General features: G+C 33.9%; 6 protein-coding genes and 1 long non-coding RNA gene across 9 annotated transcripts; all 7 read right to left on the bottom strand.

Moving 5' to 3' along the window:
• Window positions 1-6,545: 6,545 nt before the first annotated feature.
• On the bottom strand, window positions 6,546-7,877 carry LOC124457662. Its single transcript, XR_006952717.1, has 2 exons — window positions 7,760-7,877; window positions 6,546-6,704 (listed from the first exon to the last, which is right to left on the bottom strand). It is a non-coding gene; the product is annotated as an uncharacterized LOC124457662 (long non-coding RNA).
• Window positions 7,878-24,178: 16,301 nt separating this feature from the next.
• On the bottom strand, window positions 24,179-38,399 carry LOC124457661. 3 transcript variants are annotated; one of them, XM_047007874.1, is made up of 9 exons: window positions 38,272-38,399; window positions 36,414-36,675; window positions 35,749-36,154; window positions 32,481-32,869; window positions 31,465-31,581; window positions 30,851-30,853; window positions 30,141-30,180; window positions 26,540-26,669; window positions 24,179-24,888 (listed from the first exon to the last, which is right to left on the bottom strand). In XM_047007874.1, the coding sequence occupies exons 2-9, from the start codon at window positions 36,664-36,666 to the stop codon at window positions 24,373-24,375; spliced, it is 1,854 nt and encodes a 617-aa protein (XP_046863830.1). In that variant the 5' UTR covers window positions 36,667-36,675; window positions 38,272-38,399; the 3' UTR covers window positions 24,179-24,372. The 3 variants fall into 3 exon arrangements, with proteins under 3 accessions (XP_046863830.1, XP_046863832.1, XP_046863831.1); XM_047007876.1 differs by having other exon boundaries at window positions 32,502-32,869; XM_047007875.1 differs by lacking the exon at window positions 30,851-30,853 and having other exon boundaries at window positions 30,141-30,177.
• Window positions 38,400-53,980: 15,581 nt separating this feature from the next.
• Window positions 53,981-56,501, bottom strand: LOC124457165 (uncharacterized skeletal organic matrix protein 5-like). The gene is made up of 3 exons (XM_047007449.1): window positions 56,481-56,501; window positions 55,167-55,286; window positions 53,981-54,653 (listed from the first exon to the last, which is right to left on the bottom strand). Exons 1-3 carry the CDS (start codon window positions 56,499-56,501, stop codon window positions 54,234-54,236), a joined length of 561 nt encoding a protein of 186 aa, XP_046863405.1. The 3' UTR covers window positions 53,981-54,233.
• Window positions 56,502-60,612: 4,111 nt separating this feature from the next.
• Window positions 60,613-69,957, bottom strand: LOC124457164 (branched-chain-amino-acid aminotransferase, cytosolic-like). Its single transcript, XM_047007448.1, is given in 12 exon segments — window positions 60,613-60,854; window positions 61,030-61,104; window positions 62,045-62,116; window positions 62,591-62,659; window positions 62,891-62,976; window positions 63,678-63,726; window positions 63,999-64,086; window positions 65,831-65,971; window positions 65,973-65,992; window positions 67,460-67,579; window positions 68,884-69,019; window positions 69,953-69,957. Coding segments are annotated over 12 exon segments (936 nt in total). The 3' UTR covers window positions 60,613-60,779.
• Window positions 69,958-77,765: 7,808 nt separating this feature from the next.
• Window positions 77,766-89,395, bottom strand: LOC124457838. Its single transcript, XM_047008021.1, has 6 exons — window positions 89,372-89,395; window positions 89,057-89,288; window positions 87,857-88,257; window positions 86,805-86,841; window positions 79,463-79,592; window positions 77,766-78,552 (listed from the first exon to the last, which is right to left on the bottom strand). Exons 2-6 carry the CDS (start codon window positions 89,236-89,238, stop codon window positions 78,019-78,021), a joined length of 1,284 nt encoding a protein of 427 aa, XP_046863977.1. The 5' UTR covers window positions 89,239-89,288; window positions 89,372-89,395; the 3' UTR covers window positions 77,766-78,018.
• Window positions 89,396-92,726: 3,331 nt separating this feature from the next.
• On the bottom strand, window positions 92,727-101,860 carry LOC124457163 (branched-chain-amino-acid aminotransferase, cytosolic-like). The gene is made up of 10 exons (XM_047007447.1): window positions 101,855-101,860; window positions 101,346-101,459; window positions 99,887-100,006; window positions 97,890-98,053; window positions 96,018-96,105; window positions 95,691-95,745; window positions 94,885-95,036; window positions 94,027-94,098; window positions 92,989-93,063; window positions 92,727-92,813 (listed from the first exon to the last, which is right to left on the bottom strand). Exons 1-10 carry the CDS (start codon window positions 101,858-101,860, stop codon window positions 92,727-92,729), a joined length of 933 nt encoding a protein of 310 aa, XP_046863403.1.
• Window positions 101,861-110,242: 8,382 nt separating this feature from the next.
• On the bottom strand, window positions 110,243-120,673 carry LOC124457793 (uncharacterized skeletal organic matrix protein 5-like). Its single transcript, XM_047007982.1, has 4 exons — window positions 120,331-120,673; window positions 119,278-119,314; window positions 111,936-112,065; window positions 110,243-111,029 (listed from the first exon to the last, which is right to left on the bottom strand). Exons 1-4 carry the CDS (start codon window positions 120,524-120,526, stop codon window positions 110,496-110,498), a joined length of 897 nt encoding a protein of 298 aa, XP_046863938.1. The 5' UTR covers window positions 120,527-120,673; the 3' UTR covers window positions 110,243-110,495.
• Between the last annotated feature and the right edge of the window lie 425 nt (window positions 120,674-121,098).

Here is a 121,098-nt window from a genome sequence, read left to right as displayed (position 1 = left end):
CTCTAGGGGGGTCTATGCCTGACAACTTGGTAGAAATTTTTAAAGACTATATCTGTTTTTGAATAGCATTATTGTAAAATAAATTTTACGTTCCTAGACATGCTAATGAGCCATATATTTGGCATGATAATGAGCCTAAATATTTGGCAAAACATTCAAGTATTGTTCACTTCATTTTTTTTTTGAAAAAAACGTAAGCAAAATGTGTTGTTTTTACCGAAAAACGATGCCCACAAAATACATCTTGTATTGCTCTAAAACGCTGAAAATGGCATTTTAGAGGTTCTGAAATTCAAAATTTCTCAGGGGAGAATGCCTCAGACCCCCCCCCGAAGCGGAGTGCCTTCGACGTTTTTTGACTGATGTTTGAAAAATCCTAGATCCGCCCCTGTCTGAATGCGTATCTGATTCGAGCTCGAAATCCGTGGGTTATGTCGAGCATTTAAACGACTTCGCATATGACGATGAAATGCTAGCAGATGGTGATGAAGTGCATACTCCAGATGATCCCGATAGAATTCTCCCTGCGACATTAGAACAACGAAGTGATGGCGTAATTCCACTTGGTGAATGGTAAGTTGTTGTTTTCTCCTGTTTGTAATATACATAAAGTTACTTTATAAACCAGAATGCTCCCACGTTTCAGGTGTAATTGTCAATGCTGTCATACCGATTTGTTAGAAGGCGCATTAGAGTACAGATGCTGTAAGGAAATTGGACCAGCTTTGCAGAAAATGACATTCGATGGCAGCATTTAGAAAATATCATGCATAACACAGCATGCCAAATTTGGGCCTTTAGTTCATGAGGCTGTCCTTGAAAACGTCGAGCCACTATTGAGAGATAGGAATGGACGTGCTTATCGCCACCAAGCATCACAATCATTAAATATGTAAGATTGTAAATTGTATAAGAAATAATGTTATAATCAACATTGTTTCATCAACAATAATTAGTCCAACCTTTTTATTTACTTCAGGTACTTGAGAGCTGTGGCATATAGATGGTTGATGCGATGGTTTTGTGGGTCTATGGGATGGGAGAATACTCGGCCTTTACCTGCTTGTGTTTACCACTTTATTCGGAAAGCATATCAAAGTGGTAACACAACAGGTTACATACCATCAGAGGGGCGATGATGGAATAGTCTTTTAACTTTTGCACTGTAGAGACTGCTGACCTTCTTTGCTGAGTTTGGAATGGTCAGGAAATATGCCTAGATGAAAACCAAATAGGAGATACATGGATGCACTATATAAGTTGACATGCAGTTTAATGGTTTGAAACAAGAGTAAAAAAATAAAAACAAATTGGTGCAACTACTGAGAGGTTAAGCTGAAAGAATTAAATGAAAGAATATCTTTTCTTCAATGTCAGTCTGGGAAAAAAGACAAAAGAAAAAATACATGGAATTAAATCATAGCATAAATGTAAAAATGGAAAATAGCAAGCCGCTCAAATGGCGAATCGTTTGCTTCCCCAGTGCATACTTAAACATGCTCAGCTTCATCACTAGTAGATGGTACTTCCTCATTGAGAGAACATGTTTCCTTCAGCGATGGCTTATGGAGAGTATGTCGAATAATCTACAAAACTTATATCGAATTTACATATGACAAAAGAAAAATTAACATAAACAAGCGTAAACTTACTTGTCTTCGCTTTCGATCGGTTATTTCGTCCTGCAATGGTTCAGGAATCCCAGCCACGTCAATGGTTGGGAAAGCATCTTTCTTCAACCTTCTTTTGAGCTTGACTTGCACGCTCAAATTAAGGTCAAAACAAGAATCTTCAAAATGCGCAGAACACAGACATGAGGTAGAGGAAGCCTCAAAACCCGGTCTATGTTTACGCACAAAATTTACCCATTTTCGATGTCTTTGCGGCTCTGTTTCTTTTTTAGGAAACAGATGCATCGACATTCCTTCGATTTTTGAATCATTGGCACAACTAATTTGATTAGGTCCGCCAGCAACACAGAGTTTTCCTCCGTGTTTCTTATTAAGATTGTTAGTAGAATACGCCATGTTGATATATGGTGTTCAACTTTCTACGTCACAAGTCATTAGCATACCGATCAAAAAGTTCGCAAAAAAAATGCTGAAAATCGTGACTTTGAACGTCCGTAAAATCACTTTCACCAATCCAATTTCAATTATAATTGGAGATTTAAAATCACTGAAACAAGGTCTTTAGATTTAGCTAATAAAAAAGGGGGGCTAAAATTCGTGATATAACCACTTTAAAACATGATTCTTTACTTTAATCTCCCTAAAGTAAATGGTTTAAACACGGGAGTATCGTTACATGTTTGTAAATGTAGATCGTCCAGGTTGGTATAGTCCTGAGAAGGACTGTTTTTGTTGTTGTTGACTGACGTTTCGACAGCCTTAGCGGTAGTCATCTTCAAAGTCAAAAGAATCTGAATATGACTACGTCTAAGGTTGTCGAAACGTCACTCAACAACAACAAAAACAGTCCTTCTCAGGACTATACCAACCTGGATGATCTACATTTACAAACATTTAATCTTCTTGCCGCATCAAATTACTTAAGGACATAGTGCAAGTGTCTTTCAAAATAAATGTTAATTTCGATTAGAACATGCACTTAACAATATCTACTTTAAAAAACAATAATGAAATGAATGTGATTAGTTATTTTTTGTAATGTGATGTATGACGACATCTGCCAGATCTCTTGTGACCTACAACTCATGATGAATGTTGTTTTGTTGCGTTGAATTTGTTCTTGCGAGATTGCTATTAATAAAACTCTATAAGCCCTATATTGAAGACGAAGAAAACGTTTTACTACGACTAAAGGAATTTTAAACCCAGTTTGGCGACCACACTGGCCGACAAATTAAAACGGATTAGATTTAATATGAAGACTTTTTGTGAAAATCCAAGAAGTTAATGGCAATAATAAAGAGTAGCGACATTTTGTCGATTTTAGAATCACTTTTTCGGGGCAAAGATGAGGAAGACGAAACCAAACAACGATCGATTTTTTCGGTTAGCGTATGGGCAAAAACGTATAAGTTGATTCAAAGTTTGGTAGCTATCGTTGTCCTCAAAACTAAGAGTTACGAAGAGCTGGCGCTATTGGTGCAGGATATAACTACCAACCGAAACCATCGGAAACATTCACAGACAATAGTACAGCGTTTAAAATTAAACACTCGATGCCAAAACCAAAGTAAGACCTTTTCAATGTTAATGACAGAATTAAAGTGTCTAATCAGAGGATCGCGAATTTGGTTGAAATTTGGACGAAATGTTGCAAGATTGATTTGCTTATGGGACAAATTACCATAAGATTCAATAGCGATTAATAGCTGAAGCAAAACTAACTTTAAAGTGAAAACTTGACCTTGCTTTTGCTATTAAAACATCCGAGAAAGTCACTTCAAAGGACCATTAACGTAATGGAGACGGTTGTCTTGCATCACGTTTCTTGTGTACTTGGGTAAGCCATAAAAACGAAGTGGTTGAGAGCCTTTTAAGAAAATGGTATTGTATACTTGGTTGTCAATTGAGCCCTTCCTTTTTAATTTTCTGAGGAGTCATGTAGTTTAGCTTCTCGGGATAGCGTAGGATTTTCATAATACGTATATTTTATGCTCATTATAGAATAATCAAATGAAAGCTTTGAAAAAGTGATTTTCTAATACATTTTGAAGGAATCTGCTAAACATTACTCAAACAAACATGGTTGAATATAGTTCGTAAAGCTTACTTTAAAAAGTAAGTACATCTACAGCTAGTTCTACATAAATGGAATTACAAATATGTATAGCCTGAAACAAGAGCAAATGTGGTTCCTATTACCACTATTGTAATTAAGAAATGAAAATATATCCCATTGATTTAAACTCTATTATCGGCTTTCCTGTGCAACGAGCTGAGTTCCCGCAGCTGTTGATATGAGGTGTTCGCCCGCAGTACTAACCGTTGTATGGACCACCAAAACCAATGAAAGAGTCGGATTTTTGACAATCATTTTTATCATTCCCTATGATACCAAGCCTTACACGAGCATGTGACCAATGTCCTGACTCTGCGTTAAAACCTTCTTTATTGCAGTTTTGTTGAAGAACGCTGTCTTTGATTAATGACATCCATTGTCTTCGGTTCACACTTGTTTTGCGGTATTCTCCACCAGCGATGACATCATACAACGATTTAGCTTTCATCTTGAAGCTGATGAAGTTTGTACCGTTGAGTTTCATTCCAACACATATCTTGTTAATTTTTGTGCTCCAGTAGGTAGGAAGTTTTGTTTCCAAATCATCCATTCCTGTTTTACCATTTTCAATATTGTAACTACTTTTATTTGTCCAAAACGATGAGTCAAAGTCGAAGGTTTTCTAAAAAAAACTTGTAAAAGTTACACAATGAATTAAAAATTCTGTTCAAAGTTAAACATTTCTAACATTTATTTTAAGTACAATAGTAATTCCTGTCTCCAAAAAAATGAGTTAGACATGAACTGATCTGAGGTATTATAACCTATGCCATACAACGAAAAATCGACCTTCTGAAACTGTTTCAATGTTAACACAGGCGGAAATCACATTGTGGTGATAATGACATTTACTGCCTTTCCTTCCACACTAAACTCTTCACTCATTGGAATTTTAAGTTTATGTCGAGAACGTAAAATGAAGCAATTTTACAGAAATTCAAAAAAATAAACCTAAAGTGTTAGCAGTTCTACTAGGCAATCACACATAACTACATACATCATTACGTGCTTGCCGATGTGATAAATACCCTAGCCCAGACTCTATCGGTCCTAGTTTTTAGTGATTCAATCTTCGAAAACAGACATATTTTTCTGAATAATTTGTTCTATTCATTTAAAGAGTTTAAAAAACAAAAAAAATGTTCGAAATTATGAGAAACTTTTGTAACCACCTCTCTTTCATTCTAGACATGAATTTTGGCTTGAACTTGGACATAAAAAAAATAAAATTAGCACAACATATGACTTAAGTTTGAACTCCATTTCCTTTTAATATGAGAAAATAATGATTTAATTCTCCTCAAGTCGTTTTTAAAAAAAGGTTTTTGACTTGGTTGTGTCATGATGTGAAAGAAAGTTGCGATAAAATATCGAACACAAAATTTGTCAAATGATAAATTTTCCCAAGGCATCATCTGACCTGGGAAATGTTTTAAAAGCTTAAAGTTAAAGTCATTTAAATCAGTTTTTCAAAAATAAAGAACTGAGAATTTTAGATTGATAAAAAAGTCAGACACTGGCATTTTGCATTGGAAAAACTGCAGTGAGCAGTGAGCAATGCGACATTTTGCTTATAAAACACATTTACAACTTATTGCAATTGTTATTTTCAATCGTCGAATCAAGTTTCCATTAAGTCACGTGCATAAGTCGTAATGATATTCACAAAATTTAAATACACATTGTTGTAACTTAGTTGAAACTTAGTTTAAGTAGAAACTTATGGTCTTATAGAAACATCAAATGTAAATATAAAATTTAAACGTCTTTAAAAAATAACGCTCATGAGTGCAACGTGGCTAGGTTTTTATCATACCTTATTCCCATCAATTTTCATCACTAGCGTCCAGCCTTCTCCAGAACAACCCAATATCTTTTTTTGACAGAAAACTTTGCTGTAGCCAAGTGAAGTGTCCGTCTTTATCAAGTACACACCATCTTTTGAACTTTTGCATTTGTTTACAAGAAAAACAAATTTCTATCTTAATTTTGTTGTTATAATTTATCAATATAATAGTTGATCACAAGAAACGTTAGCAGACCAACTTTTCTAAAATATTTTTTGTTAAAGAATCAAAAAAATCTCGAGAGACTTTAATAATTGAGGGTTTTTTTTTATTTCAAAATTACGGAAAACATTTAAAGTAGCGTATTAGCTTCTATTAGAAATCGCAAACTCTGTGTTTTAAATAACATGTTCTTACAAAAAAGTAAAAAAATGTCTTCTATAGCAAAAATTTCTTTATTACCTCTAGTTTTTTTTTATTCAAAAGGGTATTTATTTTACAAAAAAGTAACAAAGAATGCTTGGGAACGGCTCAAGACAATTGCGATTTTTACCAAGTTTTTTAGGTAATTAATTTCTTCCAATAAAAGGTAGAAACCAATGAAATTATTGACTGTCAAATCATTAGTCGACAACTGCTTACACAATGCTTATATATGTTTTCTTGTCTGAGTTACTCGCGAAGTAAGCGTATAGAAAAAATGGCAGTTTTTGAGATTTTTTGGTTTTTGTTTGGAATATTATAAATTATCGATGCTCCTACGTCTATGTCTGATAGTCTATGTTAAAGTAACTTTCGACAACTAACTCTTGTTTGCAATTTTATTGTTTAACTGTTTACTAATGATTTTACAAACAATTATTTTATTGGTTTTATTTTTTTAACTAGAGCAAACAATCTTATTATATAAAACATGATGAATCTTTACAAAAGTTTTAATCGATCTGCTCACATTTACACGTTAATTTTATTTCTTAAAATTTTGGCAGAAAAATACACTTCTTTCTACTGCTGTAACTTACTTTTTAACTATTCTATGTTTGGTAGACGTAACGTTTTTAACCAAATAAGGACTACTTATTCCACCTTTATACTTTATAAAAATTAGCTACGTTTTAGGCATACTATACCTGCCATCTTTTACTGCTTCTTTGCATGATGAAAAATCTGAAAAATATATTTTAAGAAGAGTTAGACATAAATCAATTAGGTATGGGGCGAACTCAAATAGTACGTAATTTATCAGATCAGTTGATAAACAAACATGGCTAAACAAGGAAGATGAAAAGATGTTGTTGTGGACACATAAAATATGAACTATGACTTTGTTTTGCTAATAAAACTTTTATGAATACAAAATGCTGAGTTTTATTTGTCAAAGAACTTTTTGAATTAAAATTTGACAAAATGGTGCAATCAATCATCGATAGTAGCGAGCAACATATTGACATCAAAATCAACAAACAAATTGAACGATTAAAGTACTGTTTCTCCAGCTCAGTATCAACTTTGTTTACGATTTTTACAGATGACCCAACTGACTTATCTATAAAATATGGCTATGGTAGCTTTTTCAATACGAACGAGTCGTCATTCTCGAAAACGTCTTAATAATTGCCTCCTGTTGTATATTCATCCATAACTACTTGAACTTCTGTATGAAGAGACAGGCTTGGAACTTTATTTGGAACAAAGAAATTAGGCTTAAGGCATTAAACGGACTATTTAGTATCGACAAAGCAAATGCAAATTGTAAAGTTTTTCTTCACATAAAAAATTATTTATTGTCAATTGAAGCATTAGAACACAAATTTATTTCATACACTAACTCTTTTCGGCATCTACAATTGTAATAACTGGAGTAAAGTCATTTGTAGATACAATAGTGCTGTCGTCCCACAGCAATAAAAAACGTACATTTAGATTTTGGATGACTTTTCAATTAATTTTTCTCACAAAAATTAGCACTTTTCCCGGATTCAGGGTGAAGAGGTGAAGTTCCCCATCAGAGCATGTCTCCGAGCATGCAAATGATGCAATTTATCAGCTGTTCTAATGTACATATTATAGCGTCATTTAAATTGTATAAAATTTCAGTTATAACGTATGAAGTTAACTGTTCTCGTCATGTTTTGAAAATAAAGTGAAAACTGTTTGGGGAAGGAAAACTGCTGCAAATATCTGAACAAATTGTGCTGCATCCAAATTTTTAACAAACTTACATAGTTTTTGCATACAATTTTCCCCCGTAAAGCCAAAAGAACATTGACATCTATAAGGATCAGAGCCAGGTCCGTCTTTCAAGTCAACAGTCGTTATTCCACCATTTTTACACAACTTTTCTTTGTTGTATGGTATCTTTAAAAGTAAAATGGGCAATTAATTAAAATAAGTAGCTCTGTATATGAAAATAGTTTAAGCCGTTAATATTCTTTTCCTTCGTACCTTTCTTTGTGGATTTAACAATTCATAGAAACTCCATTTATTATCTGTGCAAATTTTATAATTCGGTGGAAGTGTGTGGGTTAATTGACAAGTTACGTCCCTTGTCGCTATGTCTTCACAAAGTTAAAACCAACACAGAACGGCTTTTGTAAACATTTCAATGCACATGAATCTGCCGATGAGAAAAGTGTTTCAAACAAAACATTTTCCCTTAATGGACATGTCTCTAAAATAATGATGAAGTAAACAAAACTTTTAAAAACAAAACTTAAGATAGTTATAAATTAGATGATAAGATGCACTTCGGTAAATTTATCGAGACTCGTGATGTTAACGGGATTGAAAATATCTTTCTTGCTTTCAACTCCAACCATGTACATGAAAGGTGTATTAAAATATAAGAAAAAGACCTGCGAATTTTAAAATTTAATGATAAATTTAAAAATTATGACTTCAAATTCATCTATCAAACTTTACACAAACTAACCTTTTTTCAGCAAACGCAACATGGATTTTTCAGTAATATCACAGTATACTTCAAAAGCAATTGTGATTATATATGTAGTAATCTGAAAATGCAGTGACAGAGAAGAAAGCATACTTAAAGATCAATAATATAGTACGACTTTGCGTTTGTAATTTAAATGTGGTTTCAATGAAAATGATGCATGGTTTATGCATGCATATACTTATACCCTTTTAAAGAATTTTTTGTAAATAATTAAATTTGTTTGAACAGCTGAAACATTGTTTGTACCTTATTTCCAAAATATGGACGCATCTATTCAAGAATATGGCCAAGTTTTTGACTAATTTTCAGATCAATCAACCGTGTTATCTTATGTTCTTTAACATTCCAATGCATAAGATTAAAATTTTATCATCTCAATCTTTTGCAGATTTTTAAAAAGTTCCTAACTAAGTTATATAACTTTTAGCGTATTCTAAAATATATGCCAATCACTCTTATTTATGCCGTAAAAATAGCATTAGACTGCTTTGCAAAGAATATTTTGAATTTTGAAATTAGTACGGAAATAAACAATTTTCTGCTTTACTCAAAAGCACTGTCTTAATTTCAAAGGCTAAATCTCAGTAAATGCAGCATTTAAATATTTGAAAATTTCAAAATACATGCAAAATTTCTTCTTATAATGGAAGTTGCCTGTCGTTCGAAAAGTCTTGACTTACTTTTGTGACGTTACTTGTCAATAGAAGATATATATACCAAATACCTTCGATGATATGATAATTCTGCTAGAATCGGATTTTTGCAAACAGACAGGGTCCATTTAGAGGCAACTTACAACCGACATAACAAAATATGGTTTGAACAAGTTAAAACGTTTTCCTTGTTACAAACCTTATTACACCTTGTTCTAATATTTGAGAAAAAGTTTTTGCTGATAGGTGGATTTTAACAAATGAATCAAAGGGAGGAAACAATTTTGCGTTTGCATTTAAAGTTACAAAATAAGAAGCATTTCTCATCCAGGGGACATTATTAACTAGTAAATTTAAATTGTCATAACAGCGTTGTTTACGTATACAAGGCGTCGAATTATATTAAATATTAAGTTAAATAACTCGCATTACTAAAATGACGCAAAAGCTAATGAGACAACAATATTATAATAAAACTATGTCTAAATCTAGCACAAATGTTTCTCTTAAGTAGCTAACTTATTGCGTATGTCACTTTTAATTCATAAATAAAACTAGAAAGGCATTTAGGTTCATCTTATTTGAGCAACTTAAAGACAACAAATTTTATGAACAATTTTTCTTGCGTCCTTCAATTAAATTTGAAAAAGTATACTCAAGTGAAAATATTTTAAAAGAAAAGCATAATTCTAAAGAAGAATTAACCTTTACTAAACGGTTTTGTTTTGGACTGCTTTATCCAAACACACGGAAGCTAAGCGAGATTTAAGTGAAGTGCTCAAAACATGAGCCGAAGGCGAGTGCTTTTGTACCGCTTTTCTTAACTCGAGCAACATTCCCAAGAGTTTGGAAAAGCATTTTAATCAATGAAAACCATTTAGTGAATGTTTTAAACAATAACAACAAGAGAATAGTGTTAACAACAAGAGATTGTTCCTAAAAATACATCACTTTTTAAATGTTTATCCATATAATAAAGTAAATTTCAACCAAATTATATGTTTAATTTTAAGAACTAGGATGAATCCACTACTCTTCATTTGCAGTACAGGATCGAAATGTCGAAGTCCTTAAATTATTGCTAGAACATGATTATTCCATGATAAACTGGGAGACTAAAGATAAACGGACAGCACTGATGGAAGCTGCCTTACATGGCAAGAAAGACGTTTTGGAATGTTTACAGGACAACAAGGCAGCCATTACAAACGATTATGAAATCATTAACTGCATGAATTTGGCTATTTAAAGTGACGATCAAGAGAGTGCTATGATGCTAATGTGTTATAATAGATGGCGTGAGGTAGTAATCTTACTTACCATGTGTTTTCTTAAAAGCAAAAGATATTGCATACCTAAGTTCACAATGTAAAAAAGTGTTACTTTATCAGTATATTCGTTGAATAAGAATGGCTCTTGCTTATAACGCATTTTTTTGATAAACTTGAGTAAACTACAATTTAAGAACTTTGATTTTTGTTTTCAGATTTTGCAAAAATTGTTTCACGATCCTGAAGTCCAGATGGCAAAGTTGGTTTCAGAAAACATGTCAGATGTGGCTTACCAAGCTCTTTGTAGCAGCATGATTTCCATAGGTGACCCAGAATGTGATGACTATAAAGTTGTATACGACTTAATATGTTTACAAAGTAGTGCCAAAGGTATGTTCACTCTGTTTTTACTCTCTTCTTCACATCATTCTTAACTGTGCCATTCATTAAAAAGAATAACATCTTCATATAAATATGTTTTATAACTTTTATTATACCTGAAGAGTGCAATATGAAGTCTACTAAACGTAAACCCAACAAACATGGCTGTCAAAGCGATGGTGGATAATAAAAGCTACAAATGTCTTTCGCATCCTGTCTGCTTGAAATATCTCAAAGAAAAGTGGAGAAATAACACATGGAAGTATCACACGCTTGAATTGTTTATATATCTTGTGTTTTCCAATTTTTTTAACTTCTATGCATTTAGCATTCCCAGCTATAAGACAACGCTTTTAAACAAAGATAATAGTTCAACATATAGCATTCCTAACACGACACAAGGTATTTTTAGCAAAACAAAAGGCATTCCTGTTTATGAGAAAACATCCCAAGACAACGGTAATCCAGCGCATATACATCTAATCAACAATAAAGTTTCTTACGATGTGTTTTTTATTTATAACACTAGATAATGCCTCCTTGACAATGGCAATGGCAGTTCGTTTATTTTTTTCTGGCTATGGTTGCATTAAAGAATTTTGTCAAGTGGGATTAAAAAACATGGATTATTTTCTTCTTTGTTCTTTCTATAAATTATCTTCAGTAATTAAAAAGATACGTAAAGTCTTTTTTTGAGTGAATATTAGCTAAGCTAAGTTTATTTTTTTGCCTTTCCCACGTAAGTTATTAATTCTGTTTTTGGAAAAAATAGTTTTTAGTTTGGTTTTAATAGTTTTTTTCAAAAATGTCAGTTGACATACGTATTAGTGATCTCTGATTTATTGCAATTTAATTTTGTTTTTCTATAGTTAGTTCTTTACAAATAGCACTTCTTTATTGACGACATGAACTTTTGGAATGTGTTCTCTACATATACACAGTCATCTTTCCTCGACGATTTCTCAGTGAAAAGCCTGTTCCATAGCATTGTTTTCTACACGGCTTTATCTGGTTACAAATTTCACCCAATTTCGATACTTTAGTGTGCTGATTTATACAATAAGAAGAATGGAATTCACATTATGCATGGTTTACATATCACTTAAACATCAAAATAATTTTTGGTAACACTGCGGGAGGTGTTGGATTGAGTTGTGTAAGCTTTACAATTAAATGTTATGGCGATTAAAATTTTGTGGTCTGTAAAAACATACTATCTTAATACATGTTGATATAAAAAAATTTTTGTTTCTGTTCACATCTGTTTGGAAAAAAATTTAAAGTGGTTATATCACGAATTTTAGCCCCCCTTTTTTATGAGCTTAATTGAAAATTTGGATTATTTGAAGAACTATGACATGTCGCTGGACTTAAACAGATAAATATAAGTTGCTTTATTTTGCCTCCAAAGTCGGGTACCATTTGCGAATTTTTTACGACGCCATATTGATACTTGTGACGTAGATAGTTGAACACGTCTGTTTCCAGCCAAGTATAATGTTATATTATAGAAGGGATGTTGAGCATTGTTAAAAAATTATTCATGAAAATTAATTAGTTGCACAATAAGTGAGATAGTCATCTTCAATCTGAGAAGTATACATACCATTCACTGTTATTTTAATACTGTAATCATCAGGAAAGGTTTGTATATCAGTGCCCAGATAGGGAGGCTCGAACTATCACTTGCCTAAGGTGAACCTCAGGCTGGTGGTGGGAAGGAGGTGCCTTACTTCATTCCAGACAGGCTCCAAGCAATGTCTGACCACTGCCCTATCATCTACCAACTTCAATTTATTCTTTTCAGTGGCACATACTCGAGGATGTCCTTTCATGGAGCTTTCATTTAGTACATTTGCGAGTACTTTTATTCCCAACGCTATTTAATATTTGATCCGCATCATCTGTTAGGTCTTGTAACTGCTGTCTTTGCTGTTCCACTAAGGAAAAAATGCAGATCATTTCATCCTAAAATAATTGTAAACAATACCATTATCCCATACTTACAGCACGGATAAAGTGCATGACTGACATGCTTGTTCCTCGCAACATATTTTTTCATTGCTTCAGCCTTGGATCGTTTGGTAGGAAACTGGCTGCACAAAGGTTCGGGTGCTTTTCCTCTATATCTCTCCATTATAGTTGAAAGTTCTTGTTTATTAGACATGAATAGAACATTCTTTACTTGTTCAACATATTCTACAAATTGATATGAAAAATAATTTGTTAATGATGCTTCAATTCTCATATTCTACAGCGATGGCTTATGGAGAGTATGTCGAATAATCTACAAAACTTATATCGAATTTATATGACAAAAGAAAAATTAACATAAACAAGCGTAAACTTACTTGTCTGCGCTTTCGATCGGTTATTTCGTCCTGTAATGGTTCAGGAATCCCAGCCACGTCAATGGTTGGGGTAGCATCTTTCTTCAACCTTCTTTTGAGCTTGACTTGCACGCTGAAATTAAGGTCAAAACTAGAATCTACAAAATGTGCAGAACACAGACACGAGGTAGAGGAAGCCTCAGAACCCGGTCTATGTTTACGCACAAAATCTACCCATTTTCTATGTCTTTGCGGCTCTGTTTCTTTTTTAGGAAACAGATGCATCGTCATTCCTTCTGTTTTTCAATCATTGGCGCAACTAATTTGATTAGGTCCGCCAGCAACACAGGGTTTTCCTATTAAGATTACTAGTAGAATACGCCATGTTGATATATGTGTTCAACTTTCTACGTCACAAGTCATTAGCATACCGATCAAAAAGTTCGCCGAAAAAATGCTGAAAATCGTGACTTTGAACGTCCGTAAAATCACTTCACCGATCCAATTTCAATTATAATTGCAGATTTAAAATCACTGAAACAAGGTCTTTAATTTAAGTAAAAGGATAAAATTCGTGATATAACCACTTTAAGTAAATTTGCTCTACTCTACAGGTAATAATCCTACTGTTATTCTTCTTGGTGGCGTTTGCAAAACCATTTACGGTGATCATGATTGATAGAGAAAGATTCAAAATCATTGGGCACGCTATTTTAACTACCATTTTCATGATGATGGGTGACTTTGATATTGGAGAAAGTTTTGTGGATAATGATATCTCTGAGTTTAAAACGTTGAAAACGCTGCGAATAGTTTTATTTTGTTTTGTTTCTTCTGTTTCTGTCAATCATCATTATGAATTCGAGTCAATCATCATTATGAATTCAATCATCATTATGAATTCAATCATCATTATGAGTGACGAGTTCAAGCATAAAATAGGCCAATCAAACCCTTTTATACTGTGAGTAATTGGAATTTTTTGAGAAAGCAAATAGTTCTTATAAATGATAAGCCTATATAGGAGAATCTTCTTTAACTTTAATTTCAGAAATATCACTTTGATTGAAAATATAGAACAGTCTATATGCACACTGCCTTATAATGATTGAAGAAAAAAGAACAAGAGCAGTCTTCTGAGGTGACTAAACAACAGGAAAGAAAAACAGTCTTTACATTTCCCTTAGATATCAACATAGATAGCGAAAGTTAGTGTAGGTAGTTTGAAGAGAAAATTATAATGCAAAAAGGATATTAACGCTACTTAAAAAAGCTAATACGCACAAAAATAATTTAAAGGAAAGCTTAATCAGTCGTGCAAGCTTTTTTAACTCTAGGTTTATTTTACCAAGTCAGAGGTCACAGTCTTTCAACTACTAAAATAATAGGATGTCAAGTCTAACGATGGTAGTTGAATGAAAAGATTTTATTTTGGAGTTTTGAGATTAAGAGAAACACTATATTAATAGCCTCCAATATCAACGCCAAATACGTCGGTAAAACGTATTTGTGAAAAAAAGGGTAAAACTTCGATATAAATTTCAACCTTTAGTAACTTTTTTTTTCTGTGAATATAAGATACTTAACTCAATATATTTTTTAAGGAGTTATTAAAAGAGAACTAAAACAGTCTAAATTTACAACCCTATTGTATAAACTAATAGATAACGTGTATCAGTGTTAGCATAAGATGGTCTTGTTTTGATGCACAGCTTTAAAAATGGTCTTGTTTGAATAGCAAGAGCTTTTTAAAACCAGCTGCAGATTGGCTGAAACTTCGAGACTAAACTTTTATTACATGAATTGGAAATATATTTATGGGTCTGATCTCATTTCAACAGTTTTAGAAAAAGCATGAAAACAACGACGTATTGGAAGTGGAAATTACAATGGTGAAACAAGAACTTAAAAGGATGAAAGAGAAAATTAAAGTAAAAAATAAAGGATGACAAAGACTTTAGTAAAAAGATAAGAGACAAACTTAAAATGATGAAAGACAAATTGATAAAGACAATGATGGGCATTGAGAAAGACAGGTCTCAAGAAATCCAAGGCCATTACTAGACTTCACTTTAGAAAAGGGGTGTGTATTAAGACATTAAAGTGTACCTGGCAGATTTCTTTGGGAAATGAAATTCTTTTAAAAACCAAATAGATCACTCGCAATAAATAAAGTGCTTTAAGTCACCTGTAACTGAGTTAATGATGATATGGGAAATACAATGGCGTAGCCAACTTGTAAATTTGTCACAAAAATTTTAAATTGACGTTATATATGTCGACATTATATATTGAGAGTATATTTGAAATCTCATCAATGTAATTATTTTTAACAGATATCAACTTTTTTATCTGTTGGCAAGTAGTTGGCAGTTATTTTCTCGCTTTTAAAACATGATCCTTTACTTTAATCTTCTTAAAGTAAATGGTTTAAATACGGGAGTATCGTTACATGTTTGTAAATGTAGATCATCCAGGATGGTATAGTCCTGAGAAGGATTGTTTTTGTTGTTGTTGACTGACGTTTCGACAACCTTAGCAGTAGTCATCTTCAAAGTCAAAAGAATCTGAATATGACTACGTCTAAGGTTGTCGAAACATCAGTCAACAACAAGAAAAACAGTCCTTCTCAGGACTATACCAACCAGGACGATCTACATTTACAAACATTTAATCTTCTTGCCGCATCAAATTACTTAAGGACATAGTGCAAGTGTCTTTCAAAATAAATGATAATTTCGTTTAGAATATGCACTTAACAATATCTACTTTAAAAAACAATAATGAAATGAATGTGATTAGTTAGTTTTCATAATGTGACGTAGGACGATATCTGCCGGATCTCTTGTGAACGACAACTCATGATGCATGTTGTTTTGTTGCGTTGGATTTTTTCTTGCGAGATTGCTATTAATAAAACTCCATAAGCATTATATTGAAGACGAAGAAAACGTTTTATTTCGATCAGAGGAATTTCAAACCCAGTTAGGCGACAACCCTGGCCAACAAATTAAAACGGATTAGATTTAATATGACGACTTTTGTGAAAATCGAAGAATTTAATGGCAATAATAAAGAATAGCGACATTTTGTCGATTTTAAGAATCACTTTTCAGGGCAAAGATATGGAAGACGAAACCAAACACCGATCGATTTTTGGTTGGGAGGGAAAAACGTATAAGTTGATTCAAAGTTTGGTAGCCATCGTTGTCCTCAAAACTAGGAGTTACGAAGAGCTGGCGCTACTGGTACAGGATATAACTACAACCGAAGCCATCTGAACCATTCACAGAGAATAGTACAGCGTTTAAAATTCAACACTAGATGCCAAAACCAGAGTAGGATCTTTTCAATGTTAATGGCAGAATTAAAGCGTCTAATCAGAGGATCGCGAATTTGGTCGAAATTTGGACGAAATGTTGCGAGATTGACTTGCTTGTTGGACAAATTACCATAAGATTCAATAGCGATTATTAGCTGAAGCAAAACTGACCTTAAAGTGAGAACTTGACCTTGCTTTTGCTATTTAAACATCCGAGAAGGTCGCTTCAAAGGATCATTGACGTAGTGGACGTGGTTGTCCTGCTTCACGTTTCATGTATAATTTGGTAAGCCAAAAACGGAATGGTTGAGAGCCTTTGGGAAAATGTTATTGTATACTTGCCTGTCAATTGAACCCTTCCGTTTAACTTTCTTAGGAGTCGTTGTAGTTTAGCTTCTCGGGTCAGTGTAGGATTTTCATCAAGTGGTGTGAATTTTGTTGTGTTTAATATATATATTTTTGCTTATTATAGAAAAATCAAATGAAACCTTTGAAAAATTGTTTTCTAACAATGAATTTGCTAAACATTACTCAAACAAACATGGTTGAATATAGTTCGCAAACCTTACTTTAAAAAAAGTACATCTACAGCTAGTTCTACATAAATCAAATTAAAAATATATATAGCCTGAAACAAGAACAAGTGTGGTTCCTATTACCACTATTGTAATTAAGGAACAAAAATGTATCCCATTGATTTAAGCTCTATTATCGGTTTTCCTGTACAATAAGCTGAGTTCCCGCAGCTGTTGATTTGAGGTATTTGCCCGCAATAAATACCGTTGTATGGACCACCAAAACCAATGAAAGAGTTGCTTGTCCCACAATCGTTTTCATTATTTCCCAGGATACCAATCCTTACACGAGCATGTAACCCTCTTTCTGCCTTTGCGTTGATACCTTCTTTATTGCAGTTTTGTTGAAGAGCACTGTATTTAATTAATGACATCCATTTGCTTCGGCTCACATCGGTTTGGCGGTATTTTCTATCGGCAATCATATCGTACAAAGATTTAGCTTGGAAATCGAAGCTCATAAAATTTGTCTCACCATTAAATCTCATTCCAACACATATCTTGTTTATTTTGTGCTCAAGTAGGTAGGAAGTTTTGTTTTCAAATCATCCATTCCTGTTTTACCATTTTCAACCTTGTAACTATTTATATTTTTTCAAAGCGATGAGTCAAAGTCAAACGTTTTCTAAACAAAATTTGTAAAAGTTAAATAACGAATTAAAAATTATGTTCAAAGTTAAACATTTCTAACTTTTATTTTAACTACAATAATATTTCCTGTCTCCAAAAATAAGTTAGTTGTATTAGACATGAAATGATCTGAGGTATTATATCCTCTACCATACAACGACAAATCGATCTTCTGTAACTGTCTCAATGTTAACACAGGCGGAAATCACATTGTGACGATTGTGGCACTTACTGTCTTTCCTTCCACAGTAAACTCTTTACTCATTGTAATATTAAGTTTATATCAAGAATGTGAAATGAACTAAATATACAAAAATTCAAAAAATTCAACCTAAAGCCATAGCAGTTCTACTTGTTAATTGCACATGTAATGTGAGGTAATAAAAACAAATCTCCTTCAATGCTTGCATCAACAATAATTTGATGCGACTCTTAGTTCGTAAACCAAAGCGTGCAATATGCTTCCATTGCATTTTTGCACGCATGAAGAAACTATACGCTTAATTCTTCATACAAATAACACGAGTGACCATACAAGTTAACTTAAGTGAACATGCTGACATTAAAAGTAGTTTCATTTTTCAGAAGGAGAAGTTTCTCATTTACTGATGTTTGTGGTTTTGGTAAATTAAAACCATGTGAAGCTAACTAACAACTGAACATAAGTACAAATCATTAATGTTTATACAAATTTAATGTAAATGGAACTTTAAGTGAAGTAATGTCACTTTAAGAAAGGTAATTACTCTAGCTAAAGACCAAGAAATATTAATCAAAAATTGTGTTCTAATATTCAGCAAATAAAGCAATAATTATACAAAATAAGCAATTTAATGTAATAACTGCAAATTTAATCAGCAACAGTTTGACATAGCAGAGATATAATCTACAATAATAACAGGACCAACCAATCGCCATGCTACCAAATATAAGTGCGAAAAAAAAAGAGGAAATCCAACGAAACAAGAGAACTGAACATTTAAACAGCTTAGCACAAAGGAAACAAATTAGTCTCTAAACAACAAAACAAGACAGGTAAGGCCCAACATAATGCGAAACAGTTCAGTTGACATGAAACAACGCAAAATGCAGAAAACCAACAAAGGAGCAAAAGACAGTCCAAAGCTCACGAATCAAAGCAGTAAAAGACACAAAACGATATATGCCGCCAATTAAATCAACATCTTCAAAACTCACGTTTTGAGATGCAAAATCGTAAGGCCATTGAATAAGATGATGAAAGACCAGCGAAAGAAGACAACTGAATGCCGACAACACAATATACTTAAAGACAAGAATCAGACCTGCAAAAAAACAGCAAACTATAGAAGAGGAAAGAAGCAACGAGCGCATGCAGAAGGAGAGAGAGCCAAAAGGAAAATCCTGTTTAAAATTATCTGTGCTTTATAAAAAATGTTCATGTTAATTATTATTCAAGAATATGTCAACGTAATGTCTCGTATTGTGTACTCTGAAAGATTAAATGTACAATGGCACGAGTACAATTGTTTTGTATACAGGGTGTATTAAAAAAATTCGAATTTAAATTTGGTGTTGAACTAGGCAGAATAAAATTGGAAAGTCATTTGTTTTTTCCTCTTTCGTTAGCCCTTACGAAAATTATCAATAGGATCTTATTAGAATTCCAATAGGAATATAAGATTCCTGAAGGAAATCCTATAAGAAGGCAGAGTGAAATCGTTTTTATTCCGATTCCGATAGGAAATATATTAAGAAAAAGATGTCACTTTTAAAGCCTATAGGAATATTTAAATTCTTGTAGGAAATCCTATAGGAAGGCAAAGTGAATTCATTTTATTCCGATTCAGATAGGAAATATATTAAGAAAATGGCGGCAATTTTAAAGGCTATAGGAATATTTAAATTATTGTAGGAAATCCTATAGGAAGACCGACTCAATTCATTTTTATTCCGATTCCTATAGGAAATATATTAAGAATATGGCGGCAATTTTAAAGCCTATAGGAATAATTAAATTCCTGTATGAAATGCTATAGGAATCCATAATGGATTTGTTTTGCAATTCCAACTGGAAATCCTTTAAGAAAATAGTGGGAATTAAAAACCTATATGAATATTAAAATTCCTATAGGCTTGGCGCCTTCAAACTATTAGTTGATGTAAGTGTGGACATTGTACTTTGTCGAAAAAGGCAATCGAGTGTTTTTGTTGCTACGAAAGAGCGCTTGACTACGATGAGTATGAGGCTTTGCTAGGCCAAACAGAAACTCAAGGAGAGTATTGCTTGACAACACACCAAGAATTTATGGACAATATGCTGCCAGAAAGTGTGTTAAAGATAGACGTGTGTCGGTATTTTGAAGAAAACTGGTCCCTGTCTGATGAGGATCTGGAGAGAATACACAAGCTGTATCGATTAGTCGCATATCAAAGACGTTCTAGGTGGATTTTTCAAATTTTGGGAAGAAACATGAAAACCATTTCCTGTTTGTGTTTATGCTAGCATACGAAAACGCTTTGCGTCACCAGACGGACTTTATACGCATTTTTAATTTGCCAAAATATCAAAACGGTAATATCTTAATTTATTTTTAAAAAATTATGTTTGAACTCTACTCGATTAATACACTTTGCCTCTCTACATTTGCATTCATTTTGACATAACAATCCCAATGCTCTACAATCACACTTTGATGTGGCAAATTTTCCTTTACATTTACAAATATTTGTGTGAGGTCTGCTCCCTTGTGAACTTTCGGGTATAGCTGGTGTACTATATCTCGCTTTTTTGTTGGCTACAATTTGCTCCTTTGAGGGTCTGTCCTTTCCTGCTAAATATTGTTCAACAAGGGATTGTGGTTCAAGAGCTAGCATCATATCTGCATGAGCTTTAACCTTCTTCAAAGTCGAGTACTGGCTTCTTAGTTTTACGACCTCATTCAATATTAACTGCACATATCCTAAATAGGATAATTATTTATTGCTCTAGAGAAACTATCACCAAAACGTATTAGCCTTTCGATAATACTACTATTTTTTATCACAAAAGACCGTAAATTTAAAGTATTAGACAAATGTTCTTTGACGTTCTTTGTTATGTTCTGCAATTGCGATGCCATATCATTTTCAAAGGTTTGTCACAAACTGTGCAAAAGTAAAAGAATGAGTGATCCACCCAAAACTTGTATTCATTCATAAGTTATAAAGTTAATTGAAAAATGTACTTGTACATTGTGCACGCAAACAAGCACGTAAAACATTACGGATATACGAAACAGTACAGTCAAGAACAAAATACAGCGGCTTAAACATTGTCCTTTAACTCTTACAATTAACAGCAATTTTTGGCTGTTCTCCTGCATTTAAAAGAATTGTTTGACATAAAAATTAAATATTTATAGCATACTTCCGAAATACAAAGAAATTGCTGCATTTCGATTAAAACTATATACATTCATTTAGTTTGCAATGAAGTATATCTTAATCTTATTTTAATGAAGTATAACTTTTACGATTTGGTTTGGTTTTGCATTTCCATGATGAAAATGAGACAATTAAAACGTCAAGTATTGCCTGTATAACAGTTACTAAATAACAAAAATATATCTCGTAGCTCGAACTTGTTTGTTATTATTACTCCAAGTAACAAAATTACCACAGCTGTTCACACCGCAAGATTTATGTTCATAAGATCCACCAAAGCCAATGAAAGAGCCAGGTGTAGTACAGTCGTTTTCATTATTTCCCAAAATGCCAAGATTTACACGAGCGGTTTTACTATCTTCTCCAACGACGTTAAAGCCTTCTCCATCACAGTATTGTTGAAAGGAGCTGTTTTTAACTAATGTCAACCATTGGCTACGACTCAAATTGGTTTTCCTATATTTTCCGTCAGCAATGATGTCGTATAAGGACTCAGCTTGCATTTCAAAACTTATGAATTTTATTGTACTGTTTACTTTCATTCCAACACACATCTTCTTTATTTTAGTGCTCCAGTAAGTAGGAAGTTTTGTTTCAAGGTCATCTAATCCAGTTTCACTTTTTTCCGTCATATAACTCTCCTTGTTGCTCCAAAGCGATGAATTATATCGAATCGTTTTCTAAGTTTAATAATTTCGTATCATAAACGAACGAAAAATTTTTTGAAAAAACAGTGTTTATTTTGTGCATTAAAATAAAAAAGAGTATTTGAAATATATAATGTGAACATCAAAATTCCATCCATCAAAATGCAATAAATAATGATAAATTAATTCCATTTTCACTATCTTGATCGTATTGGTAATAATGCCCATTATAACTCACGATGTAAGCAATTTTGGCGATGATTGGTCAATTACCTGCAGATAATTCTCGACATCTGTATTTATGATGTCACATCTACGGATAATAGTTTCCACAATTATTGACGCCATTGAAAAAGGGTTTTGAAAAATAAAATAATAGCGATGTTTACCGTAATTTCTAAACACAATAAGCGAAAGCTTTTCAGCAAAAGTATGGAAAAACACTAAAAGCAAAGAAACTGCTTTTGAACATATTTACAGCATAATAAAGCGCGAAGGCCTGTAATAAACAAGTTTTGTTTCAGTAAAAATTAGCAAAGTTGTAAAAATGTTTTGCGTTTATCAGTTTTAATAATATTTCATTTAGTTAAAATGAATAATAAAACAATTATTGAATTCGTATTTCACATGATATCAAATATTATTCAGACCTCGGTCCTTGTTATCGGCCACAGCTTCGCTTTGGAAGATAACGTTGACCTCAGTCTGAATAATTCTTTATATCATGCTCAATCTCGTCAATAATTGCTATTAACACGTTGATTGCATATTTTTAATCTTTGCTTGCACAGACCGATGACAACTCGTAAACCAACCAAAATATTTCTTAGATAGTTTCATGCGCCAGTTTTACGCATAATACGTAAAATGAAACACGATTTACTGAATAATGTATTTCTAAATATAATACGCAAATCTAACCAAAGACTGCTCTCCCCAGTAGACCAATTTAGTGCCTGATGGGTGTCTCATTAACTTTGAAATATGTCATAGGCAATCGCAAAAGAGAGTGTTGACCTGATCATCGTCTTCTATTAAAATATTTTAGTAGAAAAAAGTTAGTGAACAAAGTCATTATGTTTTTGACAGCAAAATGCAATTTGGGAATTTAATGGTTTAAAGTCAAGAATAAGTTTTGAAAGTCGTGGAACTGTTGTATGGAGTTATGCAGATAATGTTATAACCATTGTCAACCATTATAATTGTTAGCATGTTCGTCATATGAATGAAGTAAAAAATCAACTTATTACGTTGCCTTTTTTCGGACAAAAGCTGCTTGTTTGATGGGGTTACAGATAATGGTTTTTTTAAGGTTGGCACAGCATTGCTCTTTAACCGTACTCGAAATGACTCCTCGCACTATATTTGTTGAAGAAATATTTTTGTGCACCCTGTTTCGTACGCGTCTTCAGCAAAATGGAGCGAGCAAATTCTACTGTTCGCCAATGGCTTGAGTGATTTCCTTTTGCAAAAATCAATCCATATTTTTCTTCTCTTCTGCTGTGCTTCTGATTTTCCATGAGGGAACTGAAAGAAATGAACATCATTCTTCTTATTATTTTAAAGTCGCTGTTGCAACCGTACACCGAGCAATACATGTTTAGAAAAAAATCTAAACTGAAATATACCTTTCTAATTATGAGCAGCATTTCATTGTGCATCAGCTTTTATAGCCAATGCATTGTGACAACAAATCCGTGCAGCGTGTTCGTGAAAGCTAACTCCCATTCCCGGAAACAGACGCAGCTATTCCGTTAACTCTAATTTTACGGATATCTTTGGTGTGTACTTGACGTTCATGTCATCAATCTAACAAGCATATTAGGTATTTTCCGTCTGATGTTATCACGAAAGACCGTAAATTTAAAGTCTTAGACACGCTCTTGGATTTTCTTTGTTACGTTCTGCAATTGCGATGCCATATCATTGTCGAATGTTTGTCACAAACTGCGCAAAAGTAAAATGCATGAGTGATCCATCCAAAACTTGTATTCATTCACAAGTTATAAAGTTAACTGAAAAGTGTACTTGTACATTGTGCACGCAAACACGCACGTAAAACATTACGGATAAACAAAACAGTACAGTCAAGAACAAAATATAGCGGCTTAAACATTGTCCTTTAACTCTTACAATTAACAGCAATTTTTGGCTGTTCTCCTGCATTTAAAAGAGTTGTTCGACATAAAAACTAAATATTTATAGCATATTTCCGAAATACAAGGAAATTGTTGCATTTCGATTAAAACCATATACATTCATTTAGTTTGCAATGAAGTTTATCTTAATCTTATTTTAATGAAGTATAACTTTTACGATTTGGTTTGGTTTTGCATTTCCATGAGGGAAATGAGACAATTAAAACGTCAAGCATTGCCTGTATAACAGTTACTAAATAACAAAAATATATCCCATAGCTCGAACTTGTTTGTCATTGCTACTGTAAGAAACTTGTAAACTTGCGTAGTGACTTTTACAGCAACATCTTGGGCTCCAAGATTTTGTTCTGTATTTTAATAATGTATAACTTTTACAGCGTTAAACGTATTGACTATAAATCGTGAATTTTCTATTTTAGTTAATTCAGTCTTTATTCATTCCAGTATTTCTAAAGAATGAACAAATTAAAAAATAAAAATATCAAGCAATGCCTTTAATGCAACAACTAAGCAATAAAAATATATCCCATTGTTCGAACATTTTTGTCATTGCTACTCCAAGAAACAAAATTACCACAGCTGTTCACGCCGCAAAAATTACAGTCATGTGATCCACCAAAGCCAATGAAAGAGTCAGGTGAAATACATTCGTTTTCATTATTTCCCAAAATGCCAAGCTTTACTTCAGCGTCTCCACCACGTAGTCCAACGACGTTAAAGCCTTCTCTATCACAATATTGTTGAAGTGAGCTATTTTCAACCAATGTCAACCATTGGCTACGGCTCAAAGTGGTCTTCCTATATTTTCCGTCTGCAATGAGCTCGTATAAGGACTCAGCTTGTATTTCAAAACTTATGAATTTTATTTTACTGTTTACTTTCATTCCAACACACATCTTCTTTATTTGAGTGCTCCAGTAAGTAGGAAGTTTTGTTTCATTTTGACCTAATCCAGTTTCACCATTTTCCGTCTTATAACTCTCCTTGTTGCTCCAAAGCGATGAATTATATTGGAACGTTTTCTAAATTTAATAAATTCTTAACATAAATGAATGAAAAATTTTTGAAAAACAGTGTTTATTTTGTGCATTAAAATAAAAATAGTATTTGAAATATATAATGTGAACATCAAAATTCCATCCATCAAAATGTAATAAATAATGATAAAATAATTCCATTTTCGCTATCTCGATCGTATTTGTAATAATGTCCATTATAATTCACGATGTAAGCAATTTTGGCGATGATTGGTCAATTATCTGCAGATAATTCTCGACATCTGTAATTATGACGTCACATCTACGGATAATACTATCTACAATTATAGACGCCATTGAAAAAGGGTTTTGAAAAATAAAATAATAGCGATGTTTACCGTAATTTCTAAACACAATAAGCGAAAGCTTTTGAGCAAGAAGAATGGGAAAAACACTAAAAAGCGAAGAAACTGCTTTTGAACATATTTACAGCATAATAAAACGCGAAGGCCTGTAATAAACAAGTTTTGTTTCAATAAAAAATTAGCAAATTTTAAAAATGTTTTGCATTTATCAGTTTTAATAATATTTCATTTTGTTAAAATGAATACTAAAACAATTATTGAATTCGTATTTCGCATGATATCAAAAATTATTCAGACCTCGGTCCTTGTTATCCGCCTCAGCTTCGCTTTGGAAGATAACGTTGACCTCAGTCTAAAAAATTCTTTATATCATGCTCAACCTCGTCCAATAATTGCTTATTATCACGTTGATTGTATATTTTTAATCTTTGCTTGCACAGACCGATGACAACTCGTAGTAAACCAACCAAAATATTTCTTGGATCGTTTCATGCAGCAGTTTTACGCATGAGACATAAAACGAAACACGATTTACTGAACAATATATTAATAAATATAATACGCAAATATAACCGAAGACTGCTCTCTTCAGTAGCCCAATTTAATGCCTGATGGGCGTCTAATTAACTTTGAAATATGTCATAGGCAATTACAAAAGAGACTGTTGACCTGATCATCGTCTTCTATTAAAATATTTCAGTAGAAAAAGTTAGTGAAAAAGTTAATATGTTTTTGACATCAAAATGCATTTAGGGAATTTAATGGTTTAAAGTCAAGAATAAGTTTTGAAAGTTGATTACTACATTCATCTTTACGTGCTTGCCGATATGATAAATACCCTAGTCGAGTCTCCATAAATTTATCTCATTTCCTTATTGTAATGTATCCATATCTATATATTTACGTTACTGTTTCATATTACTTTTATATAAACTTTGTATTATTTATGTAATTATTCACTTATACTGAAGATGGCATCATGAGATGCCAAAACATGTCTTTTCTTAAAAAACTCTTCGTCTATATTTATTGTAGTGCAGTTGTTGTATTTATTGCCTCGGATCAAGTGTCCATTAAAACCCGAGCTTGAGTGGTAACGACAAACGTGATCCAATATTAAGGACTTCTACGATTTAATGGAAATCAAGGTCAAGTAAAACATCAAATTTAAAAATAAAAAAGTAATATTTCAAAAAAATGATGCTCGTTAATGCAACGTAAATAGATTTTTATCAATCTGTTCATGCCTTCATTTATCATTAAATACAATGATATATGATTTTATACTACTACACTTGTTGAAGAAAAAATTTAAACATTTTTAGTTGTACCTTATTCCCATCAATTTTCATCACTAGTGTCCAACCTTCTCCAAAACAACCAGATATAATTTTTTTGCAGAATACTTTGCTGTAGCCAAGTGAGGTGTTTGTCTTTATCATGTACGCACCATCTGTTGAACTTTTACATTTGTTTAAAATAAATAAAACAATTTTGGAATCTGGATTTTTTTACTAGAATTTATTAATATAATATGTTATGACAAGCAACGTTAGCAAACATCAAGTTTTTTCAATTCTCTTTTTTTAAGAATAAAAAAGTCCCTATTGAGTATAATGATGGAGAGTTATGTATTATCTATTTAATAAATATGAAAAACATTTAGAATTTATTATGTTACTAAAATATAATGAACTGAACGTTTTAGATGATGTGTTTCCATAAAAGAAATATTTCAAAAAATGCAACTGATTTAAGAAATTTTTTTATCAAAAAGTAACATAAAATTAGAACTGATTGAGAACAGGTGGAGCGGATCTGTCGGAAACTGAAAAGGACTTCATCATTGTTAGTGGCATGCACAAAAATATCAGTAACGACGTCAAGAGTTGGGAGTTATAGTGGAGAGAAAATAAGAGAAGTGAGTTGGTTGTGAAAAGTATGTGACCGAGACAGAGTCCATTGTACAATACAGTAACGAACGTACATGTTATTTAGAGTATTTTACTAGTTAATACAACTTTGTAAACTTTGTTTTCGCGTGTTTACTTTAATCGATTGTGACTTATCGAGGACTACGAATTTGGAGGTATGATTCTCAACAGATCCATGATTTTTCAAACATCAGTCAAATATCACCGAAGGTGGGAAATTTTGAATTTCAAAGTCTCAGAAATGCCATTTTTATCGTTTTAGAGCAATAGAAATTTTTGGTGGAGTTCGTTTTTGCGTAAAAATAACACATTTCGCTAATGTTTTTTAAAAAAAAACTTTGGAGTTTACAAGAGTTGGATGTTATGCTAAATGTTAAGACTTATTAGCAACATAAAATTAAATTTACAATAATGGTAATCCAAAACAGTTAAGTTTTTTACGAAGTTGTCTTGTATAGACCCCCCTAGAGACTATAAATCACATCTCTATGTAATGCTTTAAGTTGGAAATGATGAATGGGACAGTTCATATTTTTTGACTATCGTCATAAAAATCATTTGCGAGAGATCCGCTTTTATCTCAATTGGCTATCAGTTGAAGTTGGTAAAGCCAATGACAATAAGACAAAAAGTTAGACGAACTATTTACAGAATAGCAATTGCACTTCCTTATCGGTTGGGCCACCCTGTTTATCGGCCGAGATTATTCAAGATGGACCAGTGATTAGGAAATTGACTAATAAAAAGGCTTACTTAGCGTTCTTGAACCCCATTATCGGTCAAACCAGTCGAGCCAACACGCTTATCAGTCAGTCATTTAATATATTTCCAGATAGGTTAATTTCAAATGATCTGTTTGCCAAGGTGATATTTATATACGTTTTCAGATATAAAACAAAATTTTGACAATGAAATTCGAGCTAGTTTAAATCAGGAATTTAATGATTACAAAAAATTTGAAAATTTAGCAATCTTACATGTAATTGTTTTAACTTACTTGTTTATTGTATTTCTATGAGCTATTGCATAACGCATGTTCTATGAGTTATTCAAGTGAGATATGCGCATACAGATCATGTGTTCAGTGTTTAACTTTACAAGTGATGCCAACATAAGAAAAAAACCCATAGGTTGAGAAAACAAACCTAATTGGTCTCTCAGGCATTAATGGGAGTGGGTGAATCCTTATAGTTTCCTTTTCTAATAGCTAAAAGAATGACAATCAAAATTCAAATTTCAGGTAAGCCTCGTTTAATTCTTAAATTTCTATTTTGTCATTGGACTACGTCACTAAGGAGTCACGTTAGATATTGAAAATATTGGGATTATGAGCGTACGCAATAGTTAAAACCTATAAAAGAAACAATTATTCTGGAGAAAACCACTCTCAATTAATAATAATAACACGATCTTTTGCTACATTTGGTATTGTGCACAAGACTGTAAAACGCTTGCCCAAAATTCTCTTTATTGTGCAGGGAATTATGTATTTATCCATAAAGCCTGTTGTGGGATTCTTGTAATATCGGCATTGTTCCATATTGTTGCAGACGATGAGGCAGCTCTGGTGCTGTGTCCCGTGAAATGAGTAATTCCAGCCATTTTCAACATTTTTCAAGCCACCTTGATAGAGTGTCAGATGTTACGATTTTATGCGGCTTTTGGTAACTAGTATAATCAACAATAGTTTATTTTTACTGTCTTGTATGTCCCTTGCTCTTACCAAATAATTTTTAATATCTTGAAGGGACAAGAGGTAACGTTGTCGGTGAAGGATTTTATCACTAAATGGCACTGACTACTGCCAGGTCTTGATGTTCTGAGTAATTTTGTGAATTAAAAGATGCACTCGTCACCTACCAGTTACAAATGCTCAATAGACAGTGCTTTCAACGTTTGCCATCTATGCTCAGAGATAAAAGAAAAAAGCATAGTTAGTTTTAATTTTATTTTTTTACAGTAAACCTTCCTGCATTTTGATAGGACTCCCACATATTGCTTTCTGGGACATTCAGTTTCTTCGAATTTGCCGGTCTTGCGTATTTTTTCATATTTTCTTCGATTTTTGTGTGGGTTAGTTTAGCAGACTAACGTTTGTTTCTAATGTCAAGTTGCTGATTTATAATTGGACCTATGTACTTATCTTAATGGAAATCTTTCGAATCTTCAGTTAGCATAGCGTCCTATTCTTTTCGAGCAGTTTTGACACTTTTTTCAACCTCTATGTTGGTGTTGGCCAGGGTGTCATTTCGTCCTAAACATCAGATTTTTTTAAGCTTTTCGGTCGTTTCTTCATCGGTTCATCCGTTTCCATGTGTTTTACATGCACCACCATAGTATATTGATTACTTCACATATTTCATGGATTTTCCATTGCTCAATAAAACTAAATTTAAATTTTGAAGAACTTTTGTATCTGTTTCTCGTTGATTGGATATTTATCGATTATCATTCAATACGTCAAATTCTTTGAGATCATACTGTAAAATTTCTTCCATATCAGATTTTCTCGCCATGTATAAGATTTTGCTATCGTTACTAATGAACTAGCGTGGGAAAATAAACACTAGATTTGCACAAGCATATCTCACGTAACTCCTTAGTGATTTAGTCCAATGACAAAATAGAATTGTAAGCATTAAATTTGATGACTAATTTTTGATCTGTAAACATCAGTCGCGTGACTTTTTTTATTTAGTCTAGATCCGCCCCAGATAAAGACTATTTCAATAGTTCATTATGTTTTTAGTTAAATAATTATTTGCTTTAATGAGAAAATAAAAACCAATAAAATCAATGTCTATCGAGTCATTTGTCTAAAGCTAGTTACACAAAGCCTAACTATGTTTTTTTGTCTTATGTTTACCAACCGCGAAAAAATAAGCGTGAGCGTGGAAATGAGTTCAATGAGCGTGAAATAATAACAAGGTACACAAAATTTTTTTAACCATATAATGAACACGAATTCGTAATAAATTATGAGTTAGGCATACTATACCTGTTATCTTTTTGTGCTTCTTTACATGATGAAAAAGCTGAAAAATAAACGTAAAGAAGCTTTAGATAAGCATAAGTCAAATGTGGGACGACCTTAAACAACATTTAATATATGGGAGGTATTAAGACCTTGTTAATGGAGCATAATATATAAAATGTAGCTAACTTTAATTTCCTACATTTCTTTTTATTGAAGCGTTATTGAATTTACTAAAGAGCGCTTTGAATTAAAAAATCAACCAACCATCAATGCTGGTGAGCAACCAAATTATGTAAAAACTAGCTGACGAAAGAGTCTAACAAATAAAATGCAAATAAGAGAAAACAGCAGAACTGATTGCAAACATTGATTTGAGGAAATAGAGACAGTAAACAAAGAGAACTAAAGCGATCTAGCAACTTGAATTTAATTGCATGAGGTCAATATTGAGAAAAGTAAATAAAATAACACCGTGGTCAATCTGATAATGGAAGAAAGATGAAACATAGAAATACATGCCATTACTAAGTAACATGAATCGATTATCTACATTTCCAGCTAGACACAAAAGAAAAATTATAGAGAAGAAAAGAATAAATAATAAGAAGCAAGACTTATCAAAAAGACCGAGATATAAAAGTACTAGTAGTTTGGATTTACAGAATTCCTAGTTCAAGAAACCAACCCATAATAAAGTCAAAATTATTTAATATAGTGTATCTAGGTTAGCAGGGCTATAGCTATGTTGCTAACTGCAGGAGGAGTGTTAACCCTAACCCTAACCCTAAACCTACCCCCTCCCTTATGTAGAGAAAATCAAAATGTGTTGATGTTAACATATGCTAAAGTAGATGGTTTGAACCGGGAGTATCGTTACAAGTTTGTAAATGTTGATCGTCCAGTCAAAATGACTCTGAAGATGACTACCGCTAAGGTTGTCGAAACGTCAGTCAACAACAACAAAAACAGTCCTTCTCAGGACTATACCAACCTGGACGATCTACATTTACAAATATTTAACATATGCTATTATCATTTAGAGAACCATATACTTCCAATTTAGTGTGCTGATGGAGTTTTAAGTGTATTGAAGCTTTTCATAAATTTAGTACTGATTTCCTGCTTGATTGTATTGATAATGATGAGCTTGTATGTGTGGCTGTGAGCCTTTTTTTTGTGGTTTCATGTAAATTGTAGATGCAGAAAATTCCTTGCACAATAGCAACTGCACAGAGAACTCTTCAGATTTCTCAACAAAGAACAAAGTTTTAAAACTGCACAGAGATGCTCTTTATTCATGATCCGTGATTAAAAGATCTCGATAAAGACACTAATACATTCATACCTTGGCACGAGTTACATTCTCCTGAAAATCCTTCCATACACGTGCAATTCAATGTTCCATTAATTTTACGATAGTATGTGTAGGGTCCACATGAAGGAAAGCGAAAAGTTTTTGTCGCTATATAGATTAATAAAATCAAAATTAAAATCAACCAGTGATTTTAAACGAAACATATTCTTCCTCAAAGAACACAATTTGTCACTCAGTATCCACTATGACGTGCCCAGCTAGCAAGTTTGCTATGTAGTGGTGGTACCTTTGGTGTTCACGAATATCGTAAAAACAAAACAATTAAATAAATGTTGAAAATTCACAGAGTATGAACAAATTTGCTGGCTGTTTGGACACTATAAAGGATGTATCTAAGAAGTTAGATAATTGAAAAATGTTAGAAAATTATCAATTCATCAATAGTTCTCGCAAAATGTGTCAAAACTCGTTTATTTTGGCATTGCCTTGTGTTGTTTATTTAAATGTAAAATGAATTAAAAATTAATTTCGAAAACCATGAGAGTACTTCGTAATTGCTTTAATTTGAACTGCATGCACAAAGAAAATGAAAAGTTTCAAATCTAGTTTAATCCAAAGATGTAAAAGTTTGAACTCTGTTTTGCAATGTACTAAAATTTTAGAAAATTTGATAAATATTAAGCTCACAGCACAACATGCTCAAATTGGACGTTTTGTCTTTCAATCTTTTTTCATGAAATTTTTTCTTATTTAGGACTGATTACAAGCCAGTTTGATTGTTGAAATCATGTAAGAAACAATAAAGAATTAAATTTAACACCCAAGAAGATTGGCAAGAATAGACAAACGGCAAAAACGTCTAAATTAGACATTTTGCACTTTGAACTTAATGTTTATCAAATTTTCTATAATTTTGGAGGAAGAACAACCGTTTACTTAGGCAATGTAACTTTGAACTTTTTAACGTCTTTCTATTTTATGTACATTAGCGTGGAAGTTTTTGCAAGTCTTACATTATTATGTCAAATAAGTAAATATTTCACTACCGTTTAAGTCAGGAGTGATACCGTGTATAGCTACAGCCAAATCAAGATAACCGTTGTTTACAGGAAGAAAAAATTTACGCCTCGTACGTTGATCTGTAGTGTTATGGACACTAACGACACTTCCTCCGACATTAGTCATGATATAAATGAAATCCCCAAATATTGCCATGGGACCTCCTGAAGTTCCAAAATCAATTACATTATGGGAGTAGTAATCACAAGAAAAAACATTTCCGTTTGAAACTCGCCAATAAATTTTCTCTTTGACCATGTCAAGCGTTAGATCATGTGCTATTGACCGAATTGAAACTGAAAAAATATGATGTTTATTTGCAGTCATGCTCCATAACCATAAGAAAACTTCTGTACTTTCTGCCAAGAATAGATACCTTAATAAAAATATTTGTTTTGTACGTTAGTTTTCTCTATACGTACTGAAATATATAAACAATAAAAAGGCTAATATATGCAAGAAAGGAAAGATAGTATGTTTTTTTTAACTTAGACAAAGATGTTGTCAAAGTATTCAGAACTACCTTCATATATAGACGGTTTAATGTAACATATTCATAAGATTTGATAATATAGCAACATAAAGCTATTGTAACTAAAAGGAAAAGCTCATCTTTATCATTTGAAATCTCTCTTTTAAAAACCGAACTAAAATATATGAAGTAGTTAAACATTGCATGTGATTCAGAGCATAATTATTGTAATATGTTATTTTTATTCACATAACTTCTAAAATGATTGGTATTGTTTAAGATTATTGTAGGAACGAGTAATGCTGTAATTTGGAGTGGCCGCTGAATGAATTGTATTGGTAATTGATAATGCAGAAAATTAGCTGATGCGTGGAAATTTTGTTCGAATTGAAAATTTGGTGTTGGTAAATAATATGCACTATTTAATGTAGATATAAATAAAGAAAGCTTTGTCATTTCAATTTTAAGCTTTCTTAATTTTTCAGTTTCATCTTGCATGAAAAGTAGCAGCTCTTTGGATGGATCATCGTCTACAAATGTCTTTAAAAGAGCTATAGCTTCACAAAAATTGTCTTTTGTTGATACTTTTTTTCAGTTTGTTTGGACAAACGATTTTTTAAAACTATCTTAACCTTCTCTTTTAATTGTCAAATTTTTTGATTATTTTTCTGAAAAATCAGAAAAAGATTGACACTGGAGCTAGCACTATTGGTACTATTTGAAAATGATGATTCTATTCCAAGGTCATCTTCGTGTTTTTAACAACTTTGGATTAGAAAAGCTGCAAAAACTGCTTGAACACTATGGCCTTTACTTTATCAAAAATATTTGATGCAACTGGCAGTTTTGATTATCGTCGGAGCATATTTGTATTCTCCAATACATTTCTTAAATATATTACGCATTTGACTAACAGCAAAGTCCATTTCTTCTTGTCGTTCATTGCACCTTGCCCCGAACTCTTTAAAAACTTTCTCGTATATATTACCGTTCTTTTGGCTTTTTGTGTTCTTGAAAATTAATTTTTTCTTGTAATATGATAAAAATTAATGCCAAACATAAAGTTTTAAATGGAGCCATAGAAATAGACCAAAAGTTGTAAAATTGAATTTATACTGACGTTTCGTCCTTACTCAAGACATATTCAGGCAAGTAATAAATTATAATGACATGTTAAGACAAGATATTGTATTTACAAAAGGTGTTAAACTACGAGTAAAGGAGGCGTTGTCAAAAGTATTACATGATAAAGAATTTGGGAAGTAAAATATAGTGAAGTTAAGAGAGGTTAAGTGGAATGGAACCTCCTTGCACGAAGAGTGAAGGCTTGTATTTATTGATTAGAAGGCTCTCATCAATGAAGAGTTCATAGGAATTGTTAGAAGAGGAAATTATTTTAAACTCGTAAATTATTTATAATATATTCTGAAAGTTATCGCTCAACAAGGCTTTTCAGCCAATTTCTTTATAATCACATGATTATTATCTTCAGACTCATCATCAGTGGAGCAACTACCTACCTAACGTTTTCCTAAGCTACACAAAGAAAGAATGCATGCACTAAAGGTAGTGGAATGATTTTCCATTCAGGTGATTTGATTGGTTGTGTGATTGGATTTATTAAAGGGAAGTGTGCAGCCACTTAATTTGCAGCTCTCGACTTTTCAATATACTCTGCCATTCAATGCAATTTAAAAGAAAGCTTGAAAAAACTATAAACTTGATATAATGATGATGTTTTTTTAAATTGTCACATTTTTTGAAAACTAACTACGTCGGAATGTGTGTAGTTCTTTTTATCTTCATTACAAAACGAAAAGTTGATTTTTTTTACGTTCACCACATTCGTGAATATTTTAAAACTTTATTGTCATTCCGTATTGATATTGTTGCACATCTCTTACACTGCCTCAAAAAAGTATACAAAAAAGCACAGCATAGCAACCAACAATGCTCCCAATTTGTTGAAATCTTATTTGTAGGGCATATCTTATTAAGCATATGATTACCATGGAGGCGTCAAGCAAATTGCTTTTTCTGACAAAGAAAAAAGCTCTTAGGTGGCTAGCGAAGCCAGTAATGGAATTAAATGTACAACACTAAGTTGCACAGTGAAGTTGTACTACTTTTTTATAGGTTGGGGAAAGCCAAGCTCTGTGAGTGTTTGACTAAAGTTTTATGTGCAAAGTAATTATTTAATATTTTTTTCAGTTTCTACCGCTCTGTTTCATTTCATTTAATGACTTCATCATATATAAACATTGATCCCTCGTTGTTACCTTTTTTTCTCAAAGCTCTTTCCTTCCTTAACATAAATATCACTGTCGATTTTTGCAATTTCATGATCTGCATGTTATTTTCTACTGCATGTGTGCTGAATGATCACACGAAATGTGTTTAACATTGCAGTTGGTTTGAAATGCCATATAGTAACGCAATAAAATTTTTCTTGCCAAATCTCTCCGAAAGACGTTGATTTTAATAAAAATCTGTCGAAATATATGAGGTTTGTTTCTTTATAGCCAACAAAATACTTAATATTCGCTCCCTCGGGAAAAAGCGAGTTTTGTTTTTCCTCGAAAATAGATATGTTTTTTCTATTATTAAACCTTTAAATAACAAACCATAATACGGACTTCTAAAATTCAACTTTTCTATTAAATTAAAACACCGTCTCTAAAAATAAAAACTCTTACCTTACTGAAGAAAAGCCTCCAATAGACTGACATAGTTTCGTAATTTTGCGTTAACAAGTTAATAAAAAAAATTCAATATCGCCTTACCCATGTTTTGAGTCAAATGCAATGCTGGAAAATTGTAAGCCTGGTTGAAGCCTCATAACACTTGTAATTTTCTTTTTCAAACAAATTTGGTAGATAATGTTTGTGGAGTCAATGTAAAAGATACGACGACCAATCCAGTCAACTGTAATATCACGAGCAGAAACATTTTTCGCAAAAATTTCGTTTCTAGTCAAGTCAAAATTTCCTCGTTTGATGTCTTTGTCATCAATGTAGTAAAGCACATTCTCAACTACATCAATTTCGATGTCATTATATCTTGATGCATGGTCAAATTTATTCTTACTGGATCCATTAATAGAGCTGACATGAATATCTCCAGTAATAGAATCGACAGTGTATACTTTATCAAAGCTCATAATAATCAAATATGGCTTTGGATAAAATTCTAAATAAATAATAAAAAAAACTATAAATAACAACGATGCGAGTGGATTAAAAAAATGCAAATTTTTATTGACTTTACGATCATAATATTTGGTAAAAGACCAGAATCAGTATTTTTAGAAAGAATTTTTCACTGTAGAAATATTACTAATAACTGAAATTAGATTGACTGCATAACTTCTACCTATTATTGTTGCATATTTTTATTTTAGTGCTATGAACAAGAATCTATGAAAATTTATCAAATCTAAAGTTTATACCTTCGTAAAAACACATTTCTGTTTGCATTTGCATCATTTCTTTGTTGTATTGTTTTACTTCCTTGCATGCAGTTGTGTTATCGTCATTGCCATCTTTATCAACGCAGGTTTCCATCCATTCTTCCACGTTATCCTTTAGTGTCTCTAAGCTTTTCTTGCAGATTGATATGTCGTCATTTCCATTTACTATTTGCCCACAAATAGACAGGATTATAAGAGACCAAAGAAACGCTTTTGTTGAGCTTGATATCATCTTTATTTTCTATTTGTTAGAAGGTGAACGATTATTAATTTCTTTAAAGCTTTCGTAATAAAATTTCTACTTTATTTATGAAAGGCTTATCATCAATATAATCATATATTCATTTTGTTCTTAGCCTTTTTTGTGATGTATAAATCAAGTATTGATTTCTACAATTACGTAACATTTTAACTTCTTTCTCCAAAAAGTATTTTCACGTTTACTTTCAGAAAATTGATGATGATTGAATATTGTTGCAATAGATTAGACAAATTGTTCGTTACAATGACTAATTTTACAACAATTCATATAAGTAGAGTTCACCCGCGTATAACTTGTTTTGCATAAATAGATGTAAGGTTTCTAGGCAACGAAAGCATAGAGTGAAATAATACATTTCAATGTCCATTATAATTAAATGACGCAAAATATGAAATTCACCAAGGCAGTTTAGAAACAATTTAAAATGGGTTGATTTCAAACTTGCTCATGTGAACTTAGTTTACCAGATGAATGGGAAAGACATATTGCTTAACTAAGCCAGCAAAGTTGAGTGCAAAATAGTCTGTTGCGCAGTGTTTAACAGAATCACGAGGCCGCTATGCAATACATGATATTCTGCTTTACAACATCTGTCAGTCGTAGAGAGAAGTTTGACTCTCAAAATTACATAATTTCTGAATTGAATGAAATTTATGAGCATTTTGATAGAACTGCTAAAATAAAAAAAGTCAAAAAAGCTAAATAGAGGAATGCAACTTTGCAGTTTTAAAAAAATTCTTACTTCTTCAAATATTTGTTTCAGACAATTAAAAGGCATTTGCCATCTGTCAGAAGTATTCTTGCAATATTGAATAATCGTAGCAGAAGTAACAAGAGACGAGAAATGTATCATTTGTGAATGTATCATTTATTTTCAATGCGATTGCTTTTAGAATTTGTGAAGCTCCTTATCATAGCAGACGTAGAGTAGCAGTCAAACAATGCAGGTTGCTAAGATAGAAGTAATGTTGATGAAATTGAAGGAATCTTATTGGTGGGCAAATAATTAGTTATGCTACTAGCAACTGTTGCTACCATACAAGAAAAGTTTTAATTAAAACAGTGGATTTCAGTAAATGGACATCTGTTTTTACATTTGTAGTTCACCCATTTCATCTAAACTCTCCGAAATTATGTAATGCTACACACATTACGTGTGTCCGCCTAAAAGTTTGTCAATCTTGAGTACTTTAACGCAGACCGTATGGCGTAGTTATATTATGATGTATTTCACTACATATGGCCTTTAGAGGGTTAAGTACAAGTTTCGGTTAATAGAAAATATATGACACTAACAGGGACCTGTTATGACTCATATCAGAACAGTTTTTCTCTAGAAATCCCATGTCTGAAAATAGTGACATTTAAAACGGTACGAATCTTATTTTGTGAGAATAGACGAACTTAGTAGCTATCATAAGAGCAACAAGAATCCCTTTGGGAATATCGCTAATATATTTTGAACGCTTAGTTAGTCATTTTATCAGACATCAGAAACCAAACAGTTAAAAAAATTTGTTCTTTGAACAAACGTCTCTACTTATATATGGCAAAATTCGTGTAAATCAGACGTACCTTTGTCGAGAGGAGTGAAGAACTTGTTCAAATCAGAAATTTGTCAATATACCGTTAAAAGTCTTGAGAAAAATGATGCTATCTGTTTATCATAGCAGACGTAGAGTCGCAGTGTAACACTGCAGGCTGCTAAGATAGAAGGAATGTTGATGAAATTGAAGGAATCTTATTGGTGGGCAAATAATTAGTTTAGCTACTAGCAACTGTTGCTACCATACAAGAAAAAAAATTTAATTAAAAACAGTGGATTTCAGTAAATGGGCATCTGTTTTTAAATTTGTAGTTCACCCATTTGATCTAAACTCTCAGAAATTGTTTCCTCTCATTTGTATTTAGCATTTCCTATAGAATTAGCATATCTTACAAAACATAAACAGTCTGCAAGTGAAGAATGTCGAGTCACGATAAAACTTTTACATACATTAATTATTCATAATGACACGAGCACTACATGCGGTCGTTTCCACAAAAACTAGCTAATACATGTTTGAAAATTCAACTAACAATCTTATATTCTATAATAATAAAGTACGCTTTATCAAATGTCTCCAACTAATGATACATGAACCAGCCGACATGTATGCCATATTCGAGCATGTTTTATTTCAATTCTATATTTTGTGAAGTTTATTTGTGTAAGGTGTTTTAATGAAGATGTTAAACATTTATGTGCATGTGTATATTGTACGAGACTTGTTAATTGCAAACTTTAGGTAGTTTCACTTCTTTCCTGGGCACGTGCTGCTTTTTAGCCATGGCCGTTTTAATGAAATATTGGGGCTAAATTGGTTATTCTGTCTAGAGCTGAATTTCACACAAAAGGGGAAAAATAGCTCGCTATGGGGCTAAATTGGTCCTATAACCGGGGGCTGTCTCATCTACGTTTTGGGGGTAAAATTATCAAAATAAACGTGCCGAATTTGTTCACTCTTAAAAGGGCAAAAATTGGCTCTAAAGTGTGGGGCAGTTCTGGGGTCAATATTTTGGCTCCATATTGGGGGCTAAAATAGCCTTTTTCCTTTTACTGTGTTGAAATGTTCTGGAAAACTAAATTATCAATAAACGCAAAGACGAGGTAGCTACGCAAAATGTATAATACCATTCATACCAACAAGATAGCTCAACAAAATTAAAATTATTAACAGCAACTTTTGCAATAAGTTAAAAAAATCCATAAACATCCTCTCTGTAATTGTCAGCGTTCCAACTTTGAAACGTGGTCAATGAAGTTTTGTCATTTTGTAAACTTTTGATCCGGATAAACAATTTATTTGATAAGGGGGGTGAGAAGCAAGTAAAAGTTGGGTGACTTAAGATTTTAGGGAAGTCTTTAATTGAAAAGGGATTTTCAGAGTAATTTATCTCGAAGTCCCTAATTTTGATTAATTTTGTCACATCTCAGTAATCAGAGAAACTTCAAAATTGATGGTGTTCATACTTGACAGTTCATCATGCAAAGTTTTGTCATTTTGTGAACTTTTGACGCAAACAAATATTTTATATTGTCTATCTTACTACAAGTTTAACAGTTATAGAGCAGAAAAAATCACATGTACTATCACGTGAAGAAGTAAGCTTTTCACTCCAAGTAGGCGCAATGTCTAAAGACATACCTAGCAAAACGTTTTCATGTCATCATCTGTGATAAGAATAATATAAAAAGATAGATGACTATGTGAATGAGAAAAAAAGCCATGTTAGATAAAATTAAAATTGTTGCATATAATTATATGCAAAACTGAAATTCTGTGACATGTCATAATTTAGATTCATTTTCTTGACTTTTAGCCCTGCCGTACCAATGATATTTAAAAGACTAATGAAATTAATTGTTGGTGATAATGCAAGAAAGGTCAGTATTTTGAAATGATAAATTATCCAATGTGTTATTGGAAAAATCCCACGAAAATTAACAGATGCATCAATATAAAACATATGAAGTGCGAATTCCACCATGAAAACGACATTTAGGTTTTTTATGACAAATATAACAAAATTCTAGACATAAGAACAAACAATGACACTATGATGGGTAAAATTCAAAATAGCGTTCGGACTTAAAACTTGAAACTCTATTCATTAAATCTGATTTATGTAGTTTTCGTTTCAGGATGCTTTATATTTTATTGCTTGGCGCAGGCAAACAAAGAAGTCAGTCTTTTGAAGCCTTGCGAGAAGAAATTACTACTTGATAATATTGTCACTACATAGAAAAGCAAAGGTTATCTACAGTCAAATAATCTTAGCAGCGAAGAAAGTCATGTGAAAAAGAATGCTATTACCGATTATTCATTGAACAGTATAGAGTATGTTTGATGTACACAATGTTTGGTGGTAAGTACAATTTACGAGTTACTTGCACAATTAGTAGTAGCTGATTTATAACCATGAGAAATAACCTTTTTCTACTGTTTCAAAGATCTTCTTTCTAACGTTGTAATATGAACTAACTATTATACCAATTCGATCGGTTTAAAGAATGCTATCATCCATAGACATGTGACATACATTCAAAGCACAAGCTTACCATTAAGGTTTGCTATCAATTGCTGTGTCGTGTTAACAAATTGTGAGCACATTTTATGCTGTGTCATATTGATAAATTACATGGATCAATAAGTGTCATGTCAGAAAAAGAAGATGAGCATCAATGAAATTAATTATCCGTGTCTTCTTCACAAATCCACTTCTTGCTCATATTTGTACGCATCACGTACCTAATTTGCAATGGCGAATGCATATTTGCATGTTTTCGTGAAATTCCACGCACAAAACACGAGTGTATTTTACGTACAGTGAACAGTGGACATTGAAAATAAATCAGGATTTAAATGTGAACTGTAATAATGGAATAAGCTCTGTGGATATTTGATTAAAACTTAGAGAATTTATACATCAAACCTGGGATGTTGAGAGGGAAGTAATAGTGATGTGGCCAAATGATTTGGGAAATTTCGAAAAGATTCTTTAGTTTTTAATTCATAAATTACGATTATAATTTTGGGCGTATCTACAGACAGTGTTAACCAGTTAGCACAGTGAGAGTTGTTCAAAAACGTTATACCATATCTATTATTAAACATTCATGAAAGTACATCATTCACATCAATCATTCAACATAAAAGAACTTGAATCACAATTTTATCAGTAAACATTCTTGAAAGAACGCAAATTTATCATGACTTATTAGATAAATACAAAATTAGTGTAAAGTATAACTAGTGACGACAATTTAAGTATTTGGTAAAAGATTTTCAAATTTCTCCTTTTATGTAAGAATTCAACAAGAACAATTGCAATCTAATTCAACTAGATTTCAACATTTACCATTGGCGGAAGAACATTGATAATTTGGCGAGGGCTATATTCATATATTCATATGTTATAATCGGTAAACACAATATATTTCATTAGAAACTATTAAAGTACAACATGAATATATAAATAGTTCCATCCTCCCCCCACGAATTATTAATGTTCCGTCTCCCTTGATTAAAATAACAAATGAGAGAGATGATGTTTACAGTGGATTTAGCCTTGAACTCAATAAACTGAACTGACGCATTTAACAATAGTTCATTAAATATTCTTAACCTTTGTAATTTCCTTGTACAAACTATAAAAGATGTACTATTGAAATGCTAAAAATAAAAATCAAACTGTTGCCTAATGAATACAACAATAAATGAGAAGAATTTAACTTGTCGTTTTTACGATTTAACTCAGTCTGAGAACTTATGTGTTTGAAAATAGAGCAATATATACGTCCTGTACAATTGACAGCACACATAGAAACTGACCAATCAGAAGACGCACGTGTTTGTCCATTTTTGGGGCATATTTCGAAGCTAACTCAAAGAACACGTGACCTGCCGTTTGAATCTACCTGGCCATCATTTAATACGTACTTGAAGAATAGTTATAGTAGAAATACAAATCACGCTTCTGTGACATATTTGTTGGAGTTCTCTGTAAGCATGCAAATTCAGGTAAATGTATTTTTGATGCTCATTTTGACAGAGTTCTTTTTATTCCATTAAAGTTCAAAATGTTTACGCTGATTTCTAATGTGCTGTGTGAGGTCTAAATATTTGTTGCCATAAAGTTTACTTTTTAGAAACTAATGTTTGTTCTATGCTTGATTATAGACTTGAAAGTTATTTTGTTGTGCGGCAAATGATCACCAAATACTATGGAGAAACAAAGATTAAATGTTGTTAGTTTATGAATGTGGACTCGTACGTATATCTAAAGAAAGTATTTATTGTTCACGGTGGACATCCATGTGATTTTTCGAAGTGGAGCTACACGTATGATGTTCATTTTAAGTTTCCATTTACGTTCGTCATTTTTGTCTGTAAAATATTGAGCAAATCGTGAAGTAACATTTACTTAAATTATCTTATTTAGAATTCTTCTGAACAATGATGAAGTGTAAACAAAAGATGTTATTCTTAAGCAACGTTTTCATCAGATCAACAAAAATGTCACTAGACAATTCACTGTTTCCTTAAAGTATGACTATTTTAAAACTTTTTCTAGGCATTTTATCAACATTACAATTCCACTTTGATGAATCAATCACAAAGACGACAAATGGTGAGAACAATACCCTTAAAACTTTTCACAACAATAGCAGAATATACTCACCCAAATTCTTATAATCATTCTCAGTTCGTAAATAAACTAAATATGTAATTTCACATATTTATATTTCACATATTAATTTCACATATTTGTATTTGCAGCTGAATAAAACTACGTTATCATCGAATGTCTAAATTTTAAAATTAATTGAATTAAAGTTGCGGAATAAAAACATGGAATTTTCTTGAGAAAAGCTAGAAGTCCTAATTTAGTGCCTAGAGTTACCGTCCATATTTCCAATATATATGCGAAATGCCATGCCCAGTAAAAAAAAAGGAGAATCGTTTGTTTCTATGCATGTCGTCGTCAACATGAATCTTGGAATGTTTGTCAAGAAGCATGAAATTCGATACGATGGTTGTACCTTAAACGTTATGAATTTTTTTTAAATGAAGAATTTTGGCGGTGGTTGTACCTACGGGCAGAGCATCTTATAACTTATCGTTACACTTGGTTATGGATTCGTCATTCATCGTCGTTTGTCGTTAAACGCTGAGAGGAAATCATCGAAAACTGTGAGTGTAAATATGTTTTTATATTACGTATATTTTGGACTGATAACAGGCCAGATTTCAATTGCAGTATACTTCTGTAAAGCTATTTTTAAGTCCACTTGTGGGAATGAATATACTTTCATAAGTTTTCGAAATTTCTCCCATTGAGTTGAAAAATAATCTTTAACTAGTTATAGTATATAAAGTTAGCTGTGATTTCTACTTGGGTTAGTGGGTACAAATGGTGCCTTAGTGTTGAGGATGCAAATAGCCCACTGAAGTAGAAGCGTGCAGTCGTTACAGTAGGCCAATTTCAACGGCTTTCTACATGGACTATTAAGGTTCCCCTGGGATCGCCTATAATGAATGAGTATTCAACAAGCCTCGGCTGGTGTTGACTTGTGAAGCATGCACAAATGAGAATTTGGTTTTGACATTTTAATTCTTAAGATGACTACCGCTAAGGTTGTCGAAACGTCAGTCAACAACAAAAATAACAGTCGTTCTCAGGACTATACCAACCTGGACGATCTACATTTACAAACATGTTACAAACACCAAACAAATCATCCCATTCGTCTTATGAGACGTGGCTAAAAGCTGGTAAAGTACCGGTACAAAACGTCGGCTGGTAGTCGTGGGAGATACATACGTTGTACTTTGGTCGTTTAACTTATGTTATTGTGTCATTGGTGATATCGATAATATTTTCTGATTTGTGATTTTCTTGCTGGTAATTTTAAAAGATGCCAAGGTACACCAAATAACGGCCTTATAGCTGTTAGACTTTTCAACATTTATTATCATTTTATTGATATTTATGATAATTTTTGTAGCAGTAATAAAAGTATTAAAGGAGCTGTAGCTGTCACATAACATGATGAGGATGGCTATGTTGAGAGAGAGGAGGTGGATTTGTCAGAATTGGTTACAGAATATCATAGAGGAACCTGTTCTTTTAACAGTCCTGATAATTGTGGTGCATTGGAAGGCAATGAACTGGGAATGGAACAAGATAACAGTGATCTTGAAAGTGATGTTCACCATGATTGTGAAGAATCATCTTCTTATTACCAGAAAGTTGAAAGAAAACAAAAAGCATGGGAAAATTTGCAACATTCCATTATAAAGAATACATTTCAATTTGCTGGCAAAAATTGGAGCAATCTGAAGTGTATTCATTGTGATAATGAAGCAAAGTTTTAGTGCAGCGATTGTGGTCCAATTGCAAAGTATTGTGAGAACTGTATGTTAAAGATGCACACAACCGTAAATATTTGTCATCATGTTGAAATATTTAATGTAACCTTTATGAGCTAGATATTATGAAAGTGTTTACAGTTAACTCTCTCAACACTTGCAACAAAAATGCAAAAATAAAATGAGAGTTTACATTGTGAAACATGCTACGAAGCACTAATCTAATATTTTTTATGAATGCAAGAAAGGGAATTAGTTATAATTAATTTCTACGAGGTTATTCAATGCTTTGTAGGATAGCATGTTTTGGCCATATAAAATCATGAACATGCTGGTGTATGATTGTTCATGCCAAACAGCTCGTCACAAAAGAAGTGTTTCTGTTGTATTCGTGTAATGAAAATTAATGCCCAACATAAAGTTCTGATTAGAGCCATAGAAATAGACCAAAAAAAACAAATTGTATAAGAAAATTTAGTGTAACGTTTCGTCTTTACTCAAGACATCTTCAGACAAATAATAAATAGGATGTTAAGAAAAGATATTATATTTACAAAAAGGTGTTAAACTACAACTAAAGAAGGCGGTGTCAATTGGATATATGATAAGGAAGTTAGGAAGTAAAATAAAGAGAAATTAGAAGAGTTTAAGTGGAATAGAGTTTCCTTGTAAATTAAGTGAAGGCTTGTATTTATTGATTAGAAGGCTTTCATGAATGGAGAGTTCATAAGTATCGTTAGAAAAGGAGATTATTTTAAAGTCTTCTAAGTTGGGGGTGTGTCCAGTTGCGTTAATAGGAGCAAGAATGCTTGATAACGCAGGGTGGGAATACGCTATCTTCTATAGCGCAAGAAAGCACCGCCATTCGTCGACTTCAGTTAATTTTTGTGTAAAACATCAACGTTATCGCTGACATATCGGGCATCGCATTATCCAATAGAACCACGTTCTCAACATGTGCATTTTTGAAGAGCAAATCGTAACTTTTGTTGCGTGCCAAGGATAAAATAAAATTTCTTATATTTACATTAAAATAAAAAACCACAGTGTATGTAAAAACCATCTAAACTTACACGATTGGACTTCGCATGTTTTATTGTACTCCTAAACAACAAAAATTAATGTTTTTAATGGAGAACAAGCAATTTGTGTTTAAATAACAGATATTTTAATATACTACATAACTAGATATACATTTTTTTGACATAATACTTATGTATTCCTGAAGGAAAATTTTTACCAACAAAATTATTCTTGTATTGACTTAAAATTTAATTTTACCTTGAATGGGGAGTTGAAAAAAATGTAATCATAAAATCGATTATGTTTTAAATCAATGACATTGCTGTTGTTGAGAACACTATGTAACATTTCACAAAGACTCCAACGTCCTTGACTTAATTTTCTCCTGTGGTTTATAGATCGACAACATGATTCCTTAACGCAGGAAACAATGCATTCTATCTCATTTTTGACATCAATTTTTTTATATATATCGGTCCACAGTCTCCGACCTGAAATGAACACGAAATATGTCAAAAATAATTTTGATAAAAGAAAAGATTCGGGGTTTAAACGCAAATTTTTCATATTTCACGACCAAATCTATTTATACTATTTTCTACACAACGTGCCTTACCTTTGTGTGAAGAAACATACCAAAAGTTGAAACAACTGATTTGAAGAAACTATTCAAAACACAAAAATATTGCCAACTGCACCTTTATAGATTTTTTTAAAAACATTTTGTCTTACATAAACATCCTCCTCAAGGTAAAAGCAGCTTAGCTATAAGTTAATCACCATAAACATATTAGCTTTTATAGCGTTTGTCTCTTTAAGTAGTTTTCTGTAATGAAATGATGATTTCCTTATGTTTAATGATGTTTACTCTATTTATACAGGGTAGTGCATAAAAAATGTTCTCCTCCTTGTGTTCCGTTCTACTCAAAAACTGAAAAAGTTATGGTAATAACAAAAATTTAAAGAGGGGGACATTACACTTGAATTATGCTGAAATATTTTTACAGAAAAACCGCACAATATGACAATTTATGTGACTTTGTCAATGTAAGAAAGCCAGTTTCGAAAAACAAAAAATGTAAATATGGGCATTAATAATTAAATATGTACAAGTGATGCACGCAGCCATACACACGAACAAAAATTATCTGTTTTTTCTATATATTTTTTCATTCATTTAAAAATGATAATGAAAAGGACATCTTACTTTTGTAGTTCAAATGCAGTACTACTTTAAAAATAATATTATTTGAGTAGGTATGTAACTAATTTTATGCTTCTTTCAAAAAACTCTGCCTTAATTAAAACAGCCTTATCTCAGTAAATATTGCACAAATATTGCAATATTGTTGGAAAATTACATCAGATTAAATTTAACTTTACTGCATGCAAAATAAGTTGTTTAAACAACTCAAATTCTTTACATTTTATTACAGAATGAATCCTTAGAATAAATGATAACATGAAACATACTCCAAAAAAAAATGCATCTTGTAAACTCCAGATAAGAGTTATATTTGTAAGAGACAAGGCTTAAAGCAACATTTTGACTTCATTTCAAAGTCATTATCAGGATAATTGATTGTTTACAAGCAAGCATGGTCTCGAATAATTAGAAATGATCTAAGCAATGAAAAGAAATAAATTGGAAAGGTGTTTACTATTTAAATTTAGAGTAAGGAATTAGGAAGGAAACATACAAGGCATTTAGAAGACTTCAAAGTAGTGTTCAGCTGAAGATTTTTGAAACCTATATACAAAAATCCTCAATTCAGAAAAGCAAAACCTTAGAACATTAGAATGTTATAATGAAGACAGTATAACGTTAGTTTTGTTGTTATTTAGAAAAGTCATGTGATGAATTTATGTCATTTAATGTGTCAAGCTCAAAATGTCAGTTAGCTATGTGTTGTGCGTTATGCCAGATAGTTAGGTGATCATGAATAGCGCTTTGGTTGCATGGGGTTGGATTTTGACTGTAGTAACGTTTATTCTTTTACGTAAGAGTTTGGTTAGTTTTACTTAAGTATGATTGAAAAAAGCCTGGACACCGAAGTAAAGTCAAAATTACGTTGCTCCGCTCTAAAGTTGGTATTTTGTCTTTCTTTAAAAGGCAATATGGTGTTTTCTTAGTTTTGTTTCTGGCTTTTGACAAAATCGTAGTATTTTTTACTTATTAGTGCATTAAATAAGGAATCGCCTTCCCAACCTAAATACGGAATCCTGTGCTAAACATTGTAGCATGAGAAAGAACATTTTTTGCCGCAATTGGAATTTCACTGTTGCAAAGTATAAATGCCCGTTCACGAGATCACATTTGTCGGATTCCATTTGTTGGGTTCCAACTTTTGGTTGCTTGTTCAGACGATCCAATAGTTTTGTTGATGTTTAAATTCGTTTAAATATATATAGTCTTGTAAACAGCCATTTGTGTTATGCAGTACATTTATCGATGCATCTTTTGTATTTTTGTTCTTGTTTTCAAGTCTTTTTTAAATCTATGTAAGTTAGCTGGTCGGCTTCCTTTCATCTTATTACATGATATTTCCGATATTTTCGATTGACTATTCGACTGTCAGAGGCTAAGTTTAGACATGTTCACATGGTCCGTTTCTTAGGATCCGACATAATCCATTACTATCAATATGATCGCTGGTGTGAACGGGCCTTAAAACCACTTTTTGTCCTGTGTACATCATAACTGAATTTCATATTGTCAGTTTAGTTTTCTTATAGTACTACTTTCGCTTTAACTGAGGAAGCATTGGTTAAGAAATTTGATGAGAACATCATGCAATAAACATCAAAGTTTAGTAAAACAGTTCTAATTGCTAAAATGCTGTCAAGGTTAATGATAAGGGAAATTATCAGGAATTTAATAAATTTTGTTTCGCTGGAGCCCATCTGTTTCAGTAAAAATGCTTACTCTTTCCGCATGCATGTGACTTTTACATTTAAAACTGTATCTAGCTACAATGAAATTTAGACCTTCGAAATGAAACCAAATCAAATCAACTTTGAAAAAGTGATATTAAAGTGAAAATGATTTAAAATAAAAATACATAACTCTAAATGATTAAAAGTTTTTAAATAACTGTTACATTTCGTCAAAATATTCAGGAAGATTAATTATTCATGCAGTTATATTAAAGTTTATTGTTGATGGTGGCGGGTATGCTCTTCCTTATGGTTGGTGGATAGTTGCTTTTGCTGTTGATGTATTGCTGAGAAGTGTTGGGTTTTGTGTAATGTCGATATAAAAAATTGTTAAGATTGAAGGTGAAGTCAAGGAAGTCGATGATTTTTTTTGTTTACTTCGATAGTTATGCGTAGTCCATTGTTGTTGAAGATGCGGCATATCTTCTTTTTGATGTTCTCTGTTCCTAATGGTGTGGTGTTTGAAATGGCAAGTCCGTCTTCTGGATAAAGTCATATGTCTGTTGTGATGTGTTGTAGTTGAGACAGGAAGTGGCTTCCTTCAAGTTCGTATGTCTCAGCACCGTTGAAGCTGCCCATTGCGACGTCGAATGTAGAGTTGTTGGTTTTGCCAGAGTTGTTGGTTGTGTATGAGAAATGAATTCTTGGCGTGTATAATGATGTTTGCTTTTGGCGTTTGTGATGTTGTCGTAGGTTGAGGCGAAATCCAGTGCTTTGTTTAGTAGGTCTTGGTTAATGAATGGATAGAAGTCTACGATGTCAAAGGATATGAAGGTGACGTTTTTTGTGTGTTTGATGGATTTGAACCACTGGATCACGGATGATGAATTTTTACATTGGTTGAAAGAGGTTGTTTTTATGATGTTGCTGTTGATTCTGTCCAGTATTTTCTTGCTAATTTTACCAACTTCGGATTTTGTTGGGTTGATAAGTCGGCAGGTTGGTTTATTCGTAAAGTTTGGTTTATGCTCTTTGAGTGTTATAAGTGCATTTTTGTGAGCGCTGGCTTCTACTCTGTCAGATGTACCCAGTTGTATGTGATATTTTTGTCTTCCGTGTGGATGGCTTTTATTGTGTCGGCATTTGATTTCTTGTATGATTTTGTGATGTTTTCTTTAAGGAGGTCGCAATATGCTGGCTTGCCTAGCTTGTAAAAATTCGTTGAATAATTATTATTATTATTATTATTAAGATAAAATGAAATAAAATCGACAAGTTTTTGGTGTAGCTACCCCGAGTTTCACGCCGTAGGGCGATCTTCAAGCAACTGATAGATTATTTATTATTCCATTATTTCGTAGAAGTACTATTGCTAATGCGCATTTAATACACACAACGATTATTTTTAAAATAGACATGTTTCGACATCTCATGATGCCATCTTCAGTACATTAAATATTATTTTATTTATATTATTATTTTGTTATTGTAGTCGGTTTTATCAAGGATGACAACGGCATTGCCCTTATCAGGTTTCATGACAACAATGCTATTGTCATTCTTAAGGTCGTTTAGAAGGTTGATTTCGTCTCTTGAAAATAAAAAACTACGACGGCTGTAGCTGCGAAGACCAGATAGTGCTATGTCTTTCATTCGGGTTTTACGGATACATAGTGAAAACCAGAGTGTTCATAGATGCTTTCATTATGAGTTGCGGCAAAGAATTTTTCGAAGGGTGCGAGAAAATTAAAGTGGTTTAACTTAGTAGTTGCAATGGCAAAATATAAACCCTTGGAAAGGATGTCTTTTTCTGTGTTGGTGATTAACCTGTTCGAGAAATTGAACACCACTTTGTCTGGGATGATTTGAATTTTATTGTAGTTCTTAGCGCAAAGATGAAAAAGCGTTCGATCTTGTATGAGTTGGTGCTGGTTTAATTTCTTCGAGTTCTCACGATCTGAAACATTCTTCAAATGTATAAAGTCTAGTGTAGATACGAATGAAGCCAGATGAGAATGGGTCGTTGTTACTTGTGCAGATAGTACGCGTACTCTGGAGTAATTGTCATTTATTTCTTCGAGGATTAGTTTGCTTTGACATTGTCGATAGGTGCTAGAACTACGCAGACAGCGATTTGCAACCTTGAACCACAAGAAACGTGGTATTGCTGAACGCTTTTTACACGTTGTAAGTAATTTTAAATCCAATATAGCTTTACCAAGTTCGAGCTCGATGCGTTAATACTTTCTAAATTCTTTAAGCGTTTTATTGTCATATCGATTTATCAATATTGTTGCCAATGAAGTGCCAGGCGGGAAACGGATTCCCAATATAAGTATTAGAGCCCAGCAAATAATTTTAAACATAGTCATAAACAATTTGGTTTTATTAAATTTATTAAAACAGTGACGTTTCGTCTTTACTTATCACATCTTTAGACTAATTAGGAAGTTAACAAGAATGTAGATATATATTGAGCTATCTACACACCAGAATCTCGGAATGCTTGGGGATCTCTCCCTTGACTGGAAAACGCTATACTAACCCATTAATGTTAAGTATTCTTTCTCTTAGTATCTCCTCTAACCACCATGTTTCGCCAGACGATTTTAAGATCATCTCATTCTGCTCCGACACATTCGACCTCATAATCCACGAAAGCCTCCTCATCTCCAAACTAAAACCTTCACTTAACACCGAAGGCAGCTCCATCCCTCTTAAGCTTTTCTATTCTCAACACCTCACCCTAACAATACATCACACAATACATCACATCACACTTACACATTCACGATAATCTGATACCTCAAACTGTGTAAATAGCTCTATATATATCTATATTAAAGTAAATGGTTTGAACCCGGGAGTATCGTTAAATGTTTGTAAATGTAGATCGCCAGGTTGGTATAGTCCTGAGAAGGACTGTTTTTGTTGTTGTTGACTGACGTTTCGACAACCCTAGTGGTAGTAATCTTCAGAGTCAAAATTTGACAATGACGCAGTGGCGTGGTGGCAAGGGGGCAGAGAGGGCAGGGAGGGGAGGGGGATTCAAGTCTCACAAAGCTGTTGATTTTATTGGGAGCAGAAATGATTATGAGTCACGAAGTTTTAAATTTTGGCTAGAAAAATGAATTGAAGTAAAACAGTTATTTCCACAGTTATAATATACAGTAAATGAAGTTAATTGTTGAGAAACAGGAAGACTGATCAAAATGAAACCTTGTAAGGGGGGTCGTTTTACAGTCAATTAAGGGATAAAGTAATTGAGGAGCATTCTTGATGTTTCTTATGTAGCAACAACACCTGACTTGTCAATTGTTAAAATGACTGTAGACAAATTACAGGGCCAAAATTAATATCTTCTTAGGGGGCGCGACAAGGCCTAAAAATGTATAATTTTTTGCCTATTTCAATCAATTTTCTTGGCTTTCTTCCACAGACAGGAATCGTTACTGGCATTGCATTTTATTATTAATCCAAGCCTTATAATATTTTTTGTGGGTAGCCTGCTCACGGGCTAACCACAATGTTATACTAAAAAATGTCCAAATGTCCAGGTGCTAGGACGGCAATTCACAAGTTGACACGACTACATGACGACATTCAACCTATTCGCGTACCTATTTTTAATTTTTTAGTGGTAGCGTAGTCATCGGTAGAGTGTAATCAAAATGCAAAGGCTAACATAAAGTATCGAAACTCAATAATACTGCGGCATGCACTGCAAAAATCATTAGTTCAAAGGTGAAGGTGGCGCGAAATTTGCTTTGGCCTCCGCAGTCAAAATTGCACCACCACGCTTCTGCAAGGACGTCTTGCAAATGGAACTTACAATGGTAAAACAAGGACTTAAAAGGATGAAAGAGGAAGTTAAAGTAAATAAGACAATTATAAAAAAATGAACAATGACAAAGACTTGATAAAAAGTAAAGAGATAAACTTAAAATGATGAATTACAAATTGATAAAGACAATGAGTGGCATTGAGAAAGACAGGTTTTAAAAAATCCAAGGCCATTACTAAACTTCAATTTAGAAAAGGGGTGTGTATTAACACATTAAAATGTACCTGGCTGATTTCTTTAGGGAATGAAATTCTTTTAAAAACCAAATAGATCACTCGCAATAAATAAAGTACTTTAAGTCACCTGTAACTGAGTTAATGATGATATGGGAATTACAATGGCGTAGCCAACTTGTAAATTTGTGACAAAAATTTTAAATTGACGTTATATATGTCGACATTATATACTACATCATATTTGACTTGTTATGAATGTAATTTTGTATTACTTGTGAACAGATATCAACTTTTTTATCTGTTGGCAAATAGTTGGCAATTATTTCTCGCTTTTAAAACATGATTCTTTAATTTAATCTTCTTGCCGCATCAATTTACCTAAGGACATAGTGCAAGTGTCTTTCAAAATTTATGTTAATTTCGTTTAGAATATGCACTTAACAATATCTACTTTAAAAATTAATAATGGAATAAATGGGATTAGTCATTCCTCATAATGTGATGTATGACGACATCTGCCAGATCTCATGTGAACGACAACTCATGATGCATGTTGTTTTGTTGCGTTGGATTTGTTCTGGCAAGATTGCTATTAATAAAACTCCAGAAGCACTATATTGAAGACGAAGAAAACGTTTTACTTCGAAAAGAGGAATTTCAAACCCAGTTAGGCGACCACACGGCCGACAAAATTAAAACGGATTAAATTTAATATGACGACTTTTGGGGAAAATCGAAGAATTTAATGGCGATAATGAAGAATGGCGACATTTTGTCGAACACACGAATCACTTTTTCAGGGCAAAGATATGGAAGACGAAAGCAAACACCGATCGATTTTTTTGGTTAGCTTAGGGAAGAAAACATATAAGTTGATTCAAAGTTTGGTAGCCATCGATGTCCTCAAAACTAAGAGTTACGAAGAGCTGGCGCTACTGGTACAGGATATAACTACCAACCGAAACCATCGGAACCTTCACAGACAATAGTACAGCGTTTAAAATTCAACACTCGATGTCAAAACCAAAGTGAGACCTTTTCAATGTTAATGGCAGAATTAAGGCGTTTAATCAAAGGATTGAGAATTTGGTTGAAATTTGGACTAAATGTTGCGAGATTGACTTACTTCTGAGACAAATTACCATAATATTCAATAGCGATTATTAGCTGAAGCTAAACTGACCTTAAAGTGAGGAACTTGACTTTGCTTTTGCTAATGAAAGATCTGAGAAGGTCGCTTCAAAGGATCATTGACGTAATGGAGGCGGTTGTCCTGTTTCACGTTTTATTGTGTAATTTGGGTAAGCCATAAAAACGTAATGGTTGAGAGCCTTTTGGGAAAATATCATTGTATACTTGGTTGTCAATTGAGCCCTTCCTTTTTAATTTTCTGAGGAGTCGTTGTAGTTTAGCTTCTCGGGATAGCGTAGGATTTTCATCAAGCAGTGTGAATTTTGATGTGTTTAATACGTATATTTTATGCTCATTATAGAATAATCAAATGAAACCTTTGAAAAAGTAATTTTCTAAGACATTTTCAAGAAGTCTGCTAAACAATACTCAAACAAACATGGTTGAATATAGTTCGCAAAGCTTACTTAAAAAAGTAAGTACATCTACAGCTAGTTCTACATAAATCGAATTACAAATATGTATAGCCTGAACCAAGAACACATGTGGTTCCTATTACCACTATTGTAATTAAGAAATGAAAATATATCCCATTGATTTAAGCTCTATTATCGGCTTTCCTGTGCAATAAGCTGAGTTCCCGCAGCTGTTGATTTGAGGTTTTCGCGCGCAGTAAATACCGTTGTATGGACCACCAAAACCAATGAAAGAATCGGATGAATAACAATTATTTTTATCATTTCCTATGATACCAAGCCTTACACGAGCGTGTAACTCGTTTTCATCCTTTGCGTTGAAACCTTCTTTATTGCAGTTTAGTTGAAGAACACTGTCATTAATCAATGACATCCATTTGTTTCGGCTCACATTGGTTTGGCGGTATTTTCCATCGGCAATGGTATCGTACAACGATTTAGCCTGAAAATTGAAGCTGATAAAATTTGTCTTACCATCGAATTTCATTCCAACACATATCTTGTTTAAAAAACACTTGAGAAAAACGACGATTTTTTTGAGAGCAAACATGTTTCGACATTATAAGAATGCCATCTTCAGTGCAGAATGGTTAGTGTTAGGTAATATGATACGTAATATGATATAAATACATTAATTACAATGAATAGGATTATGATTCAGTTACTAAATATAAAATATTTACAAAAAAGGAAAAGAAAAATAAGTATTAAGAACTTATAACAAAAAATATTATTATAAAGTAAATATAGTGTTTATAATAATATTTTTTGTTCTAAGTTCTTAATACTTATTTTTCTTTTCCTTTTTTGTAAATATTTTATATTTAGTAACTGAATCATAATCCTATTCATTGTAATTAATGTATTTATATCATATTACGTATCATATTACCTAACACTAACCATTCTGCACTGAAGATGGCATTCTGATAATGTCGAAACATGTTTGCTCTCAAAAAAATCGTTGTTTTTCTCAAGTGTTTTTTAAAATTGCTGCTAATTAGAAATTATGGTAACATATCTTGTTTATTTTTGTGCTCCAGTAGGTAGGAAGTTTTGTTTCCAAATCATCCATTCCTGTTTTACCATTTTCAATATTGTAACTACTTTTATTTGTCCAAAACGATGAGTCAAATTCGAAGGTTTTCTAAACAAAACTTGTAAAAATTACACAATGAATTAAAAATTCTGTTCAAAGTTAAACATTTCTAACATTTATTTTAAGTACAATAGTAATTCCTGTCTCCGAAAAAATGAGTTAGTTAGACATGAACTGATCTAAGGTATTGTAACCTATGCCATACAACGACAAATCGACCTTCTGAAACTGTTTCAATGTTAACACACAGGCGGAAATCACATTGTGGTGATAATGACATTTACTACCTTTCCTTCCACACTAAACTCTTAACTCATTGGAATTTTAAGTTTATATCGAGAACGTAAAATGAAGTAATTTTACAAAAATTCAAAAAAAATAAACCTAAAGTTTTAACAGTTCTACTAGTCAATCACACATAACTACATGCATCTTTACGTGCTTGCCGATGTGATAAATACCCTAGCCCAGTCTCTAACGGTCCTAGATTTTAGTGATTCAATCTTCAAAAACAGATAAACTTTTCTGAATAATATGTTCTATTCATTTAAAGAGTAAAAAAACAAAATATGTTCGAAATTATGAGAAACTTTTGTAACCACCTCTCGTTCATTCTAGACATGAGTTTTGGCTTGAACTTGGACATAAAAAAAAAATTAGTACAACATATTACTTAAGTTTGAACTCACTTTCCTTTTAATATGAATAAATGCTGCTTTAATTCTCCTCAACTCGTTTATAAAAAAAGGTTTTTGACTTTGTTGTGTCATGATGTGAAAGAAAGTTGCGATAAAATATCGAACACAAAATTTGTCAAATGATAAATTTTCCCAAGGTATCATCTGACCTGGGAAATGTTTTAAACGCTTAAAGTTAAATTCATTTAAATCAGTTTTTCAAAAATAAAGAACTGAGAATTTTAGATTCTTAAAAAAGTCAATCATTGGCATTTTGCATTGGAAAATCTACAGTGAGCAGTGAGCAATGCGATATTTTGCTATAAAACACAATTATAATCTTATTGCAATTGTTATTTTCAATCTTCGAATGAAGCTTCCATTAAGTCACGAGCATAAGTCGTAATGATATACACAAAACGTCAATACAGATTGTTGTAATTTAGTTGAAACCTAGTTTAAGTAGAAACTTGTGTTCTTATAAAAACATCAAATCTAAATATAAAATTTAAACGTCTTTAAAAATGACGCTAATGAGTGCAACGTGGCTAGGTTTATATCATACCTGATTCCCATCAATTTTCATCACTAGCGTCCAGTTCCAGAACAACCCAATATCTTTTTGATTTGCTGTTGAAGTGTCCGTCTTTATCAAGTACACACCATCTTTTGAGCTTTTGCATTGGTTTACAAGAAAACAATTTTCTATCTTAATTTTGTTGTTATAATTTATCAATGTTGACCACAAGAAACGTTAGCAGACCAACTTTTCTAAAATATTTTGTTAAAGAATAAAAAAAGAGAGAATTTAATAACCAAAATTATGAAAATCGAAATTCTCATATGTAAACTATTTGATAATTATACCACCAAAATGTCCTGGTTGTTTAAGCACTAATGTCTATTATTATAAAATGAATGTTTTTTTGCAATTCAACATGCTTTGGCATGTTGATTGATAAATGATGCAAATAAATAAGTAAGGTCTTTCGTAATAACGGTGTAATTGTGTTTGGTTGTCCTGAAATATGTTATTCCCAGTTAGTTTTACTAACGCAACTCAAGCAGATTTTGGATCCACTAAGAAAAAGTAATTAATGAAGATATGATCTTTTTTGCTGGACAATTTAAACAATTGCATGAACCTGAAAATTCACATTCGAAACCATGACCTCTGGGGTGCCGGTGCAGTGCTCTGCAGAGGTCATGGGTTCGAAATCACCTGAATGTTTCAGGTTCATGAACAATTGTAAATTGTCAGCAAAAGTATCTATCAATTCAAACACCGGCATATAACATTCTTTCAAAAAGTAAATTGTTACAACTCTTTACAAAATATCCTTGGACTGCATTCTGATAATAAGCCAATTTTTTCAAAGCCAACAAAAATTCATCAGGACTATCTCTATAGCGTAAGAAAACAGGGCCATTCGTTGACTCGAGTTCATTTTATCCAAAACATCAACGTTATCTCTGACATATTAGGCATCATATTATCCATTAGAATCATGTTCTCAGCATGTGCGTTGGGAAAGAGCAAATCATAAATTTTGTTAAAAGCTAAGAATGAATTGAAATTTTTTATATTTATATAAATATGAAAAAAACCATTGAGTAGCTATAAAAAAACCATCTAAACTTACACGATTGGAGTTCGCATGTTTTGTTGTACTCTAAACAAACGAAATTAACAATTGAAATGAAGAGGAATTTGTGTTTAAATAACAAACATCGTTTACTTTACTATAAAAATACGTATTTGATATAACTAAAAATCAGTTTTATCAAAACAATTATTCTTGTATTAACTTAAAACTTATTTTTACCTTGAAAGGGAATTGAGAAAAATGTAATCATAAAATCGATTATGTTTTAAATTTTCATTGCTGTTGTTGAGAACACTATGTAACATTTCACAAAGACTCCAACGTCCCTGACTTAACCTTCTCCTGTGGTTTATAGATCGACAACATGGTTCCTTAACGCAGGAAACGATGCATTCTATCTCATTTTTCACATCAATTTTTTGTATATATTGCTCCTCTCTGATCTACAAATGTACAATAATATTTCAAAGATAGTTTTGATAAAAAACAATTGATTCTAGCTAAATGCAAACTTTTAATATTTTACGACAAACCCTATTTATAGATAGTATTTTCTACATAACGTGTCTTACCTTTGTGTGAAGAATCGAAGCAAAATTGAAGCACATGATTTGACGAAAATATTCAAAAGAAATAAAATCGTCAAGAGCACTTATACAGTTTTGAAAAACATGTTACATAAACATTGCAGTCAAAAACACAGCTTAAGTGAATGCTCTGAAATTTGAGTGTCCAAGTACGATGCGGAGCATCATCGACACTTGAAAGAATAGCCAACATTTGATTTTAGAGTTTTGGGCACCTTGTTCTTGAACGGAAACAGGCTGAAGAGGCGTTTGGTTGATCGAAAGAAGGATCGTATTTCACAGTGTGGGAAAAGGGCACTACCAAGGGGTGGATTTTGTGAGGATTTGGGATGAGTGTAAGCCAGTAAATGGAAGGCCAAAATACTTTATTTGCTTGAGTACATTAAGAACAGGTGATTTGGGTTGAAAGACTTTGTCAAGAAACATGTTTACACAGTGATCAAATATGTGACAGAGAATTGAACGGCAAAACATTTTATTTGTGATGTTGAATTTAGAAAATATTTTTAACCTATCAGTGGAATTTTTTTATGTTGATTCATTTGTTCCATATTTTTCGCCGTTCAAAGTTGGCAAAATTGCTTCTGATAATGGACGTTGCCTGTCGTTTCGAAAAGTCTTGATTAACTTACTTTTGTGACGTCATGCATGTCACTTGTCAATAGAAGATATAGGTACCAAATATCTTCGATGATATTATAATTCTGCTAGAATCGGAATCTAGCAGTTCCATTTAAAGGCAACTTACAACCGACATAGCAAAAAGATGATTTGAACAAATTAAAACGTTTTCTTCACGGATACATTAAACATTACACCTTGTTCTAATATTTTAGAAATAAGTTTTTGCTGATAAGTGGATTTTAACAAATGAATCAAAGGGAGGAAACAATTTTTGTTTGCATTTAACGTTGCGAAATAAAAACATTTCTTATCCAATGGACATCATAACTACTAAATATAAATTGTCATAACAACACGTTGTTTATGTAAAGAAGGCGTCGAATTATATTACATATTTAAGTGAAATAACTCTCATTACTAAATTGACGCCAATATCTAATGAGATAACAAAGTTATAGTAAATTTAATAAATTATGTCTAAATCTAACACCTCTGTTTCTCTTAAGTAGCTAACTTATTGCGTATGTCACTTTTTAATACATAAATTAAGCTAGAAAGGCACTTAGGTTCATTTTATTTGAGCCACTTAAAGACAAAAATAGAAGCATTCGATCTGACAAAAAATTCAAACCACCAAAAAATTGTTACGAAAATTTTTAAGCATTTCTTTATACACATCATCTTGCGGAACGTTGACTCGTCTTCAAAATCATTATTTATTTATTACGCTTGTTCCTTAAAGTGCTTTCTTAGAATAACTTAAGTTAAAATTATAATTTTCTTACGTTAAATACATTGTTTATTCTAGCATGATAGGTTCCACATTAAAAATTAAAAGATATGCTCTTAAAAACTTTATTTAACGCAGGACTGTTAAACTTAACTTGTGATTAACCGTTCGAAATTATACTGAACAATATTCACTGAGACATAGCCTAAGATAAGATTGCTTGTTTAAAACAAGCAATTAAGTACTGATAACAACTGGCTGTTTACGAATTGGCGGAGTCAAGTGATATCGATTATTAAAAGCATCAAAAACTTAATTGCGAAAATATCGTCAAAAGCTAATGAAACGAAATTATCACAAATTTATTTAATTTTGTATAAGTCTAGCGCATGTTGCTTTTAAAACTTTAGTCAGCTACAAAGATATTTGGCTATTCCATTAAACCTGTTACAGGTAAAAATTTATGAATAATTTTAGCTGCGACCTATATCAACTTTGGGAAGTAATACTGAGGTAAAATTTACTTAAAATAAATGCATAGTTCTATACAAGTTTGTATAGTTTGTAGTTCGTATTTTGTTGTTTTCTATATGATTCAGCGATTGAAAACATCTTTAAGCAACACTCGCTGTAATGCTTATTCTGATGAAAACTTTAAAATTATTAAAATGTCGCTCGTTATTCCAGCTACTTGTCATGGAGTCGGTATTAATTAAATTGACTAATCCTGTCCTTTGCCGACAAAAGGATTACGTGTTTAATCTGTCTCTGTTTTAAGTGTCATCTCTAAAAGTAGGGATGACATTGACCTTTTGTAACATTATAAATATAGCATGATTTGGAGGTTCTCATTTAGCAAACGTTGACACCTGACGATAGTCTGCCGAAATGCATAGTGTCTCTTCCTAGCTGTAAATAACGGTTCCTTTGAATTTTGGGTTAGTGTTCTGGTTAAAACAGTTCTTTAAGAACAATTATATTGTTATTATCACCATTCACCATGATATTTGCTATTTTGAAATCCATCTTTAAGTTTGTCACCACGACAAAGTCTTTTTTCATATACAAAAATATTTGTACATGAAGAAAGCAATAGTTGCATTGTATAGGAAAATAAAACACGAGCCGACTTTGCTACAACTAGCATAATTATTTTAGGAAAAATTTATTTCAGCAAATAAAGGTAACGAGCATAAATTCTTTCTGTCAATCAAATATTTATTATTGAGGTTTTCTACAAATGGTTATATTTAGCTTCTTAGTGTCCATATGACGAAAAAGGTTTCTATGAACTAGAAACAACAACTAATTTAGACTCATAGCTTGTAAATTTTCGTTTCATCAGATGAATCATTTACAACATTTGCCCATGGACTGGAAACTTTTCCATACTGAAAGAAATAAAAAACAACTTATAAACAGTAAACTCATTTTAGTCTTCAAGTCATGATTGAAAAAAATGTAAAAATTGATTCATTAATGGACAGTATGGAGTATGCATTTTACAGCATAGAAATTAGGATCGAAATATGGGTTGAATGAATACATTATTCATGCAGCACCTACCTGAATATCAGTAAGTTCCTTGTAAAACCGTCTGGCGATCTTTGGACCATTTTCCATTGTTGGTATATGAAGCATCTAAGAAACACATATGTCAAAGAGATGTGTAAAATATCAGAAAAAAATTAGGTAGAGGGTAGCGTTTAGCCCAAATGAACGTCGAATAAATTGTTTAATGTTTAATCGATTAAGTATTTGAAAATGGCGCAATTTTGAACAACTGCTGCCTTGCTGTTTTAATTTGAATCATAAACACTGAATGGGACAGACAATATCCGTTTACTGTTTGTGGACTATTAGCACCACTTCTACCGTTTATATTAAAATATCATAAGTCGTATATATTCGAGAAAGTAGATTCAATGCAGATATCAGTTTATGAAATATAATATATAATGTTTACGTAAATGAAGACAAGATGGCTGTGATGATGTTGTCGTTTTATTTTTACGTTTAGTTGTCGTTTACAAAACAATGGCGAATATGGGGTACATCAAAGAAAGAACCGCAGCACATTTTGCACATAGAGCATTTCCAGCCTATAGTACCAAAGTGCTTTGGTGCTTTCAACAAATTGACGCTCTTTTAATACTTCGAGTGACTGATTTGAAAGTGCAATTTTTCGAAATTAAACATGTTATATGGCGTGTGTGGGCATCGCGCCTGGGTACTGTTACATTTCCAAGTACATCAGAGGCAAGCGCATTGGTTGCATTTTTCTCTTAAAAAACTTACAGCCCATAGAGTGGTTGGTACTTTGAATTAAAAATTGAACAACTTCAACTTATTTTTATTAATCCGGGATTTAAGGGCGGCGGAATATTGATAGTTTGGGTACTATTCATATGCATGTTTTACTTTACTAGTTTCTATTGAAATCATATGTGTTTACGGATTATAACATATGAATATATGAATATAGCAATTATCAATATTCCGCCGCCACTGACAGGATTCACAACTGAAAGACACAGATTCAGTTTTGAAGGTATGTAAACAGTTCCAACAGTAACTATACCTCATCTTTATAAAGTATATCTTTGACAGGACATACGACGCAAGCCGTACCAGCGCCAAATATTTCTTTCACCTAAAAATAAAGTGTGCCATTGGATAAATTTAACAAACAAAAATTTCATTCCGTCATACAATCAACGCATCAACATATTTAAATACTTAAATTTTACATTTTTCTATGCAACATTCTAAATTCAAGGAAAGCACTTGGAGCAGAAAATATTTTAAAAGTCATCATACACAAATCATAAAGTGGAAAAACTAAGTTACAGCAATGCAGGAATGTTATGACCCATGGCGTAGCAGGAGAAGATGAGACCCTTATGTATTCAAATTGGGGCCAGTATTTGCTAGAGTTATCAAGAATCTCTGCAAAGTTATCTCGATTTGCAAGAAACATAAAAGATGTTAAGAACTAAAGAGAGAAAATGCAAATGAAAAACAAATACATTAGTGGGAAATTAAGACCATTTCTCAAAGAACAATTTTAAAACTTAAGTGAAAACAGTAAAACCATAAAAAGAAAAAATTTGCAATAATTTCCTACTCTATTCTCCTTGAGACATTTCTTCAATTCTTTCATCGTAAATAGCCTTTCCGATACTTTAAATTCACCTAAAATTTAACATTTGCATTGCATTCCTTCACTACAAACTCACGAACACAAGAAAATGTTGTCTATCACGTGATTTAAATTTGACATTTTGGTAAAGCAAAAATCGTTCCCCTTAGTTATAAATTTTTCCTCCTTCAACAGAAAAGAAGGGTAATGCGAAAATGGAAACAGTGATAAAAATATTCTCGCATAACATTGCCCAAGTTTCAAAGATTTAAATCCTTGTCGTACCCACTTGTGCGCCAGTTCAATCATCGACTTTCGTGTCACTCCAGGTAATATTAGACCGTCCAAAGGAGGAGAGATCAGTTCATCTTCTAAATAGGTGTTATGGTACATCTTGCATATTTTAAAATGACAAAACTGCTTTAAGATGGCCACTATCAGAGAAACAACACATTAATATGAATCCTGACACAGACTCTATACGCACATGAAAACATGTGATTTAAACGTGATTTGATCTCCTGAAACTACTATTGTGGCATAAGTATCTCGTCCACATAAACTTTAAAAGACATTTTACTCCTCTTCAATCCCTGTGGCATGTAGCTCAACAGGAAGAGCGTGGACTAGTACCCGAAGGTGCGAGTTCAAATCTTGTCAAGTCACATTTTCTATTGTGCATATAAACACCGTAAAACTTGTTCATTAAAGATATTTCACCCCAACTTTTACTTTTTTAATTCTGATATGAAGAAGGGATAGAATAATTAATAAAAATAAAGATGTACGTTTTTGACTCATAAAGCCTGTTTAAATTAGACTCATGATCCTTGTTCAACTTCTGCTGCCCTAATACTCAACATGCTTTTAAAAAGCACTAAAAGCAATGTTATGTTGCACCAAGGCAATTTCTACTGCTTCTTTGACTTTATTCATGGTAGTGTATGTTAGTCTTGAATAGTAATGAAATGATCGATTTTTGTTTAACAACAAAACTTACTGTGTTAAGTTTTTATCACTTTATTGCGTCTTATCATAAGTTTATAAGTTTCATTGTCACAAGAAAGCTTACCATTCATTTTCAATAAAAGAAATATATTCATGGTGCCAACTTCAGTTATCTATAGAAAAAAAAGTAAAAAAAAAATTCATCGTGTTTAAGGAAAATAGTATTAATCAGACAACTGCATCAATCAAAAGGCAATCACACGTCAAAACAACGAACAGTGCATAGCAATCATTACGAACGAGATAAAAGGTCGGTTAAATGAAAGATGAGATCAGTGAAAGATGAGGTAAGTGGATGACGAAAGAGAAGATAAAACGAGTTTAACGTTTCGAAACATAACACAAGTATAATTTAAGAATGTGAATTAAGGTCAAGAAAACATACTTGTTCATCTTCACCATAAAGCCAGAGAACCTGCTCACATTTTTTCTTATGTGCTTTGTCTTGGACGTATAACGACGGAGCATAATTTCTAAGACGAATAAAAAGCAAATATTTGATACCTTTTTATTTAATTGATTATGATATAGTTTCGAGCAACAACAGCCCAACAAACCAAGGAATGACAAAGCAACATTGATTAACATTCGTTCATACAAACATTGCTCCTTACTCGGCTTTATACGCTTAAATTCATAAACTCACCAACCCACCAGACTTGTCACAAGTTCACACTTCATGTTTGTAAATGCAGATCGTCCAGGTTTGACTCTGAAGATGACTACCGCTAAGGTTGTCGAAACGTCAGTCAGCAACAACAAACCAGTCCTTCTCAGGACTATACCAACCTGGACGATCTACTTTACAAACATGTAACGATGTTCAAACCATTTACTTTTTCACACACTTCATCATCGAACTGACAAGACTTGCGAAACATACTTCTGCAATCTTCCTAAAACTTTCTTACGCCTTGTTTAGACACAAATTTATATGCATGTACATCCCCAACGCCACAACATTTGAAATGGTAACGATAAATGAGGCAAAAAACGAAAATTTGTGAGGCAATTGAGTTAAAAACGTAAATCGACGTACAACTCAAAAAATTGTAGAGGAACATATGTGCTTAGAATAAGTAGTTAGTGATTTTAGCTAAGTGTACAACTCCTTCATGAAAATTCGAAACGACTTTGTTTTAAGAGGACACACAAATTACTAATCATTAGCAACTCTATTGACAAGTTTATTATGCATAAATATACTTGAAATTAATAAGATGTATACACAGTGACTGAGGTATATTTTAAGAATTTCGTCCTTTGTCCGGTTACATTGTGTCAATGTATGTCACGAAACCTTAAGAGTCAAAAAAGGCAGTCGAAAATTTTTATTTAATTTAAAAGTACAACAATTGAACGAACGCTATTATTGTAGCACTTTTCCTTATAGCATTTCATCCCGAAGCTTACATGAAATTATGCGTGAACTGGTTCTTTTGAGGACCTTAACTATCAATTACAACTTGATTCAATAACAAAATACGCAATACAACTCAAGTTTATTACAATTCATATTGAATTACAGCGTTAAAAGCAGCGTGTTCTCCATTGTACGTCACGTCAGGTAAACAAGACCCAGTCACAGCACCTCACCGGCAAACACGAAAAGCCAATTTTGAGGACAAACAGTCAAGAAAGATTAAACTTTCCTCATATAAAATATATTGCAAATGTTCTCCAAATAGTTAACTCAATCTAAATACATTATTTCCCAATGGGTGATGTAGGCACTTTAAAGTGACGACATTGAAGATACATTTTGACACGTGCCAAAATTGAAAAACACGTGCCAATATGTTGCAATGAAAACAGTCCATATGACTAACTATACTAATGAACTAGATCTACTTGCAAATTCGAAGTAGCTAAACTAAAAATAGCGAAATCATCAGTGCATGCAGTCGACTCAGCTATTTGCCCGAGCTCATAGTCATGGCAATGACAATAAGATCTACCAGCAGCAATTAAAGTAAATACTTCAATAAGTAACATATTATCGGCGAAACGTTTGAGCATGAGCAGTGGACTAGACCAAAAGTGGAGCGTACTTTTAAACATTGTGCTTGTGTAGCTGTGACTCTTTCATTATGATTTGAGGATTTATATCCAACTAGCAGTCATACAAACCCTTCTTTTCACCCACTCATCCTGTTGACTTAAAATACCATATTACTGTCTCTATTTCACAAACCCATCTTGTTGTCTGAATCTTACCCTCCCATTTTGCAGTCTCCACAGCCACCATGCCAAGAACGAACGTATGTCGCATCGGCCATTAAAGTGACTGGATTAAACGAGCCTGTTTTAAAATATGGACCAACAGGAGATAAAATGCAGTATAGCAACTTCTTTTGGTTTGTTAACACCAAGTGTTGGCTAAAATAAAAAGTATTCAAGCTTTCAAAAATAGGTAGCAAATGAAAATTTAGGAAATAAAGTTTGACTTAAAAGTAAATTTAGCATAACTATTTTATGTTAAATATACAGGGTGTATGAAAAAAAGTAGACTGTTGGAAAAAGTGATCTTTAACGTTCTCTAGTAAAGCTGGTAATGAAAATTTTAAAAATGCGAGATGTTTTACGATTGAAAAAACTGTTGTTAGAAGTCCTTCAAAACAGGCGTATCGTTCTCGTATCATACGCGTATCGTTCTCGTATCATACGCGTATCGTTCTCGTATCATACGCGTATCGCTCTCGTATCATACGCGTATCGTTCTCGTATCATACGCGTATGTGAACTAGTAACAATGTTGTGGAACTAGTAACAATGTTGTGGAACTAGTAACAATGTTGTGGAACTAGTAACAATGTTGTGGAACTAGTAAAAATGTTGTGGAACTAGTAACAATGTTGTGGAACTAGTAACAATGTTGTGGAACTAGTAACAATGTTGTGGAAGTAGTAACAATGTTTTGTTCAAAGTAGTAACAATGTTGTGGAACTAGTAACAATGTTGTGGAACTAGTAACAATGTTGTGTAATAAAAATGTTGTGGAACTAGTAACAATGTTGTGGAACTAGTAACAATGTTGTGGAAAACAATGTTGTCTAGTAACAATAACTAGTAACAATGTTGTGGAACTAGTAACAATGTTGTGAAACTAGTAACAATGTTGTGGAACTAGTAAAAGAACTAGTAACAATGTTGTGGAACTAGTAACAATGTTAAGGGAACAACGATATTGCAAATCAAAGTTTAATTTTTCCACCATTTGGAAATAAATACAATCATTGAAGATCTAAGCGCACGATAAACATGACGACAAAACACAGAAGTAGAAAATCAGAACATAGAAAAACTAGCTGCTTTTCTGTTTAGTTAGACATTGCAATGAGTTCTAATTACCTGCTGCACCCAGTTCCGAAGAGTGGAAACGCCGATTTAGATTTGAAATTATAATTTCAAAAGTAATTAATCGTTGTTAAAAAATACTAAGGAAGTTATTGAAAGATACAGAGCTCCTCGTTTGCGCTAAATAAATGCGCGAAACATGCAGAGAATAAAACACAACAGTAAAAAATAAAACAAATTCCGAAAACGGACATCAACACAAACACAACAGCAAGGGCAATTTTGCGGCGAGTGTTAATAAAAGTAAGCACGCGCAACCTTCCGACATTATCGAGTTACAAAGCAAGTAGACGGCGTTTTACAAAATGTCTCGAGACAAATTATATTAGCAATAAATAGTAGTGTCTTGTGCAACAATAAATGGTGGTTTCTCGTGCAACTAGGGCAAAACAAGCGCTCGTGAGTTATTTTAAAGATTGTACATATTTTTAGACCATTTCTTTACTATAAATTTTGACGGCAAAATATAACAAGAAAAACATAACTTACCCCAGTTCCAATAAATGTTGGTCTTATGTACATGGAACAGTTTTCTTCTTTTGGAGCCCAGTCTTTATCGAGTTTTACCAACTCGACCATGCATTTGATAAATTCCTCGCCATCAAAGCTCTTAACATGAATTATCAATTAAACATTTATAGTACAGTAGGTTCCTAAAATGCAAATCAATCAAACAATGACGTCACGGTAGGTTGGAGCTTTATGCATAACACGCGTGGTGTATATAAAAACTGTTAGTGCAGAAGGGGGATTTCTTGTGCATAACACGCGTGGTGTGTATAAAACTGTTAGTGTAGACAACACTTTGTAGCACAAAGTTCTGAAGTCTTCACAATAACACTATGCCCATAACTTAAGGTTTAATCAATGGAGCGCTAACTGACATTTTGAAATATATACTTGCATAAAACAGCCACCATGCAGTGCAAGGTACGTACAACAAACATTCAGGCGCCGGTTGCACAAAGCCTGGATAGCCCTTTACAAGTGGATAGCAAAAATTTTGAAACTCGTAAAAAAGGTGTTTATATTTTCTAACGACAAAGAAATTTCGTAATCTTCAAAACAATGTTTTATTTCAGTGATTGTTCAGTTGGAATCTTATACTTTTTGCTTTTTAAAAGGTTTTATAAAAGTTTAAATTGCAATCCAAGGTATAACGCTATCCAGGCTTCGTGCAACCGGCCCCAGTACTGTATATTTACTTTCAAAAACATTGACAACTTTCTATAAGACAATAGCGAGATTTAGCAAGAGTACGACTACGAGTACGAAGTCTGACCGTGTAGGGAATGGCACGAGGAGGTTTGCTGTCGCAGTCGCTTCGTAAAATGTTGTTTTAGTTGTAACCAACAGAGCAAGCTTTTTACTGTGAAAAACATAACATTTTGAGAAGCTGCAATAGCTCCATTTGTCGATAATATCGCTTAATCTTGACTATTTTACCTTTTATGGATTATATATTTACAGTATTTTGTGGTATTTTACTGTACGCGTTTACAATTCACTTTGCGTACGAGATACATGGAAGTTTTAAATGTCATATTTTCGTTTTAAATGTGCATCTGCGTTCAAAAAGGTTCTGACCTAAAGCCTGGAAGGTCGAAAATAGTATTGTCAAATTTCTACACAATGAAAAACATATCTACTTTCTTTGCTTTAAAAACATCGTAGTCGCGACTACAATTTTTTCACAAAACATCCACTCAGATTGATGACGACTAGAGTAGTTCTTGTCACAACAATGTTTTCGCGCCAAAATGACGTCATTCGCACACGCAGTCTTCGCGAAAGCTCCCTATTGACAACTTTACGCGGTATATTTTTCATCAGTAAGTTAAACTCAAACAATGGCATGTTTTCAAAAGTGGTGAAATTTGTATTTTACATTTCATAATACATTTAATACTTACAGGTAGACACAGTCTTTCTGCTGTTCTTTGTAACCTCTTCACATTCTCCATGGGTCGAAATAATCTTATCTGGCCATCATATGAGCCAAAATATGCTTTCATGCCCTCAAAACCCTAAATAGAAAAATATAATATACTTTCATGTGTATGTGAGGAAATGATTTAGTAAAACTGAATATTTTTTATATTTATAAAAATAGGAAGCTTGTGTTATGATGAATCATCATTTTCAATATAATAAAAATAGGTGCACATTGTGTACATGCATCTGCGCTTGCGTATGATGCGTTGATGTTCGTTGATGTAAAATTAATTATATAGCATTTTATAGTTAAAGAAAACTCGTTGAGTCGCGAATTTCATCTTTGAAATTACTTCAATCGCAACTTTGCGTTAAAATGTGTGTCAGATTTTTAGCTGAAGTAACAACTTACAAGATGTTTTAAGTTGTATTATAGGTTATTAGCTGCTAAAGGAATCTTAAATAAAGAACAACTTCCTCTAACTGCCATTATAAAACATTTGTAAAACACTTAATAAACGTCTACACAAATACGATTAAAACACTGCAATAAGACTAAAATAGTTTAGATATTGTTTTTCTCTAATACATTTGACAACCGATAACAACATTTTAAAGACTGCAGAAAATTTAAGTAAGAAAAAAAAGTTAGCATTGAAGTTCAATAAAAAGAGTTTGTCTATAACTTTTGCGTCCGTTCCGCTAGTAATGCTGTCAAACAAATGGCACTGGAGTTTGACAAATCATCTAACTATAAAACATAGGCATTTGAGAAATATGTCTTTTAAAAAACACGAATATGGTACTTAAATTACTAAACTGTCAACGACGGTACCCTCGGTAAAGTGAATTGATGTGGATGCATGGCTGCTGTTATCGATTCTTTTTACACGTGCAGGAAAGATCCTCGCTATTGAGCCAATAATCAAGTCAGCGAACTGGCGGGAAAAGGCGATAGCAATGTCACTCGTGACTAACGCACGGAGAAGTTTAAGCGCCGCCCTCAGAATCCAGAAAAGTTATTTAGCGCTATTTCCGGTCACGCACCGCATCTGAGTAACTTTAGAGCGGCGCTCGGAGGAAATTTAGAGTTATTAACCTTTACAGTTCAGAACATCCTTGTTCTGCGCGTATGTAACATTATTTTCATGAAGTTACATAATATTTTATCATGAAAATAGATTTTGTATTTTGTCAACTCGCTATTTTCTTGGCGCAATAAAAATATTAAATAAGTACCACTAGTACTTTCGCATACGCGACGCATTCAAAATCTTAAAATTAAATAAGCGCCGCGATGCTAAAGCGAGCATTTACGGTAACAGACGTCATACAATACGTATATCTGCGCATGTGCAGACACAAAAGGTAAATATAATTTTTATACAAAATTACAAATAGAATTAAACAATAATAAATTACGCATAAATTTTACAAGCACAAACAAAAAAACTATAAGCTACATTTATATATTATACATCTCTTAAGGATTTACATTAAAAAACACACTTTAATAAGAAATCAGGTAGGAGCAACCGAATGTCTGAATATCACCACCCACTCCCAATTAACATTCTAGGGCATGGTTAAGGATGTACCGTCAATAATACATTAGCTGTTCAATGGCAGGGCTAAGGATGTACTGTCAATAATCTATTAACTGTTTAATGGCATGGTTAAGGATGTACTGTCAATAATACATTAACTGTTTAATGGCATGGTTAAGGATGTACCGTCAATAATACATTAACTGTTCGATGGCATGGTTAAGGATGTACTGTCAATAATACCTCAACTGTTCAATGGCATGGTTAAGGATGTACTGTCAATAATACCTCAACTGTTCAATGGCATGGTTAAGGATGTACTGTCAATAATACCTCAACTGTTCAATGGCATGGTTAAGGATGTACTGTCAATAATACCTCAACTGTTCAATGGCATGGTCAAGGATGACCGTCAATAATACATTAACTTGCATCAAAGCTTAATTGTTACTTCGATAGTTATGCGTAGTCCACTGTTGTTGAAGATGCGGCATATCTCCTTTTTGATGTTCTCTGTTTCTATTGGTGTGGTGTTTGAAATGGCCAGTCCGTCGTCTGGATAAAGTCATATGTCTGTTGTGATGTGTTGTAGTTGAGACAGGAAGTGGCTTCCTTCAAGTTCGTATGTCTCAGCACCGTTGAAGCTGCCCATTGCGACGTCGAATGTAGAGTTGTTGGTTTTGCCAGAGTTGTTGGTTGTGTATGAGAAATAAATTCTTAGCGTGTATAATGATGTTTGCTTTTGGCGTTTGTGATGTTGTCGTAGGTTGAGGCGAAATCAAGTGCTTTGTTTAGTAGGTCTTAGTTAATGAATGGATAGAAGTCTACGATGTCAAAGGATATGAAGGTGACGTTTTTTGTGTGTTTGATGGATTTCAACCACTGGATCACAGATATACTTATACCCTTTTAAAGAATTTTTTGTAAATAATTAAATTTGTTTGAACAGCTGAAACATTGTTTGTACCTTATTTCAAAAATATGGACGCATCTATTCAAGAATATGGCCAAGTTTTTGACTAATTTTCAGATCAATCAACCGTGTTATCTCATGTTCTTTAACATTCCAATGCATAAGATTAAAATTTTATCATCTCAATCTTTTGCAGATTTTTAAAAACTTCCTAACTAAGTTATTTAACTTTTAGCGTATTCTAAAATATATGCCAATCACTCTTATTTATGCCGTAAAAATAGCATTAGACTGCTTTGCAAAGAATATTTTGAATTTTGAAATTAGTACGGAAATAAACAATTTTCTGCTTTACTCAAAAGCACTGTCTTAATTTCAAAGGCTAAATCTCAGTAAATGCAGCATTGAAATGTTTGAAAATTTCAAAATGCATGCAAAATTGCTTCTTATAATGGAAGTTGCCTACCGTTCGAAAAGTCTTGACTTACTTTTCTGACGTTACTTGTCAATAGAAGATATATATACCAAATATCTTCGATGATATGATAATTCTGCTGGAATCGGATTTTTGCAAAGATGGACAGGGTCCATTTAGAGGCAACTTACAACCGACATAACAAAAATATGGTTTGAACAAGTTAAAACCATGGACCTTGTTACAAACCTTATTACACCTTGTTCTAATATTTGAGAAAAAAGTTTTTGCTGATAGGTGGATTTTAACAAATGAATCAAAGGGAGGAAACAATTTTCGCGTTTGCATTTAAAGTTGCAAAATAAGAAACATTTCTCATCCAGGGGACATCATTAACTAGTAAATTTAAATTGTCATAACAGCACGCTGTTTACATATACAAGGCGTGGAATTATATTAAATATTAAAGTGAAATAACTCGCATTACTAAAATGACGCTAAAAGCTAATGAGTCAACAAAATTATAATAAAACTATGTCGGAATCTTGCACATCTGTTTCTCTTAAGTAGCTAACCTAATGCGTATGTCACTTTTTAATTCATAAATAAAGCTTGAAAGGCATTTAGGTTCATCTTATTTGAGCAACTTAAAGACAACAAATTTTATGAACAATTTTTCTTGCGTGCTTGAATTAAATTTGAAAAAGTATACTCAAGCCAAAATATTTTAAAAGAAAAGCATAATTCTAAAGAAGAATTAACCTTTACTAAACGGTTTTTATTTTTGGACTGCCTTATCCAAACACACGGAAGCTAAGCGAGAGTTAAGTGAAGTGCTCAAAACATGAGCCGAAGCCGAGTGCTTTTGTACCGCTTTTCTAAACTCGAGCAACATTCCCAAGTGTTTGGAAAAGGCATTTCAAGCAATGAAAACCATTTAGTGAATGTTTTAAACAATAACAACAAGAGAATAGTGTTAACAACAAGAGATTGCTCCTAAAAATACATCACTTTTTTTAAATGTTTTTCCATGTAATAAAGTAAATGTCAACCAAATTATATGTTTAATTTTAAGAACCATGAAGAATCTACTACTCTTCATTTCGCAGCACAGGATTGAAATGTCGAAGTCGTTAAATTATTGCTAGAAAATGATTATTCCATGATAAACTGGGAGACTAAAGATAAACGGACAGCACTGCCGGAAGCTGCCTCACATGACAAGAAAGATGTTTTGGAATGCTTACAGGACAACAAGGCAGCCATTACAAATAATTATGAATTCATTAACTGCTTTAATTTGGCTATTTAATGTGATGAACAAGAGAGTGCTATGATGCTATTGTGTTATAATAGATGGCGTGAGGTTTGAGTAATCTTACTTACCATGTGTTTTCTTCAAAGCAAAAGATATTGCATACCTAAGTTCACATTGCAAAAAAAGTGTTACTTTATCAGTATATTCGTTGAACAAGAATAGCTCTTGCTTATAACGCATTTCTTTTAATAAATTTTAGTAAACTACAATTTAAGAACTTTGATTTTTGTTTTCAGATTTTGCAAAAATCGTTTCACGATCCTGAAGTACAGATTACAAAGTTGGTTTCAGAAAACATGTCAGATGTGGCTTACCAAGCTCTTTGTAACAGCATGATTTCCACAGGTGACCCAGAATGTGATGACTATAAAGTTGAATATGAAGTCATATGTTTACAAGGTAGTGCCAAAAGTATGTACACTCTGTTTTTATTCTCTTCTTCACATCATTCTTAACTGTGCCATTCATTAAAAAGAATAACATCTTCATATAAATATGTTTTATAACTTTTATTATACATGCAGAGTGCAATATGAAGTCTACTAAACGTAAGCCTAGCACACATGGCTGTCAAAGCGATGATGGATAATAAAAGCTACAAATGTCTTTCTCATCCTGTCTGCTTGAAATATCTTAAAGAAAAGTGATGAAATAACACATGGAGGTATTACACACTTGAATTGTTTAGGTATCTTGTGTTTTTCCAATTTTTTTAACTTCTATGCATTTAGCATTCCCAGCTATAAGACAACGCTTTTAAACAAAGATGATAGTTCAACATAAAGCACTCTTAACACGACACAAGGTATTTTTAGCAAAACAAATGGCATTCCTGATTATGAGAAAACATCCCAAGACAACGGTAATCCAGCGCATATACATCTAATCAACAATAAAGTTTCTTACGATGTGTTTTTTATTTCTAGCACTAGATAATGCCTCCTTGACAATGGCAATGGCAGTTCGTTTATTTTTTTCTGGCTATGGTTGCATTAAAGAATTTTGTCAAGTGGGATTAAAAAACATTAATTATTTTCTTCTTTGTTCTTTCTATAAATTATCTTCAGTAATTAAAAAGATACGTAAAGTCTTTTTTTGAGTGAATATTAGCTAAGCCAAATTGATTTTTTTGCCTTTCCCACGTAAGTCATTAGTTCTGTTTTTGGACAAAAATAGTTTTTAGTTTGGTTTTAATAGTTTTTTTCAAAAATGTCAGTTGACATACGTATTAGTGATCTCTGATTTATTACAATTTAATTTTGTTTTTCTATAGTTAGTTCTTTACAAATTGCACTTCTTTATCGACGACATGAACTTTTGGAATGTGTTCTCTACATATACACAGTCCTCTTTCCTCGACGATTTCTCAGTGAAAAGCCTGTTCCATAGCATTGTTTTCTGCACTGCTTTATCTGGTTACACATTTCACCCAATTTCCATACTTTAGTGTGCTGATTTATACAATAAGAAGAATGGAATTCACATTATGCATGGTTTACATATCACTTAAATATCAAAATAATTTTTGGTAACACTGCGGGAAGTGTTGGATTGAGTTGTGTAAGCTTTTTAAATAAATGTTATGACGATTAAAATTTTGTGGTCTGTAAAACCATACTATCTTTATACATGTTGATATAAAAAGTTTTTTGTTTCTGTTCACATCTGTTAAGAAAAAAATTTAAGTAAATTTGCTCTACTCTACAGGTAATGTTCCTACTGTTATTCTTCTTGGCGGCGTTTGCAAAAGCATTTACGGTAATCATGATTGATAGAGAAAGATTCAAAATCTTTGGGCACGAAATTTTAACTGCCATTTTCATGAGGATGGGGACTTTGATTTTGGAGAAAGTTTTGTGGAAAATGTTATCTCTGAGTTTAATACATTGAAAACGCTGCGAATAGTTTTATTTTGTTTTGTTTCTTCTGTTTCTGTCAATCGTCATTATGAATTCGAGTGAATGAATTCAAATCATCATTATGAATTCGAGTCAATCATCATTATGAATTCAATCATCATTATGAGAAACGAGTTCAAGCATAAAATAAGCAAATCAAACCCTTTTATACTGTGAGTAATTGGAATTTTTTGAGAAAGCAAATAGTTCTTATAAATGAGAAGCCTACATAGGAGAATCTTCTTTAACTTTAATTTCAGAAATATCACTTTGATTGAAAATATAGAACAGTCTATATGCACACTGCCTTATAATGATTGAAGAAAAGAGAACAAGAGCAGTCTTCTGAGGTGAATAAACAACAGGGAAGAAAAACAGTTTTACATTTCCCTTTGATATCAACATAGATAGCGAAAGTTAGTGTAGGTAGTTTTAAGAGAAAATTAGAATGCAAAAAGGATATTAACGCTACTTAAAAAAGCTAATACGCATAAAAATAATTTAAATGAAAGCTTAATAAATCGTGCAAGCTTTTTAACTATAGGTTTATTTTACCAAGTCAGAGGTCACTGTTTTTCACTACTAAAATAATAGGATGTCAAGTCTAACGATGGTAGTTGAATGAAAAGATTTTATTTTGGAGGCTTGACATTAAGAGAAACACTATATTAATAGCCTCAATATCAACACCAAATACGTCGGTACAACGTATTTGTGAAAAAAGGATAAAACTTCGATATAAATCTCAACCTTTAGTAACTTTTTTTTCTGTGAATATAAGATAACTTAAATCAATGTATTTTTTGAGGAGTTATTAAAAGAGAACAAAAACAGCCTAAATTTACTTCCCTTTTGTATAAACTAAAAGATAACGTGTATCAGTGTTAGCTTAAGTAATGATCTTATGTAGAGCAATGTCTCTTCTCTAGGCAAAAATGATAATTGATTTAGAAACAAAGATGCACAGCTTTAAAAATGGTCTTGTTTGAATAGCAACAGCTTTTTAAAACCAGCTGCAGATTGGCTGAAACGTCAACACAAAACTTTGGTTACATGATTAGGAAATATATTTATGGGTCTGACCTCATTTCAACAGTTTTAGAAAAAGAATGAAAACAATGACGTATTGGAAATGGAACTTACAATGGTGAAACAGGAACTTAAAAGGATGAAAGAGAAAGTTAAAGTAAAAATAAAGAATGACAAAGACTTTAGTAAAAAGATAAGAGATAAACTTAAAATGATGAAAGACAAATTGATAAAGACAATGATGGGCATTGAGAAAGACAGATCTCAAGAAATCCAAGATCATTACTAGACATCACTTTAGAAATGGGGTGTGTATTAATACATTAAAGTGTACCTGGCTGATTTCTTTGGGAAATGAAATTCTTTTAAAAACCAAATAGATCACCCGCAATAAATAAAGTACTTTAAGTCACCTGTAACTGAGTTAATAATGATATGGGAAATACAATGGCGTAGCCAACTTGTAAATTTGTGACAAAAATTTTAAATTGACGTTATATATGTCGACAGTATATATTAAGAGTATATTTGAATTGTCATCAATGTAATTACTTTTTAACCGATATCAACTTTTTTATCTGTTGGCAAGTAGTTGTCAGTTATTTTCTCGCTTTTAAAACATGATTCTTTACTTTAATCTTCCTAAAGTAAATGGTTTAAACACGGGAGTATCGTTACATGTTTCTAAATGTAGATCGTCCAGGTTGGTATGGTCCTGAGAAGGACTGTTTTTGTTGTTGTTGACTGACGTTTCGACAACTTTAGCGGTAGTCATCTTCAAAGTCAAAAGAATCTGAATATGACTACGTCTAAGGTTGTCGAAACGTCAGTCAACAACAACAAAAACAGTCCTTCTCAGGACTATACCAACCAAGACGATCTACATTTACAAACATGTAATCTTCTTGCCGCAATCTTCAAGACGAAGAAAACGTTTTACTACGACTAAAGGAATTTCAAACCCAGTTAGGCGACCACACTGGCCGACAAAATTAAAGCGGATTACATTTAATATGACGACTTTTTGGGAAAATCGAAGAAAATAATGGCAATAATAAAGAATAGCGACATTTTGTCGAGCTTAAGAATCACTTTTTCAGGGCAAAGATATGGAAGACGAAACCAAACACCAATCGATTTTTTTGGTTAGCGTAGGGACGAAAACGTTTAAGTTGATTCAAAGTTTGGTAGCTATCGTTGTCCTCAAGAGTTACGATGAGCTGGCGCTACTGGTACAGGATGAAACTACCAACCGAAACTATCTGAACCATTCACAGACAATAGTACAGCGTTTAAAATTAAACACTCGATGCCAAAACCAAAGTGAGATCTTTTCAATGTTGATGGCAGAATTAAAGCGTCTAATCAGAGGATCGCGAATTTGGTTGAAATTTGGACGAAATGTTGTAAGATTGATTTGCTTATGGGAAAATTACCATCACATTCAATAGCGATTAATAGCTGAAGCAAAACTAACCTTAAAGTGAAAACTTGACCTTGCTTTTGCTATTAAAACATCCGAGAAGGTCACTTCAAAGGATCATTAACGTAATGGAGGCGGTTGTCTTGCTTCACGTTTCTTGTGTACTTGGGTAAGCCATAAAAACGGAGTGGTTGAGAGCCTTTTAAGAAAATGGTTTTGTATAATGGTTTTGTCAATTGAGCCCTTCCTTTTTAATTTTCTGAGGAATCGTTGTAGTTTAGCTTCTCGGGATAGCGTGGGATTTTCATCAAGCAGTGTGAATTTTGTTGTGTTTAATACGTATATTTCATGCTCATTATAGAATAATCAAATGAAAGCTTTGAAAAAGTGATTTTCTAATACATTTTGAAGGAGTCTGCTAAATATTACTCAAACAAACATGGTTAAATATAGTTTGAAAAACTTACTTTAAAAAGTAAGTACATCTACAGCTTGTTCTGCATAATTCGAATTACAAATATGTATAGCCTGAAACAAGAACAAGTGTGCTTCCTATTACCACTTTTGTAATTAAGAAACAAAAATGTATCCCATTGATTTAAGCTCTATCGGCTTTTTCAGCTTTCTTGTGCAACGAGCTGAGTTCCCGCAGCTGTTGATATGAGGTTTTCGCGAGCAGTATTTACCGTTGTATGGACCACCAAAACCAATGAAAGAATCGGATAAACGACAACCAATTTCCTCATTTCCTATGATACCAAGCCTTACACGAGCGTGAAACTCTCCTGTTGCAATGGCGTTAAAACCTTCTTTATTGCAGTATCGTTGAAGAACGCTGTCTTTGATTAATGACATCCATTGGCTTCGGTTCACACTTGTTTTGCGGTATTCTCCACCAGCGATGACATCATACAACGATTTAGCTTTCATCTTGAAGCTGATGAAGTTTGTACCGTTGAGTTTCATTCCAACACATATCTTGTTAATTTTGGTGCTCCAGTAGGTAGGAAGTTTTGTTTCCAAATCATCCATTCCTGTTTTACCACCTTTAATATTGTAACTACTTTTATTTGTCCAAAACGATGAGTCAAAATCGAATGTTTTCTAAACAAAATTTGTAAAATTAAAGAATGATTTAAATATTCTGTTCAAAGTTAAACATTTCTAACATTTATTTTAAGTTAAATAGTATTTCCTGTCTCCAAAAAATAGGTTAATTGCATTAGACATGAACTGATCTGAGGTATTATAACTTCTACCATACAAAGACAAATCGACCTTCTGTAACTGTTTCAATGTTAACACAGGCGGAAATCACATTGTGGCGATGGCGACACTTACTGTCTCTCCTTCCACAGTAAACTCTTTACTCATTGTAATTTTAAGTTTATGTCGAGAATGTAAAATGAACTAAATGTACAAAAATTCAAAAAAATAAACCTAAAGCGTTAGCAGTTATACTAGTTAATCATATATAACCACATTCATCTTTACGTGCTTGCCGATATGATAAATACCCTAGTCCAGCCTCTATAAATTTATCTTATTTCCTTATTATTGTTATATTGTATGCACATCTGTATATTAATGTTACTGTTTCATATTACTTTTATATAAACTTTGTATTATTTATGTAATAATTCAATTATACTGAAGATAGCAACATGAGATGCCAAAACATGTCTATTATTAAAAACACTTCGTCTATATTTATTGTAGTGCAGTAGTTGTATTTTTGCCTCGAATCAAGTTTCCATTAAAACCAGTGCATAAGTGGTAACGACAAATGTTATCCAATATTAATGATTTCTACGTTTTCATAGAAATCAAGCTTTAGTAAAAATATTAAATTTAAAGATAAGAACCTAATTTTTTAAAAAATGAAGCTTGTTAATGCAACGAACATAGATTTTTATCAATCTGTTAATGCCTTCATTTATCATTAAACACAAAGATTTATGATGTTATATTACTACACATTTTTAAGAAAAAATTTAAACAATTTTAGTTGTACCTTATTCCCATCAATTTTCATCACCAGCGTCCAACCTTCTCCTGAACAACCAGATATGATTCTTTTACAGAAAACTTTGCTGTAGCCAAGTGAAGTGTTTGTCTTTATCAAGTACGCACCATCTTTTGAACTTTTACATTTGTTTAAAATAAATTAACAACACAATTTTGGAATCTGGATTTTGTCGCTAGAATTTATTAATATAATATTTATAACAAGAAACGTTGGCAAACATCAAGTTTTTTCACGCATTTTTGTTTAAGAATAAAAAATCCCGATTGAATATAATGATGGAGAGTTATGTATTATCTATTTAATAAAATATGAAAAACATTTAAGGATGTATTATATTACTAAAATATCATGAACTGTACGTTTTAGATAATGTGTTTTCATAAAAGAAATATTTCAAAAAATGCAACTGCATTAAGAAAATGTTTATTTTTTTAAAAATTAACGTAAAATGAGAACTAATTAAGAACAGGTGGAGCGGATCTGTCGGAAACTGAAAAGGACATCATTTATCATAAAAGTTAGTAGCATGCACAAAATATCAGTAATGACGTCAAGAGTTGGGAGTTATAGTGGAGAGAAAATGAGAGAAGCAAGTTAGATGTGAGACGTATGTGACCAAGACGAAATCCATTGTACAATAATACAGTAACGAACTAACATTTTATTCAGAGAGATTTCTAGTTAATATACCTTTGTAAACCATATTGTAACGTGTTTACTTTGATCGATTGTGAATTAACGAGGAATAAGAATTTGGAGGCACAATTCTTGACAGATCTATGACTTTTATACATCTATCATGGATTATCTAAGGTGTAAAATTTTGAATTCCAAAGCCTCAGAAATGCCATTTTCATCGTTTTAAAGCAATACAAATTTTATTGTAGTCATCGTTTATGCGTAAAAGAAGATTTTGCTAAGTTTTTTTTTAAAAAAAACTTTAAAGTTTACAATACTTGGATGTTATGCTAAGAGTTTAGACCCATTAGCAATATAAAATATAATTTACAATAATGTTAATCCAAAACATTTAAGTTTTTTTGCTAAGTTCTCAAGAATAGACCCCCCTAGAGACTTCAATCACACCTCTATATAATGTGTAAAGCTGCAAATGATGTAAAACAAGGGACGGCTCATATTTTTTGACGATTGTAACAAAATTCGTTTAGTAGAAATCCGCTTTTATCACAATTGGCTATCAGTTGAAGTTGGTAAAGCCAGTCACAATAAGAACAAAATTTAAATGAACTAATTACACAACAGCAATTGCAGTCCCTTATTGGTTGGGCTACCCTTTTTATCCGCCGAGATTATTCCAGATCGCCCAATCATCAGGCAATTGACAATCGAAAACGCTTCCTTAGCTTTCTTGAACCTCATTATTGGTCAAACCAGTCAAGCCAACTCGCCTATCAACCAGTCAGTTAATATAATTCCAGATATGTTAAAATCAACTGATCTGTTTGCCAATGTGAAATTTATATACGTTTTTAGATATAAAACAGAATTTTAACAATGAAATTCGAACTAGTATGAATCGAGAATTTAATGATTACAAAAAATTTGAAAATTAAAAGTGAAACTTACATGTAATTCTTTCATTTAATAGTTCATTGTAATTCTATGAGTTATTGGAGATGGAAACTAAGGAGTCACGTGAGATATGCGCACGCAGATCATGTGTTCAGTCTTTAACGCCGCGGGTGATGTCAACATAAGAAAAAAACCCATAGGTTGAGAAAACAAACCTAATTATTCTCTCAGGCATTAATGGGGGTGGAAGAATCCTTATAGTTTCCTTTTTCAATAGCTCAAAGATTTACAATCAAAATTGAACTTTCAGGTAAGCCTCGTTTAATTTTTAAATTTCAATTTTGTCATTCGGTAAGTCACTAAGGAGTCACGTTACATATTCAAAATAATGGGATCATGAGGGTACGTAATAGTTAAAACTCATAAAAGATGAATCATTATGGATAAAACCGCTCTCGATGAATAACAATAACACGCTATTTTGCTACATTTGGTCCTGTGCAATGGAATGTAACAATGCTTGCACAAAATTGTCTTTACTGTGTAGGGAATTATTATAAAATCTGTTAAAATGGGATGCATTTATCCAGACAGCCGCTTGCAAGATTCTAGTAATATTGGCCTTACTTCATTTTGCTGCAGACGATAAGGCAGCTCTGATGCTGTGTCCCGTGAAGTCAACAATACCAGCCATTTTCAAGATTTTTTTCAAGCCACCTTGATAGAGTGTCAGATGTTACGGATTTATGCGGCTTTTGGTAACTAATATAATCAATAAAGGTTTCAAAGTTGACACAGTCAGGAGTGGCTCCGGGGATAAGCTCCCGGTGTTTACAAAATGCTCTTTACGGCGTGCGCCTCAAACAGCCTCTGTCAACCAAGTCAAACTCCTGGCCTGCTCGTGTGGCTTTACTTCTAAGCCCGGCGGAACTGCTTTCACCAACAGGAGAAGGGCGAAGGCGGGTCTCTGGCGCCTTAAAACCAGATGCTTCGGGAAGGTGGTGGCTCGTTAACCCAGGACGCTAGCCCACCTAGGGGAAGGAAAACCCTGACTCCAAACCGCTGCTGCCTTGCGGTGTACTCGGTCACGGGAAAGGCTAGGAGACGGATACTCCGAAGAAGAAAGCTGCACCTGCTGGGGCCGCTCTACACGTGACAGCTTCTGCACCTGTGGAGTATTGAGCGTGAGTAGGCGAGAGGGTGGAGACAGGCATGCATATCCCATCTTCACCCAAAACATTCACCTGTGCTGGCCAGGCAAGCAGGTTTGCCGCAATCAAGTGATGCAACATCCCTTTTTTGCGCCAGCAATCTCAAGTCCTGTGGCAATGGAGAAATGGTGACGGGAATAGGCAGAGGATGCTGCTGGAAGTTCTTAGCCATAATTCTGCACGCAGGCGGCTGCGAATTGATGGTCGTCCGCCGTAAACCTAGGGCAGATACGGTGCTGTATCCTCTCGCAGTGACAGAGCAGCCCTCTTTAGGGTTAGCACTGCTCTCCCCACATGGGAAAGGGAGATAAAAGGATCCCTAAACAAAGCCTGCCCTACTTGCACCTGGCAGGAACCGCACCTGCCTGGGCATCCAACTAAGCGGTCGTACAACTAAGGATAACAAACAAGAAAGCGCTTAACCATTGGGGCATGGAACGTGAGAACGCTGTTGGACAGGGGAGACAGACCAGAGCGACGCACTGCTCTATTAGCAAGGTTGCTTGGACACTACCAGGTGGACATAGCCGCATTGAGTGAGACCAGACTTGCAGATGAAACTCAACTGGAAGAGGTCGGTGGTGGCTATATCTTCTACTGCATTGGGAAAACGGAAAACGAACCAAGACACTCAGGCGTGAGATTTGCCATACGCACTCAGCTCGCAAGGCGACTAATCAGCTTGCCACATAGCATCAGCGATCGCCTCATTACCCTGCGGCTGAAACTCCAGAAAGACTACCACTGAATAATTCTCAGCGCCTACGTCCCTACAATGACAAACCCAGATGAAGTGAAGGAAGCCTTCTACGAAGAGCTCAACCAGCTACTCTCCTGTGTTGACCGCAGAGACAAACACATCATCCTTGGAGACTTTAACGCACGAGTTGGAGTAGACTACACCATCTGGCCAAACATCCTGGGTCGCCATGGAACTGGCAATTGCAACTCCAATGGCCTGATACTACTATCTCTGTGCGCACAGCACGAGTTAACCATCAATAACACTCTCTTTCAACAAGCTGACAAGCTGAAGAACACATGTATGCACCCTCACTACAAACAGTGGCACATGCTGGACTACGTAATCATCCGCCAGAGGGACCGCCGAGACGTGCACATCACACGCTGCATGCGTGGTGCCGCCTGTAGGTCTGATCACCGCCTGCTACGGAGCAAGATGAACATCCAGCTCACCAGAAAGAACAAATCAACAAGAGAGAAGCCACTGAGGAAGTTGAATGTAGCTCGCATTCCACCCAACAAAGAAGAGCTGCAAGAGAAGCTAGAGGTAGCTCTGGGAAACATTAACATCACGGGCGAGGATATAGAGGAAGACTGGATCACTTTCAAAGAAGCCGTCTACAACACTGCAGCGAGTGTCTTGGATACGTTGAGCGAAAACATCGAACCTGGTTTGACGAGAATGACGCTGAGATCAACAGGCTTAATGACAGGCTCCATAAGGCTCACAGCGACCTTATAGGGGACAAAGCTTGCGAGAAGAAGAAGCAAGACTACCAGCAAGTGAGGCACCATGTGCAACACAAGTTGCGGGAAATGAAGAACGCCTGGTGGGAAAAGAAAGCCGAAGAAATCCAAGTGGCAGCTGTTGCTCACGACTCAAAAAAGCTCCACGTTAGGCTTAGCGCGGTGTACAGTCCAAAATCGTCAGGCTCTACCCCCATCAGGTCTGCAGACCGAACGACACTGCTAACAGACAAAGCTGACATACTTTCACGCTGGGCTGAACACTTCAACAAACTGCTGAATAGAGAGTCACAGATGAACGAAGAAACCACTGAGTCCCTTCCCAAAGAGGAAATCAAAGAGGAAATTGCCGACCAACCCACCAGAGACTAGGTTGCGAAAGCCCTCAAGCAGACAAGGTCTGGAAAAGCTCCTGGTGCTGATGGCATTCCAGCTGACGTCTACAAGAACAGAGGCCAGGCACTCCTGGACAAACTGACATCCCTGTTCCAGGAGGTTTGGAAAGTTGCCAAGGTCCCCCAAGACTTCAAAGATGCTGCCGTCGTGCACATCTATAAGAGGAAAGGCGATAAGACCTCATGTGACAACCATCGAGGCATATCCCTCCTCTGCATCCCAGGCAAGGTTTTGGCCAGAGTAGTCCTTAACAGGCTAATCACAAATGTTGCCGAGGCCATCGTCCCTGACTCTCAGTGTGGTTTCCGGGCAGGTAGGGGAACTACTGACATGGTTTTCGCTATTTGCCAGTTTCAGGAAAAGTGCCGCGAGCAAAACAAGGAACTCCACATGATCTTCGTAGACCTAACGTTAATGGGGAAGGCCTTTGGAGTATCCTGGGAACATTTGGGTGTCCAAAGAAGCTAGTCTCTCTGGTAGCCTCCTTTCACGATGGCATGCAGGCAAGAGTCCAAGAAAGTGGGGAGACATCGGACCCATTTCCTGTGAAGAACGGTGTGAAGCAAGGTTGTGTTCTTTCCCCCACTCTCTTCTCCATCCTGCTCGCAGCGATGCTGCTAGACGCCTTCCTTGACTTCGACAAAGGGGTGTACATTCAGTTCCGTACTGATGGAAAGCTCTTCAACCTCAGAAGACTTCAGGCCAAGACCAAAGTCTACGAGGCACTCCTGCGTGAATTTCTCTTTGCAGATGACTGAGCACTAGCCGCCCACTCTCATGAAGACATCCAGTGCATAATAGACCGCTTCGCAACTGCATGTGATCGCTTTGGGCTGACCATCAGCATGGGTAAGACTGAGACCCTGGTTCAGCTTCCACCATCCCAGACTCGTGACACCTCACCACCACCTCCTAACATCATTAACTACACCAACATCAAGACTGTTGACAAGTTCTGCTACCTTGGCAGCACCATCAGCAACAATGGTTCCCTGGACGCAGACGTAACGCGGCGTATTGCAAAGGCCAGTGCTGCTTTCGGAAAACTAAAGAGACGACTCTGGCAGGAACACGGCATCAAGATCGTCACCAAAATTGCTGTTTACAGGGCTGTGGTCCTGAGTGTTCTGCTGTACTGCTGTGAAACCTGGACCACTTATCGCAGGCACATACAACAGCTGGAACAGTTCCACCAGCGCTGCTTGAGAAAAATCCTCCGCATCAAGTGGCAGGACAAAGTGTCCAATCTTGAAGTCCTTGAAAGGTGTGGACTCTCCAGCATTGAGAGCTTGATTATCAAAGCTCAACTCCGATGGACAGGCCATGTCGTAATGATGGATGACAGCAGAATCCCAAAGATGCTGCTGTATGGTCAACTACAAGACGGGAGCCATGTCCAAGGAAGACCGCTGAGGAGATACAAAAACACCCTTAAAGCCAACATCAAGAGCTGCAACATAGACCCAAACACCTGAGAGGAGTTCGCGGGAGACAGACTGCAGTGGAGGCATCTATGCTCCCAGGGCGTTCGAAACTTCGAAGCCGGTAGAGCAGCAGCCATCAAGGAGAAAAGGGCCCGAAGGAAGCAATGCCCTTCCCCTCTTGTCTCGTACCCCTGCAGCGTTTGCGGACGTTCGTGTGCATCACAAATTGGCCTCCATTCACACATGAAGTCCCACTCTCGCAGATAGACCTGCATGCCTACTCATCTTTCTTTTATTTTTGTGTCGGTTAGTTTAGCAGACTAACTTTTGTTTATAATGTCAGCAAGTTGCTGATTTATTCTCGGACCTATGTCCTCATCTTGATGGAAATCTTTCGAGATTTCAGTTAGCATAGCATTCTATTCGCTTCGAGCAGTTTCGACGCTTCTTTCACCCTCTGTGACCGTGTTGGCCAGGGTGTCCGCTGTTTGCAACAATGTTTCTCAATCATTAACATCGCTTTCGTCCTAAACATCACTTTGTTTTAATGTTTTCGGTCGTTTCTTCATTGATTCATCCGTTTCCATGTGTTTACATATACCACCACAAATTATTGATTTCTTCATTTACTTCATGGATTCTGCAATGCTCAAAAATACATAATTTAAGTTTTGAAGAACTTTTGGCATCTGTTTCTCGTTGATTGGTTCTTTTCGTTATTGTCCAATATGTCAGTTTCTTTGAGAACATACTGTAAAACTTCATCTATATCAGAACCTCTCGCCATTTATAAAATTTATCGATCGGCACTAACGACTAACGTGGAAGACTAAACACTAGATTTGCACGAGCATATCTCACGTAACTCCTTAGTGACTTAGTCCAATGACAAAATACAATTGTAAGCATTAAATTCGATGACTAATTTTGAACTGTAAACATCAGTCGCGTGACTTATTTGATTTACTCTAGATCCGCTCCAGATAAAGACTATTGCGGTAATTCATTATGTTTTTTTTTATCTAAATAATTATTTGCTCTAATGAAACAATGAAAAACAATAAAATCAATGTTTGTCGAGTCATTCCTCTAAAGCTAGTTACACAAAGCTTAACTTTGTTTTTTTGTTTCATGTTTACCAACCGCGACAAAATAAGCGTGAGCGTGGAAATGAGCTTAATGAGCGTGGTAAAAGTAAAAAGGTAGACATAACTTTTTTAACCTTATAATGAGTACAGATTCCTAAAAAGTTATGTGTTAGGCATACTATACCTGTTATCTTTTAATGCTTCTTTGCATGATGAAAAACCTGAAAAATAAATGTTAAGAAGCGTTAGATAAGCATCACTCAAATTTGGGACGACCTTAAACAACACGTAATATGAAATGTAGCCAACTTTAATTTCCTATACTCTTTTTTCTATTGAAGCGTTATTGATTATACTAAAGAGCGCTTTGAATAAAAAAGTCGACCAATCATCAATACTGGTGAGCAACAAATTCATGTCAAAATTAGCTGACAAAAAAATTGGACAATTAAAGTGCTAATAAGAGAAAACAGCAGAGCTGATTGCAAACATTGATATGAGGAAAATAGAGACGGCAAACAAACAAACTAAAGCGATCTAGCAACATGAACTGAATTACATGGGGTCAATATTGAGAAAAGAAAATTAAAAACACCGTGCTCGATCTGAAAATGGAAGAAAGAGGAAACATAGAAGTAATTGCCATTGTTAAGTAACATGAATCAATTATCTACATTTCTAGGTAGACACAAGAGAAAATTATTAGAGTAGAAAGGAATAAAGAACGAGAAGCAAAACTTATTAAAGAAGACTGAGATATAAATTTATTATAACAGCATGAATTTAATAAATACCTTACTGAAAAGAAATTAACTACAAGTTAAAAAGGCTGTAGGAGCAACTTAAGCAAAACCGCCCAAGTTGAAAATTTCGCCATTTAATAAAACTATAGCTGACTGGGTACGATTTAAGAACATATTTGTTAGGCGAGTTAATGCCACGTACAACAAATTTGAAGAAATATTCTGTTTTTTTGCTAGAAATAATTGATAAAAAAGTGCGAGATGAGATCTTATTTTCAGTTTGGTTGGGTGCGTTTTAATTAAAAGTATAAAGAAAATACAGTTAAAATACTTACATTGATTTAAATATTTAGCTTTATAGGAAATGAACTTGCGTTTTTTTTTATTTACTATTTACCATTTTCAGTAAAATTCACGAAAAATGTTTTGACTTTGAATTATTTTTATAAACATAATTATAAAAGATTGGAGTAAAAATACAGCTTTAACTTACCAAACTTAGGTAATGAAGGCACTTTTGTAACATTTCCACTTGCAAATTGGTACACATGACTCCACTTAATTACAAAAGTATTTTCATTTAGACCACGTGTACATTCATCAATGATCAGCATCTTAGGACAGGATTTATCACGTGTAACGTCATTGTTCCACAAGTTCAAATAACTTATTTCACCAACAAATGACATATTTGGATCAAAAACACCATTCACACATTCAAGTTTTTGACCAATAGCAACAACACCACCATCGCGTAATAATGGTAATGAATGATTTAACTTAGTTTTGTTATAAATTTTAAATCCATCAAGATAAATTTTTTTACTCATGTGACCAATTATGATGGCCAGGTGATGCCAAATACCGTCGTTGATTTGTGTTATGTTGAGTTTTCTGTAACGTAACGAAAAGAAGTAAGTTAGGGGAGTAGTATTATTTTCATTAATAAAAAACAGGATGTTATGGAACTTTTTGAAGCGATGAGAAAAAACTATTTTATAATTTACATATTTCAATCTGTTCTTCTTGAACAAAACCAGAATTCAAACCAAGAATTCAATAAAAGATAAGAAAAACGAAACAAAACTTAACATTAATTACAAAGTTCCCAAAACAAAGAACATCGAAATTCTCATATGTAAACTATTTGATAATTATACCACCAAAAATGTCCTGGTTGTTTAAGCACTAATGTCTATTATTATAAAAATGAATGTTTTTTTTTTGTGCAATTCAACATGCTTTGGCATGTTGATTGATAAATGATGCAAATAAATAAGTAAGGTCTTTCGTAATAACGGTGTAATTGTGTTTGGTTGTCCTGAAATATGTTATTCCCAGTTAGTTTTACTAACGCAACTCAAGCAGATTTTGGATCCACTAAGAAAAAAGTAAATTAAATGAAGATATGATCTTCGCACTTTTGCTGGACAATTTAAACAATTGTCTCATGAACCTGAAAAATTCAGGTGACTCAACGGGATTCGAAACCATGACCTCTGGGGTGCCGGTGCAGTGCTCTGCAGAGGTCATGGGTTCGAATCCCGTTGAGTCACCTGAATGTTTCAGGTTCATGAGACAATTGCTTAAATTGTCCAGCAAAAGTGCGAAGATCATATCTTCGTTTAATTTCAAACACCGCACTGCATATAACATTCTTTCAAAAAAGTAAATTGTTACAACTCTCCCTTACAAAATATCCTTGGACTGCATTCTGATAATAAGCCAATTTTTTTCAAAGCCAACAAAAAATTCATCAGGACTATCTTCTATAGCGTAAGAAAACAGGGCCATTCGTTGACTCGAGTTCATTTTTATCCAAAACATCAACGTTATCTCTGACATATTAGGCATCATATTATCCATTAGAATCATGTTCTCAGCATGTGCGTTGGGAAAGAGCAAATCATAAATTTTGTTAAAAGCTAAGAATGAATTGAAATTTTTTATATTTATATAAATATGAAAAAAACCATTGAGTAGCTATAAAAAAACCATCTAAACTTACACGATTGGAGTTCGCATGTTTTGTTGTACTCCTAAACAAACGAAATTAACAATTGAAATGAAGAGAAGGGAATTTGTGTTTAAATAACAAACATCGTTTAATACTTTACAACTAAATATAAAAATACGTATTTGATATAACTAGAAAAATCAGTTTTATCAAAACAATTATTCTTGTATTAACTTAAAACTTATTTTTACCTTGAAAGGGAATTGAGAAAAATGTAATCATAAAATCGATTATGTTTTAAATCTTTTTCATTGCTGTTGTTGAGAACACTATGTAACATTTCACAAAGACTCCAACGTCCCTGACTTAACCTTCTCCTGTGGTTTATAGATCGACAACATGGTTCCTTAACGCAGGAAACGATGCATTCTATCTCATTTTTCACATCAATTTTTTTGTATATATTGCTCCCCAGTCTCTGATCTACAAATGTACAATAATATTTCAAAGATAGTTTTGATAAAAAAAAAACAATTGATTCTAGCTAAATGCAAACTTTTAATATTTTACGACAAACCCTATTTATAGATAGTATTTTCTACATAACGTGTCTTACCTTTGTGTGAAGAATCGAAGCAAAAATTGAAGCACATGATTTGACGAAAATATTCAAAAGAAATAAAAATCGTCAAGAGCATCTTTATACAGTTTTTGAAAAACATGTTGCCTCACATAAACATTGCAGTCAAAAACACAGCTTAGCTAAGTGAATGCTCTGAAATTTGAGTGTGTAGGTGGCGGGTGGTAAGACCCAAGTACGATGCGGAGCATCATCGACACTTGAAAGAATAGCCAACATTTGATTTTAGAGTTTTGGGCACCTTGTTCTTGAACGGAAACAGGCTGAAGAGGCGTTTGGTTGATCGAAAGAAGGATCGTATTTCACAGTGTGGGAAAAGGGCACTACCAAGGGGGTGGATTTTTGTGAGGATTTGGGATGAGTGTAAGCCAGTAAATGGAAGGCCAAAATACTTTATTTGCTTGAGTACATTAAGAACAGGTGATTTGGGTTGAAAGACTTTGTCAAGAAACATGTTTACACAGTGATCAAATATGTGACAGAGAATTGAACGGCAAAAACATTTTATTTGTGATGTTGAATTTAGAAAATATTTTTAACCTATCAGTGGAATTTTTTTATGTTGATTCATTTGTTCCATATTTTTCGCCGTTCAAAGTTGGCAAAATTGCTTCTGATAATGGACGTTGCCTGTCGTTTCGAAAAGTCTTGATTAACTTACTTTTGTGACGTCATGCATGTCACTTGTCAATAGAAGATATAGGTACCAAATATCTTCGATGATATTATAATTCTGCTAGAATCGGAATCTAGCAGTTCCATTTAAAGGCAACTTACAACCGACATAGCAAAAAGATGATTTGAACAAATTAAAACGTTTTCTTCACGGATACATTAAACATTACACCTTGTTCTAATATTTTAGAAATAAGTTTTTGCTGATAAGTGGATTTTAACAAATGAATCAAAGGGAGGAAACAATTTTTGCATTTGCATTTAACGTTGCGAAATAAAAAACATTTCTTATCCAATGGACATCATAAACTACTAAATATAAATTGTCATAACAACACGTTGTTTATGTAAAGAAGGCGTCGAATTATATTACATATTTAAGTGAAATAACTCTCATTACTAAATTGACGCCAATATCTAATGAGATAACAAAGTTATAGTAAATTTAATAAATTATGTCTAAATCTAACACCTCTGTTTCTCTTAAGTAGCTAACTTATTGCGTATGTCACTTTTTAATACATAAATTAAGCTAGAAAGGCACTTAGGTTCATTTTATTTGAGCCACTTAAAGACAAAAATAGAAGCATTCGATCTGACAAAAATTCAAACCACCAAAAATTGTTACGAAAATTTTTAAGCATTTCTTTATACACATCATCTTGCGGAACGTTGACTCGTCTTCAAAATCATTATTTATTTATTACGCTTGTTCCTTAAAGTGCTTTCTTAGAATAACTTAAGTTAAAATTATAATTTTCTTACGTTAAATACATTGTTTATTCTAGCATGATAGGTTCCACATTAAAAATTAAAAGATATGCTCTTAAAACTTTATTTAACGCAGGACTGTTAAACTTAACTTGTGATTAACCGTTCGAAATTATACTGAACAATATTCACTGAGACATAGCCTAAGATAAGATTGCTTGTTTAAAACAAGCAATTAAGTACTTTGATAACAACTGGCTGTTTACGAATTGGCGGAGTCAAGTGATATCGATTATTAAAAGCATCAAAAAAACTTAATTGCGAAAATATCGTCAAAAGCTAATGAAACTCCGAAATTATCACAAATTTATTTAATTTTGTATAAGTCTAGCGCATGTTGCTTTTTAAAACTTTAGTCAGCTACAAAGATATTTGGCTATTCCTTGTTAAACCTGTTACAGGTAAAAAAAATTTATGAATAATTTTAGCTGCGACCTATATCAACTTTGGGGAAGTAATACTGAGGTAAAATTTACTTAAAAATAAATGCATAGTTCTATACAAGTTTGTATAGTTTGTAACAGTTCGTATAATTTTAAAGTTTTCATCAGAATAAGCATTGGCACAGCGAGTGTTGCTTAAAAGATGTTTTCTATATGATTCAGCGATTGGAAAACATCTTTTAAGCAACACTCTGTGCCAATGCTATTCTGATGAAAACTTTAAAATTATTAAAAAATGTCGCTCGTTATTCCAGCTACTTGTCATGGAGTCGGTATTAATTAAATTGACTAATCCTGTCCTTTGCCGACAAAAGGATTACGTGTTTAATCTGTCTCTGTTTTAAGTGTCATCTCTAAAAGTAGGGATGACATTGACCTTTTGTAACATTATAAATATAGCATGATTTGGAGGTTCTCATTTAGCAAACGTTGACACCTGACGAGTAGTCTGCCGAAATGCATAGTGTCTCTTCCTAGCTGTAAATAACGGTTCCTTTGAATTTTTGGGTTAGTGTTCTGGTTAAAACAGTTCTTTTAAGAACAATTATATTGTTATTATCACCATTCACCATGATATTTGCTATTTTGAAATCCATCTTTAAGTTTGTCACCACGACAAAGTCTTTGTTTCATATACAAAAATATTTGTACATGAAGAAAGCAATAGTTGCATTGTATAGGAAAATAAAACACGAGCCGACTTTGCTACAACTAGCATAATTATTTTAGGAAAAATTTATTTCAGCAAATAAAGGTAACGAGCATAAATTCTTTCTGTCAATCAAATATTTATTATTGAGGTTTTCTACAAATGGGTTATATTTAGCTTCTTAGTGTCCATATGACGAAAAAGGTTTCTATGAACTAGAAACAACAACTAATTTAGACTCATAGCTTGTAAATTTTCGTTCTCATCAGATGAATCATTTACAACATTTGCCCATGGACTGGAAACTTTTCCATACTGAAAGAAATAAAAAACAACTTATAAACAGTAAACTCATTTTAGTCTTCAAGTCATGATTGAAAAAAATGTAAAAATTGATTCATTAATGGACAGTATGGAGTATGCATTTTACAGCATAGAAATTAGGATCGAAATATGGGTTGAATGAATACATTATTCATGCAGCACCTACCTGAATATCAGTAAGTTCCTTGTAAAACCGTCTGGCGATCTTTGGACCATTTTCCATTGTTGGTATATGAAGCATCTAAGAAACACATATGTCAAAGAGATGTGTAAAAATATCAGAAAAAAATTAGGTAGAGGGTAGCGTTTAGCCCAAATGAACGTCGAATAAATTGTTTAATGTTTAATCGATTAAGTATTTGAAAATGGCGCAGTTTTGAACAACTGCTGCCTTGCTGTTTTAATTTGAATCATAAACACTGAATGGGACAGACAATATAGCCGTTTACTGTTTGTGGACTATTAGCACCACTTCTACCGTTTATATTAAAATATCATAAGTCGTATATATTCGAGAAAGTAGATTCAATGCAGATATCAGTTTATGAAATATAATATATAATGTTTACGTAAATGAAGACAAGATGGCTGTGATGATGTTGTCGTTTTATTTTTTACGTTTAGTTGTCGTTTAAGCAAAACAATGGCGAATATGGGTACATCAAAGAAAGAACCGCAGCACATTTTGCACATAGAGCATTTCCAGCCTATAGTACCAAAGTGCTTTGGTGCTTTCAACAAATTGACGCTCTTTTAATACTTCGAGTGACTGATTTGAAAGTGCAATTTTTCGAAATTAAACATGTTATATGGCGTGTGTGGGCATCGCGCCTGGGTACGAAGCTGTTACATTTCCAAGTACATCAGAGGCAAGCGCATTGGTTGCATTTTTCTCTTAAAAAACTTACAGCCCATAGAGTGGTTGGTACTTTGAATTAAAAATTGAACAACTTCAACTTATTTTTATTAATCCGGGATTTAAGGGCGGCGGAATATTGATAGTTTGGGTACTATTCATATATGCATGTTTTACTTTACTAGTTTCTATTGAAATCATATGTGTTTACGGATTATAACATATGAATATATGAATATAGCCCCCCCTCCCTAATTATCAATATTCCGCCGCCACTGACAGGATTCACAACTGAAAGACACAGATTCAGTTTTGAAGGTATGTAAACAGTTCCAACAGTAACTATACCTCATCTTTATAAAGTATATCTTTGACAGGACATACGACGCAAGCCGTACCAGCGCCAAATATTTCTTTCACCTAAAAATAAAGTGTGCCATTGGATAAATTTAACAAACAAAAATTTCATTCCGTCATACAATCAACGCATCAACATATTTAAATACTTAAATTTTACATTTTTCTATGCAACATTCTAAATTCAAGGAAAGCACTTGGAGCAGAAAATATTTTTAAAAAGTCATCATACACAAATCATAAAGTGGAAAAACTAAGTTACAGCAATGCAGGAATGTTATGACCCATGGCGTAGCAGGAGAAGATGAGACCCTTATGCGTATTCAAATTGGGGCCAGTATTTGCTAGAGTTATCAAGAATCTCTGCAAAGTTATCTCGATTTGCAAGAAACATAAAAAGATGTTAAGAACTAAAGAGAGAAAATGCAAATGAAAAACAAATACATTAGTGGGAAATTAAGACCAATTTCTCAAAGAACAATTTTAAAACTTAAGTGAAAACAGTAAAACCATAAAAGAAAAAATTTGCAATAATTTCCTACTCTATTCTCCTTGAGACATTTCTTCAATTCTTTCATCGTAAATAGCCTTTCCGATACTTTAAATTCACCCTAAAATTTAACATTTGCATTGCATTCCTTCACTACAAACTCACGAACACAAGAAAATGTTGTCTATCACGTGATTTAAATTTGACATTTTTTGGTAAAGCAAAAAAATCGTTCCCCTTTAGTTATAAATTTTTTCCTCCTTCAACAGAAAAGAAGGGTAATGCGAAAATGGAAACAGTGATAAAAATATTCTCGCATAACATTGCCCAAGTTTCAAAGATTTAAATCCTTGTCGTACCCACTTGTGCGCCAGTTCAATCATCGACTTTCGTGTCACTCCAGGTAATATTAGACCGTCCAAAGGAGGAGAGATCAGTTCATCTTCTAAATAGGTGTTATGGTACATCTTGCATATTTTAAAAAATGACAAAAACTGCTTTAAGATGGCCACTATCAGAGAAACAACACATTAATATGAATCCTGACACAGACTCTATACGCACATGAAAAACATGTGATTTAAACGTGATTTGATCTCCTGAAACTACTATTGTGGCATAAGTATCTCGTCCACATAAACTTTAAAAGACATTTTACTCCTCTTCAATCCCTGTGGGCATGTAGCTCAACAGGAAGAGCGGTGGACTAGTACCCGAAGGTGCGAGTTCAAATCTTGTTCAAGTCACATTTTTCTATTGTGCATATAAACACCGTAAAAACTTGTTCATTAAAAGATATTTCACCCCAACTTTTACTTTTTTTAATTCTGATATGAAGAAGGGATAGAATAATTAATAAAAATAAAGATGTACGTTTTTGACTCATAAAGCCTGTTTAAATTAGACTCATGATCCTTGTTCAACTTCTGCTGCCCTAATACTCAACATGCTTTTAAAAAAAAGCACTAAAAAGCAATGTTATGTTGCACCAAGGCAATTTCTACTGCTTCTTTGACTTTATTCATGGTAGTGTATGTTAGTCTTGAATAGTAATGAAATGATCGATTTTTGTTTAACAACAAAACTTACTGTGTTAAGTTTTTATCACTTTATTGCGTCTTATCATAAGTTTATAAGTTTCATTGTCAGGAGCAAGAAAGCTTACCGCCATTTTCATTTTCAATAAAAAGAAATATATTCATGGTGCCAACTTCAGTTATCTATAGAAAAAAAAGTAAAAAAAAAATTCATCGTGTTTAAGGAAAATAGTATTAATCAGACAACTGCATCAATCAAAAGGCAATCACACGTCAAAACAACGAACAGTGCATAGCAATCATTACGAACGAGATAAAAGGTCGGTTAAATGAAAGATGAGATCAGTGAAAGATGAGGTAAGTGGATGACGAAAGAGAAGATAAAACGAGTTTAACGTTTCGAAACATAACACAAGTATAATTTAAGAATGTGAATTAAGGTCAAGAAAACATACTTGTTCATCTTCACCATAAAGCCAGAGAACCTGCTCACATTTTTTCTTATGTGCTTTGTCTTGGACGTATAACGACGGAGCATAATTTCTAAGACGAATAAAAGCAAATATTTGATACCTTTTTATTTAATTGATTATGATATAGTTTCGAGCAACAACAGCCCAACAAACCAAGGAATGACAAAGCAACATTGATTAACATTCGTTCATACAAACATTGCTCCTTACTCGGCTTTTATACGCTTAAATTCATAAACTCACCAACCCACCAGACTTGTCACAAGTTCACACACTTCATGTTTGTAAATGCAGATCGTCCAGGTTTGACTCTGAAGATGACTACCGCTAAGGTTGTCGAAACGTCAGTCAGCAACAACAAACCAGTCCTTCTCAGGACTATACCAACCTGGACGATCTACATTTACAAACATGTAACGATACTCCCGGGTTCAAACCATTTACTTTTTCACACACTTCATCATCGAACTGACAAGACTTGCGAAACATACTTCTGCAATCTTCCTAAAACTTTCTTACGCCTTGTTTAGACACAAATTTATATGCATGTACATCCCCCAACGCCACAACATTTTGAAATGGTAACGATAAATGAGGCAAAAAACGAAAAATTTGTGAGGCAATTGAGTTAAAAAAAACGTAAATCGACGTACAACTCAAAAAAATTGTAGAGTGAACATATGTGCTTAGAATAAGTAGTTAGTGATTTTAGCTAAGTGTACAACTCCTTCATGAAAATTCGAAAACGACTTTGTTTTAAGAGGACACACAAATTACTAATCATTAGCAACTCTATTGACAAGTTTATTATGCATAAATATACTTGAAATTAATAAGATGTATACACAGTGACTGAGGTATATTTTAAGAATTTCGTCCTTTGTCCGGTTACATTGTGTCAATGTATGTCACGAAACCTTAAGAGTCAAAAAAGGCAGTCGAAAATTTTTATTTAATTTAAAAGTACAACAATTGAACGAACGCTATTATTGTAGCACTTTTCCTTATAGCATTTCATCCCGAAGCTTACATGAAATTATGCGTGAACTGGTTCTTTTGAGGACCTTAACTATCAATTACAACTTGATTCAATAACAAAATACGCAATACAACTCAAGTTTATTACAATTCATATTGAATTACAGCGTTAAAAGCAGCGTGTTCTCCATTGTACGTCACGTCAGGTAAACAAGACCCAGTCACAGCACCTCACCGGCAAACACGAAAAAAGCCAATTTTGAGGACAAACAGTCAAGAAAGATTAAACTTTCCTCATATAAAATATATTGCAAATGTTCTCCAAATAGTTAACTCAATCTAAATACATTATTTCCCAATGGGTGATGTAGGCACTTTAAAGTGACGACATTGAAGATACATTTTTGACACGTGCCAAAAAATTGAAAAACACGTGCCAATATGTTGCAATGAAAACAGTCCATATGACTAACTAATACTAATGAACTAGATCTACTTGCACCGAATTCGAAGTAGCTAGCTGGGTTACTCAAAAAATAGCGAAATCATCAGTGCATGCGCAGTCGACTCAGCTATTTGCCCGAGCTCATAGTCATGGCAATGACAATAAGATCTACCAGCAGCAATTAAAGTAAATACTTCAATAAGTAACATATTATCGGCGAAACGTTTGAGCATGAGCAGTGGACTAGACCAAAAGTGGAGCGTACTTTTAAACATTGTGCTTGTGTAGCTGTGACTCTTTCATTATGATTTGAGGATTTATATCCAACTAGCAGTCATACAAACCCTTCTTTTCACCCACTCATCCTGTTGACTTAAAATACCATATTACTGTCTCTATTTCACAAACCCATCTTGTTGTCTGAATCTTACCCTCCCATTTTGCAGTCTCCACAGCCACCATGCCAAGAACGAACGTATGTCGCATCGGCCATTAAAGTGACTGGATTAAACGAGCCTGTTTTAAAATATGGACCAACAGGAGATAAAATGCAGTATAGCAACGCTTCTTTTGGTTTGTTAACACCAAGTGTTGGCTAAAATAAAAAGTATTCAAGCTTTCAAAAATAGGTAGCAAATGAAAATTTAGGAAATAAAGTTTGACTTAAAAGTAAATTTAGCATAACTATTTTATGTTAAATATACAGGGTGTATGAAAAAAAGTAGACTGTTGGAAAAAGTTATCTTTAACGTTCTCTAGTAAAGCTGGTAATGAAAATTTTAAAAATGCGAGATGTTTTATGATTGAAAAAACTGTTGTTAGAAGTCCTTCAAAACAGGCCTTCTGCTCAAAAATACTCATTGACAAAACAATTTACAGTACCGCTCTCGTATTTGTTAACATAATTTTGCGTATGATACGCGTATGATACGCGCATCGTTCTCATATCATACGCGTATCGTTCTCGTATCATACGCGTATCGTTCTCGTATCATACGCGTATCGTTCTCGTATCATACGCGTATCGTTCTCGTATCATACGCGTATCGTTCTCGCATCATACGCGTATCGTTCTCGTATCATACGGTTATCATTCTCGTATCATACGCGTATCGTTCTCGTATCATACGCGTATCGTATCATACGCGTATCGTATCATACGCGTAATCATACGCGTATCGTTGTATCATACGCGTATGTGAACTAGTAACAATGTTGTGGAACTAGTAACAATGTTGTGTAACAATGTTGTGGAACTAGTAACAATGTTGTGGAACTAGTAAAAATGTTGTGGAACTAGTAACAATGTTGTGGAACTAGTAACAATGTTGTGGAACTAGTAACAATGTTGTGGAACTTGTAACAATGTTGTGGAAGTAGTAACAATGTTGTGGAACTAGTAACAATGTTGTGGAACTAGTAACAATGTTGTGTAACTAGTAAAAATGTTGTGGAACTAGTAACAATGTTGTGGAACTAGTAACAATGTTGTGGAACTAGTAACAATGTTGTGGAACTAGTAACAATGTTGTGGAACTAGTAACAATGTTGTGGAACTAGTAACAATGTTGTGGAACTTGTAACAATGTTGTGGAACTAGTAACAATGTTGTGGAACTAGTAACAATGTTGTGGAACTAGTAACAATGTTGTGAAACTAGTAACAATGTTGTGGAACTAGTAAAAATGTTGTGGAACTAGTAACAATGTTGTGGAACTAGTAACAATGTTAAGTATCAGCGAACAACGATATTGCAAATCAAAGTTTAATTTTTCCACCATTTGGAAATAAATACAATCATTGAAGATCTAAGCGCACGATAAACATGACGACAAAACACAGAAGTAGAAAATCCAGAACATAGAAAAACTAGCTGCTTTTTTCTGTTTAGTTAGACATTGCAATGAGTTCTAATTACCTGACTGCACCCAGTTCCGAAGAGTGGAAACGCCGATTTAGATTTGAAATTATAATTTCAAAAGTAATTAATCGTTTCTCGTTGTTAAAAAAATACTAAGGAAGTTATTGGAAAGATACAGAGCTCCTCGTTTGCGCTAAATAAATGCGCGAAACATGCAGAGAATAAAAACACAACAGTAAAAAAAATAAAACAAATTCCGAAAACGGACATCAACACAAACACAACAGCAAGGGCAATTTTGCGGCGAGTGTTAATAAAAGTAAGCACGCGCAACCTTCCGACATTATCGAGTTACAAAGCAAGTAGACGGCGTTTTACAAAATGTCTCGAGACAAATTATATTAGCAATAAATAGTAGTGTCTTGTGCAACAATAAATGGTGGTTTCTCGTGCAACTAGGGCAAAACAAGCGCTCGTGAGTTATTTTAAAGATTGTACATATTTTTTTAGACCATTTCTTTACTATAAATTTTGACGGCAAAATATAACAAGAAAAACATAACTTACCCCAGTTCCAATAAATGTTGGTCTTATGTACATGGAACAGTTTTCTTCTTTTGGAGCCCAGTCTTTATCGAGTTTTACCAACTCGACCATGCATTTGATAAATTCCTCGCCATCAAAGCTCTTAACATGAATTATCAATTAAACATTTATAGTACAGTAAAGAGTGGAGGTTCCCTAAAATGCAAATCAATCAAACAATGACGTCACGGTAGGTTGGAGCTTTCTTATGCATAACACGTGCGTGGTGTATATAAAAACTGTTAGTGCAGAAGGGTGGAGCTTTCTTGTGCATAACACGTGCGTGGTGTGTATAAAAACTGTTAGTGTAGACAACACTTTGTAGCACAAAGTTCTGAAGTCTTCACAATAACACTATGCCCATAACTTAAGGTTTAATCAATGGGAGCGCTAACTGACATTTTGAAATATATACTTGCATAAAACAGCCACCATGCAGTGCAAGGTACGTACAACAAACATTCAGGCGCCGGTTGCACAAAGCCTGGATAGCCCTTTACAAGTGGATAGCAAAAATTTTGAAACTCGTAAAAAAAGGTGTTTATATTTTTCTAACGACAAAGAAATTTCGTAATCTTCAAAACAATGTTTTATTTCAGTGATTGTTCAGTTGGAATCTTATACTTTTTGCTTTTTAAAAGGTTTTATAAAAGTTTAAATTGCAATCCAAGGTATAACGCTATCCAGGCTTCGTGCAACCGGCCCCAGTACTGTATATTTACTTTCAAAAACATTGACAACTTTCTATAAGACAATAGCGAGATTTAGCAAGAGTACGACTACGAGTACGAAGTCTGACCGTGTAAGGGAATGGCACGAGGAGGTTTGCTGTCGCAGTCGCTTCGTAAAAATGTTGTTTTAGTTGTAACCAACAGAGCAAGCTTTTTACTGTGAAAAACATAACATTTTGAGAAGCTGCAATAGCTCCATTTGTCGATAATATCGCTTAATCTTGACTATTTTACCTTTTATGGATTATATATTTACAGTATTTTGTGGTATTTTACTGTACGTGCGTTTACAATTCACTTTGCGTACGAGATACATGGAAGTTTTAAATGTCATATTTTCGTTTTAAATGTGCATCTGCGTTCAAAAAAGGTTCTGACCTAAAGCCTGGAAGGTCGAAAATAGTATTGTCAAATAATTTCTTACACAATGAAAAAACATATCTACTTTCTTTGCTTTAAAAAACATCGTAGTCGCGACTACAATTTTTTACAAAACATCCACTCAGATTGATGACGACTAGAGTAGTTCTTGTCACAACAATGTTTTCGCGCCAAAATGACGTACTTCGTACACGTAGTCTTCGCGAATGCTCCTTATTGGCAACTTTAGGCGGCATATTTTTTTATCAGTAAGTTAAACTCAAACAATGGCATGTTTTCAAAAGTGGTGAAATTTATATTTTACATTTCATAATACATTTAATACTTACAGGTAGACACAGTCTTTCTGCTGTTCTTTGTAACCTCTTCACATTCTCCATGGGTCGAAATAATCTTATCTGGCCATCATATGAGCCAAAATATGCTTTCATGCCCTCAAAACCCTAAATAGAAAAATATAATATACTTTCATGTGTATGTGAGGAAATGATTTAGTAAAACTGAATATTTTTTATATTTATAAAAATAGGAAGCTTGTGTTATGATGAATCATCATTTTTCAATATAATAAAAATAGGTGCACATTGTGTACATGCATCTGCGCTTGCGTATGATGCGTTGATGTTCGTTGATGTAAAATTAATTATATAGCATTTTATAGTTAAAGAAAACTCGTTGAGTCGCGAATTTCATCTTTGAAATTACTTCAATCGCAACTTTGCGTTAAAATGTGTGTCAGATTTTTAGCTGAAGTAACAACTTACAAGATGTTTTAAGTTGTATTAAGTAGGTTATTAGCTGCTAAAGGAATCTTAAATAAAGAACAACTTCCTCTAACTGCCATTATAAAACATTTGTAAAACACTTAATAAACGTCTACACAAATACGATTAAAACACTGCAATAAGACTAAAATAGTTTAGATATTGTTTTTCTCTAATACATTTGACAACCGATAACAACATTTTAAAGACTGCAGAAAATTTAAGTAAGAAAAAAAAGTTAGCATTGAAGTTCAATAAAAAGAGTTTGTCTATAACTTTTGCGTCCGTTCCGCTAGTAATGCTGTCAAACAAATGGCACTGGAGTTTGACAAATCATCTAACTATAAAACATAGGCATTTGAGAAATATGTCTTTTAAAAAACACGAATATGGTACTTAAATTACTAAACTGTCAACGACGGTACCCTCGGTAAAGTGAATTGATGTGGATGCATGGCTGCTGTTATCGATTCTTTTTACACGTGCAGGAAAGATCCTCGCTATTGAGCCAATAATCAAGTCAGCGAACTGGCGGGAAAAGGCGATAGCAATGTCACTCGTGACTAACGCACGGAGAAGTTTAAGCGCCGCCCTCAGAATCCAGAAAAGTTATTTAGCGCTATTTCCGGTCACGCACCGCATCTGAGTAACTTTAGAGCGGCGCTCGGAGGAAATTTAGAGTTATTAACCTTTACAGTTCAGAACATCCTTGTTCTGCGCGTATGTAACATTATTTTCATGAAGTTACATAATATTTTATCATGAAAATAGATTTTGTATTTTGTCAACTCGCTATTTTCTTGGCGCAATAAAAATATTAAATAAGTACCACTAAAGTACCGCTTTCGCATACGCGACGCATTCAAAATCTTAAAAATTAAATAAGCGCCGCGATGCTAAAGCGAGCATTTACGGTAACAGACGTCATACAATACGTATATCTGCGCATGTGCAGACACAAAAAAAGGTAAATATAATTTTTATACAAAATTACAAATAGAATTAAACAATAATAAATTACGCATAAATTTTACAAGCACAAACAAAAAAACTATAAGCTACATTTATATATTATACATCTCTTAAGGATTTACATTAAAAAACACACTTTAATAAGAAATCAGGTAGGAGCAACCGAATGTCTGAATATCACCACCCCACTCCCAATTAACATTCTAGGGCATGGTTAAGGATGTACCGTCAATAATACATTAGCTGTTCAATGGCAGGGCTAAGGATGTACTGTCAATAATCTATTAACTGTTTAATGGCATGGTTAAGGATGTACTGTCAATAATACATTAACTGTTTAATGGCATGGTTAAGGATGTACCGTCAATAATACATTAACTGTTCGATGGCATGGTTAAGGATGTACTGTCAATAATACCTCAACTGTTCAATGGCATGGTTAAGGATGTACTGTCAATAATACCTCAACTGTTCAATGGCATGGTTAAGGATGTACTGTCAATAATACCTCAACTGTTCAATGGCATGGTTAAGGATGTACTGTCAATAATACCTCAACTGTTCAATGGCATGGTCAAGGATGACCGTCAATAATACATTAACTTGCATCAAAGCTTAGTTGTTTACTTCGATAGTTATGCGTAGTCCACTGTTGTTGAAGATGCGGCATATCTCCTTTTTGATGTTCTCTGTTTCTATTGGTGTGGTGTTTGAAATGGCCAGTCCGTCGTCTGGATAAAGTCATATGTCTGTTGTGATGTGTTGTAGTTGAGACAGGAAGTGGCTTCCTTCAAGTTCGTATGTCTCAGCACCGTTGAAGCTGCCCATTGCGACGTCGAATGTAGAGTTGTTGGTTTTGCCAGAGTTGTTGGTTGTGTATGAGAAATAAATTCTTAGCGTGTATAATGATGTTTGCTTTTGGCGTTTGTGATGTTGTCGTAGGTTGAGGCGAAATCAAGTGCTTTGTTTAGTAGGTCTTAGTTAATGAATGGATAGAAGTCTACGATGTCAAAGGATATGAAGGTGACGTTTTTTGTGTGTTTGATGGATTTCAACCACTGGATCACAGATATACTTATACCCTTTTAAAGAATTTTTTGTAAATAATTAAATTTGTTTGAACAGCTGAAACATTGTTTGTACCTTATTTCAAAAATATGGACGCATCTATTCAAGAATATGGCCAAGTTTTTGACTAATTTTCAGATCAATCAACCGTGTTATCTCATGTTCTTTAACATTCCAATGCATAAGATTAAAATTTTATCATCTCAATCTTTTGCAGATTTTTAAAAACTTCCTAACTAAGTTATTTAACTTTTAGCGTATTCTAAAATATATGCCAATCACTCTTATTTATGCCGTAAAAATAGCATTAGACTGCTTTGCAAAGAATATTTTGAATTTTGAAATTAGTACGGAAATAAACAATTTTCTGCTTTACTCAAAAGCACTGTCTTAATTTCAAAGGCTAAATCTCAGTAAATGCAGCATTGAAATGTTTGAAAATTTCAAAATGCATGCAAAATTGCTTCTTATAATGGAAGTTGCCTACCGTTCGAAAAGTCTTGACTTACTTTTCTGACGTTACTTGTCAATAGAAGATATATATACCAAATATCTTCGATGATATGATAATTCTGCTGGAATCGGATTTTTGCAAAGATGGACAGGGTCCATTTAGAGGCAACTTACAACCGACATAACAAAAATATGGTTTGAACAAGTTAAAACCATGGACCTTGTTACAAACCTTATTACACCTTGTTCTAATATTTGAGAAAAAAGTTTTTGCTGATAGGTGGATTTTAACAAATGAATCAAAGGGAGGAAACAATTTTCGCGTTTGCATTTAAAGTTGCAAAATAAGAAACATTTCTCATCCAGGGGACATCATTAACTAGTAAATTTAAATTGTCATAACAGCACGCTGTTTACATATACAAGGCGTCGATATATGTTAAATATTAAAGTGAAATAACTCGCATTACTAAAATGACGCTAAAAGCTAATGAGTCAACAAAATTATAATAAAACTATGTCGGAATCTTGCACATCTGTTTCTCTTAAGTAGCTAACCTAATGCGTATGTCACTTTTTAATTCATAAATAAAGCTTGAAAGGCATTTAGGTTCATCTTAATTGAGCAACTTAAAGACAACAAATTTTATGAACAATTTTTCTTGCGTGCTTGAATTAAATTTGAAAAAGTATACTCAAGCCAAAATATTTTAAAAGAAAAGCATAATTCTAAAGAAGAATTAACTTTACTAAACGGTTTTTATTTTTGGACTGCCTTATCCAAACACACGGAAGCTAAGCGAGAGTTAAGTGAAGTGCTCAAAACATGAGCCGAAGCCGAGTGCTTTTGTACCACTTTTCTAAACTCGAGCAACATTCCCAAGTGTTTGGAAAAGGCATTTTAAGCAATGAAAACCATTTAGTGAATGTTTTAAACAATAACAACAAGAGAATAGTGTTAACAACAAGAGATTGCTCCTAAAAATACATCACTTTTTTTAAATGTTTTTCCATGTAATAAAGTAAATGTCAACCAAATTATATGTTTAATTTTAAGAACCATGAAGAATCTACTACTCTTCATTTCGCAGCACAGGATTGAAATGTCGAAGTCGTTAAATTATTGCTAGAACATGATTATTCCATGATAAACTGGGAGACTAAAGATAAACGCACAGCACTGCCGGATGCTGCCTCACATGACAAGAAAGATGTTTTGGAATGCTTACAGGACAACAAGGCAGCCATTACAAATAATTATGAATTCATCAACTGCTTTAATTTGGCTATTTAATGTGATGAACAAGAGAGTGCTATGATGCTATTGTGTTATAATAGATGGCGTGAGGTTTGAGTAATCTTACTTACCATGTGTTTTCTTCAAAGCAAAAGATATTGCATACCTAAGTTCACATTGCAAAAAAAGTGTTACTTTATCAGTATATTCGTTGAACAAGAATAGCTCTTGCTTATAACGCATTTCTTTTAATAAATTTCAGTAAACTACAATTTAAGAACTTTGATTTTTGTTTTCAGATTTTGCAAAAATCGTTTCACGATCCTGAAGTACAGATTACAAAGTTGGTTACAGAAAACATGTCAGATGTGGCTTACCAAGCTCTTTGTAACAGCATGATTTCCACAGGTGACCCAGAATGTGATGACTATAAAGTTGAATATGAAGTCATATGTTTACAAGGTAGTGCCAAAAGTATGTACACTCTGTTTTTATTCTCTTCTTCACATCATTCTTAACTGTGCCATTCATTAAAAAGAATAACATCTTCATATAAATATGTTTTATAACTTTTATTATACATGCAGAGTGCAATATGAAGTCTACTAAACGTAAGCCTAGCACACATGGCTGTCAAAGCGATGATGGATAATAAAAGCTACAAATGTCTTTCTCATCCTGTCTGCTTGAAATATCTTAAAGAAAAGTGATGAAATAACACATGGAGGTATTACACACTTGAATTGTTTAGGTATCTTGTGTTTTTCCAATTTTTTTAACTTCTATGCATTTAGCATTCCCAGCTATAAGACAACGCTTTTAAACAAAGATGATAGTTCAACATAAAGCACTCTTAACACGACACAAGGTATTTTTAGCAAAACAAATGGCATTCCTGATTATGAGAAAACATCCCAAGACAACGGTAATCCAGCGCATATACATCTAATCAACAATAAAGTTTCTTACGATGTGTTTTTTATTTCTAGCACTAGATAATGCCTCCTTGACAATGGCAAGGGCAGTTTGTTTATTTTTTTCTGGCTATGGTTGCATTAAAGAATTTTGTCAAGTGGGATTAAAAAACATTGATTATTTTCTTCTTTGTTCTTTCTATAAATTATCTTCAGTAATTAAAAAGATATGTAAAGTCTTTTTTTGAGTGAATATTAGCTAAGCCAAATTGATTTTTTTGCCTTTCCCACGTAAGTCATTAGTTCTGTTTTTGGACAAAAATAGTTTTTAGTTTGGTTTTAATAGTTTTTTTCAAAAATGTCAGTTGACATACGTATTAGTGATCTCTGATTTATTACAATTTAATTTTGTTTTTCTATAGTTAGTTCTTTACAAATTGCACTTCTTTATCGACGACATGAACTTTTGGAATGTGTTCTCTACATATACACAGTCCTCTTTCCTCGACGATTTCTCAGTGAAAAGCCTGTTCCATAGCATTGTTTTCTGCACTGCTTTATCTGGTTACACATTTCACCCAATTTCCATACTTTAGTGTGCTGATTTATACAATAAGAAGAATGGAATTCACATTATGCATGGTTTACATATCACTTAAATATCAAAATAATTTTTGGTAACACTGCGGGAAGTGTTGGATTGAGTTGTGTAAGCTTTTTAAATAAATGTTATGACGATTAAAATTTTGTGGTCTGTAAAACCATACTATCTTTATACATGTTGATATAAAAAGTTTTTTGTTTCTGTTCACATCTGTTAAGAAAAAAATTTAAGTAAATTTGCTCTACTCTACAGGTAATGTTCCTACTGTTATTCTTCTTGGCGGCGTTTGCAAAAGCATTTACGGTAATCATGATTGATAGAGAAAGATTCAAAATCTTTGGGCACGAAATTTTAACTGCCATTTTCATGAGGATGGGGACTTTGATTTTGGAGAAAGTTTTGTGGAAAATGTTATCTCTGAGTTTAATACATTGAAAACGCTGCGAATAGTTTTATTTTGTTTTGTTTCTTCTGTTTCTGTCAATCGTCATTATGAATTCGAGTGAATGAATTCAAATCATCATTATGAATTCGAGTCAATCATCATTATGAATTCAATCATCATTATGAGAAACGAGTTCAAGCATAAAATAAGCAAATCAAACCCTTTTATACTGTGAGTAATTGGAATTTTTTGAGAAAGCAAATAGTTCTTATAAATGAGAAGCCTACATAGGAGAATCTTCTTTAACTTTAATTTCAGAAATATCACTTTGATTGAAAATATAGAACAGTCTATATGCACACTGCCTTATAATGATTGAAGAAAAGAGAACAAGAGCAGTCTTCTGAGGTGAATAAACAACAGGGAAGAAAAACAGTTTTACATTTCCCTTTGATATCAACATAGATAGCGAAAGTTAGTGTAGGTAGTTTTAAGAGAAAATTAGAATGCAAAAAGGATATTAACGCTACTTAAAAAAGCTAATACGCATAAAAATAATTTAAATGAAAGCTTAATAAATCGTGCAAGCTTTTTAACTATAGGTTTATTTTACCAAGTCAGAGGTCACTGTTTTTCACTACTAAAATAATAGGATGTCAAGTCTAACGATGGTAGTTGAATGAAAAGATTTTATTTTGGAGGCTTGACATTAAGAGAAACACTATATTAATAGCCTCCAATATCAACACCAAATACGTCGGTACAACGTATTTGTGAAAAAAAGGATAAAACTTCGATATAAATCTCAACCTTTAGTAACTTTTTTTTTCTGTGAATATAAGATAACTTAAATCAATGTATTTTTTGAGGAGTTATTAAAAGAGAACAAAAACAGCCTAAATTTACTTCCCTTTTGTATAAACTAAAAGATAACGTGTATCAGTGTTAGCTTAAGTAATGATCTTATGTAGAGCAATGTCTCTTCTCTAGGCAAAAATGATAATTGATTTAGAAACAAAGATGCACAGCTTTAAAAATGGTCTTGTTTGAATAGCAACAGCTTTTTAAAACCAGCTGCAGATTGGCTGAAACGTCAACACAAAACTTTGGTTACATGATTAGGAAATATATTTATGGGTCTGACCTCATTTCAACAGTTTTAGAAAAAGAATGAAAACAATGACGTATTGGAAATGGAACTTACAATGGTGAAACAGGAACTTAAAAGGATGAAAGAGAAAGTTAAAGTAAAAAATAAAGAATGACAAAGACTTTAGTAAAAAGATAAGAGATAAACTTAAAATGATGAAAGACAAATTGATAAAGACAATGATGGGCATTGAGAAAGACAGATCTCAAGAAATCCAAGATCATTACTAGACATCACTTTAGAAATGGGGTGTGTATTAATACATTAAAGTGTACCTGGCTGATTTCTTTGGGAAATGAAATTCTTTTAAAAACCAAATAGATCACCCGCAATAAATAAAGTACTTTAAGTCACCTGTAACTGAGTTAATAATGATATGGGAAATACAATGGCGTAGCCAACTTGTAAATTTGTGACAAAATTTTAAATTGACGTTATATATGTCGACAGTATATATTAAGAGTATATTTGAATTGTCATCAATGTAATTACTTTTTAACCGATATCAACTTTTTTATCTGTTGGCAAGTAGTTGTCAGTTATTTTCTCGCTTTTAAAACATGATTCTTTACTTTAATCTTCCTAAAGTAAATGGTTTAAACACGGGAGTATCGTTACATGTTTCTAAATGTAGATCGTCCAGGTTGGTATGGTCCTGAGAAGGACTGTTTTTGTTGTTGTTGACTGACGTTTCGACAACTTTAGCGGTAGTCATCTTCAAAGTCAAAAGAATCTGAATATGACTACGTCTAAGGTTGTCGAAACGTCAGTCAACAACAACAAAAACAGTCCTTCTCAGGACTATACCAACCAAGACGATCTACATTTACAAACATGTAATCTTCTTGCCGCAATCTTCAAGACGAAGAAAACGTTTTACTACGACTAAAGGAATTTCAAACCCAGTTAGGCGACCACACTGGCCGACAAAATTAAAGCGGATTACATTTAATATGACGACTTTTTGGAAAATCGAAGAAAATAATGGCAATAATAAAGAATAGCGACATTTTGTCGAGCTTAAGAATCACTTTTTCAGGGCAAAGATATGGAAGACGAAACCAAACACCAATCGATTTTTTTGGTTAGCGTAGGGACGAAAACGTTTAAGTTGATTCAAAGTTTGGTAGCTATCGTTGTCCTCAAGAGTTACGATGAGCTGGCGCTACTGGTACAGGATGAAACTACCAACCGAAACTATCTGAACCATTCACAGACAATAGTACAGCGTTTAAAATTAAACACTCGATGCCAAAACCAAAGTGAGATCTTTTCAATGTTGATGGCAGAATTAAAGCGTCTAATCAGAGGATCGCGAATTTGGTTGAAATTTGGACGAAATGTTGTAAGATTGATTTGCTTATGGGAAAATTACCATCACATTCAATAGCGATTAATAGCTGAAGCAAAACTAACCTTAAAGTGAAAACTTGACCTTGCTTTTGCTATTAAAACATCCGAGAAGGTCACTTCAAAGGATCATTAACGTAATGGAGGCGGTTGTCTTGCTTCACGTTTCTTGTGTACTTGGGTAAGCCATAAAAACGGAGTGGTTGAGAGCCTTTTAAGAAAATGGTTTTGTATAATGGTTTTGTCAATTGAGCCCTTCCTTTTTAATTTTCTGAGGAATCGTTGTAGTTTAGCTTCTCGGGATAGCGTGGGATTTTCATCAAGCAGTGTGAATTTTGTTGTGTTTAATACGTATATTTCATGCTCATTATAGAATAATCAAATGAAAGCTTTGAAAAAGTGATTTTCTAATACATTTTGAAGGAGTCTGCTAAATATTACTCAAACAAACATGGTTAAATATAGTTCGCAAAACTTACTTTAAAAAGTAAGTACATCTACAGCTTGTTCTGCATAATTCGAATTACAAATATGTATAGCCTGAAACAAGAACAAGTGTGCTTCCTATTACCACTTTTGTAATTAAGAAACAAAAATGTATCCCATTGATTTAAGCTCTATCGGCTTTTTCAGCTTTCTTGTGCAACGAGCTGAGTTCCCGCAGCTGTTGATATGAGGTTTTCGCGAGCAGTATTTACCGTTGTATGGACCACCAAAACCAATGAAAGAATCGGATAAACGACAACCAATTTCCTCATTTCCTATGATACCAAGCCTTACACGAGCGTGAAACTCTCCTGTTGCAATGGCGTTAAAACCTTCTTTATTGCAGTATCGTTGAAGAACGCTGTCTTTGATTAATGACATCCATTGGCTTCGGTTCACACTTGTTTTGCGGTATTCTCCACCAGCGATGACATCATACAACGATTTAGCTTTCATCTTGAAGCTGATGAAGTTTGTACCGTTGAGTTTCATTCCAACACATATCTTGTTAATTTTGGTGCTCCAGTAGGTAGGAAGTTTTGTTTCCAAATCATCCATTCCTGTTTTACCACCTTTAATATTGTAACTACTTTTATTTGTCCAAAACGATGAGTCAAAATCGAATGTTTTCTAAACAAAATTTGTAAAAATTAAAGAATGATTTAAATATTCTGTTCAAAGTTAAACATTTCTAACATTTATTTTAAGTTAAATAGTATTTCCTGTCTCCAAAAAATAGGTTAATTGCATTAGACATGAACTGATCTGAGGTATTATAACTTCTACCATACAAAGACAAATCGACCTTCTGTAACTGTTTCAATGTTAACACAGGCGGAAATCACATTGTGGCGATGGCGACACTTACTGTCTCTCCTTCCACAGTAAACTCTTTACTCATTGTAATTTTAAGTTTATGTCGAGAATGTAAAATGAACTAAATGTACAAAAATTCAAAAAAATAAACCTAAAGCGTTAGCAGTTATACTAGTTAATCATATATAACCACATTCATCTTTACGTGCTTGCCGATATGATAAATACCCTAGTCCAGCCTCTATAAATTTATCTTATTTCCTTATTATTGTTATATTGTATGCACATCTGTATATTAATGTTACTGTTTCATATTACTTTTATATAAACTTTGTATTATTTATGTAATAATTCAATTATACTGAAGATAGCAACATGAGATGCCAAAACATGTCTATTATTAAAAACACTTCGTCTATATTTATTGTAGTGCAGTAGTTGTATTTTTGCCTCGAATCAAGTTTCCATTAAAACCAGTGCATAAGTGGTAACGACAAATGTTATCCAATATTAATGATTTCTACGTTTTCATAGAAATCAAGCTTTAGTAAAATATTAAATTTAAAGATAAGAACCTAATTTTTAAAAATGAAGCTTGTTAATGCAACGAACATAGATTTTTATCAATCTGTTAATGCCTTCATTTATCATTAAACACAAAGATTTATGATGTTATATTACTACACATTTTAAGAAAAATTTAAACAATTTTAGTTGTACCTTATTCCCATCAATTTTCATCACCAGCGTCCAACCTTCTCCTGAACAACCAGATATGATTCTTTTACAGAAAACTTTGCTGTAGCCAAGTGAAGTGTTTGTCTTTATCAAGTACGCACCATCTTTTGAACTTTTACATTTGTTTAAAATAAATTAACAACACAATTTTGGAATCTGGATTTTGTCGCTAGAATTTATTAATATAATATTTATAACAAGAAACGTTGGCAAACATCAAGTTTTTTCACGCATTTTTGTTTAAGAATAAAAAATCCCGATTGAATATAATGATGGAGAGTTATGTATTATCTATTTAATAAAATATGAAAAACATTTAAGGATGTATTATATTACTAAAATATCATGAACTGTACGTTTTAGATAATGTGTTTTCATAAAAGAAATATTTCAAAAAATGCAACTGCATTAAGAAAATGTTTATTTTTAAAATTAACGTAAAATGAGAACTAATTAAGAACAGGTGGAGCGGATCTGTCGGAAACTGAAAAGGACATCATTTATCATAAAAGTTAGTAGCATGCACAAAATATCAGTAATGACGTCAAGAGTTGGGAGTTATAGTGGAGAGAAAATGAGAGAAGCAAGTTAGATGTGAGACGTATGTGACCAAGACGAAATCCATTGTACAATAATACAGTAACGAACTAACATTTTATTCAGAGAGATTTCTAGTTAATATACCTTTGTAAACCATATTGTAACGTGTTTACTTTGATCGATTGTGAATTAACGAGGAATAAGAATTTGGAGGCACAATTCTTGACAGATCTATGACTTTTATACATCTATCATGGATTATCTAAGGTGTAAAATTTTGAATTCCAAAGCCTCAGAAATGCCATTTTCATCGTTTTAAAGCAATACAAATTTTATTGTAGTCATCGTTTATGCGTAAAAAGAAGACATTTTGCTAAGTTTTTTTTTAAAAAAAACTTTAAAGTTTACAATACTTGGATGTTATGCTAAGAGTTTAGACCCATTAGCAATATAAAATATAATTTACAATAATGTTAATCCAAAACATTTAAGTTTTTTTGCTAAGTTCTCAAGAATAGACCCCCCTAGAGACTTCAATCACACCTCTATATAATGTGTAAAGCTGCAAATGATGTAAAACAAGGGACGGCTCATATTTTTTGACGATTGTAACAAAATTCGTTTAGTAGAAATCCGCTTTTATCACAATTGGCTATCAGTTGAAGTTGGTAAAGCCAGTCACAATAAGAACAAAATTTAAATGAACTAATTACACAACAGCAATTGCAGTCCCTTATTGGTTGGGCTACCCTTTTTATCCGCCGAGATTATTCCAGATCGCCCAATCATCAGGCAATTGACAATCGAAAACGCTTCCTTAGCTTTCTTGAACCTCATTATTGGTCAAACCAGTCAAGCCAACTCGCCTATCAACCAGTCAGTTAATATAATTCCAGATATGTTAAAATCAACTGATCTGTTTGCCAATGTGAAATTTATATACGTTTTTAGATATAAAACAGAATTTTAACAATGAAATTCGAACTAGTATGAATCGAGAATTTAATGATTACAAAAAATTTGAAAATTAAAAGTGAAACTTACATGTAATTCTTTCATTTAATAGTTCATTGTAATTCTATGAGTTATTGGAGATGGAAACTAAGGAGTCACGTGAGATATGCGCACGCAGATCATGTGTTCAGTCTTTAACGCCGCGGGTGATGTCAACATAAGAAAAAAACCCATAGGTTGAGAAAACAAACCTAATTATTCTCTCAGGCATTAATGGGGGTGGAAGAATCCTTATAGTTTCCTTTTTCAATAGCTCAAAGATTTACAATCAAAATTGAACTTTCAGGTAAGCCTCGTTTAATTTTTAAATTTCAATTTTGTCATTCGGTAAGTCACTAAGGAGTCACGTTACATATTCAAAATAATGGGATCATGAGGGTACGTAATAGTTAAAACTCATAAAAGATGAATCATTATGGATAAAACCGCTCTCGATGAATAACAATAACACGCTATTTTGCTACATTTGGTCCTGTGCAATGGAATGTAACAATGCTTGCACAAAATTGTCTTTACTGTGTAGGGAATTATTATAAAATCTGTTAAAATGGGATGCATTTATCCAGACAGCCGCTTGCAAGATTCTAGTAATATTGGCCTTACTTCATTTTGCTGCAGACGATAAGGCAGCTCTGATGCTGTGTCCCGTGAAGTCAACAATACCAGCCATTTTCAAGATTTTTTCAAGCCACCTTGATAGAGTGTCAGATGTTACAGATTTATGCGGCTTTTGGTAACTAATATAATCAATAAAGGTTTCAAAGTTGACACAGTCAGGAGTGGCTCCGGGGATAAGCTCCCGGTGTTTACAAAATGCTCTTTACGGCGTGCGCCTCAAACAGCCTCTGTCAACCAAGTCAAACTCCTGGCCTGCTCGTGTGGCTTTACTTCTAAGCCCGGCGGAACTGCTTTCACCAACAGGAGAAGGGCGAAGGCGGGTCTCTGGCGCCTTAAAACCAGATGCTTCGGGAAGGTGGTGGCTCGTTAACCCAGGACGCTAGCCCACCTAGGGGAAGGAAAACCCTGACTCCAAACCGCTGCTGCCTTGCGGTGTACTCGGTCACGGGAAAGGCTAGGAGACGGATACTCCGAAGAAGAAAGCTGCCCTGCTGGGGCCGCTCTACACGTGACAGCTTCTGCACCTGTGGAGTATTGAGCGTGAGTAGGCGAGAGGGTGGAGACAGGCATGCATATCCCATCTTCACCCAAAACATTCACCTGTGCTGGCCAGGCAAGCAGGTTTGCCGCAATCAAGTGATGCAACATCCCTTTTTTGCGCCAGCAATCTCAAGTCCTGTGGCAATGGAGAAATGGTGACGGGAATAGGCAGAGGATGCTGCTGGAAGCTCTTAGCCATAATTCTGCACGCAGGCGGCTGCGAATTGATGGTCGTCCGCCGTAAACCTAGGGCAGATACGGTGCTGTATCCTCTCGCAGTGACAGAGCAGCCCTCTTTAGGGTTAGCACTGCTCTCCCCACATGGTAAAGGGAGATAAAAGGATCCCTAAACAAAGCCTGCCCTACTTGCACCTGGCAGGAACCGCACCTGCCTGGGCATCCAACTAAGCGGTCGTACAACTAAGGATAACAAACAAGAAAGCGCTTAACCATTAGGGCATGGAACGTGAGAACGCTGTTGGACAGGGGAGACAGACCAGAGCGACGCACTGCTCTATTAGCAAGGTTGCTTGGACACTACCAGGTGGACATAGCCGCATTGAGTGAGACCAGACTTGCAGATGAAACTCAACTGGAAGAGGTCGGTGGTGGCTATATCTTCTACTGCATTGGGAAAACGGAAAACGAACCAAGACACTCAGGCGTGAGATTTGCCATACGCACTCAGCTCGCAAGGCGACTAATCAGCTTGCCACATAGCATCAGCGATCGCCTCATTACCCTGCGGCTGAAACTCCAGAAAGACTACCACTGAATAATTCTCAGCGCCTACGTCCCTACAATGACAAACCCAGATGAAGTGAAGGAAGCCTTCTACGAAGAGCTCAACCAGCTACTCTCCTGTGTTGACCGCAGAGACAAACACATCATCCTTGGAGACTTTAACGCACGAGTTGGAGTAGACTACACCATCTGGCCAAACATCCTGGGTCGCCATGGAACTGGCAATTGCAACTCCAATGGCCTGATACTACTATCTCTGTGCGCACAGCACGAGTTAACCATCAATAACACTCTCTTTCAACAAGCTGACAAGCTGAAGAACACATGTATGCACCCTCACTACAAACAGTGGCACATGCTGGACTACGTAATCATCCGCCAGAGGGACCGCCGAGACGTGCACATCACACGCTGCATGCGTGGTGCCGCCTGTAGGTCTGATCACCGCCTGCTACGGAGCAAGATGAACATCCAGCTCACCAGAAAGAACAAATCAACAAGAGAGAAGCCACTGAGGAAGTTGAATGTAGCTCGCATTCCACCCAACAAAGAAGAGCTGCAAGAGAAGCTAGAGGTAGCTCTGGGAAACATTAACATCACGGGCGAGGATATAGAGGAAGACTGGATCACTTTCAAAGAAGCCGTCTACAACACTGCAGCGAGTGTCTTGGATACGTTGAGCGAAAACATCGAACCTGGTTTGACGAGAATGACGCTGAGATCAACAGGCTTAATGACAGGCTCCATAAGGCTCACAGCGACCTTATAGGGGACAAAGCTTGCGAGAAGAAGAAGCAAGACTACCAGCAAGTGAGGCACCATGTGCAACACAAGTTGCGGGAAATGAAGAACGCCTGGTGGGAAAAGAAAGCCGAAGAAATCCAAGTGGCAGCTGTTGCTCACGACTCAAAAAAGCTCCACGTTAGGCTTAGCGCGGTGTACAGTCCAAAATCGTCAGGCTCTACCCCCATCAGGTCTGCAGACCGAACGACACTGCTAACAGACAAAGCTGACATACTTTCACGCTGGGCTGAACACTTCAACAAACTGCTGAATAGAGAGTCACAGATGAACGAAGAAACCACTGAGTCCCTTCCCAAAGAGGAAATCAAAGAGGAAATTGCCGACCAACCCACCAGAGACTAGGTTGCGAAAGCCCTCAAGCAGACAAGGTCTGGAAAAGCTCCTGGTGCTGATGGCATTCCAGCTGACGTCTACAAGAACAGAGGCCAGGCACTCCTGGACAAACTGACATCCCTGTTCCAGGAGGTTTGGAAAGTTGCCAAGGTCCCCCAAGACTTCAAAGATGCTGCCGTCGTGCACATCTATAAGAGGAAAGGCGATAAGACCTCATGTGACAACCATCGAGGCATATCCCTCCTCTGCATCCCAGGCAAGGTTTTGGCCAGAGTAGTCCTTAACAGGCTAATCACAAATGTTGCCGAGGCCATCGTCCCTGACTCTCAGTGTGGTTTCCGGGCAGGTAGGGGAACTACTGACATGGTTTTCGCTATTTGCCAGTTTCAGGAAAAGTGCCGCGAGCAAAACAAGGAACTCCACATGATCTTCGTAGACCTAACGTTAATGGGGAAGGCCTTTGGAGTATCCTGGGAACATTTGGGTGTCCAAAGAAGCTAGTCTCTCTGGTAGCCTCCTTTCACGATGGCATGCAGGCAAGAGTCCAAGAAAGTGGGGAGACATCGGACCCATTTCCTGTGAAGAACGGTGTGAAGCAAGGTTGTGTTCTTTCCCCCACTCTCTTCTCCATCCTGCTCGCAGCGATGCTGCTAGACGCCTTCCTTGACTTCGACAAAGGGGTGTACATTCAGTTCCGTACTGATGGAAAGCTCTTCAACCTCAGAAGACTTCAGGCCAAGACCAAAGTCTACGAGGCACTCCTGCGTGAATTTCTCTTTGCAGATGACTGAGCACTAGCCGCCCACTCTCATGAAGACATCCAGTGCATAATAGACCGCTTCGCAACTGCATGTGATCGCTTTGGGCTGACCATCAGCATGGGTAAGACTGAGACCCTGGTTCAGCTTCCACCATCCCAGACTCGTGACACCTCACCACCACCTCCTAACATCATTAACTACACCAACATCAAGACTGTTGACAAGTTCTGCTACCTTGGCAGCACCATCAGCAACAATGGTTCCCTGGACGCAGACGTAACGCGGCGTATTGCAAAGGCCAGTGCTGCTTTCGGAAAACTAAAGAGACGACTCTGGCAGGAACACGGCATCAAGATCGTCACCAAAATTGCTGTTTACAGGGCTGTGGTCCTGAGTGTTCTGCTGTACTGCTGTGAAACCTGGACCACTTATCGCAGGCACATACAACAGCTGGAACAGTTCCACCAGCGCTGCTTGAGAAAAATCCTCCGCATCAAGTGGCAGGACAAAGTGTCCAATCTTGAAGTCCTTGAAAGGTGTGGACTCTCCAGCATTGAGAGCTTGATTATCAAAGCTCAACTCCGATGGACAGGCCATGTCGTAATGATGGATGACAGCAGAATCCCAAAGATGCTGCTGTATGGTCAACTACAAGACGGGAGCCATGTCCAAGGAAGACCGCTGAGGAGATACAAAAACACCCTTAAAGCCAACATCAAGAGCTGCAACATAGACCCAAACACCTGAGAGGAGTTCGCGGGAGACAGACTGCAGTGGAGGCATCTATGCTCCCAGGGCGTTCGAAACTTCGAAGCCGGTAGAGCAGCAGCCATCAAGGAGAAAAGGGCCCGAAGGAAGCAATGCCCTTCCCCTCTTGTCTCGTACCCCTGCAGCGTTTGCGGACGTTCGTGTGCATCACAAATTGGCCTCCATTCACACATGAAGTCCCACTCTCGCAGATAGACCTGCATGCCTACTCATCTTTCTTTTATTTTTGTGTCGGTTAGTTTAGCAGACTAACTTTTGTTTATAATGTCAGCAAGTTGCTGATTTATTCTCGGACCTATGTCCTCATCTTGATGGAAATCTTTCGAGATTTCAGTTAGCATAGCATTCTATTCGCTTCGAGCAGTTTCGACGCTTCTTTCACCCTCTGTGACCGTGTTGGCCAGGGTGTCCGCTGTTTGCAACAATGTTTCTCAATCATTAACATCGCTTTCGTCCTAAACATCACTTTGTTTTAATGTTTTCGGTCGTTTCTTCATTGATTCATCCGTTTCCATGTGTTTACATATACCACCACAAATTATTGATTTCTTCATTTACTTCATGGATTCTGCAATGCTCAAAAATACATAATTTAAGTTTTGAAGAACTTTTGGCATCTGTTTCTCGTTGATTGGTTCTTTTTCGTTATTGTCCAATATGTCAGTTTCTTTGAGAACATACTGTAAAACTTCATCTATATCAGAACCTCTCGCCATTTATAAAATTTATCGATCGGCACTAACGACTAACGTGGAAGACTAAACACTAGATTTGCACGAGCATATCTCACGTAACTCCTTAGTGACTTAGTCCAATGACAAAATACAATTGTAAGCATTAAATTCGATGACTAATTTTTGAACTGTAAACATCAGTCGCGTGACTTATTTGATTTACTCTAGATCCGCTCCAGATAAAGACTATTGCGGTAATTCATTATGTTTTTTTTTATCTAAATAATTATTTGCTCTAATGAAACAATGAAAAACAATAAAATCAATGTTTGTCGAGTCATTCCTCTAAAGCTAGTTACACAAAGCTTAACTTTGTTTTTTTGTTTCATGTTTACCAACCGCGACAAAATAAGCGTGAGCGTGGAAATGAGCTTAATGAGCGTGGTAAAAGTAAAAAGGTAGACATAACTTTTTTAACCTTATAATGAGTACAGATTCCTAAAAAGTTATGTGTTAGGCATACTATACCTGTTATCTTTTAATGCTTCTTTGCATGATGAAAAACCTGAAAAATAAATGTTAAGAAGCGTTAGATAAGCATCACTCAAATTTGGGACGACCTTAAACAACACGTAATATGAAATGTAGCCAACTTTAATTTCCTATACTCTTTTTTCTATTGAAGCGTTATTGATTATACTAAAGAGCGCTTTGAATAAAAAAGTCGACCAATCATCAATACTGGTGAGCAACAAATTCATGTCAAAATTAGCTGACAAAAAAATTGGACAATTAAAGTGCTAATAAGAGAAAACAGCAGAGCTGATTGCAAACATTGATATGAGGAAAATAGAGACGGCAAACAAACAAACTAAAGCGATCTAGCAACATGAACTGAATTACATGGGGTCAATATTGAGAAAAGAAAATTAAAAAACACCGTGCTCGATCTGAAAATGGAAGAAAGAGGAAACATAGAAGTAATTGCCATTGTTAAGTAACATGAATCAATTATCTACATTTCTAGGTAGACACAAGAGAAAATTATTAGAGTAGAAAGGAATAAAGAACGAGAAGCAAAACTTATTAAAGAAGACTGAGATATAAATTTATTATAACAGCATGAATTTAATAAATACCTTACTGAAAAGAAATTAACTACAAGTTAAAAAGGCTGTAGGAGCAACTTAAGCAAAACCGCCCAAGTTGAAAATTTCGCCATTTAATAAAACTATAGCTGACTGGGTACGATTTAAGAACATATTTGTTAGGCGAGTTAATGCCACGTACAACAAATTTGAAGAAATATTCTGTTTTTTTGCTAGAAATAATTGATAAAAAAGTGCGAGATGAGATCTTATTTTCAGTTTGGTTGGGTGCGTTTTAATTAAAAGTATAAAGAAAATACAGTTAAAATACTTACATTGATTTAAATATTTAGCTTTATAGGAAATGAACTTGCGTTTTTTTTTATTTACTATTTACCATTTTCAGTAAAATTCACGAAAAATGTTTTGACTTTGAATTATTTTTATAAACATAATTATAAAAGATTGGAGTAAAAATACAGCTTTAACTTACCAAACTTAGGTAATGAAGGCACTTTTGTAACATTTCCACTTGCAAATTGGTACACATGACTCCACTTAATTACAAAAGTATTTTCATTTAGACCACGTGTACATTCATCAATGATCAGCATCTTAGGACAGGATTTATCACGTGTAACGTCATTGTTCCACAAGTTCAAATAACTTATTTCACCAACAAATGACATATTTGGATCAAAAACACCATTCACACATTCAAGTTTTTGACCAATAGCAACAACACCACCATCGCGTAATAATGGTAATGAATGATTTAACTTAGTTTTGTTATAAATTTTAAATCCATCAAGATAAATTTTTACTCATGTGACCAATTATGATGGCCAGGTGATGCCAAATACCGTCGTTGATTTGTGTTATGTTGAGTTTTCTGTAACGTAACGAAAAGAAGTAAGTTAGGGAGTAGTATTATTTTCATTAATAAAAACAGGATGTTATGGAACTTTTGAAGCGATGAGAAAAACTATTTTATAATTTACATATTTCAATCTGTTCTTCTTGAACAAAACCAGAATTCAAACCAAGAATTCAATAAAAGATAAGAAAAACGAAACAAAACTTAACATTAATTACAAAGTTCCCAAAACAAAGAACATCGAAATTCTCATATGTAAACTATTTGATAATTATACCACCAAAAATGTCCTGGTTGTTTAAGCACTAATGTCTATTATTATAAAAATGAATGTTTTTTTGCAATTCAACATGCTTTGGCATGTTGATTGATAAATGATGCAAA

Source organism: Xenia sp. Carnegie-2017, unplaced genomic scaffold (genome assembly GCF_021976095.1).
Source record: "Xenia sp. Carnegie-2017 unplaced genomic scaffold, XeniaSp_v1 HiC_scaffold_6, whole genome shotgun sequence".
NCBI lineage: Eukaryota > Metazoa > Cnidaria > Anthozoa > Malacalcyonacea > Xeniidae > Xenia > Xenia sp. Carnegie-2017.
Note: the sequence above shows the minus strand (reverse complement) of the source record. Positions and strands in the feature narration are given on the sequence as shown.

Coding starts and splice junctions, on each gene's coding strand:
- LOC124457838 (XM_047008021.1), bottom strand. CDS start 89,238: ATGATTCTAATGGATAATATGATGCCTAATATGTCAGAGATAACGTTG. Junction 88,258..89,056: donor ATGCAGTCCAAGGATATTTT/GTAAGGGAGAGT, acceptor GTTACGTTACAG/AAAACTCAACATAACACAAA. Junction 79,593..86,804: donor GAAGCATTAAAAGATAACAG/GTATAGTATGCC, acceptor CAAATGTAAAAG/TTCAAAAGATGGTGCGTACT.
- LOC124457793 (XM_047007982.1), bottom strand. CDS start 120,526: ATGTCATTTGTTGGTGAAATAAGTTATTTGAACTTGTGGAACAATGAC. Junction 119,315..120,330: donor GCCTTCATTACCTAAGTTTG/GTAAGTTAAAGC, acceptor TTTATTTTTCAG/GTTTTTCATCATGCAAAGAA. Junction 111,030..111,935: donor TGAAAATTGATGGGAATAAG/GTACAACTAAAA, acceptor AATTTTGTTTAG/AAAACATTCGATTTTGACTC.
- LOC124457661 (XM_047007874.1), bottom strand. CDS start 36,666: ATGATATCAAGCTCAACAAAAGCGTTTCTTTGGTCTCTTATAATCCTG. Junction 36,155..36,413: donor AGAAATGTGTTTTTACGAAG/GTATAAACTTTA, acceptor TTATTTATTTAG/AATTTTATCCAAAGCCATAT. Junction 31,582..32,480: donor TATCACTCCTGACTTAAACG/GTAGTGAAATAT, acceptor TAATCTATATAG/CGACAAAAACTTTTCGCTTT.
- LOC124457165 (XM_047007449.1), bottom strand. CDS start 56,501: ATGAAAATTGATGGGAATCAG. Junction 55,287..56,480: donor TGAAAATTGATGGGAATCAG/GTATGATATAAA, acceptor AGTTTTGTTTAG/AAAACCTTCGAATTTGACTC. Junction 54,654..55,166: donor CCTACTGGAGCACAAAAATA/AACAAGATATGT, acceptor GTTTTTCTCAAG/TGTTTTTTAAACAAGATATG.
- LOC124457163 (XM_047007447.1), bottom strand. Junction 96,106..97,889: donor GGAGACTGCAAAATGGGAGG/GTAAGATTCAGA, acceptor TATTCGTCTTAG/AAATTATGCTCCGTCGTTAT. Junction 92,814..92,988: donor AGGAACTTACTGATATTCAG/GTAGGTGCTGCA, acceptor TATTTCTTTCAG/TATGGAAAAGTTTCCAGTCC.